At 31.5% G+C, this 144,179-nt stretch overlaps 4 protein-coding genes and 1 long non-coding RNA gene across 5 annotated transcripts; 3 read left to right on the top strand and 2 right to left on the bottom strand.

The window, feature by feature from the left end:
* Window positions 1-28,895: 28,895 nt before the first annotated feature.
* Window positions 28,896-71,596, top strand: LOC128201897 (uncharacterized). The gene is made up of 4 exons (XM_052900235.1): window positions 28,896-29,994; window positions 30,234-30,857; window positions 70,128-70,368; window positions 71,587-71,596. The coding sequence occupies exons 1-4, from the start codon at window positions 28,896-28,898 to the stop codon at window positions 71,594-71,596; spliced, it is 1,974 nt and encodes a 657-aa protein (XP_052756195.1).
* Window positions 71,597-72,438: 842 nt separating this feature from the next.
* Window positions 72,439-74,693, top strand: LOC113521013 (uncharacterized). The gene is made up of 3 exons (XM_031914201.2): window positions 72,439-72,623; window positions 72,912-73,524; window positions 74,099-74,693. The coding sequence occupies exons 2-3, from the start codon at window positions 72,913-72,915 to the stop codon at window positions 74,123-74,125; spliced, it is 639 nt and encodes a 212-aa protein (XP_031770061.2). The 5' UTR covers window positions 72,439-72,623; window position 72,912; the 3' UTR covers window positions 74,126-74,693.
* A 1,057-nt stretch (window positions 74,694-75,750) lies between these two features.
* Window positions 75,751-76,257, top strand: LOC113517886 (uncharacterized). The gene has a single exon (XM_026902629.2). The coding sequence runs from the start codon at window positions 75,751-75,753 to the stop codon at window positions 76,255-76,257; it is 507 nt and encodes a 168-aa protein (XP_026758430.2).
* A 20,735-nt stretch (window positions 76,258-96,992) lies between these two features.
* Window positions 96,993-103,179, bottom strand: LOC128201878 (uncharacterized). Its single transcript, XR_008253487.1, has 4 exons — window positions 101,742-103,179; window positions 99,557-99,614; window positions 97,970-98,099; window positions 96,993-97,252 (listed from the first exon to the last, which is right to left on the bottom strand). It is a non-coding gene; the product is annotated as an uncharacterized LOC128201878 (long non-coding RNA).
* Window positions 103,180-111,648: 8,469 nt separating this feature from the next.
* On the bottom strand, window positions 111,649-114,484 carry LOC113512326 (leucine-rich repeat-containing protein 24). Its single transcript, XM_026896135.3, has one exon. It carries the CDS (start codon window positions 114,155-114,157, stop codon window positions 112,214-112,216), a length of 1,944 nt encoding a protein of 647 aa, XP_026751936.2. The 5' UTR covers window positions 114,158-114,484; the 3' UTR covers window positions 111,649-112,213.
* Window positions 114,485-144,179: the final 29,695 nt, after the last annotated feature.

Raw genomic sequence — 144,179 nt, 5'->3', positions numbered from 1 at the left:
TATGGAATTTAATATTATCAGTTTTAATAATACTTATCTCTCAAAATAAGTTATTATTTCGTTCTGATTTAACCGAGTAAGTAGACAATTTACTTGAAATTAATAACAATCTAAATTTTATCAATACGTACTTAGTAATTAAAATTAGTTTCAAATAATAGATTTAAGGAAGATCGCCCTATAGCATGGTCCTTATAAAACTTCAGACACAATATGCAAAATAGTAAAACTAATTCAGGTCAACCAATATATTACTTTTTTATTTTTATTTTATATCATTACATTAAAATAATGTTAATGTGTACGTTGGTCTATTATATGAAATTAGGAAAATGTAGTTATATTCGCTAATTATCTTTATACATCGTCGGACTAATCTATGAATCAAGTCTACCATAAATTAATAAAATTGAAGTTTGTAAAATAACAGCAAAACAAATAAGAGCGAATTCAACAATGACAAAATTAATTTGGAATTAAAATTGTATGTTTCTTAAATGCAAAAAAAGAGTTCATCATATTATTATCATAGTATATTTAAGTGTAATATAGAAATAGAAAATTAAGAAGCTTTTTTTTCTCTTGACTGCTTAAAAATAATAATGTTTTTTTTCTATATTGGTGTTACTGATTTGTCATAAAACCCTTTTTTCTACATTTTAGTCCAATAAATTATCAAGACGAATTCAGTAGACGCAAATAATATATCTATTGTAAGTTATCTAATTTGTCTATTCACTAGATACAAACACACTATCAGAAATGGTAAAATAATTTAATGAGGATATTTAAAAAATATAAAATCGATTAGAACATGCTTTAGTATTTAAACACTCTTATATAATGGTATTAATAATATCGCTGATTTGTAATTACCAAGTAAGAATATACTAGTAAACGAGAAATATTATTACTTCTATGAAGCTTGCGAACTGTAAAAATTAAAAAAAAAATGACAATATTTTCACTAATATTAATGTGAAAATATTGTTATAATATATTATATTCTAGATTTAATGTTAATAAATCCAAAAATTACTCTTGTAAACAAGTGTACAAGATTTTATTAGGAGTATGTTTTCATTTTAGATAAAGTTCTTTCATCCGGACTCAATGTAATTATATAACAACTTGAGTACCTAATATAATATGTCTGAAAATCTTTCGTCATTTTGCGTCTAATTTTATATTATTAATATGGCAAATAGGCTGATGACTCACCTGATAGAACTTGGTGAATGTTGCCTATAACTATAATTACTCCTCATGCTTTGTCAGTTACAGCTATATCAAACCCTTCAAACTGAATTACAATTACATGTACATGGCACTGAAATGCAACATGCACAGCTGCTTCACGACAGAAAACAGGAAACGAAGGTACCCATGCAGATGTTTTTTGTACAGTCCTCCAATTTTAATTAAAAACTGAATATTACAATTAATATATTGTTATTATGTATATTTACAAAATTCACATCCCCCTCTTAAGAAGGAGATATTGCAAACTCACCTTCGGTAGAGGCATAATCGGCTGAAGTTCAGGACCTCAGGGAGCGAAATTAGCGTGCTATGTGGATAATCTAAGAGCACTGTTTTCTGCATCTTACCCGGAAGAGCTCTGCCTCGGAATCCCAACCGTCTGAGGTTTTGTTCCAAATTGATTGAGATAAGGCCGTTCACTGACAGAACCGTTAGGACAATTTTGGTGGATGTCACCCCCATATTTTGGTCACTTTGTGAGCCAAGTTGAAACTGCTGAACACAGTGCTCTTCCATATAGGGAGTTGAACCGCGTATAATTGCCACGCTTGACAGGTGAGTTGACAACGGTAGTTAGGCTTTTAGTGACGTTTTAAGAGGGACACTGATCGTCCCTCGACCATTAGTTCCATTAGTTGCCTCTTATGACACTCACGGGAAAGAAAGAGTCATTCGTAATAGTAGTTATTGATATAGGACGGAATAGATTAAATACTAAATTACTAATCAAAATAAATAATCTATGCTGGCAACATTACATTTTATAAATAAACTATCGAAACTTAATGCGATAAAAAATTTTTACTGGTGGATTAAACTATGTCGTCCTGTCGTGACCACGACGTGAACTGCACCACGTCGTCGTCATCAATAAAGAAGCAGGTATGTAAGTAATATTTACTTGCAAACATTTTTCATTGCGTTCAGTCCCAATAGTGCATATAAAATATGTGTAAACAACGCGAAAATTTAAAATTAACTATTAAATTTTTTTAAAAATTACCTGACGTTTCAATATTTTTTTCTTTTAAATTTATTTGTTTATTTCTATCAAATTCTAGGCATCCCTTAATTGATTGCAAAGAAAAAATATATATTTAACCTTTAAAAATGCCTAAATAGCGTAATCGTTGAAATATTTCATAAAATACCTTTTTTGTAGAAAAGTACAAGTGTCTTTCTATACCTAAATACTGTTACATAAAAACTTTCTTTCTTTTTCAACTTTTTAATTATTTTGAATTTAGAACACGTTTATTATTTTATAAACTTTTTTCGATTTCGCGCCATTTCACATATTTTTCATGTTCATTATCAAATTACAATATGTAATGGGGTATTAAAGAAAATAGGATTGCAGTGATCACCTTGCATTTTTTTTACAACACAGGGGGCAAACGAGCATGCGGCTCATCTGCTGGTAAGTGACTACCGCCGCCCATGATCACCCACAATACCAGCGGCATTGCAGGTGTGCTGCCGGCCTTTTGGTAAGAAGCCGTCAGTCGTATTCCAGACATTTCAAAAGCCGTATATTCGTATATCGTACTATCAACAGATACAATAACACTTCCTCTATCGAAGACCAGAAAAGATCGGGGCGGCGCGTCCTGTTAGAACTACAAAGGCTGTTAATGCTATTAAAATTAGAATTCGTCGAAACTCTATTAGCAAGCAAAAAATCTTATCGCTAGAAATGAAGATTTCCGCTAGGACTCTGTCGCGTATTATAAAACAAGACCTGAAGCTCAGTACTTATCATCGATATACAAGACATGCCATAAATTAATCTTTACAATTGAAGAGAGTGGATTGATCAAAACGCCTTCTGTCGCGATACGCAGGTGAAAGGCACAGAAATATCGTCTTTACTGATGACAATATTTTCACGGTTGAAGAACACTAGAATAAGCAAAATGTTAAAGTGTACGCTCACAGCTATAAAGAAGCTGCTCAAGTGGTTGGAAAGATACAAATAATTATCATCCTGCATCAGTGATGGTCAGTTTTAGAGGACATGTCCTGTTCTAAATGACGCGGTGACATTGAGTCTACTTGAAGCAAGCAATGGCGAATTTTCCCTTAGAGATAGTGAGTAAGTGGCCATTCGAATAGAATATTTTTTTATTTTTGCTGAGACTTTAATAAATATGTAGGTATAAATGTTAGTAATATTTCATTACTGCAAAAAAAATGCATTTTCATTTGTGACAGAGCTTATGGCTGGACTAGGTATATATCCGATACGGTTAATCGCAGAACCTATTTTGTCGATTTAATGAAAATCATTTTTAATATCTTATGTATATAAAAGTGACAAATAATTTGTATTATGATATTCGAAGCTTGTAGCCGTTTATAGATATTTGTATAAAAGAAGATTTTAATTTTTAATAATTTGCCATGACATAATAATGTGTCCACCTACACTATGTGAAAGGATTACAAGCATTATGAATTAAGATGTAAAACCCTAGAATTATCAATCATAAAATGAAGTCAATTCACAACACAGGAAGCTAAAATAATACAATTAAAGGGCACTATCGATGAAATGGCGTCAAAATGTAATTACCTCAGTGCCTGCGTAGCCTGATATTTTAAACTTATGGCACACTGAAAGTTTTGCGTAACATATGAATAAAACAAATAAAAACAAAGATATTGCAAATGTTTTTAAAATACTCTTCTTTACATTTTAAATGTTTTCTCGTCAGGTAAAGCCATTTTTTTAAATAAACGAATCATTATCTGTGGGTATGTTTTTCTCATACTGAGAGCCGTTATCACCTCTTTTAAGTTATAACCTTTTATTTTAGGGAAAATAAAAAATCCCAGGATGAAAGGTCTGGTCATGTACAAAATGGGTCACGAGTTTTACTTTTTCGGAAGTCACAAAATATCTTTGTTTTATTAATCGCATGTGAAAAAGCGTTGTTAACCTACAGTTGCCTGTCATGTCACGTACGATTTATCGATTTAAAGAAAACTTCACATTTATTGTGAAGAACGCCATTCAGTAGCATCTTGAAAAACTTCAGCATGAAACGCATTTGATAAACCGAATATTTGCACGAACATACTCCTCTGGAACGTGAAATGTACAGTAGTTACTATGCTTAGTTTCTGTATTAGTAAGAATTGCTATATTTTTCACTCGGTACGCTAGCTCTCCTTATACTATTTTTACATTAAAATGGATTACAATATTATACAACACCATATAAAGAGATCAATGATGCGTGTTTCCACTTCTAATGAATAGTAGCATACTCTGACTCTTATGTCAGTATTTAGGCATTGATAAAAATAATATTATGATTTAGACAAGTAATCTAAAATGACAAATAAACTTATTTTAGTTTAATAGTTATTTTAGACCAATCAAGTATTTATGGACCAACTTAATACAAAATAGTGAAAGTAAAATAAAAATCTCTTACCTAATGGAATTACTGAATAAAATAATTATTAACTTTAGAACCCAGATTGGTTTATTTTTTAATTTTCTCATTTTGTGGTTAATCTACTGATTTGAGTTTCCATATGTTTTGATTGGATAATGAGCGCTGCTTATTAATAAGACTAATGCTAAAAAGAGTTTTATGAATATGTCTAAAAGTGATGTGGGGTGCCTCAGTAGTAGTGTAGGAATAAATGAATATTTTTATTCATTAATATCATAGTTGTCCCAATTTATTTTATTTGTTTCATACACAAGGATTTTGAAAAAGTAATAGGAATCTACTAAATTGAAATATAGTATGTACGTAGAAAGTATTTACAATGAACAAGAACCCCGTAACACAAATAAAATAACAGGAAAAATCTAGTTTTTAATATATTAGTTAACCATATAATTTACCCAACACAAAATACAGTTAAGTACACAAAAGTCGTTTGCGTGCGTACCTCTGTTCCATTCGTGTTTTTACCGTGAAATAGTTGTGTTTCCATGTTTGTGTTTCGATTTGAAAGTGAGAAATCGCACTAAATTTACAAGGTATAGAGGTTTCGCCCATTAAAAAAAATACCTTAGTCTTCAGGAATGGCAACGCATAAGGGGTTTCATTGACAAAACGGTATACTCTGTTATGTCCATGGTACTGTTCATGTCTATAGGCGACGGTTATCACTTTCCATCAGGTGGGTCGTCAGCTTGATGCCATTCTAAGTTGCATAAAAATATCTATGACTCCAATGCGGCCATTCTAGTTTAATAATGTTTGCATATAAGAAATATAAATAATAGAATCGGATACACATGTTATATGTATGTATAACGATCCATGTAATGTAAAGAAAAACTATAATATTGCAAAATTTTTACAATAAGTTGTAAATTAGCAATGACGTGTGTCATGTATATATTTAGAAAATTCAGATAATATAGCTACAAAAACTTTAGTTATTTTATATTATCGTGGTTCAGATATATTTAAAAATATAAACTTTTAAAATAATTTATATAAGATGAATAATAAATATTTTACTTTGAAGTGCGTAAACTAATTCCATAAATATCTAGTAATGTAGATTGGACTCTATTTACCGCATTTAGTTTCTCATTTGGGCCGTTGTGCGTATGAGTCGTGGCTAGTACAGCAACCCAGCTCCGCCCAGAAGCACAGAAGGTTCCTGGGATCTTCACAGGCCTCACGGAGCGACCTCATTGTTCCGAGGATTTTTAAACGTTGATGGGCCACAGCTTCACATTTCAGGATTACGTGAGTAGTCGTTTCTTCGGCATAAAAACAGCCTCGACATAGAGGGCTGTCTGTGGTTCCTTTTGTGTTTAAATGTTTGTTTAATGACCATAGACCCGTTATTGCCCCTATCATTATTTTAAGGTTTTTCCTATTTATGTAATAAACGTTTTGATAGTCGTTAATTCAAGGTTGGCACGGACAATTTTGATTATCTGCAATCATTTGCATGTATCTTTGATTTTGTATGTCAGCGGATCTTTGACGAATCCATATTCTAAATTGCGAGAACGAAAGAGAAAAAAGTGGATACGGACCTACCACCCTCGTCCCAGAACTCCTTCTAGCTAGCTCATCTACGGAATCATTACCATAAGATCCACTGTGCTCTCTTATCCACTGGAGAATAACTCGGTTATTAAAAAATATCTTATCCAGTGCCCGATGGCATTCAATTATTAATTTGTCATTTATCGTTGTTTCGTAATGATTTTAGTACCGTTGCGCTATCAGATAAGAATCTAATGCCAATACCATTTATTCCTAGCTTATGTACAGCTGCAGCAGCCTCTGTTATTGCTACACATTCGCATCGAAATATTGTGCTGTGTACGCCATGTGTATGTGTGTGTGTATGTCTGTGTACGCTACGTTCATGTTTATATTAAGGTCTAAGGAAAAGACTCCGACTCCTGAACCGTTTTGTTTTAAAGCCATCGGTATATATATGCGTAATTCATGTACTCCAGTTTGGTCCTTTTTCTCTTATTTGTACTTGATTTTTTTGTTGAATATATAATGATTATGAGTTCTGTCACACGGAGCCGCAATCAATAGTTCATATTCGATTGCCTGGTTCAGAACAGAAGTGTGGGAACTGTTGTGATTTTTACCCCATAGATCCAGATGCATAAGTCGGATAGCGGCTAAAGCCGCTTCCTACTGTATATACAGGTCTAGGGGTATTATGTTGAGGGCCAACTTCATTGCTGTTGTAGGAGCTGTTTCCGCTGACAGAAGAACAAACTAGTCTCTGAAAGCTTTTTAATTTGACGGCAGTGCTCGATAGTTTTGTCCTCGATCACCAAACCAGCGCACCTTAGACCAACATTGGTCTGAACACAGCCCTATATAACCACAGAGTTCTTTTTGGTGAAAGACCCATATAAATATCTAGTTTAAACATATTTATTACTTGATTGATTATTATCACAATCAAAAACAGATTGTACACAATCTGTTTTTGACGCAAATATGGAAACTATTTGTAGTTTAACATAAATGTAATTTAACTATTGAATCTAGCTGTATGTTTTCCTAACAATAAATAAATACTATTATGATATGTTTATGTAACTACACATCACATCAAGCAAAACACAGAATAGGTATATATATATATATATATATATATATATATATATATATATATATATATATATATATATATATGTTACATCTTTATTCCTTATCTATCTAAATAAATTGTATGAATTGGTGAGGCGCGGGAGGCTGCGTGGTGTGGCTGGGACCGATTTCGTGGTCCGCTGCCCGCTACACACCGATGCGCAGAGACAATGACTGCCGGAGCACTGCCCTCGCCCAAACAACTAACAACTCCGTATTGTTTTTGATTAATCACGCAACGTATCCCGGTTACAAATATTCCTTTATCAGTAAATAACATAAACATAAACCCAAAGTGGGATATATTTGGTCCGTTTCTCCATAACATAAATCAATTGGTATATCAATCTGTTTTAATTATAATTTATATAGTTATTTATATTTTAAATACTATTTTTATATAACTTGAATTCGAAAAAAAGCTCTACGTAAGTAGGTAGGGTTTTATTGTGAGTTTAACTTTGTGTACAATATAAACCTCACAAACCACGATGAGTGACTTTTCTGTATATTTATTTTAATTAATAAAGATGTATGACTATTATATTTATGCGGGTTTAAAATAATAGGATGGTATATTTAATATTATCTACTGATTTTAGCCAGTTAATATCAAATTAGGTCTGATATATACCTAATTTGATATACACGATACCATCGCATGAATGTATTTACATCCGTTGTCTGAGGACCATATAGAACAGTGCTTTTCAAAACGTGGTTCGCGACCCCTTGGGGGGTCTCCGAGCCTCTATAAGGGAGTCGCCGAAGGTCGCGAAGCAGTGAAAAATCAACAGTTCCGTAAATACATCAATCAATCAATAATACATAATGAAGTATCTATAAAAGACATCGATTACATGTCTGTTTTAGATACTTTATTTTGTATTATTTATTTTATTTTATCAATACTTAACTGTGAATATAAATACAACTGTATGGATTTCATAATTGTACTATAATAAAATTCATACACATTCGAAACCGTGGAGGGTAGGGAGTTGCAAGATATTTTTACATACTAAGGGGGTCGCGTCATGAAAAAGATTGAAAAACACTGATATAGAATACTCTTCTAGCAGAGGCCTGAACCGCGGTATCGTATGGATGTACATATGTAATACTTTGCTCTCATTTAATTAATAAATGAGCGAACGAGGAGTGTACTTTTATTAGTATTATACAACATAAGGAATAAATAAAAAGACAGAATATCAGTGCTTTGCTCTTTTGAGGGCGAAGCAATAAACTGAGTTGTGACTGTATTGTTATGGCAAAAATGAAAAATTGTACTTAGCTTTATGTATTTTTTGAATCATTTATGTTATCTCGCTTTTTATGTATATCTATATATGTTGTAATTTGTGTGCTGTAAGTAATGCAAATAAATTATCTATCCATCTAAGTAATAGATACAATACATATCTTGACTGTCGCAACCATAAACGACATAATATAACGTAGTGGGAGGAAGGAATTGTTAATAATGCGTACTACCAGTTCTATTACTAGAAATGTACCTATCAGGTCAACTTCCATGTGGTCTCCCCCTGAAAGCCATCGTCTGAATTCCAGGTGTATTCATATCATATTCATTCACGATAGACCTTCCTTTTCATTGTCACCTATCATCCCTTACTGGTACCTCCTCATCGTATACCGTTAGCGCAGACGGGGTTACCACTCCATTAAAAATAAATATAACATAGGACGTACATACTGGCAATGTAGTCATAAAAAAGAGACAAGAAAATAGTTACACTAGTGTGTGTATAACGTTAATGTTGCACACATTAACGTGTGTATCATTAACGTTATATGTGACAGTTCTGAAATAATATAATATACTATATCAGCTTTTAAATGTTCACTGCTGAACACAGGCCTCCCCGCTGGGGGGTTTCCGATATGTATAATAAACCGATATGAATGCTTGACAATACACTCTTACTCATAATTTTATCAGAAGGAGACGTTGTACAAAAGTAGCTTGGACACTTAACCCTTTTTATTTTTCTACGGTGAAGCAGTTGTGTTTGCATGGCTGTTTCGGTTTAAAGGGCGGGATATGGCGGTGAATTTACATGGTACAGAAGAATAACATATGAGTCCTCAGGAATGACAACGTATGAGAGGTATCATAGGCGAAACAGTATAGTCTGTTGTGTCCATGGTACTGCTCATGTCTATAGGCGACGGTTACCACTTTCCTGATGGTGGACCGTCAGCTTGATTGCCATTCTAAGTTGCATAATACAAAATTTGTGTATAAAGTATTGATGAAGGTATATTCTTTTTTGTAACTTAATGACACTGGTAGTTTACCTACTATTACTGGGAAAAAAATATTTTCTACATTCTCCTCATATCACTATCTTACTATCATCCATCTAATCCATCTCATCGGTGTCTGCTATTGTATTGGCATAACCATCACCTATAAACATGCGCGACAATACGAAGATTATTGAACATACTGCGACGACCTGATCCATTTATATAATGAAAAAAATACCCTATTGTTTTTGTTTTTTACTTTTAAATTAGACAATGAACTTGTGTTTGCAGCCTTATATTAAAACAGATTCAACTAACATAAAAGAGTTTTTATGAATTCTACAAAATCTGTGAATGTAAGATGCAACGCTCGATGAAATATGGGCATTTTACATTTACCACAACAACAACAGTCAACTAATTCCTCCATCTACACTATTAGGGAATATAGTTTCTATCATATTAATCTTTGTTTATCTGTAAATATAACTTAAAATATCTTAAATATATAATTTCTAATAATTGTAGCTAAAATATGTAATATACTGCTAATATATCCTTATCCTCATGCCCCTTTTTATAATCCAATATTACATCAAGGACTTCTGTACTTACTTCAAATACTGAATTTTTAAGATATTATAGGGTAGGTATCTTAAAATACAACGCATGTGGATAATAAAATATAAAGTATAAGGTAACATTTATACAAATATTTAATTTTTCGATATTAACACTTCGTGATAAACAATGGCGTTCAATTAATTTCGTGGTTTCCACCGTATACATAACATACATAAGTAGCGCGAGTGGGCGAAGAAAGTTCGCCAACATAAATGGAACAAAAGATATTATCAAGTTGTAGTTAATGAAAGTTAATTTTGTTGTGAGGAACACAAAGGACCCGATAGGTTGAGAGAACATTTAGACTGCCAAGCATTCTATTGTTTGTGTTAAGTGTAAATTTAATTAATTACCTACGTTTTGGACAGGGGCCACAACGACAGCCGGTAATTTCCTTTTTAGACTAAAATGAGTAAGTATATAGAAAATTAGGTGTACGTCGAAAACAAGTCACAGTTAATTATGTTATAGATTTTTTGTTGAGTTGCAAACAAGCATAAATTAGTGACGATCTTATTATAGAAATGAAACGAAAAATATATTGATAAATAAAACTCTAACTTCATTTGAAATTTATTTGATAGCCCGTGGGGTCTAAAGGTAAAATTATTATCTAAGTTTCAAGAGCATAATGTATAACGTTAGTAAATTGTTTTATTTACATTATTATAGTAATTGTAATATAGTGAGGATGTCACAGGTATGACGTAGGATATGTGCTTCAATAAATTGCTGTTTTGTGTGACTAACGCTTTCATTGCACTCGCGCATTATGACTATGCAAGAGTTTTACTTTATCAATAAAACTTATAATGCATCCATTAAAACTCCAGCCACTTAAAGTTTTCTTTGCATTAAAATTGTGAATTAAAACTTTATGATAGTTTCATTTATTCAATTCATTTCAAAATTGCTTAACATGATCGAAAACAATTACAACTTTTGCATTGTATAAAGTATAATAAAGTTAAATATATACATATAATAAACAATATATAGCAATTTAAATATATTTGTGTAACAAACATATTTATAAATTAAATATTTCAATGAAGAAATATTATTAAAATACGAAAATCACATTCCATTAATTATTGTCATCGTATTTCAATATGTAGGTTATATAACCTAACTAATTAATGGCTTTTTTATGTACTATTAAATACTCGGAGATATATTGTGTAATTTTCAACATTTGTAAATACAAAAAGAAGAAAATGTAAAACATAAATAAATGCAAACTTATTGCGTGAGCTTAAGAATAAAAATAATAGGGTTTGTTCACGGACCATATTTAAACACTAGCAGCCCGTCCCGGCTTCGCACATTAAAAAGTGGTTATTGTGACATAACGATAATAGTTGGACGTATAGTATCGCGAAATTTTTTGTAGTTATTGATATTTTCTTTAATATTGTAGAACATACTTTTGTTCTATCACCAATAGTTGACGCAGCGCACGCGACGAAAGATATTTTATAGCATTTTTTACACCTTGAATTACGTTACGTAAAGTTTTAGTAAGGATACCTAATCTTTTCTAACAATAAATATAGCCTATGTTAAAAATCTATATATATATATATATATATATATATATATATATATATATATATATATATATATATATATATATATATATATATATATATATATATATATATATATATATATATATATATATATATATAGATTTTTAACATAGCATATACATATATATATATATATATATATATATATATATATATATATATATATATATATATATATATATATATATATATATATATATATATATATATATATATATATATATCTGGGTGAATGTAGCTTTCTAATGGTGAAAGTTACAACGGTTATCATCGAATACTTGTGATTCATATATGGTATGATAAATACGCCTCACTCCTGATTAAAATCTGTTAAGTATATTTTCTATTATACAAAAAAAAAGCAAATTTTGCCGATATTAAATTAGTTTAGATTAGTTGCGTACATGATGTGATTTATCATCGACAACTTCTATACACTTTTATTTTCATTCATTTACTTCAGTGAATTCAGGAAACACATTATTTTAAATCCTTTTTATTACTCGCCTGCTTTAAATAAAAACTTCCATATAAAATATATTCCTTGACCTCAAATAAAAAACTAGGTGCTTCTAATGTTAAAAATGTTTATTTTAAACTGGTTCAGGTTTTGTTGTCTGAATATTTAAGTGACTTCTACTCTTGTTTACTTTTCTGTTGGCCTCGTATTTTCTTTTTTCTTTATAACATACAGAAATAAACGAGCATGTGGCTCACCTGATGGTAAGTGACTACCATCGGCCATGGGCATCCGCATCTTCAGAGAAATTACATATGTGTTGTGGGCCTTCTAGGAAGGAATATGCTCTTTTCTTGAAGGTTCAATACCGTATCTGTTCGCAAATACTTCTGCTAGGAGTTGATTTCATAATTTGGTTGTAATAATATTAATTTCGTAACAACTAAAACTACTATTTTACTTTACGGAGCAAAAAACTGCATACTGCAAAGTAAAATTCATTTGTAGGTACATGACTCTACATTCTAAATTACACACATCGTGCTGAATTCCAGGTGTATTTATCACGATGGGCTAACTGAAACTGTCTTTTCATTCTCACCTATCATCCCTTAGCGCAGGTGGATTTACCATTCTATTATCATCCATTAAAAAAATCGCCAAAGCCTAACTGTGGTTACCAATCCACCTGTCAGAGCGAGGAGATTGTTAGTAATGCGGACTACCAGACCCATTGCTAGCAATATATCCTGTCAGGTCAACCTCCATGTGATCCTCTCTGGAAACCATCGTGCTGAATCCCAGGTGTATTCATCACGATGGGCTTACTGACCTGCCTTTTTATCCTCATCGATCATCTGTCACTGGTACCCCACCAGCGTATACCGATAACGCAGGCAAGGTTACCATTCCATTATCATCCATTAAAAAAAATCCACTTGTCAAGCATAGCAAATATTGGTAACCCTCCCCCCCTCCCTTAAGGAGGAGGCCTTTGTTCAGCAGTAGTCAATTAACGGCTGATATGATGATGAGTTACATTTAATAGAAGTCGAATTGACAACCATATATCTTCCTAATTAAATAGTTCACATATTCTACAGTTGTTTTTGGTAATATTATTATTTAGAACTAACCACCGTGACGTTTGGGGTTTTGCGGTGAAAATAATGAATAGCGGTCATATCACAATCTATTACAGTTAATTAAGTAATATGTTTACGTAAGGGAACAGTTTAGGTAATGTACATATAGATCTGTAACTATATTTATTTATTTCGACAAATATTATAACATGAGTAAAATAGGAAACAAAAAGCTTTTCAGTTGTTTGTAACATGGTACTTGTATAAAAATAATAAAAATGGTATATAGTTATAATGAAGTAAGGACACGTGATATTAGTGTCACTTGATATGCAATTGTAATTATATACAAATAAGTGAGTATAGCGCGCATTTTTCATCGTCATAATAAACCATTAAGATATCACTGCAAACCAAGAATCTCTTTTCAAATTCAACATGTGTTTGAAAGGTGATGCATAGTATTCATAAGTCCGTTCCCACTCGTAATATAGCAAATTTTTGTCAACATAAAGTCAATGGAGGAACAAATGATTATCAATACTTTGCCCAAATTTGTAAAAATACACATAATGAGTATATGCATCTAGCAACGAATAAGATAAATTCAGCTACCATTTAACCGATTTAGTAACTGCGTTCACTCAAGTATAGCACATTTATCAAGGGAGGTGCGCCTTTTAGGTTAAAAGTAAAAAAGAAATCACACATCGTACGCAAATAACTCTGCGCGATCACAAAGAATAAGTCATGAATTTCGTGAAATAATAAACGAAATAAAGTAATTTCGATCAAATAAAAAGTACTTTTAAACTCATCAAATGCAACGCTGTAAGTTTTTATTATTATTCTTACGTATTTACTTTTCATTATTTGTGTTTAATAACTATGTGTATCATTCAAGGTGTTGTTTGTGAACTCGAAAAAAAAACTAAGAAATACAAATTTAGCTGTAACATCGCATTGTAGTGAAATTAAAATATGATGAAAAACTTTAATGTACCTGATTACTTGTAAGTATTACCAGTTACGAAAATGCTTTTGGAAGTATTATTCATCCAATGGTATCTACTATAGAGACATAATAATCTACCTTTGTGTTTATCTTCAACAGACCGTCTTAACATCCTAATACAATCTAAAATCGATCGTTTCACTACTAAATATATATTATATTATATAAATATATAATCAACCATCTTGGGGAAGTTAATTCATCATTTCGGAGCTACAACTTGACGCTGTTGAGCTTCTCTATTAGTATAATAAGAAAGGTCAATGTTATGTATTCTACAAAAGACTTAAAGCCTTTAGTTGAATATTAGCTATTCATCAGGCAGAACGCAATACCATTATCAATATTTTAGAAAATTAAGCTGATAAAATACATAATTTTTTTAATAATTGGATACCTGTTTTTGTTGTCAATAATATTATAATTAAGAAAAGAAAAGGCAATAAGTAACCTAAATAAATCTGGCTCTTCTTTAAAAATCGTACGGACGTATGACTAATTTCATACAAAAATACTTATAAACTTTTCCCAAAAAATGTGTACCAAAGTAAAATTTATTATTACAACTACTCAGCTTCTGCGAGCACAAAGTAATTACGCCAACGACCTGACGTTAGTAGCTCAAACCCGAATCTTTGAGAAGGCCAAAGAAAATCTGCAGCCTGTTTTTTAGACATTGGACAGGTACACACTGGACTGGATTGTTCTGAATAAGTACGGATTGCAATACTTTCAATCCCTATCCGTCGAAAACTTTGACTTGCATTTTCTAACTACGGGATCGAAAAGCATACATTAAATATATCTTTGCAAGGCGTGTAAGTTGAGCACTACCCCAATACCCTGGGGGGGAGAGGGGAAAGGAATTGTTATCAAAGGAGGTTGACAGCCCCATTGCTAGCAGTATGCCCTATTAAATCGACCTCCACGTGGTTCCCCCTGAAAACCATCGTGAACAATTCTTGTTGAATTCGTCACGATGGGCTAACTGACCTGCTTCATCTTCACCTATCATCCTTCACTGGTGCCCCGCCGGTTTATACCGATAGCGCGGGTGGCGTTACCCCTGCATTATCACCCATTAAAAAAATACCCTGGGGTGATAAGATATTATTAGTAACAAGGACTAACAGTCCCATTACTAACAATATACCTGTCTAGTCAATCTCAATATGATTTTCATGGAAATCATCCTGGCTAAATCTTGATGAATTCATCACAATAGGTAACCTGACTTCATCATGTCATCCCCAATTGTTTCGTGTTCCATTCTATGCTGTATCTCTTTCATTTTGCATGAAGAAGGATCTAAAAATCTACCAACTGTGCTAAGGAAGTCACTAAATGCTTTTGTCTAAATGCCTTTTTATTTATTTATTCATTAGTACATATATGTATACAAGGCGGACTTAATGTTAAAAATCTTTAGGTTGTTATTAACTCGATAGAAGAAAAGGAAAAAGAAGCAAACTTCTTAGCAACACATTATGACAGCATTAATATAAGTAACATTTAATAAGTACATATCCTTTGGGAATATTGTTTTTAAGAAACGATAAAAATTTTAAAAATCGTTATTGATATTCATATAATAGAGATTAGTATATTGGTGCTTCATATACTTATATATGATGTCCATCTATTATCACGTGCCTATGCCATCATCATCATCGCCCTTTTTCAGCCATTATTCGTCCTTTACTAGATATAGACCTCCCCCATATAATGCCATAAGGAAGCCAATGTGTAATGAAGTCCTAAACCACAGAGTCCAAACTACTGACTCCCTGAAATGCATTTGAGATCGTCACTCCATCTAATGGGAAGTCGTCTTATACTGCGTTTGCCTGTAATTTTAATATGAAAACGTTTAAACATTTCCAAACTAAATGGGCCTTGTACGTAATACAGATAACTTATATGTATGTTATTACTTATGGATGTAATAAATAAATATATACCTAACTATATTTTTTTGTATTTTTTATACAAAAGAACGCCGACACAATATAAACAGACAACACTTAAATACATTAGTATCGTATGATTCGAACCCGCAACTATCGGCAAGTAAGCAGCGTATTAAATGACACTACATCATCAATGTCTTCAAAACATGGTAGGCGTATCGTTCATAATAAATCACTAAACAACACCTCCGCTTAATGTATCCCGATCCAAAGGTGCTGTCTATTATCTTCAGCTTACTAGAGCTACGTTGCTTGAAAGTTTGATTACTTGGCGAAATTCAACGGCGGCGAACGGCATTAAATTGTCATTAGAAAGGTAGTCACTCGAATACGCCATTAACTAGGCTTCTAATGAGTGATTTACGTTAACTGAGGTGTGCTGCGTCACATTTGCTGGAAGCAACATGGCGACACTGACGCGACTTGACACACGTCCGCTATATTAGACGATTAATGCCTCGCCCGAGTCGGAACGAGCAACCTGTAATAAGAGCGCTTTCAGCCGTGAAGTTCAGCTACACGTACCGTTACCGAAATTGTCGCTTTTACTTCACTTGCGCATATAGCGTGATGTCGAGCTTGATGAGCAAGTGTACTAACAGCTGTTGTTAGTTATATTTCATGGTCTACATTCAACCTACGAAACAAGAATAAAAACAAATTAACCAAAAGAGAACTGTCCATCGATGGAAATGGTCAATCGTTATTACTGACAAGTCCATGAGAAGGATTGAGACATCAGATGTTGCTATCTCATTCTATCTCAAAAATTCGCTTGATGACGATTCCATCAATGGATTCGCTTACCACTTGTTTAGAGCGCTAGGTTCTTCTGCATGGGTAGGTATCTATTTCGGTACAAGTAAACCAAGTACTTTGCTTCCTTTGGCATTAAAGAGTGAGATATGACTATTATTTTGATAATAAATTAATAATTTAATTTACTTTTAATTTTATTCTATTATTATCAATAGCTAGGCTTGATTACTGCTAAGGATATAGTACATATAAACTTTTTGCAATTTATTTTCATAATTATATTAGATAGAACTATACCGGCAATAGGCCATTTTTAAGTTTCAGACTTTCAAAAAAAAAAGCGACAAAAAGATACAAAGGAACCCTTATGTTGCGACTTTGTTTATCTGTCGTCCATCAATTCGTCCACTCCTTTGGCCCACACATATAGCAATAAAAATATTTAGAAAAATATTTGAGTTTTTATCAAAACAAAATAAAAATCTATTTACAGGTAATCTTATGTACCCCAGCATGTAAGTTTGACTCCTCATGTTCTAAATTTAAACAATTTAAAACGTATGTAACTACGAAACATCACGTGATTTATTAGTATATTGTTTGTAACGAAGTCTCCGTTTTTTTTTTATAAAACAAAATATACATGTGTATATAACAATCAGTAATTATAAGAAAGCCGTCGTAATCATCTGATTACACATTCGCCGTACAACACCGCAGTTGGCACGTAATTTTGATATGTGCTAATCTATAGTAATATCAGATGAAATCGATTTCCTTCGATATACATCATACGTTTATATGGAAGGGAGGAATTAAATAAAAATGTTATCAAATGATGCGCAATGTGATTTGATCGTGAATCACGAGTCGTCGGGAGGAATTCGATTTTAATGGTAGCACGGCTGAACGGGTTCGTCACCGCGGTTAGTAATGAGCGTCGATATGACGGAATCACACGCCGCAACACGCCGACAGTACTGTACTGACAGGGTTGATATTGACATAGTTCTATGCTTAACATTAATAAATAATTCGATGATATACCTAGTTGGTAATTATGTTCTCAAATCAGTATAATTTATATTTTAAGGTGTATAAGGGACTCTGTTAACCCGAAACTAGTAATAATTATCCTGAAAATTAATTAATTTTCCCAAGAGTCACAGCTGAAATATGAAACTAGCTTCTGATTCTCTCGAATTCAAATTGTGTAATCACGTGTACTCCGACGACGACAAATTTGATGATCTTAGTGGTGAGCGGTTTGACACATTGTTTCTGACTTCATTTTCCGATGATTGTAGATTTAATCCTAGCATAACACGAATATGAACATTTATTATATTATTATACATATTAACATTATATTATATTAACATCTATTTATTTAAATTTTATTGACCAATAAAAAGTGGCACAAAAGGTGGACTTAATCCTGTAGGCATTCTCTACCAGTGAACCTTTACGATATACAAAGACACTCGATAGCGGTTTAAAAAAAACAAAATTATTTATATTCAACTCGGTGTTCTCTAATTATTTATGTATAAAATGAATGCTTTTAGTGAGCATTGGCTATTAATCACTGCATTTACATATAGGTGTATCACTCGGCAATTTATTACATAATTGCAAAATTATATAAAAATATTTTAAAAATAAGATAATAGAAGTACTGAGAAAAGTGAGATATTATTGTCATATTTTAAAATGATATGGTAAATAAAAAAGGACAAATTGTTATTTACTTTAATGATTAATAAAAGAGGAGAAAATTTTTACTAACATAATAAAGATACAAATAATATGTATATTAATAATACAATTACAATAATTTCATTAGATATACCTAGTCCAGCCATAAGTTCTGTTACAAATGAAAATGCATTTTTTTTTATAAAGTAATGTAATATTACTAAAATTTATACCTACATATTTATTAAAGTTTCAGCAAAAATAAGACAATATTCTATTCTACATAAATGGCCACCTTTGACTTTTATACAGACCTTTAATCTGTCTGACCACGAATCTATGGATTTGCTCACTGTTTCCAAGGGAAATTTTGCCAGTGCTTGCTTCAAAGATTTTTAAGAGACTCAATATCGGTGTGTCGTTTAGTTACCATGTTCTCTAAAACCGATCATAATTTGAGGACTAAAGAGTTGAGATTTGGGCTAGATGAGGGCCAGTCTTCAATTCTTATAAAGTCCGGAATGTTGATTTCAAGCCAGGCTTGGGTAGTTCGTGCCTTGTGACCAGGTGCAGTATATATTTTTAAAAAATCTATTGCTGAGAGGTCTTACAACACGAACTAAGACTGTATCTTGATACACTTTGATTAAAGTTTTCTCTCTTTTTTCACAAAAACGTTGTTGTGTGACTCTTCGACAAGACACGCCCCACCAAACCCTCACTGACGCAGGATGATGACCACGTTGTACCTTTCTGACCACTTGAACAACTTCTTTAGAATTGTGAGAGTACTCTTTATCATTTTGATTATTATAGTGTTCTTCTATCGTGAAAATTTTTTCATCGGTAAAGAGGATATTTCTGTGCCTTTCACCTGTGTATCGCGATAGAAGGCGTTTTGATCGATTCACTTTCTTCTTTTCTCTTTCTCTTAGAGAGAGAATCTTCTTTTCTCACGAGAATTTTTTTTTTTGCTTTCTAATGGGGTTTCCACGAATTCTGGTTTTAACAGCATTAACAGCCTTTGTAGTTCTAACAGCACGCGGCCGCCCAGATCTTTTTTGGTCTTCGACAGAGGAAGTGTTATTGTATCTGTTGATAGTACGATATACGAAAATATGGCTGATACCAAGCTTTTGAAGTATCTGGAATATGACCAACGGCTCCATACGCACGTTGCGCAAGGCGATCACTGCAATCCTATTTTCTATAACACACCATTCCATATTGTAATTTGATAATGAACACGAAAAAATATGTGAAATGGCGCAAAATCGAAAAAAGTTTTTTAAATAATAAACGTGTTCCAAATTCAAAATAATTAAGAAGTTGAAAAAAAAAAACTTTTTATGTAACAGTATTTATGGCCACACTAGTTATATTAAAAATATTAATACTTATACTGCTAACTCTATGTAATATGTAATATATATTGCATAGAGTTAACTCTATGCAATTTGTCACCGCTCTATGAAATCAAATGTTATGTGGCAGTAAATTGAAATTAGTCCAGTTATGAACTTACAACTAACTACATTATTAAACAGAAATTATTGAACAGTGAACGGAGCTTGATCAGCATGCAATGTCCTATTGTGTGGTAGTGTAGATAATCCGTGATTACGATCAAGCTCGCAAAATTTTAGAACATAAAAGGTAAGAAGTTCAAGGCACTTTAACTATATTTTATTTCCCTGATTTTATTTAAAAAAAAGTACTTTGGAAGGAAGACGATTCGCAAAAATATGCTTAACTAAAACCCAAGCAGGAAGCATCTAAAAGACAAATTACATGAAAGCTTTCAATTGGAAATTTGTTCACTTAAAGACACAAGTTAATTTTATAACGCAATCTCTAGACATTTAAGGATCGCAGAAAAATTTTAGTCACAGACAACCCTATACTTGAGTAACTCACCATGCCGTGCTCTCGATAAAAAATGTGTGAACGAAATTTGTCTCAGTTACGGTGAAATCGGATTTACCGTAACGGAAGTTTGTCGTTCTCTACAAAAATCAAGATGGCGAGAAAGCTGCACCCTATTATGTCACAAAACGTTATCATAATAATTTATGTTTGTATCAATAATAATAAAAAAATATTGTTAATTTTTTCGTAAGTACACATTATATTTCAATGTAAAAGCATCTGTATATTTTAGTCGAGAGTGCTCGACTAGTTTTGGAACCATCCAGGAGCTTTAGTTATCAGCGGTTATAATGAGAGCGTGAGCCTGAGATAACATTTAACATATTATTTACTGTTTATTTAGTATTTACTGTTTCCCGCGGCTTGGCCTGCGTGAATCTATATCAATATCATCATCATATCAGCCTTTAACCGTCCATTGCTGAACATAAGTCTCCTCCTTGGGGGATTTTGCCTTTAATTACCACGCTTGGCATGTAAATTAGCAACCGCAGTTAGGCTTTACAGATGTTTTAAGAGGGGTACTGCTGCCCATTCCTCGCCCTCCCTTAGTCACCTATTACGACATCCACGTGAATGGAAGGGTGCTCTATTCTGTGCCTGGACTATACGGCCAATTTATAAATGGGAATCTACATATAAAGTATATTGTTAGTTTAGAATAAAACTTAAGCGTATACTAAATTTCATTGAAATAATTTAAACATAATTTAGTAACAACATACAGACATCTTTACAAACTTTTACATTTATAATATTCGTAAGATTTCGTAACCCACTCACGGCAGGGACTATAAAAGTAACTGTTGATTCCTGAGAACATCTTTCTCTATTAAAAGGCACTTTAGAAGCGTTCGCCCTCCTCGCGTCTAGCAATCTATTTATCTAACTACCCTTTTTATGGTTTTCTCGCGAGTTGTGCGTAATAGTACCGGTCGTATTCTTTACATCTTTAGGGGATAGGGACAGTTGACTATAGAATTACATTGCGGTTTCAACTGAGAATACATCAAACTTATAAAACTATATTTTGTAGCTACTATTTTTTATTATCTATATTATTATTACTATTTTATTATATTTTTATTTATTATATTTATATTAATCAAAATGTTAAACAAACAACATCATAAACTTCATAGAATATATTGTCATGCCCATGATACCCTTTATGAGTTCCTATTCTTGAGGGTTAAGATCTTCATATCTAGTAATATCACTAGCATATCCTTCAGACCAAGGAGGAAGGAATTGTTCGTAATGGGAATATTAGTCTCCATTACTAGCAGTACGCTATCAGATCAGTCTCCGCGCTTTGCCCCCTGGAAGCCATCGTTGAATTTGTCACGATGGGCTAACTGACTTGCTTGACCTATCATCCCTCACTGATGCCGCACCACTGGTGCGGCACCAGTGCATACCGTTAGCGCAGGCGGAGTTACCATTCTATTATCTATATAATAATTCCTATTCGTGTTTTTGCCGTAAAGTTGTGTTTTATTTAAAGGAAAATAATAGAATAGTATCTATCTATATATATCCAAAGAGATTTTTTTTACAAAATTTACTTCTAATTCTAGTAATATGATATTACAGTATATTCTATACTTTTCATGTCTATAGGTGACAGTTACCACTTTCCATCAGTGAAGCTGTCAGCTTGTTTACCGTCCTAAATATTATAAAAAAATACTTTACAACGAGATTATTATTGGTAAACTTAAAGATTAGCTACACCCACAACTAGTTACTAAAATTAATTCATGTTGCATTATATGGAAATGTAAGCTACTTCTCGATTTACAAGAAAACGGTGGAGGCGAATTAATGTTCCCTTGTTTTCCCTCAAGACAGCTACTTGTACATATATATAGTACATGATAATAGTGGTGAAAGAGGGATGAGTATATAACTCCCTAAGGGTTATTGTTATTACGTACTGTGTGAAAAAAATACATGTCTTTTCCGAAAGTAGATATTATGTTATACGATACCATTAGAAAAAAATACTTTGTTTTTCGCCAAGGATAAAAATGGCAAATTTATAGTGTAATAAACACTATAGCTCACTGTATAGTAAACTAAATATTTTAATTGACACAATAAATGTCAATTAAAATATAATAAAAAATCCTACTAATATATAAACGTGAAAGTTTGTAAAGATGTTTGTTACCAATGATACTTAAATAGCTGAATTTATTTGAATATTACCAATTCACGCAGACAAAACCGCGAAAAGTGGATAATCATGAGATAGATATAATTAATTTGCAGTGAATGGAATACGGATATAGAATTATTATTTATTATAAGTACATTTTATATTCTACCAGTTCGACACACAATCTTTTTATACATAAATCATAACGGTTATGAAAACATATTATCAAAGAGAATTAGATATAATTTGTTTCAAAATAACTATTACTTTTAATTTTTTTATTTAGAATTATCTCTATTACATTTATAAATTGGCCGTGTGATCCCTGCATAGAATAGGCTACTCCTTCCTTTCTCGTGAATGTCGTAAGAGGCGACTAAGGAAGGGCGAGGAATGGCAGCAGCGCCCATCTTAAAATATCTCTAAAGCCTAACTAAGATTGTCAATCCGCCTGCAAAGCGAGGCAACTACTGGAAAAACTCTCCAAGGCCTGATATTATTATTTTATTATTAATCTCTATTACAACAGAAATTACTTATAATTTATTTTTAAACAGGACAATATACAATACCACGATACTTAGTACGTACGTACTCGTATATACATGTACAGGTAAGTATTATCGCACTACAAAAAAATGTAGTACGTACTTATATAAAATCATGTAACTTTTATAAATACTTGCTATATTTTTATCTTGACGAAATTTTGTCTTAGGATGCGTTTTTACAAAAGTATGCTACTCAATGACGATTATTTGAAAAGTCAAGGGCCTAGAGGTGTCTATTAATCAAACTCACTCTCTTATTGTATGTTTAATATTTTTTAACATTGTATTAGACTTAATAAATAATACTTTTTTTAATAAAACGATTGAAAAAATAGTTAATCAATTAATAAACTTAATTAAATAATGACAAATATTATTCTAAATTTAAAGTTTTATTAACGTAAGTGAATAATTTGACATAATTAATAGTATTATAATTTTGTAGTAATTTGTTTTCGCAAGTTTTCTTTTTTTAATATTAGCTTTATTTATATCATATTCTGATAATAAAATTTATAGATTTTCAGTAAACTAATGAAAAAAGTCATAAAGTAAAAAATTCATATTGTTATTTAATTAATTGACATTAATTTGTTTTTCGTACATATAAAAGTACATCTACACCTAAGTACTTTTGTAGAGTAATAAATAACAACAAGTAACAAATGACAACTCATAAAGAAATTTTGTTAATATTGCCATGTTAAATAACATGGCAATATTAACCCAACTGTTAAAAAATATAAAATTTGATAGCATGCATCAATATTGAAATAAATTATTGTTATCTCAATATAATATTCATTAACATGGCAAATACGATCGCGGTAACTTGCTTGTTGCGATAATGTTGTTGGCAGTACAAACGTAATGAACAATATTCAACAAATGAATGATCACAGAAGTTATAGAAAGCTATAAGAGCTTTTGTGTTGTGGAATGTAGCTTCACTAACTTCGATGTGGGTGCACCTAAACACCTTCATATCAATAGCTTGGAAACTCTCAGAAAAGGTGCGATCTCAATATCAAGAGGGAATAAGTATTCAAACTGTCGGAAAGAAATTGGTTTCAACTCCCGTAGGCTATCGCTTGACACAGATCGTCAGCATGGCAATCGTAAATGGTTGTTACTACGGTCTTATATTTATTCATAATAATGGTCGGAAGCACCAACTTATTCGAAATACAAAAATTTATCTTTGACAAATGAAGAAGGCTTCATTCCTATTTAAAATATGGTATAATAACTACAGCAAACTATACAATTTAGTTAATTGCAAACATATAATACCTATATTATGTATTAAAACTAATGGGAAATTTTTAGTCCAAAGAATATACATATGAATTGGTGATCCATTATATTATAATAATATTCGATAGTGGAAGTCGCGGGCTGATTTTCTTATTCAGGTTGAAAATAGAATTACTAACATTTTCTTCATAGATTCGATCTTGTAGCACTTTTGATAGATCAAGTACCCATTTATTATTATAATACAGCATAACATTAATACTATAACTATATATATAACTGAAAAATGGCGCAACTATTGTTTTAAATATCCATAATACCTAGTTTGTTCCTTCATCCAAAAGTTGACTATGACTAGTAAAAGAAAAAAATACAATATTAAATAAGGAGAGTCTTCTGAAAACCGGAAAACGTAAGAAGTATGTAATTTCTGACCTGAGACCTATCTCAATACTTTCCGCCTTATCTAAAGTATTGAAGCACATTGTACACAAGCAACTATCCGTTTATTTATCTAGGTATAACTAATCAATCTGGTCCTGGTCACAGCACAGTTATTGCACTTATCAAAGTCACTGATGGTATACGCTGAGCAACCACTCCCTCAAACTCCTTGTTTTATTGGACTTCAGCAGCGCCTTTAATTCTGTTGACTATGACATTCTTTTAAGTATACTTTCATCTCTTAACATATCTCCACTTGTAATCAATGGGTTAAATTCATATCTTTAGGACCGATTTCAATGCGTACACTATGATGACGTATACTCAGGTTGGTGTAAGGTTGCATCTGAGGTCCCACAAGGTGGCGTTCTTTCCCCGCTTCTTTTCTCAGTAATTAGTAATTACTCAAATCATTTCTTCTCCCTACCATCTCTATGCAGACTATTTGCAACTATACCAACACTTTGAACTCTGTGACATCTCTGAGGATATTGATCATATAAACCATGATTTAAATAAAATATCCAAATGGGCAAAATCCTACGGACTTCTAGTCAACCCCCGTAAATCTCAGGCGTTAATAATAGAGGGGCATCTAGTGCACTTGATATTGATATTTTACCTCCTATTTACTATGAGCAATCTCCAATTCCGTATGCTAAAAGTGCCAAAAATCTTATCGACAGCAACTAATCCTGGGGTGAACATATCAATGGAGTAAGTAGGAAACTATTCTATTCTTTTCACTCGCTCAAACGTTTTCAGAAACTTTTGCCCATTGAAACTAAAATCACACTCGTCCAAGCTTTATTACTACCTCTTCTTGGTTATGCTGGCGTATGTTATCTGAATGTCACAGAGGAACAATTAAATAAATTGGAACGGCTACAGAATTTATGCATATATTTTATTTATGGACTTAAAAAATACGACCATGTCTCCTCTTACAGAAGCACATTAAAATGGCTCCCAATTCGTCAACGTCGTGATTTTCATCTTTTATCTTTCTTGTATTCTGTACTGTTTAATTCCTCCTCCCTATCTTATCTTTGTGAACGGTTCAATTGTCCCGACTGACATGTCCAGTAAGTCGGGAGAAGTCTTAAAATCCCTCCTCTTACCTCCTCATGCTATAGTGGATCATTTACGGTTCATGCGGCTAGACTATGGAACGCTCTTCCACTGCATATTCAGTGATTGACTGTCACTTTTCGTGAAAGTCAATCACTGAATATATTCAAGAGTAGATTAAAAGAGCATCTTCTGTCCTCATAATTTTATTATGTATATGTCTATATATCTATATATTTCTATATATGTATATGTACGTATTTTGTATGTGAAGAAATATTTTATGTTTATAAATATGTATTATTATATACAGATATGTATGTATTGTGATTTTAATTATATGAGTTACTTTGTATATATGCCAACATATTTATTATTTCTTAATAGAAACAACTATACTGTTTCCTATTATTGTAGAGACACTGCTCGTTGGTAATTAATGCTCCTTTCCACTCAGGGTTTGCTGGAAGAGAACTCTTACAGAGTTAAGCTCGCCTGTTGTACATATTTATTTAAAATATATGTTTGTATTTTTTGTGTACAATAAAGAATAAATAAATAAATAATTTATAGATCAAAATAGTTAAAAATGTCGTCTATGTTAAATTTTGTAACGTATGTGAATGGACATTTATTTTCAAACTATAAGACATTAACACAACAATTTCTAATACTAGGTTACATGTATATACGTGAGCATTCCACATGTATATACACGAGTTTATTAGAAAACTATTTACTCTCGGGATACTTTGAATATTGTGCTACCTTTGTGAACGCGACCATGAAGTTTATTATTATTAATAGCTGTAATATGCAGATTTACTAGGATTTCACTTTTATATTAATTAGCATAAAAAAAAAATATGGGAATAACCTTTTTGTCGGGTTAACGGTGATTACCATCATCATAAATAATTTTTATGATGGATATTAGGATATTAGGAATTTATTGGAAATAATTTTTCGCGGGTAGTAGTGAAAGCAGTAACAGCAAAATTGTGTGCTCTTCAATTTTATTTGTTTTTAAATTATAAAAATAAAAGACTAATGAAAATTAAAGTGTAATAGTGTAGATTGGTTACCTTTGCATTGTTTCCTATCACTTTTCACTATCTTTAATCCTTAATAATAACATCATTTGTAAACTATGGATTTATACAACCAGTTGGCCAACAATATGGAGGAACTTTGCAGCACATTTCAGTCCCGTATGACTCAATATGAGGTTGGCTTAAAGCAATTGTCCCAATCCACTGAAGAGCATCCATTGAACAGTCTCCCTGCTTTAAGTAAGGATTATAAGGATTTTAAGCAACTGGTGTGGACCTCTATCAGGGCTATCAAGTCTCAAATGGAACTCCTTTGTCTTGGACTGGCTAGACATGAAGCGGCATCACGCAGGAAAGTTCTTCTTTTCCATGGAATAGAAGAATCAAAAGATATTAAAATGGAAGTGCAAAAAATTATAACTGAGCGTCTGAAGTTGCCAGAAATTTCATCTAATGATATTGCTACCTGCCATTTTCTTGGTTCTGATAGTGAGAGAAGTCGACCGTTGTTGGTGCGGTTTCAGCAATATAAACACCGTGATCTGGTTTGGAAGACGAAAACATCTCTTAAAAATTCCGGTATAACCATATCAGAATTTCTTATTAAGTCTCGACATGATATGTTCGTTGCAGCTCGAAAACACTTCGGTGTTAAAAATTGCTGGACGACTGAAGGTAAGATTGTTGTTCTTCTACCAGACAAAAGCCGGCAAAAGATAGAAGTCATGTCAGAACTCCGTACACTGATGGCTAAATTTCCAACTGCTAGTTCCACTTTGGGCTCAGGTCAAGAAGCCTGTTTAAAGCCTCTAAACAACATAATCGATTCTACTCCTGTAAAGGCTGCTAAAGCTGGTAGATCTAAGAGAATTTTCAAGTAATTTGTGGCTCCCACATAGTATTGAGTATAGTAGTTGTGGAAGTTGTTGTTGTTGAAGTCAATCTGTTTCACTACGATATCTCTTACAATTGCGTGTTGAATTTCTAAGTATTCCATAATGTATGTTTTAAAATAGTAATTTTTATTTTATTTTACTTTCTTAGCTGGTATATAATGAAATTATTGTTATTTTCCAACCTTCAATTATAAATTATGTACAATAACAAAATTTTGTCAAGTCCGTCAGTCAGTCAGTCATTCTAATGTCATGCCTAATGTCTTTTTTTTCCTATATGACCGATTTGGATTATAACTGCAATTGCTATACTCAATCTATGCTAAGATTAATGGTTCGATTGCGTTTTGTTTTGTCTTTCTTTTACTTACATTTGATAAATTAATTTTGTGTTTGTAAGTTTTTATTTTATATTAAATTTTAATCTACAGATTACTTTGATTGTTGTGTTGTATTAATCTTTATTAAGCTAACATTGTAATATTAAGTATGTTGTTTTATATACGTTTCATTAATATTAATAACAGTGAATCCAATATCTTTTTTGTATAAGTGCAAAGGTGCATTGAGTTATGCTATTTTGGTTACATTTTGTCTTATTTTATAATTTTTTAATTATAAGTACAGTATATTATTATATATTATTCATATTTATATATTTACTTATTTGATAATATGTCAACATCTTTCATTGATGATGACTTTTTTTCCTGCTCATCTAAGTCCTCTTCTGATATAAGTTATGCCAGTGCTTTTGCTCACGATGTTTCAATTTCTCTCTATGCTCAGCTAACCAACTTAATGTCTTCTAACTGTAAAAATAACCTGAATATAGTGCATATTAATGCCCAGAGTGTCCCTGCTCACTATGACGATCTTTTGTCTGCTTTTGACTCCAAGATCGTTGATGCAGTACTTATTTCTGAATCTTTTCTGAAGCCTCCCTTGCTATCTACTCAGTTTTCCTTGCCTGGCTTCAGACTTATTCGAAATGATAGGGTGGGGGCTGGTGGTGGTGGAGTGGCTATTTATCTACGGATGGATATCTCATATAAAATTATTGAACAGTCTCCTAGTATTTATTCACAATCAGCTGAATACCTCTTTATCGAAATTAACTGTCATTACTCTAAATTAGTTCTCGGCGTATATTATAGTCCTTCCTGTCACATCGACTATTTCTCCTCTTTTGAAAGCAACTTAGAAAACCTATCAACTCTTTATGACCATACCATCATTCTTGGTGACTTTAATACTTGTTTAATTAAGGATGATCATCGCTCCCATAAACTTCGCTCTATAATTTCATCTGTAAATCTACATTTACTTCCGTTATCAGCTACTCACCATGCCCCACACAGCTCCCCATCCCTACTTGACCTTATTATTGTCACTAATCCCGATAATGTGGACACCTTTGGACAAACACCTTCCCCATTTTCCTACCATGATCTGATTTTCGTTTCCTATAAACTACGTATGCCCAAACGTCATTCTAAATTTCTCTTCCTGCGTAATTTCAAGGGTATTGATTTGAACCTACTGAGTTCCGATGCAAGGAAAATCGATTGGTCCCCTGTTTTAGACTGCCCTGATATTGATGGTAAAGTTGCAGCCTTAAATAGTATCCTAATTCACCTCTACGATGTTCATGCTCCTCTACGACGTATTAGGGTTAAACATCTTCCAGCTCCTTGGTTAGATGAAACAATAAAAACTTTTATGGCTAAACGTGATAGAGCCAAGAGGAAGTATAGGAGGTCTCCGACGGAATGTAATTTAATTACTTATAAAAATTTACGCAATCGCTGTAGTAGAATGTGTAGGGATGCTAAACGTCGCTACATATATAACTCCTTGAATGGTCGCAGTCTTGATCAAATGTGGAAATTCTTAAAGTCACTCGGGATTGATTGATTGAATCCTCTATTTCGTTTAATCTTAATGATATTAATAACCATTTCTGTAAATTACCCACACATCTTGACGATAATGTCAAACTTACTACTTTAGATCAATTATCAAAAATGCCCAGGCCTGAGTGCGAATCCTTCTCTTTCAGCATGATTACAGAGTGTGATGTTAAGAGGCACCTCCTTACCATTTCTTCCAAAGCGACGGGTGCTGACGGAGTAGGCACACAAATGTTGCACCCTATTATGGATGAACTTGTATCAATTATTACACATATAATAAATTTTTCTCTTGATACATGTTCTTTTCCAGAACTTTGGAAGAAAGCCTACATCATTCCTGTCCCTAAAACATCTAATCCATCTACTCTAACTGATTTTAGACCTATCTCGATTCTACCCGCTTTGTCAAAGTTATTAGAGCAAATAGTTCATAAACAATTGTCCGTATATCTGTCTAGTAATAATCTGCTAAGTCCTTTGCAATCTGGTTTCCGCCCTGGTCACAGTACAGTCAGTGCTCTTGTCAAAGTCACTGACGACATACGCCGGGCTATGGACAACCACTCCCTCACACTCCTTGTTCTTCTAGTCTTTAGCAGTGCCTTTAACTCTGTAGATTATGATATTCTTTTAAATATCCTTTCATCCCTTAACATATCTCCACCTGTAATCAATTGGTTTAACTCTTATCTTCGGGGTCGACTGCAGTGTGTTCGCCATGGTGAGGATACCTCAGATTGGTGTGCGGTTACTGCAGGAGTCCCTCAAGGCGGCGTATTATCTCCTCTTCTTTTCTCTGCATTTATCAATGCTATAACTCATGTAATTTTTCTTCCTACCATCTCTACGCAGACGATTTGCAATTATATTTTCATTTTAATCTTTGCGACATATCTGAAGCAATTGATGATATGAATTTTCAGCTGCTTAAAATATCGGAATGGGCTAGATCCTTTGGGCTTCTAGTTAACCCGCGAAAATCCCAAGCTCTCATTATAGGTAGTCATCGTAATTATAAAATGCTTGATCATGATGCTTTGCCTCCTGTTTACTATGAAAATGAGTTAATTGCATATGCTAAGAAAGCAAAAAACCTAGGTGTTATAATTGATTGCAATTTATCCTGGAATGAACACATTAATGGGGTCAGCAAAAAGCTATGTTTTTCATTTCATTCTTTTAAACGATTGCAAAAATTCTTACCATTTAAGACAAGGCTTACTTTGGCACAAGCTCTACTGTTATCTCTTCTTGATTATGCCGACATATCCTACCTTGATGCAACTGAAGAGCTTTTAAACAAATTAGAGAGATTACAGAATTTGTGTATACGTTTCATATATGGTCTGCGTAAATATGATCATGTCTCCGCTTATAGAACAAAATTGAATTGGCTGCCAATTCGAAGGCGTCGAGACTTTCATATAATGTCGTTTTTATATTCCGTTCTATATAACCCTACTTTTCCCTCCTATCTTCGTGAACGTTTTGATTTTCTAGTTCCCCATGACGTGTCCTCCCGTTCGACGAAATCTCTTATCCTCAAACTCCCTTCACACTCATCTACGCGCTATAGTGGATCTTTTACCGTCCATGCTGCTAGATTGTGGAATTCTCTTCCCATATCTATCCGTGAGAGTCAATCCCTAAATATTTTTAAGAGTAGACTTAAAGAGCATCTTCTATCTCTATGAACATATATTTATTTATCTATATGTGTAGGTATATTGTATGTATATGTGTATGTATATGTAGGTTTATGCATAGATGTCGGTATATATTTATGTATATGTATGTGTGTATTTGTACTATATAATATAATCTAATTAATTTAATTTTGGCTATTTAAAAATTGTACACTGCTGTATCCGCTGACATTGATGCTCCTTTCCACTTTGGGTTTGCTGGAAGAAAACTCTATCAGAGTTAAGCTCGCCTTTGTACTTTTGTTTACCTCTGTCATATTTTTATAACTAATGTGTACAATAAAGTATTAAATAAATAAATAAATAAATTTCTTGAATTCGACTTTAGAATCGAAATAAAAGAACAGAATAGTATACCACTAGATCATTAATGTTATATCATATAACTTAAGCTACTTAATGGAATATGTGATTTAAATTACTGTTAACTTGAGAACATGGATTTGACATTAATCTGATTTCCTCCCACCCACTTAAATCCAGCTTTCTCTCCTGAATATCATTCGATCATATCGTAGGTGTATACCTAAATCTGATTGTAACCGAAAACTGCAGATTTTTCTAAATATATAGAAACTTCTCGTAACAAATTCCTAGGATCTAAAAAAAAGAAAAAACGTGCTTAATCTGCAAATACTTTGAACTCAGTCAAATAACAAAAATTTAAGCAATAAATTTTTAGATATATACAAGTAGAAAATGCTATATAGTATATAGCAATCTATATACGAGGTTTGTCCGGAAAGTACGTATAAAAGTTTTTTAAAAATTTTATTTTACAATTATTCAGGTAAATCAATTTTATCCCCTTCAAAGTACTCCCCCTGTGACATAATGCACTTGTGCCAACGCCGTTTCCACTGTGAGAAGGCTCCTTGAAAGTCCTCTGGTTGTAGGTTTCTCAGCTGCCCCGTCGTAGCTTTTTTTATCTCATTTATGTCCCCCAAATGCCGCCCCCGAAGTACCAATTTGGTTTTTGGGAACAAGAAGAAGTCACACGGGGCCAAATCCGGCGAATAGGGGGGGGTGTTCGGTCACCGTAATGGAATTTTTACTCAAAAACTCACGGACAACAAGAGAGGTGTGGGCAGGGGCATTGTCGTGGTGAAGAATCCAACGCCCCTCTCGCGCCAATTCTGGACGAACTCGTGCCACACGAGCTTTGAGGCGTCTGAGCACATCGACGTAGAATTTTCCATCAACTGTCTGGCCTGGAGGGACGAATTCTTGATGGACAATCCCCCGAACATCGAAAAAAACAATCAACATTGTCTCGGCCCTCTCTGAATCTTTTTAGCCACTTGTGGACGGTTGGTTCCTTCACAGCATCATCCCCATAAACTGTTCTGAGATCGGCAAAAATTTCACGGCCATTCTTGCCGAGTTTCGAGAGAAACTTGATTACGACGCGCTGCTCTTCAACGGAAGCGGGCTCCATGCCGACGGGGTTTCGTTAAGAGGTAACTTCACAGATGGCGTGACAAGCCAGTTCGCACCGCACGGCGGTCAGACCAGAACTGAAGCATTGTTAGGGACATAAGGAAGGGGTCCTGCGCTTACCTGGCCTCCCCACTCCTCTTTCTCGCATTCCAGAACACTTTTATACGAACTTTCCGGACAGACCTCGTAATCAACATCAATAATCCTGTAGACATGAATAAATATACGAAACACGTAGTAAAATTAAATATTTACCCAAATTCCAGACAAAGTATGAATATATCGTCACAGAAATATGTGTTTAGGGTTCATAAACGAAAATTCAAACTACGCATGAGATACGAGTAACAAAATTAAAAGTTTTTTAAAGAAATTTCAATAAAAAATATTTACTTGTTTAATTTTTTTTTCTATTTGAATCCTGTTTTAGAATTATTATTCTTAAATTGATGATTTTTATAAAATGAACCGCCTAGCAACTTGGTCTAACAAGTATTGGACCCGCATCTTTCAACTATTTGAACCCGCTTAGTTTCATTCATCCTCATTGTCCACCATTTTTTTTATATAAAATAATTGATCACTTTGCTAAAATAGATAATAGATATCTAAGAAACGATAATCAGTCATTATATCCTTGTTACTGCAATGAATCTCCTGTAAAAGTTATATTTCGAAAAATAGGGAATAACTGTGTTTTAGTTTGAAATGTAGGGTATGATATTTAAATTACAGGATACACAGACATAACATCTTAGTCCTCAGAAATTACCATGGGATATCACGGAAATAATAATGTATTCTGTAATATCCATGGTTCTGTTCGTATCTATAGGGAACAGTTACCACTTTCTACTATATAAGCCGTATATTCAATATAATTATGAACAAAAATAAATGAAAAATACGCACACGCTTAAACCTAAATGGTCACGTAGAGTGTGGTTTCAAAGAAATTTTCTTCCACTAACGCTCAGGCTGTGGAATGAGATCCCCGCGGAGGCTTTCCCTAGATACTTCAGTATGAGGTTGGAATGGGTATATTAAGGTTTCTTCAGGGTCGGCAACGCGAACGGGATATTCCTGGTCTTGCAGGCATTCATAAGTTACAGTAACAGTTTACCTGGCTGGCTGTATGGCTGTATGCTTCTTTGCCATTTTTGTGGTATAAAAAAATATATAAAGATTGAGTTTGATGAGTATAGTAAGACAAAGTTTCTCAACGAAGCTTCTATAAAACAATTCATTGTGTATTGTCAGATGGCATATATTAGATGAGCCGTAACCTTGTCTGACGCCTTCGAAGAAGAGATCAAAGTGATCCCTCAATATATTAATACTTAAGGTGTATTCTTTTTAGATGTATTGTACGCATTACTCAAGTTCATTCGACTCCTTGCTTCCTTTGAGTTGTTTTCCACTCGAAATATTTCATATTTTTTATGATTATAGCTCTTTTATATGAAATAAAAAACATGATTAAAATTGTGTTCCACAAAAAACCGACTTCAGTTGTAACAAAACCAAATGTTTTGATTTAAAAAATAAAATACTGAACCGACTTTGATAAAATTTCTATCGGACCAATCTGTAACCTAACTTGTAATGAAAAAAATTTTTAAGCAACGTGTTCTGCTCAATCCTAATGATTACCGAAACGAAATTTTTTTCAAATTTTTTTGATTCTTGTTTTTGGTCTACGAACCTGGAAAAAAAGTTTCTAACTTAACCACTATATGGATCGGATAGCATGTTCATTCGACTTTAATTTGCTTTTTTGCAAAGTTCGATACGACTACTTCTCGCCGAGATATCGAACTTTAAATAAAAAAGGATCTTTTTGTCTTTAACCATCAATATCTCAGCAACCGCTAATTACACAAGGAAATTAAGGAGGGTTTTGAAGTCTTAAATAAATTTCCGACAAAAATCAGCTATGGTTTTTCTAAAAAAAATTTTTTTTCTTTACATTAATTTGATTAATCAAGAAAAAAAGGACTTTTGGTGACTTTTGGGATAATCAGGAGCTAAGATGGAAATACCGAGAAAACCAGTAATATTGAGTATGCCTTTTACAGTTCAAATTACCCACAAAACCCCCACAAAGTTTCGATTCAATCCATCGAGCCGTTTTTTTGTTTTATTCGATCGAATTTTTAAAAAAGTTAAAGGATCACGATTTTGACTTTAAATGATCATAATCTTTAACAAAATGCAAACAAATGTTTTTCAGTTTTTTTTATGCATTTTTATTGACAAAAATGTTTAAATTAATGGAACAAAATATTAAAAAAAATAAAAAAAGATTTAGAAAAATTTGGGATTTGTTTGATGACTTTTTTTATACAACTTAGAATGGCAAATATGGCCCACCTGATGATAGAAAGTAGTAACCGTCGCCTACGGACATTTTTGTCAATAACATTGCATAAAAAAAAGCTTCTGTACTTTTAGTGTAAATAAGTACAATAAAGTCGTATTTGTTATCTAACGTTTATATCTTGTTGAAAGGTGAAAATCAACTCACATTTTATTATAATAATAAGTAACTTGGAACACAATAATTAACTTGGAACGCTAGTACTAATATGTTTTTGTTTCTGGGGTAGATTTTGTGGCCCCGTTCTCTAAACTTATCACATCGAAATCTTTATTCTAAGGACCAATATGAACTAAATTTACCAAAATTTTGTCTTAATCTATTAAAAATTTAATTCATATTGGTCCTTAGATTTTCGCTGTGAAAGCAAATTATAATTTTAATAGAAAAGATAGGTTTAGATAATAATGCCACTGGTAGGTATGAACTCTATAACTCAGCAGTCAAATGAGAAAAAAAAAATATGAAGACGGTAGAAAAATGAATTTTGAAGTCTTCCAACGGTGGTCGCTTTATTTATGTAATGTTGTCTTCGTAAACATTACTATATGTGTAACAGTTACAAATGACGTTTTGCATAACTTCACATAATGACTCCTCCATGTTCCTTCCAGCTCTATCTTATAGGTAATTTACTCAATCATTGTATTAAAACTTATACCAGGTTTTATAATATTCTAACACATATTTATTTTAACAGCAACAATAAGAAAGAAAGGAGTGGCTCATTCTATGTCAGAATCACACGGCAACTGTCTATATTATCTCTACAGTTTTATTGATATGAGTATGTATTCCAGAAAATTTTGTAATCAGTTTTGAGTAGTAAACCAAAAACTGGCCTGCTCACGTAATCACGTAAAGTACAGTTGAACAAAATAATGGTATCTTATTTAAATGTATTTTAAAATAACTACTACTCAACATACAATATTAATAAAAATTAATCCATCAATTAAATATCATGCACCTACCTGAAAAATGAAATGTAATGTAATAATTAACATATACAGTTAATTATTACATTACATTTCATTTTTCAGGTGAATAAAATCAGACAAATATAAAAATTCGTCTATCCGATGAACCAACTGAAGGCAATAAAGCTGTAAATAAACATCAACAGTAAATCGTTTGATGAATGGCGTCGCAGCTGAAGTACCCACGCAACATTCTAATCGGAATTAAGGATCTTACAACGTCACGCGATTGCTGTTTTTAAAGGCTTCTAAGGTATGCAGTAGTGGCCAGGTCGATCAGAGAAGGCACGGAAGTGCCTCCGTCAAGCCAAATACAGTCGTTCCATGCTTTTCTATGAGTCCCTACTCATAGCACTTTTGAACCCATGTAACTTCCTTGTCGATAAGACAAGAAGTTTAAATTTTTTGTGTTGAATAAACCATATCATAACGGACTATATTGTCAATGTACCTAATAAGTTAGCCATGCAAAAGCCACATCTTTATATAAACTAACAAAAAACAAAATGAAAAAGCTGCGTTGCGAGACTTGGCATGTTTTTGATGGGATTGGATATTTTATACTACGTTACCGTCGCGGTGCCGCCACACAACCGTCCGACGCTTACTTACAAATCAGCCGTAGTCCACTAAACATTTTTCGATCAATAAAGACTTATTTATGCATACGCGGTCGACCTCGACATCGTATGCAATGTTGCGTTATATCCATTACATATACAGACTGAAACTAAAATCATTAGCATCATTTTAAGTGAATGTTCTGTTAATGTCACTAAACATTTTTCTCCAAAGAAACACGAAGTAAATGCAAGCTTGAATTTTCTATCATTTTTCTACTCATACCTATTACTTTCTAGAAAATATTTGCGCCAAACTGGCTGATAAATCACGGTCCATTACTGCTCTTGCGTAGAGTACCGAATTACCGATATAACACGATGCCCTTTGACGCTGATTATATATTTTATATAGTGAACATATTCCATCTGTTTGTATGTTAATTCCTAATACTGTTACAATAATTCGAGAATTTTATTTACAGAAGCTAAACAAATTTCAAAATGTCATCTTAATCGATTCATAATTGGAGAAAATATGGACAAGAGTATACAAGAAAGAAATTACTCTGAAATTTAAAATTTTCCCCTTTTCGAAATCGCCTAAAAGAATTATTATTATATAATATATAATAATATTTCTTATATAATATATAACTTTTACCCTCTACTTCATTCTTGTAACTGGGATAAAAAGGAAACTATATCTTTCTCCATCTCATATTAAGAGCAAGAAGTTATGGCGTTAATACATTAAGATACCAAGAAATAACAAACAAGATTTGGAGAATATGCTACTAGCATATAAAAAAAATTATAAAACAAACAAAGAAGTAGTGATATAGTATAAATGATCTTTAGATATTAAATTTATTAGAACTATTTATAGATGCTTTAATTTGTAGAAGAATATTTTCGCTATGTAAGCATTTTTATTCTTTATAAACATTAAATATATTTTTAGGTAAAATGTCTGCCTTCAATTTCACGCTCTAATCTTCTTGTAGGCAGCAAGTTCTATATTTTTTACATAGTATTTAAAAAAAGTTAAAATATGCACTTCTTTTTATAGATCATTGTATGATGTATTAAATTTATATTTATATATTTACATAGCATTAATAACTGAATAAAGTTAGATTTCTATTTTCTGTCTATTTTTATTGAACTGTATAGGCAGCATATATAAATATTAATTGTGATCACAACATCACCCTTAAAAGTCTAAGAATTAAGTAGTTCAAAATCCTGGTGATGATCCTGGTGACTTCTCAAGAGATGTTGTGGACTTCTAATTGACTGAACGTTCATGCCTGTTCCTTCTTCTTTTCATGTTTGTTTTGCTCATCACAGGGACCTTCAAGTTGTTTGATATTCTAAGATGCATATAAGAAAGGTGGTTGCTAGGTTGTCAGTTTCGTACAATCTTTAAATATTATAATTTCATAAAAACGCACAAAAATGAACACAAAATTAAAATGACCATTTAGTAAACTGAATCTATGGAAATAAAAAGAGAAAATCTATCGCGCGCTAACAAAAACATATCTCTAGACGCAAGGGACAAAAAAAGATGCTGAATGTTGTTGGCTTGTTTTATCTTATGTATGCGTAGACGATAATGTATACGAGTACTTATAAATATATATCGATATCGATAAGTTGGCCACTGTTTCTATTTAAAAAAATCTTTACAATTGTTTCAGAATTAACGAATAATTACCATAAAATATACAGAAAAGTAAAATACACAAACATATTAACGACATTTTTAAGTCAGACAAAATTTATATGAACAGATCAATTTTGCAGTGAAAAATCTTTATTGTACCCTTAAAAATGGTACAGATTATAATGATAATTATTATTCTGATAATTTACAAAAGTGAGGAAGTTTGGCCCTACATTCACTACAAAAATACTCAACTAAAAACTACCTAGTTACATTGTATTACAGTCCAAAAATGTTTATTCATTTTGCAATTAATATTTTAATTTTTAGTTACAATGTATTTCAATGCAAATATTGAATGAACGAAATTTTTTTTTATTATAATAGCCTGGTTAATGTTTGATAATTTTTATTACGTTTCATTATAATGAAGCTCGTAAAGGGAAATGTATTAACATATTACACAAATAGTAACACTAAACATGATGTTAATGTTAATCCCCACTTTTATGCCACTGGTGAGGAAGGATCATTTAGAATTGTTAATATTTCAGGGGAGCCAAAAAACTATTTTTTTTTTTATTTCAAGTGCTTTTATTAGATAATACTCGTAACATAAAACGCTAATAATTGCTTTCTTAGCATTTTTAGTCGGTTTTTGTATAGTTATAAAAAACAATTGAATTTTACACAATTAAGCAATTCAAAATATAGCAGTTATATGAAAATACTTCCAATTTAACCTTCAACTACATATTTTTATGTATTATTAAAGAGAAGCTATTTGGTAAAATATGCAATAATTTTTGACGTTCAATTAATAACGTTTGTTAACATAAAATATTTGTTACTTACTCGTGTAAAATGCCATAAGTCGAATTCAACCAATTTAAAAAAAGAAAATTGGTTACTATTAGACGTTTGGGGTGTCGGAGTAAAAAGTAGCTTATATCATTTTTAATCCCATGTATAATAAATGTCATTGCAGTATGGCCCCGGCATAGAATGGACCACCCCTTCCTTTCCCGTGGATGTCGTAAGATGTGACTAAAGGAACATAATGGTCAAGGGACGGGCAGCAACAGCCCTCATACAAATACTGTAAATACAAGTACAAGTTGTAACGTAGAAACATCATATATAAATCAACGATTACATAAAGATACAATCAGTAATACAACAAATGATAAAGCTAAAGCTCTACAAAATGTACATACACAAGAAAAAGAGATCCTACCCATCTTAATTAATGGGTCACTAAAGTCTAACTGCGTTTATCAATCCATAAGTTAAGCGTGGCAATTACTGGCAAAATTTACCAATAGTGGTAGGCCTTTGTTTATAAGTGGTTAGTAATAGCTGGTATATAACAAACAAACTCACTTTCACATTTATATTATTATGAATTTATATGATATGTAGAAATTAGATTACTCCATGTTTGTATAATAATGTAATTCATCTATTTATATTAAAATAAATTGTGAATATATTACGTATCACATAAAACTTTTTTATTGTGTTTGTAATTATTAGGACACGAGAAGATGAAAAATTTGTATGAAAAAAATGTTTGATAATTCCTTTGAATTAGAAAACCTCCACATTAAAAAGGGAGTGAGTAAGTAAGAAGGAAGATTTGGTCTCATTCTCTTCATTAATAAAAACAGTAGTGCTAATCTTATACATAATTTAAATTTTATCATTATCAAGCTCTTTTATATTAATTGCTTCAAAATCTAATTTCATCCACATGAAAACAAAATAAAATCGGACTAATGTCTCCAACCATCCTTTTTCTACTCAAATGGATCCGAAGATTCATTTAATTAAATGTACGTTAAAAACATCACCTGTATTATTTAAAAATCAATTACTCTCTCAAACATATAGATTTAATAAAAAAAAATTACTATCTTTAGGAAATTTTTGACAGTATATGTGACTGTGATTTATTTATTTTATATTATCGTCATATAGTCTATAGTACTCGTAATAATAATAAATCTAATTTCTAAATTTACCCTCTCAATTGATTGTTTTTGGAAAACATAGCAATCCCAACTCCTCCCACAAAAGCAAAAGCTCTTCATAGACTTTTCACAGCAACCTCACTGATCCGAGGATTTATGTACAAACACGTGGGTGGGCGATTAAAACCTGTAAAATTTGTACAATTAAAATAAATACAACGACCCTATTTAGAAATCACACAATATCTTCATGCTACACGTTGCGCTAAAAACCCAGACTTTTTTGTTGTTAGGAAGGCAAAAAAGCAGACAAACCATTTGGTGAAGAGTGTTACCGTCGCCCATAAATATCTGCAACACAAGAGGAGTTGCATTGTCGGCCTTTTAAGTGTTTGTAGACACGTTTTTTGAAAAACTCGATAGTATATTATAAAAAGACAACTGAAAAAGGGAGCTCATTTCATAACTTAGGTGTATGAGGTAGACCACCATAGAGTTGGAGTTTACTTAAGAAAAGTAGGTGAACTTTAGCTCTTTGGCAGGAGATATGGTAGGTAGTAAAAGGGTGGTGAAAATATCAGGTCATATAATTACATAAATAATTACATTTCCCATTGTCCAAACAATGGAAAATAGATAAAAAGCAACATTCCATCTCAAACTCACGGAATCCAAACTATTCATTAGCATGGGATTGTTGACCACTCGAGCCGCTCGACGCTGTATGGAGTCAAGTAAAAAGAGTTGATATTGAGGTGCTCCTGCTGAAAGATGTGAGCAAATATATCCATATGAGGGCGAGTTTGGGCTTTATAAAGCAGAAGTCGATACTGAGAAGAGAAATACTGTTTTGCTTTGTTTAGGATCCTAAGTTTCTTAGAAGCCAGTTTCGGTTTTTCTTCCAATTGACCCCTGAATTGAATGTTGCTCGAAGTATAAGTCCAAAATCCCAATATTTTTAGAGATCTTAATAGGAGTATCCAGGAAATAAGGTGGCACAACAAACAGAGCTTTCTTTGCAGTAAATGCACAGAACTGTCTTTGAAGAGTTAAAAAATACCAAATTACGTTGCCTCCACTCGATAACCTGTTTTAGAGATACCTCAACATCAAGCACTAACTGTCTTCTATTCTTCTTTGATATAGTTCGGGGGATATTAACACTACCTTTATAATAGGACTAACATGTATTGTCATCCGCATAACAATGAACGCTGTTAACTTGCAGTATGTCATTAATAAAATGTATTAGGATACGGACTAACATTAAACAAACTGACAGTTGTATACCTCATTTTAAAACTCTAAAAATACTGATACTGCCTTGCATCTACATATTAGGAATTTGCAAATTTGTCAAAAAATATTCAAGTTTGTATAGTACACTACATGATATGCCTCATTGCTACGAATTGCGTTATAAAAACAACTTTACAATTTAAAATTACTATGTAGTACTAAATTGAATACTATATACTGTATACTTCTAGTACTTATTTGTTTTTGTTTTACAACACGGGGAGCAAACGAGCATGCGGCTTACCTGATGGTAAGTGATTACCGCCCATAATCACCCACAACACCAACGGCATTGCAGGTGTTCTGCCGGCCTTTTATTATATGCGCTTTTCTTGATGATTATGATGTCGTATCGGTTTGGAAATACTGCTGCTGGAAGTTGATTCTAAAGAGTGGTTGTACGTGGAAGAAATTGCCTTGAAAAACGCACGGTGGAAAACCGCCATTCGTTCGGATGGTTGGGATGATAAATTTTAGTTTATGGCGGGTTGAACGGTGGTGAAAATCAGCAGCAGATATCAATCCGAACAATTTCTAAGAGCACTCCCCACGATAAATTCTGTAAAAGATGTACAGAGATGCAACATCTCTGCGCAGTTTCAGTGGGTCGAGTCGGATAGTAAGGCGCTGATTATCAATAATTCGAGCCGCCCGCCCTTATTCATTATTAAAAAAGCTTCTAAAAAATAACGCCTATTATCATGTAAAAAAGTTTACATATGCGACAATTTGTAATATATTTGTCTATGTGGTATGAATACGTATGAGAGTAATATTAAGTAGATAATATGCATGGTGAACAGTCTGGGTGTCAGTACAGAGCCTTGGGGTACTCCAGTGTTAACAGGCAAAGTATTAGAGCATACAAAATCTAAACAGACATTGATACGACGCACATATAGAACACTGGATGCCCATCTGTATAATCCTACGGAAAGACAATATGATAGAAGCTTGGATTAAAGTGCCCTATGCCAGACCCGAACGAAAGGTTTTGCGATTAGATATCATAAAACCTTTCTTAACCGCCATTGCTTCACCTTTACTCTCAATGGTGGTTGCCCAACGATATGTGAGATAAGAAGATCACTGGTGCTACTTCCGTGCCTAAAACTATATAACTGACAAGCTGATTCTCCTCCAGATAACTTAGAATGTTTGTATTAATTACTATTTCCTTTAGAGAGCAGAAAAGTTATCGCAATAAGTCTATAATTAGATGGACTGCACGATCGCTTTTCTTGCAAATAGAGTAAATGTTAGCTATCTTTCACAAAGATGGGAAAATACCCGTAACATATAAGAAAATAAACAGACACACCAATACTGGAGCCACGTCTTTAGTCCAAAGCATATATGCTATCAGATTTACTGGACTTCATGATATCAAGAAATTGAAGAACACGGCACACGGAACATTGTATGAAACGTATTTCAGTCATAGTGTGGTCACATCTAAGGATGGTAGGCAATGTGATTTCCCCATCATCAAGAGTAGATCTCGATGCAACTCGAGTGCACATAAGAGATCAACTTTCTCTTTGGCGAAGTAAATCCATGGCTAACAAAAGTTAGCCTCTACAGCTTTGACGAGAGACATGTAGACACGACTCTCACAGTTGGGAATAAATACCTACATATACTCGAAAAACTTACCTTCCCTTCTTTGATAGTAGGTTAAGAACTAAAACGCGATGACAAAACAATTGATATAGATTCTGATACAATTGTCGGGTTGTTATTTTCATTTGTATGCAACTAGCTTTACAAAGCGAAATGGCGGTTTGGAACAAAAGTTTGTGAGTATACAGCTTGTCGGTAGGCCGATATCTGGAGCGTCGGCCCACCACTCGCGAGCAATCTGTTTACGTAACAGCCCCCGTTATGTTCCGAGAGGGTTCCGTAGTAGACGTTAAACATATTGCCTCATAAATCGCGAGAATCCCGGCAAATGCTGCTTACCCGTTCCCGGTGTCGATTTGACTACGTTTCCTTTACGATTTCATGATATTGAGTGATTCAACCATGCTTTATAGTTTGAATCAATGACTAAACAAAACCTATTCAGATATTACACAGACTTAATTAACATTCAGTACATAAAGTGTAGTGAATCTTAAGCTAATTAAATATATAAAATTAAATAGATATTTTTCAAATTCATGTTATGATAATATAAATATTTTTTCCCTTGCTCTTTGCTTCTGGAAACACCTAAAGCTTGATAAATGCTTATTCCCTAGTAAGCCATGTCAGACACATTCGTGTGCAACGAAGGCAGTCTGGAAACTCTCTATACACTATTACACCACCACAGTAGGAGTAATTGTACAAAGGTCCTCCTGCCGTCTGAGTTTCACCTCTTTTTCTGTACATCAAACCTAATAAAATTATAAAACGTAGAAATAAAGAGCGTATAAAAGTAATAACCTTGTCAATTTCTAATACTCAGCTTGAATCAATTTCTGTCTTGAATATACCACATTATCACTGAGTTATTTTAATTAAGTTTATTATTTAATAAATCTTTCTTAGCATTAATCTTACCGTATCATATATAATTATAATTAATATCATTCATTATACAAATTCGACACTCAATTTAAATTTTTTTTACAGTTAATATTAATAATAATTAAACACATAGTAATTATATTCATAGTAGCTTAATTTATAAATTTCAAATATATTTCAATAATCATTCTTAAAAGTTTATTATACATTCTCTTTATCGTTTTTAAAAAAAATTGTTTCTAATAGTCAAATCAAAGACTGGATTAGATGTTAACAAAATATATTATGTCGAAAATAGTACAATATGAAGTATACACGACAACACACGCAATAACAAAAATTAAACAAAATTAAATACGTTTAACATATAGGGTGGAGTTTATTTTGTATCCTTACATACGTATTTGGAAAACCAAAATTTTTTTTCAAAATTTGAAGGTAAACCCGAAATTATTTGAATAACTAAACAACGCAAAATACAATAAATTTGTATTATATATTTCTAAGAACAAATTACATAACAGTCGTTTTCTGTTAGTAATACCTATAATTATACTTAACATATATATATATATATATATATATATATATATATATATATATATATATCACACATAGTAGAATAATGACTAGTAAGGATTATAATCGATAACTTCTTATTCTTATATATTTCTACATTATCGCCTTATGGCTACAACCAGGGGCTAAGTGAATTTGATTTTCTATAAGCGTCATATATAATTCTAGTAATTATTTGAACAAATAATATGACAATTTTTAGTACCTACATGACATTTTCTCTGTGAACGTGCGACGCACTCGAACAGCCCCAGTGTTGTCTGCACTTTACAAACATATCACATTGCTATATAAATTCGCTGAAGGCGAAGTTAAACTAGAACCAAACATATTATGAGATTTAGTTTGAGTAGTTGCTAAGCTTGGAAGCTATTAAACTTACCAGAGGAAGACTGTCTACAAAAGTCGTCTACATTCATCCATACCTCTGACCTATACGTGTTTTTACCATGAAATAGATGTGTTTACAGTTAAATTACGGGGTATAGAGGCATAAAATCTTAGTCTACATAAATGGAATGGTATGGTGAGGGATACCACTTGCATTATAATGTATTTTGCGACGTCCTTAGTGCTATTCATATCTATAGGCGGCGATTACAACTTTTCATCAGGTGAACCTTTAACTTGTATTCTATTCTAAGTATTAAAGAAGAAATTGTGAAAATAATAATTATTTCATTCTTCATTATATTTATTATTTACTTTTTCTAACACATCTAAAGAATACAGTTTATAAAATTTTAAATTAAATGATAAATATTTAATATTAATAATTTTTATCAGCAAACACTAGATATTATAATAAATCCTATTTAAAAATTTATGTAATAAATAGACTGTTATCTTGAAAATTTATACTAAAAAAATTTAAATATGAAATCTACTTACAATGGTATATTCCTAGCAGTGGAATCCTATTACTAACGATCCCTTTCCCTTCTAATTCGGTAGGTATAAGTAACAACGATGTATATTGTTTCTGTAGTTAAGTTTAATATTGCTTGGACGTATGTATCGAACTTAAGGATGGGATATAGCAATTATAATACAAGCCACTAAGGTATAACATCACAAGCAGGAGTATAAGACTTCAGGAATGTATATTTTGTAATACCCATGATACTATTCTGTCTATATCCAATAGTTAATATTTTCCATTAGGTAGACCATTAGGTAACTTATTTATCATTCTAAATTGCATGTAAATATGGATAGTGGTTCTAATTGTGTTTAACATTTGATTCATGAAGAAAGCGCGTTTTAGATATTTATTATAAATTATATCAATTTTCTTAAATATCTTGTGTCAACACATTTTGACACAAGATGTCATTACCTACAATTATATATAATAAAAATCAGACTAATTACTTTAAATATAATAAAATATTAAAATTGTTATTATACTAAATTTTGTAATTCTTGATTTTATAATTATTTATTATCATGATACTTAAATACACAGTAATGAAATTGTAAGAACACGTAGTCTCACTGACTTGTTTACTCGAATTCGGCCGTATGGATATAAAACATTGTTATTTGGGTGGAGAGACACTTCTTGTCCAACCGTTGAACAGAGCGGAGCTCCTTCCGTATCAAGACTGAACAAGTATAGTAAACCACGTGGTCATTATATAAAATATATCACAATTATTGTTGATGGAAGTCCTAAAGAAGCTATAGTTAAATAAGTGTGAATGGATTAAAGGAAGTTGGGTATTTATGTTATATTATTTGTTATATATCAAACACAAAGTAAAATAATAGTATGATATCTAAATTAAATGAACTGTAAGTACTTGTGCTTCATTTCTATTTATCACTAAGAAGTTTACAACCTCTATATACAAATCGCAAATCCGGCCCCACATGGAGTATTGCTGTCGCTTATGGGCCGGAGCACCTAAATACCAACTTGAACCTTTCGACTCGTTGCAACGACGAGCTATGAGAATTGTCGATGATCCCAGGCTTACAAGCGGTATCGAACCCTTGAATCTCTTAGGAGAGATTTTGCCTCACTCTGCGTGTTCTACCGCCTGTACAATGGACTGTGCTCAGAGGAATTGTTCAATATGGTGCCCACAGCTACTTTCTACCATCGTACGGCTCGTCATCGACAGGGAGTTCATCCTCATGTCCTACAGCCTCAATGGTCGCGTACTACGCGGTTTCAGAAATGTTTCCTCCCACGAACTCTCAAGTTGTGGAATGAGCTCCCTGCCGAGGTTTCCCCAAGAGACTACAGCATGGGGTTCTTCAAAAGGGGGGTAAAGAGGTTACTTCAGGGTCGGCAACGCACGCGTAATACCTCTGGTATTGCAGGTGTTCATAGGCTACGGTAACCACTTACCATCAGGTGGGCCGTATGCTTGTTTGCCACCTCACTGGTATAAAAAAACCTTAATTTGTATATTTTCTGTAATTCTTTACATTTATGTACTAAATTTAGTTATGTAAAGTACGGTAGCCTGACCTTCATAACACAGGATTTTCCTAGCATGGAGGCCAGACCGTTGCCGACCCTGAAGAAACCTCTTTACCCGCCTTTTGAAGAACCCCATTCTGCAGTCTCTTGGGAAAACCTCGACAGGAAGCTTATGCCATAATCTGATTGTCCGTGAGAGAAAACATCTCTGAAACCGAGTTTTACGCGACCATTTAGGCTGTAGGATATGAGGGTGAACTCCCTGTCTATGGCGCCTTAATTTCGAAGTGGCCGCGGAACTGTACGTCACTAGAGATGTCGACACCAAGGATTCCAATGCTTTTGAAGATCTTAAGAGACGTGCCCTGGAACTGTGGGGCCATAGCAAATGGGGGTTTTTAGCGGTAAACGCGCAACCTTGTAAATAAGCGGGGTTAAACTGGACATGATAAATATTATTTAAAAATATAGATAACAATAATAATAGATAAAAATAACAACAATTTTAGTTTAAAATAATAAATTTACTACTCTTATATATTTGAACTAGGCCATGTATCTATGAGTACATGAGCTATTTGCATTTAGAAGAAAAAAAAAGAAAAGTAGAATATATATGTATGTGGCGTGAAGAGAGATATTCGTAAGTTGTATGTATGAGTATGGTAATTAGATGAGATGATCTGTATGTGTAATGGAATAATGTAACATAACATCATCAATATATGCGACTTAAAAAAATAACTCGCGTGATGCATTAATGCTATTATACTATACTCGTATCAAACAAGTGTCATCACTACTATCTACTCGTAGATGTCATTAGTTGTTCTATTTCATCATAATTTAAGTATGTATTGTTTTAGATATATTTTACAACTATATTTGTTAAGAGAATATATGTGTAGTTTCAAATTTAATTGGTTATAGATAAATATACTTGAATAAAGATATTGACGTTTAGCGAAAGCAGATTTGAAGTAGTTTTTTGGAAATGTGAGCTGTGGTATGTGATGCGAAGCTGGTATATCCACAGCGTGTGACGCAGGCCTGTCAATGTGAATCTGTAAAATGATTCGGTGAATGTACAGCTGTCTGACTGTAAGCACTTTATAGCCTGTATATAACTGAGAAGTGGGATATCTAAATGGTTTATTTAAAATGACTTTTATAACAGATCTCTGAGCTCTTTTAACTTTTATCATGGTTGTATTGGTTGCCCCTCCCCACGCCAATATACAATAGCTTAATATTGATTCACATAATGCGTGGTATACAGCGAGTGAAGATAGTGTTAGATGCGGTGGATCTTAATTTTTTAAAGAGGTAGGTAAGGTTCCTCACTCTTCAAGTGACTGCAGATATATGATTATGCCAAGAAAGGCAAGAGTCAAGCAATAGACCTAAGTATTTGACTACGTGAGTACGTACAATTATCGGACATGAGCAATTTGTAGTACGTTGACATGTGTGGACCTTTATTTCTACTTCGCTGACCCTTTGCTGGCTGTGAGGAGGGACAAGTACTGAAAGTTACTAGTTTACCAGAGGGAGACTTTGTACAAAAGTCGATTGCTTGGGTACCTCTGTCCTATTCGTGTTTCTACCGTGAAGCAGTTGTGTTTGCATGGCTGTATTTCGGTTTGAAGGGTGGGATATGGCGTGAATTTACTGGGTACAGAGGAATAACACCTGAGTCCTCAGGAATGGCAACGCATGGGGGGTATCATGGGCGAAACAATATACTCTGTTATGTCCATGGTACTGCTCATGTCTATAGGCGACGATTACCACTTTCCATCAGGTGGGCCGTCAGCTTGTTTGCCATTCTAAGTAGTATAAAAAAAAAGTGTTGATTTATTAATGCTTAAAATCAGATTACGAGTATTGGTTAACCAGATCATAGCCTCATGAAGCGTGTCTTCTGCTATTTCTGTAGCTGTCTCCCAATCCTTACCATATTATAAAATTACAATATCGTCTGCGTAAGCTATAATTTTAGTAAAAGGGTAGGTCCCTTTATAGGTCCCGTATAAGTTACAAAGTTCATTCATGTAGATCTGAAAAAGGAGAGGAGACAACACACTTCCCTGAGGGACACCGAAATCAATTTTCTCTTCTGTGCTAACATAGCTACCTATTTTATGCGTTGTGAACGATTAGAGAGATAATCTGTGAACAATTTAAGAGATTTACCTCGTATCCCTAAGCGTTCTAGCTTATTTACCAGTGAAGATATTGAGACGGTATCGAATGCCTTCGTTAAGTCCAAAAAAACACCGATGCATTTGTTGTTAGCATCAACTTTATCAACAACAATGTTGAGCAAAGAGGTGACTGCGTGTTCTGTAGATACGCCTCTTCTAAATCCGAATTGAATTGATGTTATTATATTGTATAATATTTTTTGAGGAAATTATTTTAATCAGTCGTTCCAATATTTTTGATATTAATGAGAGAACCGAAATTGGTCTACAATTATTGATCTCATCAGTATTTCCTACTTTACAGATTACATGGATAATTGTTTTTTTTTAGAACATTAGGAAATGTGCCATTAGTTATTGCTAGATTATAGATATGAGTAATACACGATGTTAGAATGTGACTTACAGATTTTAATAGCTTAAGAGATAACCTATCCCGGCCAGGAGCACTATACATACACTTAAATTTAAAAAAAAGGTATTGAAATTATCCTTATGGTATAATATTTTATATTGCTTAATATTGCTTTTGTATAAAATGGTATATTTATGACAAGTAATGTCGTAACAATCATTTTCTACCGGTTACCAAGAGACCTTAACCTAAATAAATACACGTTACGTATATGTTGCACCCTTAATACTGTCTGAATTATATTAACACATACATGGACTATAATAAAATAGGTTTTTACTTATCTTTACCTAGTTAAGGGTCTAGTTAATTTTAATAATAGAAATTATCATGACGCCGCCACTACGAACTAGGTTAAACATACTTTTACAGGCCAGTTGGGCCATGATTAGACATCTATATGAACACGCGAGCATGCTCGGCATCGCGCGTTGTTACAACTGTTGCAAAATTGCTTTTGTTGTACGATAAATTAGAAATCCTTCTCGTACATTCAGGGTCGTAAAAGTTTCTTTTGTGTGGCGGTGGCGATGTTTGGGCGAGGTATTTCCTGTTTACCTTATATTCCACATGAAACAAAAATAATTATTTTAAAATTTATGAACTGAATAAATTTATACCGCACATTTATTAAGGTATTTTCGTTGTAAATCCCTTATTAAGTACGTTGCCCACACAAATTGTTTGTCTTTAGTGGACACAATTTTATTACACTGTTTTCCTCTTGTGAATAAATTTGTTTAAAAACTGTTTAAAAAAAGATTTGTTAACTTAAGATATACAACTCTACAGGCATATTAATCAATAAATATTCTTTCATCACTTCCTTAGAAAATAACAAGCAATTTGGGACTCTCAATATCGGCAATGCCTTTTCGTCATTTTTTTTTCAATTTGAGCCTTAAGGGCTCAGACTGTGCCTTGAGGAAACATCAAATTATTTAATTAACTGCTTATTCATATTACAAAATTACGTGTGCTTTCTATTTTTTAATTTTTTTTAAACTATTAAATTTTTTGAATTTGTTAAATAACCATAATTTTTCCGTTGGACTTCTTTAATATCAGGATAGCTACCGCTATATCCAAATAGTACCGGTATCTTAATATATATTGGTTAACTAGGAAATGGGTAACGGGATTATATTTATTCATCTTCCAGTATACTATTCAATACCAAATAAAAATCAACCTGGAAATATTAATAAAAAATATGCCATAGAAGAAAAGCCAACTAAAATATTTATTTCTAAAGAAAAATGACGAAGGCATACATAAAGAGGTCATAGAATGTGACAAAGTATTTACCCATATTTCTCTGGTCAAAGAGGACTGGTGGTCGTATGAAAAGTGAAGAAGTTGTATGAAAGAGTCTTCAAAGCCCTTCACGAGCCGTACATCATCACGAAGGTCTCCGTGCATTGTCTACAACTCGGTAATCTCGTCGGAGAGACCGAGAGTTTGTCTGTACAGAGCCAGGTAGTTAAAACGAATGATTACCGAAAGCACATTCTTGAAGGATCACTAATAATAATACTGATTTGCATAAATCTATAAAACATAATTTGGATCAGTGGAAAACTGAATACTCAGCAATCTATCCAACAACAATTCAAGAGATATTGAGAGCATGCTTTCGAGCGCTGATATTTTAATTGTCTAGTGACTTCTAGTTTAAAAGCAAAACAAATGTTTTGTGTAAGTTAAATTTGTTGTATTAAGTTCTTTATACGATTACGTAAAAATGGTGAGGTTAATTTACTCATAAAGTTTATTATGAAATTAAATAATACTATGTGAAATTGTCATGTCTTTAAATAGATATATTTGGTTATTTTTGGTACAAAGCTTACTTAAAATAGCATATACAATTATCTTTTAACTACTTTTATTTTTTTACTTTTTGTGGGAATATAATTCTCAATTAGGTTCATATAGCAACCTAAAACTCGTAAACTTACACATAAAGTAAATTTTTAATTTACTTTATGTGTAAGTTTGCATTTTTGCCTTTTGTAAAAATGGCTAGCTGATATTTGACAAAAACAGACTTTAAAAAGCTAGCAACTCACAAAGCACTCATCTACTTCATATAATAAGGACCTTACATGATTTATTTCGATGTTTATATGCTTTTCGTCGCGCCTCCACCGCTCTAACACAACAAAAATATTTTCTTATAATAACGGAAAAGTCGGTGGATTTTGTACTATTACCATGTAGATTAAGGGATAAGGCATTGACTTGGAAAGAAACAAGCATTTTATCGAGAATCGGTTCACGCCTAGCTCGTCTATGTGACTATTACGATCGCAGTATATATGTAAAATAACGATGTAGGCTCCATTTTGGTGGTTTCCGAGCCGAGAACAGGAATAGACCGCTCGGGTAGAGCTGCTTTCGATACTTAACCTAAAAGGGTATATCTGAACTGCTATACCATTTATTTCACTTACCTATTCTGAATCATGATCACTGTTGGAAGTAAAAGAAGTAAAAAAAATACATATTATATCCTTCTCCATTATAAAGCTTCCATAGGCTCGAAGATAATAATTGATGTGTCTTCAACTTGCGTCGATCTGCTATACGCTTGTAGAGTTCCGACTCTATACCGATAGAGCGTGCAGCTGAGTTAGCGTTCAATGTTCCCAGGCAAAGGTAAGTAAACTTAGATAAGGGCGGAAGTGGGGCCAACGTTCGAACCCATCACTGATAAAACAACACACACCTGCCTTGGTGCTCGCTGCATGCATTTAATGCCGATTTAACTGCCAGTCATTTATACTTTTTCTTAAATTGCAAATCTGTAAGCGACATCCTGATCGAGGCTATAGATTGCATAAATGATCTTAGGATCGTTCAAATAAAGTAGATAAACACCTTCAGATGTTACTAAACATTAGAATAAATATAATAATACTTACTAAGTAATATACTAAAATGTATATATAATGTGTGTGTGTGTGCGTGCGTGCGTGCGTGCGTGCGTGCGTGCGTGCGTGCGTGCGTGCGTGCGTGCGTGCGTGCGTGCGTGCGTGCGTGCGTGCGTGCGTGCGTGCGTGCGTGCGTGCGTGCGCGCGTGCTTGTGTGCGTGCGTACGTACGTGCGTGCGTCCGTGCATGCGTGCGTGCGTACGTGCGTGTGTACGTGCGTGTGTGTGTGTGTGTGTGTGTACAGAGTAATTTATTCCTCACTTGTAATAATTATTTCAGTGGTATTGGGTATTCAGTACAATTAAATTGGGTAAGTTTATAGATAGTCTAATATAGGCTCTATTTCAAGCTATTTTTAATAATCTTTATAAAAACTTTACTAATATTATAAATGTAAAATAGAGTTTGTTTGTTACTTTATAACGCCTCAACTACTTGACCAATCACTATAACATTTGATATAGACCTACTATATGGGATGGAGAAAGGTAAGGCTACTTTTTATCCTGATAATGCGGCCAAAGTCACGGCTAAAAACGTATTGTAATATAAAGCAAATAATTTATTTATAAAATTACGAATATAATATGTTTTTTCATTTCTATACATAAAATATTCCCTGAATGTAAAATTATAGGTACATTGCAAATGTCTGTTTTAGTTATGTTCTTAAATAATTATTTATTTCATAGACAAATAATTTTTCATTTAAATATTCGCTAAAAGTATACATATATACACATAGTACATAATTCATAACTTTTATGATTTCTTATAAAAAATTGTAATTTTCTTTATTTTTTAACGAATCTGACAATTTGTTATACATTTTAATAGATGACACAAAAAAATCTGTAGAATGTATAGCTAAAGAAGATGATGGAGGAAACAGTCTGTGTGTTAAATTTTATTTTGCGCATCTTTCTTCACGTATTTTTAGAGATATTTGGATAAATGTATATAATTTTAATGTAAAATTTTCAAATTTCGAAGATTAGTATGCGTTTAAGTAAGGATTCTATTCTATTACTGGGTTCGGGATGTAAGAATCTGAAAGAAATTCAACAATTACTCTTTTCAAATTATTAGTTAATCAAAAATAAACAAGCAAACATAAGCAGACCAGTCCACATAAGCAACACCCTTTCACGAGTATGACGAATGAGCCAGCCATCATTGCGCTCAATCATGTTTTACGGAACTTGACCCAACCCATCACGCCGCTACCAATCAAGACCTTATAATTGGCATGACTAGCTTCAAGTTACTTGAATATATCATGAGTACAAATTACGTCAATACACTACCAATGTGATTAATAAAATACCCATATAGGATTTGAATTGGCATTTACAGTCAGAATAATTAATATAATAAAGTCAATAAGTTCATTTCATAATCAAGGCACTTTCTCCCACGCACTACCACTCTTTGGAATCGACTTCCAGCAGCAGTATTTCCGAACCGATACGACAACATAACCTTCAAGAAAAGAGCATATTCCTTTTTAAAAGGCCGGCAGCACACCTGCAATGCCGTAGGTGTTGTGGGTGACCATGGGCGGCGGTAGTCACTATCAGGTGAGCCGCAAGCTCGTTTGCCCCCTGTGTTGTAAAAAAAATATAATTTCCATTTAATATATATTTATTTATTTATTTACACTTTATTGCACCAAGTAAAAAGAGAAATAACAAATACAGTAAATATTAATGAGAAGTGATACAAAAGGCGGCCTTATCGCTAAGCAATCTCTTCCAGACAACCTTTGGGTAGAGGACATTGAGAAAAAGACAAAGGGTAGGTGGCGCACTATTATATAAATATTATCATATACAAACATATATAGATACATACATACATATATACACATACATATATAATATATACACAATTAAATATATACATAACATACACATACTTAACAGCACACATACAACAGAAAAAAATATGACGAAGGAAAACGAAGAGAAAACACAGGAAAATAGTACTAAAGTGAGAGGTAGTAAGATTTAACAGATAATTCGTTTAATCTTAATTTAACCATACATTTTTGTCATTTATATAATCATCTATCCTGTAATATGCCTTTTTTAAGGTAGTAGTAGTTTAAGACCTAATAACTCACTAATGAGCACGAGTGTCTATCAATAGGACAATATACGAGTAGCGTATTATAACTACACTAGCCAAAAGCAAAGTATAATATATTATTTTAAAGCTTCCTTGTCTTAGTCTAGTTCAATTTTTATTTTATTGCAATTTTACGGATACAGAAATAATGTCTTTTTTTAATAAAAGTATAAAATTGTAATAATAGTAAGTATGTAAGAATAACGTCCCGTCGTCGAGTGAGTGTGAATACCCACTTAGTGAGTATAGTTACAATACAATATTGTTTATTCTATTTTTAAGAATAATAATAAGTATATTATATTATCAAAAATAATAAGACCACATCCATCTTTTCGCTTATTCGTTTATTTGTTGCAAAACAGGATTAAATTTACCAGAAAAATAGAGTGAATAGCAATTGACTAGACACTTCCGTTGCTATTTGCAACGGCACGCTGTGAGATGGCGACTCGATGTCAGTCGTGCCGCGATATTGCCAGCCATGCATCTAGTTTCTTATAGGTAATTTCCTCTGAAGAGTTATAGAAAATCGTCAGAGTGATTTTTATTTCACAAGAAAACTTCGTAATTTCGTAAAGTTTCTTAATTTATTACGACAATAATTTTTATTTTTGACAATTAATTCAAAAATTAAATATACCATATATTATTCTACACATACCTAACTAAAATTCTGATAGCTCAATCAATCCTAACACAGCTTTATACGAGTATTATAATAGTTTACAAATATTTACTAGTTGAAACAATAGGGTTGATTCTGAGGCACTACTTCCTTAAACCTATCCCGATAATTAAAATTTCAATTTGATATCATAAAATTTTTATGTTCAGGACGAATATGAACTACAAGCTAAATTTATAACAGATTGAAAATAAATTATTATAAATTTACTTTATTCATTTTATAAATCAGTCATTTTGCAAATGTATCAAATTAAAATATTAGGTCAAGAGATAAATTTAGGGACATGACGTCTCAGTATCGAGCCCAATGATTACTTATTTGCATATGTTACTAGGTGTGGTTCCTAAAACACATCAGCAATTTGTAACATGACAATAATTAATATTCTGGACAGTTTTATTTATTACTTACCTTTAAAGTGTTAGCGAAGTTTTTTTTTAAATACACAAAACATCAATTTTTCGTCTTCTTTGAGTAAGTACATCATGTTGTTGTTAAAATTATTGAAGGAATTTCAAATATTTTTGGAATTAATTTGTTGTTTCTTCGCAAATTAGAGAAAAATATACATTAAGTAAGTTAAAATAAATATAAATCACTTTTAAACTCATACTAGAATATTTAGACAATATAATAACTGGATAGAATATTTATAATTACACAATATACACAATAAAAATGAAATCAAAATACTAAAAACTTCTAAGCGTTCTATAGACTTTACAGAGTATCGCACTCAAAGATACGGCCAAAGCCTAGTCGATTTATAAACTTGCAAAGAAACGATCCAAACATCAATTCCAAGTAGAATACCATCTGGAAATATTGTGTAACAAACATACTAGATATCCATTTGTAAGGTAGATGTAAACGCTTTAATGTTATTATTAAAGTTTCTATAAAATACACTCTCGACTAATTACTATAATATCACCTGATTCTGTATCATATAATATGCATAATATACCACAAAATAAACGGCAAATACTATCGAAACAAGATTAAAATATAAATCCACTAAAAACGTTACATTAGTATAACAATGTTGTCTATTTATGAAAGTTCCCTGTTTGTTCAGTAGAAAATTTATATAACATACGAAAAGTCAGAAGCTGAAGACCCGATCCATTGACGATCGATGTCTGTTCGCCGGCAAGCTCCTACAGATTACGGGGCCATTTACATATGAAACGTTCCGTTCAACGCTTGCATACGACTTGTACATTTATTCGGCTCTATCTGTACCCACTTATTCGGATAAAATCGTCTTTGTGTTAACAATGCACATATAGTCACCAAGCCAGTAGGATTTCAATAATGCAATGTACGATTTTGTTCAACTTCATTCATTGAATTAATATTAGGTTTTAAAAAAGTACAAAAAACTGATTACAAGCTTGCTTATTTATATAAATGAATTTCTTATAAATATTTTATTTTAATGATTTTCACATCCAAGCAGCTGAAGTAGAGGTAGATAGTAGTAGTACATACATACACACATATCCGTCACTCCTTTTTTTTGTCTAATATTTTAAATTTCGAAATATTTCAAACATCACACGTCTTAAATTGTTAATCAGCGCCTTCCTGTCCGACTCGACCTATATACTAACGATACTATAATATAATATATAATTTGTTTTTACGCTACCTTTAAAAAGTCAGATATAGAATGAAGGAAAAAGAAGTGCAGATGATGTACCGTGTTCCTACATAAGTGCTTTTATATACATACTTTTGCTGATCTATCTTATGGTAACGTAAAAAGGTAGGAGATATAAAGAGATGTATTTCTTCCGAGCATATCCCAATAAATATGTAAGAATATGTAGACACTGAAAGAGGATATAATCTCTCTTCGTAATTGTAACTGATCACTAGTTTTGTTCTTCTCAGTATTTCAAACGGACATTTCATCTCACTTAAAGAAACTTAATATATGATTTATAATTAAATTTGTCTATGTCTTCTCAGATTTATATTACCTTGGCTGTTTTTTCTATAAATAATTTTAATATACAATGAAACAAAAATAATTTTGCATATTTTGGTATAATTTATATTCATAACTTCTAGTGGCGGAGAAACCAAACTAAAAAAATCTTTTGCGTACACTATAGATACTATACGGTACAATTATAACACCGCACAGTAATACTTCGATGGCGTTTTATATATAAACAATACAAAGATAAAACTCCAATTTTAATAAAAATTGTTTATTTATTTAATCTTTAATGCACAGTAAAATTAGGTACATTCTAGGTCCTCTCTACCAGTCAATTACTGGGCTAAACGAGAAATAAGTAAGCGGTATATTATTGAATAGAGAAAAAATAAAGCAATACTATATACCTAATATTATAACGGAAATTTTATGAACTTACTGTTTTTCATTTTCGACAACTGTTTCGCCTTCATCCGGAAGTTTTTCAGAGTGAGTACGGTGCTTTACGCCACAGCATCGAAGTTCCCATAAACATAGTATATTCATAAAATCTTTGTTATGCATAATGCATGTTCATTTTCTAAAGATGTGTTTATATAAACACATCATTACAAAATGAAGAAAATTTTAAATTAATTTCTACTAAAATAAAAATCACAATAATCCACTATTTATATAACATAATAACTCAATACCAGTTATTGTTATGTTAATTTAAATGTAATGAAGCCACAAAATATTTTAAATTGTTTTACTACATAATTTGAGGATACTGACATGAACAGACGTTTTTAACTGAAACTGAACGTTAATAACAGATGGTGTCTTTATACAATAATTAAAGCTAAATTAAAATAGTAACATGGAATATTAAATTGTGATTATATAATACTTGTTTACAAAAGGGAAGTAATTTCAAATTAATCTCATTTAATGTATTCTCAGCTTAATTATTAAAAGCTAAAATTGATGTAATAATACGTACTTATTGAGTACTAATGATATCTATATTTATAAAATATATATTATAAAAAAATTAAAATCACAAACTATTACATATATAAGGAAGTTTGCACTTGTGTTTGCAAAGCTGTGTTTCGGTTTGAAGGGTGGGATATGGCGTGAATTTACTGGGTACAGAGGAATAACACCTGAGTCCTCAAGAATGGCAACGCATGGGAGGTATCATGGGCGAAACAGTATACTCTGTTATGTCCATGGTACTGCTCATGTCTATAGGCGACGGTTACCACTTTCCATCAGGTGGGTCGTCAGCTTGTTTGCCATTCTAAGTTGTATAAAAAAAAAACTTCCTTATATATGTATAAGAAGGTAGTGTGACTTTATCTATTGCTAAAGGAGATCTTTTCTAGGCAGTCTTTAGGTAGAGAGAAGCAATTTGATATTCTAATAGAAGTTGAAACAATTGTATACAAAATAATATATAATATGATAAAACAAATTTAAATTTGATATTGCTACAAAGTCTTTGTTCTAAGAACAAACATGAACTCTTCTAATAAATTTAAATTAAAATTATTACGAATTTTGTTTATGATAGTGGCAGATTTACCAGCAGGCTTAGTAAGCTTTGTAGGCTGGAGGAAGATTTTAGGGCCGTCACGCCAATTTTTTTTTATAATCATTAATATACAATTTCAAGTTAAATTATAAACTAACGTATCGAATTATAGAGATCGCTAGGAATGTAAAATGTAAATAGCCTGTAGCAAATATGTAAATCTGCCACTGTGATACTCCATAAAAAAGTCACGAAACTGATGAAATATTAGAAATTAAAGACTTTTGTTAATTTACGTGTGCGATAAATGATTCAAATTAGTTTTAGAGATAAGAGAATAGCGCCTCAATCGACTACGAGTAGTTACCATATCAGCATAAAATATCATTTTTATTCACTATTTTCTATATATACACAACATACATAGATATTGCCTATTTTATAAATGCTTTTTAAAGGCTACTTATTATCCCGGCCAGTAAATATATCCCGATCACGGGTACGAAGTCGCATAACTAGTGAACAATAATTTATTTACATTTAAATTAATTCCATGGATTTAGACAATAATGGCGAAATGTTCTATTATGATACATAATTGTCTTCGTATTGGTTACTGACTACCATCATGCATACATACCAAACAGGCTACCATGCTGACAGTATGTGGACCGCATTAGTTGCCAATAATATCTGGCATGTAAAATTAACCAGACGCGACAGGTTTCCCCCAATATGTGTATCATATAAATTATTTAACAACTAGCTTTTGCCCACTTCTTTATTCACATCGATTTTGGAAATAGATGAATCAATTAAATACACCACTTCTAGATAATGTATTAAGATAAACATTAACCCAATTTAAGTCTTATCCTTCAAGAACACAACTGTGAAAACTACATCCAATTTAGTAAAATACTACTGTAGTTTTTGCGTGATCTCTGTTTTGAAACTTTCTTCGCGGTATCTCCAGTTAGTATTGACAGTTTAGTATATGTAATTGAAGTAATAAGTTTTTTCTTTATCTATAATCCCTAATAGAAACAAGATATTTAAGAAAAATAAAAAAAATATAATTTAATTTATTAAATATATCATAATAATAATCATTTTCATTTAAAATGTTGTTATAAGCGCCAACAGGAAAGTCACAAATCGTCTCCATATATCTACGAAAAATTGCTACATCAACATACGACTGCCAAGCTAGCAGTCATAAGTGCCACTTTCAAACTTTCCCTCACATTTCTACCGAATCTTGTCCATTTATGTGGCCAGACACATCCATCCCGGAATCCTTTCATTTCGACTGAGTGAAGATATTTTTCACCCAAAACTTTATTCCCTTGCATTTGTAATTTATTCTGAATGTACAAAATGTCTGGTAACATCTATTTATAGTCGTTCATTGTAAATAATAATGGCAGTATAAGTTTTATAAAATATTTCTGTAGTATTTACAAAATTTTTACATCTATATGGTTATTTATTCAAGAAAAATAGTGTTGTAAACTAGTAAAGTTAAGACCTTAGTTTTGAGTTGAAGTCCGATCGACATCATCATCATGTTATCATGCACTTATAATATGCTCCATGTATATACACAGAAAATTAAGAAGAATAATTGTCACCTAGCCTCAACTTAATCGATACTAGGTAGTAAATGATGTCTGTATGCCACAGCTCTATATCTCAATAACAACTAATGCTATCGATTTGAATTTTAAAATAGTTTTACATATAATGTTGGTCCACATTAAAATAGAAATAATTGAAAAAAAAAAAATTTCTAACGGATTTAAAATGTGTACTAAAAATTTCAAAATTGACGTCGGATCACATGGGATTATCATATGAAACAAATTCATTTATACATTTTAAAGTAACTTTTATTTATTTCTCTCAATATCTCTTAGTTGGCACCTTTTACTCGTAGAATCAAAAGAAGTCTTCCTTGAATGTCCGTGTGCGTAAGTACATAATGAATCCTACATGTTAAGATGTAACATACTCCTATCATCATATCGGCTCTTAACTATTCACTGCTTAACATAAGCCATAAGGAGAATTTTGCCAGTAGTTACCACATTGCAATAGTTGGCAAGCGTGTTGGCAACCGCAATTAGAGTTTTAAAGATGATTTAAGAGGAATGCTGCTACCCATCCTTTGACCATTAAGTTCCTTTATTCGCCTCTTATGACACCCACAGGAAAGGAAGAGGTGGCCTATTTTATGCCAGGACCACACGGCGAACCTTCTCCTATGCCAAATTATAATTCAAACATCGACAAACAGTCACATTATCAAATATTCCTTCGAATTATCGTTAAGAATAATTATTCCGATAATAAGAATATAACGTAGCCTATTTACATCTGCAATACTAAAAGTACAGATAGTATGCTAGTATAAGGAAAAAGTATAAACTGTATTTTATCAACCACGTTTCGCCACATTCTTAAATCAAATTAGAACAACACAACCACAAATCCTACTAATAATAGAACTAACATTATACAAGTAAAATACATTTAATAGATTGTGAAGAAGCTTAGATATTTATTATTCATATCGTTTAAAGGACTGAAGGATTTGAATAAATTTGCTATATAGGTAAACCTTATAGTAGGTAGAATAAATTACATTTTAATTTGTAAAATGAATAAAATTTAAAATGTCCTATAGAACATTTTTTAATCTGATTCACATGATAAAGCTGTGAAATGCTAGTGTGTTAGTACATTTATAAATAAAAAACAACATTAACAATATAATGCGCCATTAGTTGTATGTATATGACAAATACACGTCCAATTAAATTGATAATATTAATTTATATAAGGCTTATCATATCTCTACAGAGTTGAGCAGATTAATGTATGTTAATTCACCGACCTCCTTACATGAAGATGTCGATAACTAATCAAGACGTAAGTGAGTTAATGATTCCTGTAGATCTAATAAACGCAGTATTTCTAATAGAATTACATTAATAATTGTGAATTTTCATATAATAATAAATATAATTAACTAAAGTTTTAGCTTAGTAAGATTAATCATACCTGGTTGTAATATAGCCTTCTGATCTAATTTCAAAGCTAAGAATATTATTAAAGTTTCAAAATAACATAAGTATATGTATTAGTAATACATAAGTATAGCTATTTGAAACTGTATGGGTTTTTGGTAGTCGGTTCTCTCTCTACATACATACTCCGAAAAATAATAATCTTTTTAGGAACAGAATATGAAAAAAGCATAAAAATTAAAAAAAAATTGTATAATTCACCGTTATTTAAGAAAATATTTAATATTTTCCGTCTTTATTTATTTATTTTCATACAATCCTCTTCGTGATAACTAAGAAACTTGAAGGACATTATTCTCAAAGGTTTCCCAAACTTATTTGAACTTTAAAAAAAAGTCCCAATATAAAACAAGATGAATATTATAATAATTATTATACTCCCACTGCCCACTAGTAATTAATGCTTCTTACCACTCAGGGTTTGCTGAAAGAGCAGTCTTACAGAACTAAGCTCGCCTGTTGTATATCTTTATTTAAAATAAATTATAACGATGTTTGTTTTACAATAAAGTAAAAATAAATGAATGAATATAAGGGATGTTAAGTATGAACGATACTTCAAAACAATAAAAAGACAGTAAACACATCAGTGTTCTAACAGATTCCACTTTTTAATTAAAAGCTAATCCTCAAATTATTTAAATTACTACTAAACAAAACTAACCAGACAGAGAGCTCAAAAAACCAAATTAAACCACGAAAAAGCCAAACAGGTATCGTAGTTCTAAACTTATAATTTACCTCAAAGTACCTACCCTTTAACTCAAATTGAGAAGTCGACATTATTTGATTTTTTGTTCGAAATATTTAATTTCATATCCTGTTTATAGACAGGCAGGAAACGATACTTAAACAATGTTTAATAGAAATAATGTAAGACTCTAATATCAAAGATTACAAGAAATAATAAAGTAGATAATTAACTTTTATTTGCGGATATTGCTTGATTTCTGTACTCATACCATCATATCACTCGTAGTGATTATCACTAAAAATAAGGTATATATGGAATTCTATTGATTTTATAAAAAACTGCTCTGACAGGATAATAATATATATATACTCTGAAGCCTAAACTCGAACTATCATACATAGCAAGGTTATTAATCCAACTTTCAAATTATAATTGAATCGTTAATAGTATGTAAAACTAATAATCTACCTATGCTATGCTACATATTCTGGTGTTAAGACAGAAAGTTCATGAGTCCAAAATTCAAAAGTGACTAAAACTTTGATTCCTATACTAATAACTGGACAAGCCATAATAGTACGGGAGGCTAAAATTTTTTTATCACTTTATATTTTAATTTTCATAAAGAAACCCGCAGATTTTAGGGATGGACTTGATTTGTGTTTGGACTTTGAATATAGTTACACATACTATTTAGTTACTGTTGTTACTGTTGTTATGTTACGTATATTTAATTATCATTTCAATATACAGATGTTCAGTTACATATTTTTACACAAATAAATTCCACAACACCGATAAAAAGTACCGTACTTATTAATCCAGGATATTATTTCTCTATGTCTCAATCTTTATCCATATACGTTTAATTACTTAATCGTAATTAATCAACGAATATTTATACCTAGTCCAGCCATAAGTTTTGTTACAAATGAAAATGCATTTTATTTTTTATGAAGTAATGTATTATTACTAAAATTTAAACATACATATAAAATCTCAGCAAAAATAAAAAAATATTCTATTCGAAATGGCACCTTTGGCTTCTATATAGACCTTTAATTTGTCTGGCCACGAATCTAAGGATTTACGCACGGTTTTCAAGGGAAATTTCACCACTGCTTGCTCCAAAGATTTTTTAAGAGACTCAATGTTGCCGTGTCGTTCAGAGCAGGCCATGTCCTCTAATACTGACTATAATTTGAAGTCCTTAGGGTTGAGATCTGGGCTAGATGAGTCCACCAGTCTTCAGCTCTTTTAAAGTCCGGAACGTTGGTTTCAAGCCAGGCTTGAGTAGTTCGTACCTTGTGACCAGGTGTAGAGTCCTGCTGGAAAGTCCACGGTATATTTTTAAAAAGTGTATTGCTAAGAGGTTTTACAACTCGATCCAAGACTGTACCTTGATACACTTTGGCTAAAGTTTTCACTCTTTTTTTTCACAAAAATATAATTTTGTGACTCCTTGATAAGACATGCCTTACCAAACCATCACTGACGCAGGATGATGACCACATTGTACCTTTCTGACTACTTGAGCAACTTCTCTAGAACTGTGAGCATACACTTTATCATTTTACTTATTGTAGTGTTCTTTAATCGTGAAAATGTAGTCATCAGTAAATAAGATATTTTCACCTGCGTATCGCAACAGAAGGCGTTTTGATCGATTTACTCTCTTTAATAGTAAAGATTGATTTAGGGCATATTGACGATAAGCACCGAGCTTCAAATCATATTTTACGTGACAGAGTCCTAGCGGCAATCTTCATTTCTCGCGATAAGATTTTTTTGCTTCCTAATAGGGTTTCTACGAATTCTGGCCTTAACAGCATTAACAGTTTTTGTAGTTCTAACAGCACGCGGCTGTCCCGATCTTTTCTGGTCTTTGTCAGAGGAAATATTGTTATATCTGTTGATAGTACGATACGGCTGATACCAAGCTTTTGAAATGTCTGGAATATGACTGATAGCTCCATACCTATTTTGTGCAAGGGGATCACTGCAATCCTGTTTTCTTTAACAACCCATTCCATATTATAAATTGATAATAAACACGAAAAAATATGTGAAATGACGCGAAATCGATAGAAGTTTTTAAAATAATAAACGTGTTCCAAATTCAATATAATAAAAAGTTAAAAAAAAGAAAAGTTTTTATGTAACAGTATTTGTGGCTAGACTAGTTACATATTTACTCTTTATCATCATATCAGCCGTCCACTACTAAATATAGGTCCTCCCCCATTAAGAAGAGTTCTGTCAGTAGTTGCTACGCTTGGTAGTCGAATTGGCAACCGCAGTTAGGTCTATGGTGACATTTTAAGAGGGACGCTGCTGCCAATCCCGCGACTATTAAATTATCTTAATTGCCTCTTATGACATCCACGGAAAAGGAATGGGTAGTCTATTCTATACCAGAATTACACGGTATGTTATATTATAGATATTTACAAACTTATAAGTATTAGTAATTATGATTATTTGTAATACCTATAATAATAGGTACCTCTAATACTTGTAACAATAGATAATATCTGTTATAAATGCGAAAACAACATTTTAGGATGGCATTAAGCACTTTATATTTATTTAGCACAAAGAGTAATGCCGTAAAACAATTACAAAAGCCTAAACGCGCAAAGAATATCAAATGAAACGTCTGTCAGAATTGAAATGGGTATTCTGAGACTCATATAGATTGTTTATATTTTTATGCATTCCTCTTCCTCGTTTACTTTATTTATATATTACAAAGTATATAGACCATATTCCAATATGTATCTACCTCATTATGAACAAAATTCAAACGTCAAAAACACTATCATCAATCCATTAACCGATATTATTTTGTTTAAAAAAGGACAGTTGTACATCCTTTATTACAATAACAACAATCGGAAGTATGGAAAAATTGCAAATAAAGTTTTCCTTTATTATAGAATTATATCTGTAACTTAATAGACTATGTCACGATGATTTCTTAAACAATAATCCATCTTTATGTATCTTGGGCAGGAATATAGAACGCGTGAAGGAAGCTAAAAATTTAGGTGTTATATTTGATGAACAATTAAGGTTCGAAAGCCATATTTCGAATGTGGTTAAGAATTGTTTCTATCGTCTAAAAATTTTATACAGAATTCGCCATTTGTTATCGGTTAAAGTTCGCATCACTTTATGCGAGTCCTTAGTTTTATCTAGATTCAATTATGGTGACCTAGTGTACGGCCCTCGTTTACTTCGTAAAACGCAGCGGCTGATACAAAAAGTTCAAAACGCCTGTTGTAGGTTTTCTTTCAACATTTCTCCTCGTAGTCACATTTCACCCTACTTGAATATGGCGTCTATGCTTAATATGGAATCCCGGCGACAATTACATTTAGCTACTTTGTTATTTGGTGTAATGAAATTTAAAAATCCGGAATATCTTCACAGTAAGTTGAAGTTCTCCACTTTTTATGATAGGTATTATTCTAGATCAGTGCGACCACCACTGTCACTTCAATGTCATAAAACTGTGGCATTTACCGGCAGCTTTCGCTATCAGGCCACGAAATGTTGGAATAATATCCCACCGCCCCTCAGAATAATGACATCTTTACATACGTTTAGGAAAAATATTAAAGAAATGCTATTAGAAAAACAAAAATCGGTGGCGGAAGCTGTCTCCCTTTGTACAGTACATTTTTATTCTTCTCCGTCGTAGTACTTAATACACCAATATATGCATACTCATATACACATATGTATTATTTATTTGCGTTTATCTTTTTAGTATATTATAAGGATTTAATTATTATTATGATTATATGTAAGTCTATTTTATTTATATTGTTTATACTGTGTTTAAATTGATTCTTACCCATTTTTTCTCTCATATTTTAGTCTTATTACTTTTCTGTCACACCTTTAACAGACACAATTTAATTCTCTCCATCCTTGGGTTGTCTGGGAGGGATCGCTGTCTGGCGATGGGCATGCCTGCTGTTGCCTCTTTAATATGCTTTTATGTAACTAGTTGTATTTGTATAATTTAGGTATTCATTTTGTTTTGAGTGCTTGAAACTGATAGAAATTAACTTCTGACTACCCTTCTTCTAAATAGCGAGTATAACGAACGCACACTATGTATTTGATCTATATTTCTTTCTTTTTTATTATTTTTTTTTTAGTGGTATTTCGCGGCTCACTTTTGGCCACAACAGAATATCAGTGTTTTGCTCTTTTTAGGGCAAAGCAAAAAGCTGAGTTGTGGCCATTTTGCATTACTGTGGCACACGCATGAAGAAAAAAAAATTTATTATGCATTCTGATTTTGTTTTTGGTTTTTTTTTTTAATCTTTTGTACATGTATCTTTTTTATCTTTTTTCACATTGCTTTTGTGTCTTTTGTTTGTGTGCTGTAAGTTATGCAAATAAATTATCTATCTATCTATCTATCTATCTATATAAATAATGAAAATTTCAATATACATTCGATATTGAGTAATTTAATTTATATGCGATGTAATATAATTACACACAAGTATACAAAGGTACACTTACTCGTTTTAACATTTTCAATAAAAGGAAGAAAACGCATTTATCAATTAACTTCCCCATAGAATTTGACTAATATCCTTACAAACTAAAATCCCACTTAAGTAGCTATAAACTGTGAAACTAACGTTTATATGGCTACTCTGATTTACAAGCACCTTTTAAGCCTTTTCCTTTTTTGCAAATTTAATAGTGTAAATGGCATTTTATAATGTGATTGTGTTTTCTTATTATTCTTGATTATTATTTTTTTAAATTTAAAATTTATTTATTTATAATACGATAATATATATAAATTATTATAAATATATAATTATTATAAATATATATATATTATAAATATATAAATTTAAAATTTATTTATTTAATGAGCTTTACATGTTACCAATGCAGTCAATAAAAACCAAAAACAGAACATTATAATTATAATGGAAAAATAATAATAATAAAAAAATTCTAACTTACTTTAAAAATAAACATTTAAACTGCAATTCTGCGTAATTTATTAGCATCCTGTGATTCTCTGTGGCAGTACAACGAAAAAAGTCCAGTTCTGAACTCGCAACTACAGTACTGAGCAGACGTAGTTAGTGGCGCCCGACCAGCATTGAATGCCCTATTGCGTAGTAGTGTAAATATTCCGTGATTACGGTCATGATTACAGAGTTTTAAAACAAACATGCTTTAAAGATTCAACACAGACGCATTGAACTTTATTCCCCTAAATATATTAAGTCGCCTTACCTCTAGGGAATTACCTCCCACCATACCTAACAGAAAAATTCTCTTATATATATATATATATATATATATATATAAGAGAATTTTTATAGATATATATATATATATATATATATATATAGATAGATAACCTACATGATATTGTTTACAGTATAGCCATGTAACAAACTTTTTCTGATATTTTCTATTACAGATCTGTTTTTAAACACATATCTATAACTAGACAATTTACTTAGATACCTACTATGCTTGTCTTCGTCCGGAAATCCGAAAGCGCCGTACTCACCCTTAAGAAGACTACCGGATGAAGGCGAAACAATTGTCGGAAACGACAAATGTCATACGAGTAAATTCATTAAATTTCCGTTGTATAGTTATACAAATAGAATTTCTGTACTATTCGAGTTCAACTGTAGACTTATCTATACAAATATATCTATATGTATGTAGTATAGATATGTATCAAAAATAGCTATTTCCTGCAGTGTAGCAAGCACTTAACTCATTATTTTCTGTTCCCGTAGGAATTTCGGGAAATCCTTCCTTACTAGTAACTTGCGTTATAGCTTCTATCTGGAACAACTATATATTTATAGTAAAAAGCGGTTTCTGTTAAATAAAATCCTATTCGTCGAAAATACTTTTTCTTTCAGTTTGCCAGTATAAAAGAGTATCGGGACATTAAATTCCTATACAATTCTTAGAACAAATTTATATTTTTTACCATTGGTATAATATTATTTATTCTTTTTTGGTTTTATAATAATATAAAGCAATATAGCCATAGCGTATATGTATATTCGATTCACATAACGGTAGTCAAATTTCTCATTACATATTGTGATGGATTAATTTCAACAGACACGCCAGTATGCGTGATTATTCCTGTTATATACTAGAAGAGATATTTTGTTTCCCCTTTATCCTTCACATGCGAAATAGAATTACTCTAGTACAATCTCTAGACAATTATGTATGTATGTGGTTTTATTAAATTGTTACTAGCTGTATCATGCGGTTTTGCCCGTATAAAATGGCTTCTAAAAAAAGAAAATAATAATAAATGTCATATAATCAATAAAAACAATTGGGGTGAAATTGCCAGATGTTTTCTATGTTTTCCTGTAAATTAAAAACTATGCATCGTACAAATTTCATAACAACTACATCCGAATTAATCTAGTAAAATTTATTATCTAAAGTGACGTGATGGAAAATTGAATTTGAGATATTTTTTTAAAGTAATACGAGTAGTATGATAATAGTAGATAATAATATAGGTTATACTTTATTTAAAAACAATTGAAAATCTTCTACCTAAATATCTACCCGTGCAAAACTGAGATGGGTCGCTAGTCCATTAATTTAACATTTGTGAATTCTAACGTTTCCAACGATAATGAAATGAATTATAGAAAATAAATAGCTTCAATTACAATATGTAAACTCTTACATTTTCCTTCATAAAACTAAATTTAGAACTCATTCATAAATTAAATCTAAGTAAAATTGATCTAATACTGCAATGGATTCCAGCACACGTTGGTTTACGGGGCAATGAAGAAGCAGATCGTTTAGCTAAACTGGGCATAGAGAAAGGTAGGGAACATCAGTCATTACCACATTTTACTGATTATATATCTAAATTAAAAAATCAATGTCAAAAAGATTGGAAAGAATATTTTAACGAAATTTCAAAAGAAAAAGGCATTTGGTACAAAACTATTCAGGCTGAACCTCCACATATTCCTTGGTTTTGTGGAATTAAAATCAATAGGTACTGTATTAAATTAGCTGTTCGTCTACGATCTGGTCATTATCCATCAAAAAAATTTGCACATATGATGGGAAAGTCCTTGTCACTCCATTGTCAAACTTGTAATACCATCGATGATGTGCATCATATTCTATTAGAGTGTCGTATTAACACGAAGGAAAGAGAAGAATTCATGCGCCACTTTAACTTAAATAAATTGAATGTTGGTCTTATTCAAACTATGTTAGCTGAACTTAAACCAGAAATTTTTGAACATCTGTGTAAATTATTGATGCCCATTAATTCTTCTCTTTCCGCATCTAGGGAAGGTAGATAAAGTTTTGTTGGAGAAATCAGTTCAGGGTACAATAGGACTGATATACCTGAAGAAGGTAAAAGCCCTTAAAATATTAAAAAAAAAGAAAAAAAAAATTAATTATAGAAAATAAATAGCTTCAATTACAATATGTAAGCTCTTACATTTTCCTTCATAAAACTAAATTAATAGATTTCAACATTCATATAACATGAGAATTTTGCTCCACCTCTGTTTATTATTATATTTATTTATTATTATATTTTCACGTTTAAAAATTAACCATCATTTTCTAGAAAAAAAAGACATTTTTAAATAAAACAAAATACGATTTATGAAGGAGGAGATTCTCAATTTGCTCTTTTTAGTTATAATATAATTATAGTTTTTATTATAGTTATAATAAATAATTGTAATAGATATTTGAAGCATATTAGACAAGAAAATATAAATTTGTAAAAGGTAAAAATATCTTAGCGGCTTAATCAATCACTATAAATAAAATATTTTGTGTATTTGTTTTAATTTTATTCGAAATATATTGTATTCCTCTTATTCATAAAAACGTCAAATATCTCATAAACCTATTTTAGTTATTGAACCGTTTTGTCTCTTTCCTTGTATTAAATTGTCAGTTTAAATGAAAATTACAAAACAATTGTTTTGTAGGAGATTATAAAGAGATCTACAGATATCATTATTTTTTTTTATTACATAGTTAAGGGATACTGCCATAAGATAATTTTGTATAAGAGAGATGGTTATATTGCGATTTAACTGAATGAATATATTCAATTAATGATAATAATACTATTTACTTAAAATGTAGCTTTAATAGTTATTACATTACATAATTACTTATTATCAGTATTTATCTGAATGTTATGAGTATTAAAAAATATGCATACGCACTTATTTTACAGATTTACGTAGAGAAATACCAAAACAGTTTATTAATTATCTACTATCATGTCAAAAAGGTTACCAAAGTGGATGGATATAGATACCGAGAAAGACTTAGACTAACCTATTATGATACCGCATTCTATCTGAAGAAGGAGTCAAGTCAACCGACAAGCCTGCAAGTCAATCGACATGCGGGCACAAAACGAATTATAAAAGTAATGGAAGCAATAGATGTATGTAGACTTAAAGCGCTCGCTTTTCACTGCCTACTCCACCAGACTTGGGGTGATAATAAACAGATAGACGCTATCATTTCAAATACGTCGTCCACTGTATTACTTTCGTGGGCCCATAATGGTTATCTATTCGGTCCTTTATCGGGTCTATAGCTATTTTTCGGAGCCAGTATCAAGTGAAATCGCAATCGAATCAGAATCTGACATAGGCATCACATTACCAAATAGCTTACTGCTTTACGACGCACATTAAACAATTTAATTGCACAAAAAGCGATCAACTAAATTAACTTTCTCAATTTGAAAGCTAATAAACGAACAGCGGATAAGTGACTGTCTAATTAATAACGTTTATTGGATTTTTTAATCAATTGAACTTTAATTTTCTGTAAGTCTCTTTGAATTGTATAATACTAGCTAAATTTACAAATTTGTCCGCGTACCCAAAGCATATTTACTGATTTTGATTGTCATGCCCTTCTCATCATAACAATTGGTACATCCAAATAGGCCATGAAATAACAATGTCACTTTCGCATTATTAATATTAGTAAGGATTGTTTGTAACGAATGAAAATTCATTTAACAAAAGCTCAACTGAATTTAAATAGATGTCGCAAATGCATGTAGGGGAGCGCGGGGCTGGAAGTTCCCCGGGTAAGTTGTTCCGATGGTAATAACTTTGTAAAGAAAAGAGATAGCAAGACATGTGAAATGCGTCGTTAAAACATCAGATGATTCGCCACGTCGGCAACCATTTTAGTTACTCCAGCGACGGCGGTTGAGTGGCTGTATGCACGTTGCTGTCAAAACATCACGTAAGTAAATTTTTTTGGGTTTAAACTATTTGGTCTATCTCTGTTTATTATGAACCTATTTATGCATAACTTTCCTAAATTGTAGTGACATTAGTAAGGTATCTTAGTACTTAGGTATTGTTTTTATTGATTTTATTAGTTTGCCGGTAAGTCAGTGTTCATATATAAATGTAATTTGGGGTTATAAGTTCCCTTTTGGCGGGGCTGGTTGTTCCCCGGAACAATTTACCCCAATTGATTTTAAGTCGTATGTAAAATTCTTATGACGTTTTTTTCTTTTATTTTAAGGATGCGAAACTACAAGCGCAAGACAGAGAGAGGTAAAACCTCCGAGACATTATTGCGTCGAGCTGCAGATGCTGTCATCAAGGATGGAAAACCTGTTAAAACTGTAGCAAGAGAATTTGAAATTTGCCACATGACGTTACATCGATTTGTTGTAAAGTTGAAAGCTGGCAAGATTCCTACCATAGGTTATAAACCCAGGCTAGTGTTTACCTCAGAACAGGAAAAAGAGTTAGCAAACTATATTTTAAAATGCTCCTCAATTTATTTTGGTCTTCTGCCTGGAGAAGTGCGAAAACTCGCATATGAATGTGCAGTAAAATTTTCTTTAGAAAACATTCCCCCGTCATGGCACAAGAATCGAGAAACTGGCGCAGATTGGTTCACTGGATTTATAAAGAGGAACCCTCTTTTATCAATAAGAACCCCCGAAGCGACTAGTGTAGGACGTGCATCTGCATTTAACAGACATAATGTAAACGAATTTTTCTCGAAGCTTAGTGAAATTCTGCTGAAATATAAATTGACACCATCAAGAATCTGGAACCTGGACGAGACTGGAGTATCGACCGTTTTAAAACCAAAGAAGATAGTGGCTCAAAAAGGAACAAAGCAGGTCGGTTCTATAGTATCTGCTGAACGCGGTGCTTTGGTTACTGTGGAGCTAGCAGCCAGTGCTGCGGGAAATACGATACCACCAATGTTCGTGTTTCCACGTTTAAAGTATAAAGATTTGTTTTTACGCGATGGCCCTCCTGAGTCAGTCGGAGCTGGAAATAGCTCAGGATGGATGACTACTACTGAATTCCTCATTTTTATGGACCATTTCATAAAGTTCACTAAACCCTCTCCAGAAGAACCGGTGTTATTATTATTAGACAATCACTCATCACACATTAATATTAGCGTAGTTGAAAAAGCTAAAGCCAATTCCATCATTATGTTGTCATTTCCCCCTCACTGCACTCACAGGCTACAACCTCTAGATGTTGGCATTAACGGGCCTTTTAAAACATACTGTGCCAAAGCCCAAGATAACTGGCTCCGAAACAATCCGGGCAAAACTATGTCAATTTATGAAATTCCTGGGATTGTTAAAACAGCATGGCCATTAGCAGCGACCCCTACAAATATTATGAACGCATTCAAAAAAACTGGAATATGTCCTTATAATCCCGATATTTTTACAGATCAAGATTTTGCTCCATCTTTTGTGACAGATCGGCCTTTGTCAAATAAAGAGCCTTCTCAGTCTTCTACCAACTCAACTTTGGCAGAATATGACCAACCAGGACCATCCAATATGAAAACTCTAGCTGCAAATCAATCTGAGGTAACTCAGAATGATTTGCAGCTAGAGACTTCAACACTGACCACTAATCAAGATCTTCAATTAACGCCAGTTAGGAAAAATTGTGTGTTTAACCCTGAAATTGTAAAGCCTTTGCCTAAAGCACCACCAAGATTAGCCGGTTTTCGTAAACGTCGTTTACGAAAGACGACTATTTTAACAGACACCTAACTGTGAGTCAGACGAAGACATAAGTGATAAATAAGATTACTAATGAATAAAAATGGAGATTGCCAAAGTTAATTACAACTGATTAAAATAAGACTGATGATTAAAATTAGTGTTAATTAAAATTTATCTCAATAGAAAAGTTGTCTAGAGGTTACCACTTAAACTTTGTTGATTTTGAAAGTATATATAGTTATATGTACCAGTAACATTTAGTTTTTTTAGTATAGTTTTGAATATAATAAACTTAAGATTAATATATTTATAGATAAGTTGTTTTAATTAAGAAAACCTTTATTATTCTACCGCAATATTGTTATAATCTAAGCGGAACAATTTGCCTCAAAGGTGGAACAACTTGCCCCAGAACAGGGGTTGAATGTTCCGCTCCGAAATTTGTTAGAAATTTGCTTCTGTAAAAAGAATTGTTAAGATATTAGTAGAAGCGACTACAATATTACAAATAACGATAAACAGCCGTCCAACATTTACTGATGTTGAAAATGAAATCCTTTATTTTTATGATAAAATTTCATGTTATTAGAAAATCGGAACTTCCAGCCCCGCGCTCCCCTACCACTACTTTGAATGTCAAATCGGTCCTAACCTAATTAAGAATGAATTCGATTTTTTTCCATGAAAATTATAGCAAACAATTAACTATATATTGTTTCATGAAAATTCGAATTACGGTCGTGAGCACATACATACGACTGGATATATCATAAATACCCAAAAGACGATAGATACTACGATACGTTTCGTAGAAACCTTATATTGTAAATATTTGAATTTAGAACATGAAATCACGTGTATATAAGACTAGATTTTACCCGCGACTTCGTATACGTGATTGGGATATATTCACTGATTGACATAAAAATACCATATGCCCTTTGTTTGTCCTAACTATTGTCTGGCCATAAATATTCTAACATACAAACTTTTCTTTTTTTTTCAACTTTTTAATTATTTTGTATTTGGAATATATTTTAAAAACTTTCAAACGCCATTTCACATATTTTTTTGTGTTTATTATCAAAGTACAATATGGAACGGGGTGTTAAAGAAAATAGGATTGCAGTGATCGCCTTACACAATGTGGGTATGGAGCCGTCGGTCATATTCCAGGCACTTCAAAAGCTTGGTATCAGCCATATTTTCGTATATCGTACTATTAACAGATACATCAACACTTCCTCTATCAAAGACTAGAAATGATCAGGGCGTCCACGTGCTGTTAAAACTACAAAGGCTATTAATGCTGTTAAAGCCAGAATTAGTCAAAACCCCATTAGGAAGCAAAAAATCTTATTTCGAGAAATGAAGATTGCTACTAGGACTCTGTTGCATATTATAGAACAAGACCTGAAGCTCGGTGCTTATTGTCGATATACAGGACATGCCCTAAATCAATCTTTACAATTAAAAAGAGTGGATCGATCCAAATGCCTTCTGTCGCGATACGAAGCTGAAAGGCACGGAAAAATCCTCTTTACCAATGAAAAAATTTTCACGATTGAAGAACACTACAGTAAGCAAAATGATAAACTGTACGTTCATAGTTCTAAAGAAGCTGCTCAAGTGGTTAAAAAAGTAAAACGTAGTTATCATCCTGCGTCAGTGATAGTTTGGTGGGGCATGTCTTATCAAGGAGTCACCAAACTACATTTTTGTGAAAAAGGAGTGAAAACTTCAGCGAAAATGTATCAAAATACACTCTTGGATCGTGTTGTGAAACCTCTCAGCAATACACTTTTTAAAAATATACCATGGACTTTCCAGCAGGACTCTGCACCTGGTCACAAGGCACGAACTACCCAAGCCTGATTTGAAGCCAACGTTCCGAACTTTATAAGAACTGAAAATTGGCTCTCATCTAGCCCAGACCTCGACCCTATAGACTTCAAATTATGGTCAGTTTTAGAGGACATGGTTTGCTCTAAACGACACGGCGACATCGAGCCTCTTAAAAATCTTAGGAGCAAGCAGTGGCCAAATTTTCCTTGAAAACAGTGCATAAATACATAAATTCGTGACCAGACAGATTAAAGGCCTGTATAAAAACCAAAGGTGGTCATTTCAAATAGAATATTATTTTATTTTTTGCTGAGACTTTAATCAATATGTAGGTATAAGTTTTAGTAATAGATAATAATAATAATTTTAGTAACAGAACTTATGGCTGGACTAGGTATATACAAACATCATAATGATTGTTTAAGCCGCTAAGAGTAACAAACGAATAAACTAATTTTTACATTTAATATTAGTAAAGATTTTACTTCGCAATAAGTAGTCTTTTGCTCCATAAATAAAAACATCTTCTTCGGTAATTACCAAGGAAACTAATATAGATATGGATTGCAAATTATGAATTAGTTCAAAATAACGTAACATGCGTAACATGGTCGCAAACAATCGAACGTGTTGAGAACCCTCTACTTTCGAAAGTTACTTAAAAAGTAAGGATTTATTGTCTATACTAAAATTATAAAAAAAAGAATTGATTGCTTGTTTGTGTGTAATGAATACATTCAAAGTGGTTTTAAAAATTCTTTCACCTAAATTTGAGACCTACATTATCAGCGACTTTTTATTTAAAAAAAAAATTACCTACATACTTAAATTACTATTAAACACAAAGTATCAGAATATTACTTATAATAAAATATTGCTAATATAAAATACAAATTTATCTTTCTGTCTACCCTTGCTAAGCCGATCTAGGGCGGATCACCAGTCAGTAATTGAAAGTATAAACTTTTTTTAGGATAGAATTGGCCACCCCTTTCTTTTCCGTGGATGTCGTAAGAGACGACTAAGGGAGGGCGCAGGATGGGCAGCAGCGTCCCTCTTAAAACACCTTCAAAGCCAAACTGTAATTGCCAAGTAACCTGTCAAACATGACAACTATTTACAAAACCCCTTTTAAGGGGGAGGCCTGTGTTAAACAATGGATAGTTAAAGTCTGATATGATGATGATAATGAGTAGGTATTAAATTCTATTTCGGGAGTGCAGGCATAACTTCTCCGTTTTACTGGTGACCACATTTGGTGTAACCTAATCGAAAGATTGAGATAACCCAGGCTAGTTATCATAATTTACCTTATTGATCGCATTTATTCATATCACAACAAATAGTTCAATAGAGGTACACAGTTTTCATATAGGAACATAAGGGAACTTATGTTGTCTACTTTCATATAGGTAACTATTTTATAATTATGTTTAAAAGCATTGGTGAATGTTCGTAGAAAATATCTCTCTTGTACTAAATAAAATATCTCTCTATTTGAGAAATCGATGATCATTTCGCGATCATTCAGCAATGTGGTAATATATATTTTTTTAAATATATTACCGCGTAATAATAATACTAGTAATTACTAATAAAATAATTCTGAAACTTACTAAAAGAAAAACAAGGTTACGTTCAATGATAAATAGGGTATAGTAATAGTGCTATATATAATATTCATGTGAGTACACTCTATTAAAATTGTTCTGAAACTACCTTATAAAAAAACCGTTTTACACACACTACACACGGCAAGATAAATATGAATAGTACATACGCCCATAGCACTTTGAAGTGATAATATAATATAATGTGTTTTTCGAGGTTAGGATACCAACCTTTATAATATATTTTACAAATAAAATTTTATTCATAATAAAATCTTATATAACTTGCCAAATTAATTTACCACCATATCACTTATTGTTAATGAAAAACATCAGTGCTTGTTTGTATGCAATAAGATAACCATTACAATCCCTAACACAGAACATATAATCTATCTACTAACTACTACGACGACTACTACGACGTATCATCAGAAATGGTAACAGACATAGAGTACATGAGTGATAAAGTAGATTTATTTATCTACAAATTGCCACACCAAGTCTGTTATAGGATAGGCAGAGAGAACCTACTGCAAAAGCTTTTTTTTTCGATTTTCATAACCAGCTTATATGTTTCTCGTTGCCGTGACTTTTGATTTCTCCTAAGCTAGAAGACTATTTATCTAATCGTTATAAAAACCTACCACCTATCTACTTTCGTATTGTATATATTTCTTCAATTATTAATCATTACATAATTTTCAAAGTATTTTATCCCTAGCTATTGATATGCGATCATTACCACATTTTAATAAAGTTGATAGCAACAAACTTAATTATTTTCAATAGTTTATTAACGTAACATTATGTGTTCGGTGCATCTTTTACCGAATTTATCATGGGGAGTGTTCTGAGGAATTGTTCGGATTGATACCTGCTGCTGATTTTCACCTCCGTACAACCCGCCACAAACTAAAGTTTCATCCCAATCATCTGGACGAGTGGCGGTCTTCCTTCGTGCGTTTTTCAAAGCATTTTCTTCCACGCACAACTATTCTTTGGAATCAACTTCCAGCAGCAGTATTTCCGAACCGATACGTCAACATAACCTTCAAGAAAAGAGTATATTCCTTTTTAAAAGGCCGGCAGCACACCTGCTATGCCGCTGGTGTTGTGAGTGATCATGGGCGGCGGTAGTCACTTATCATCAGGTGAGCCGCATGCTCGTTTGCCCCCTGTGTTGTAAAAAAAAAAGTAATACCTCAGTCGGGTAGCACCCGATATATTGCCACCCATCTTTGCTATCTATGATGCATACAACATGCAATAAAATGCCATTTACCTTTTATGAAAAAGTACACAAAATTCCTTATTTATTGTTGTATAAAATTCCTTATTATTATGTCTACAAAACCACAAAAAAACCTGATCAACACCCACAGGAGCTAGGAAGCTTTCTTGATTTATATATCCTCTTTCCGTACTAACAACGCATTCTTCTTTCAATTGTCTATTTTCTTTTTATTTATTTACTTACTAAATAAATAGATAATAATACAACATACATCCTTATCCATATTTTCATAATATTATTTTTTATACCTACCAAAAAATATAAAAATAAATACGTTAATTTGTAAGCAACGAAGAGTCAATGTTTGCGAGATCATCAGTGACAATAGCACAGCTGCTTACCATAAAGATTTGTTTGCACTTTTTTCCATAAACCGCTCCGGAGCGTTCTGATTCTGCACGCTAAAAGCTTTCTTACTCTGGCGGCGCATTACTTTTGTACGATATTTTCCGTTTAGATTGCTTTGCTTGTTACGCGCTTTATTATATTAATTACCACGATGCATTTCAAAAGCAATCATAAAAAATTACGACATAAACGAACAGATTTTTATTAAACATAACTAAGAACTATAATGAAAAACACACACACATACACATTGAAATCCGTTCAATCATTCGGGAGCTAAGAAAGTGACATCATGTTTTCACTTCTGCAAAAATGTAAATGGCTGTGTAATTATTAGTTAAACTGTCCAAAGTTTACATTTGTCACAATAGTTAGTTGTTAGTAATAAATTCTAGTCAGACTTAATATTTTTCCATTTATTAATCACAAATATATATAATTTATATAAGTAATAATAAGAAATATCTATTACTATCATACCTCTTAATTTAAACTACCTGTAACTCACGGATTTACCCGTAATCATTAAGATAAAAGATATATTTTACGTGTCAAATTTTAATCAAACCCGTTCAATCGTTTAAACATTATTGAATAAAAATATCCAAATCATTGATATTATTACTTATTTTTTTACATATTGCACAACGCCATTTAGTCCCAAACTAAACAGAACTTTTATTGTGAATACTAGATAACTGTATCTAACAATACAAATCCTTTTTTCCTAAATACATACATATTTTTTTTTTACAACACAGTGGGCAAACGAGCATGCGGCTCACCTGATGGTAAGTGACTACCGCCGCCCATGGTCACCCACAACACCTACGGCATTGCAGGTGTGCTGCCGGCCTTTTAAAAAGGAATATGCTCTTTTCTTGAAGGTTATGTTGTCGTATCGGTTCGGAAATACTGCTGCTGGAAGTTGATTCCAAAGAGTGGTTGTGCGTGGAAGAAAGTGCCTTGAAAAACGCACGGTGGAGGACCGCCACTCGTCCAGATGGTTGGGATGAAATTTTAGTTTATGGCGGGTTGTACGATGGTGAAAATCTGCAGCAGGTATCAATCCGAACAATTCTTCAGAGCACTCCCCATGATAAATTCGGTAGAAGATGCACAGAGATGTAACATCTCTACGCAGTTTCAGTGGGTCGAGCCGGACAGTAAGACGCCGATCGTCAACAATTCGAGCTGCCCGACTTTAAATGCGGTCTAACGGAAGGAGTTGGTACTGTGGCGCTCCTGCCCACAGGTGAGAACAGTATTCCATGTGTGGCCTCACTTGAGCTTTATACAGTTTCAGGCGGTTTTCTGGCATGAAATACCGTCTCACCCTATTGAGCACCCCCAACTTTTTGGAAGCTATCTTAGCTTTTTCCTCCAGATGACCGCAAAACTGGACGTCGCTAAATATATCGACCCCAAGAATCCCCAGACTCGACTTATTATCAAGGGAAGTGCCCTGAAAGTGAGGTGATACGACAAACGGTGTCTTTTTTGCGGTGAACGCGCAGACTTGTGTCTTCTTAGGGTTAAAGTGAACAAGATTGCGTTCACCCCAGATCGAAACTTTATCGAGTGAAGTTTCGATTTCAGACACAAGTCTGTTCCGGAGCTCATCGGTATGTGCCCGCGAGATCTTTGCATGACCGGTGTATAATGCATCTCCTGTACTGTCGTCCGCATAACAATGAATATCACTGATCTGTAATATATCATTGATATGCAGAAGAAACAGTGTCGGAGATAGTACACAGCCTTGCGGGACACCAGCATTCACAGGTTTTAAGTCAGAGCATGCTCCGTCGACTACGACCTTAATGCTACGTTCCTTAAGAAAGCTGGCGACCCAACTGCACAATCTCGCAGGCAACCCAAACGAAGGTAGTTTTGAGATTAGTGCCCTATGCCACACCCGATCAAAGGCTTTCGCAATATCCAGACTAACAGCTAAGGCCTCTCCCTTATTCTCGATTGCCACTGCCCATCGGTGTGTTAAATAAACTAAAAGATCACCAGCCGAGCGTCCCCGTCGAAAGCCGTACTGGCGGTCTGAGATCAGCTGGCGATCCTCTAGGTACATATATATTCAGACCAATAAAAACAAACAATAATTGAATCGAACCCGCGACAATTTGCTAATATGTATTAAAGCGAACTTCGTATATGACGACTTTGCAAGCTTGAATTAAGATTAATTATATCCTATGTGTCATTCCAAGACATGTCCATACAAGTAATATATATGCATTTTAATATAAATATAAATAAAAACAAAGAAATTATATCGTACAAAATACACCCATCACGAGACATCTATTAGGCACTGTCATAATTAATAGTACAAAGTAGTAGTGTCGTATAAAATAGGAGCTCACACTGCCAAAGTTCGTTTCCATGAATATCAATATGTACATATAATACGTTTAAACCTGCTATTCAGTATCAGAGGTCTTTTGTTAAATGTGGTTGGAACTAAACTAAATACACGTAAGCACAGAAAATCAATGAAAACTTCATACGTTCCACAAGTTGCGTGATAAATTTATATATGTTACCGGCTATCTGTATAATTCAGGTATTTTACACAATACCTAGACAATGAATAGAATATCTGAGACATCCAGATATTGTATGAAATATTATAAATATTACTTTACCTAGTAATGTATACAATTCCCAGGAATTAAACAGAATATCTACTGATCCACCAGCAATGTGAATAAAAAGTAAACAGATTAAATATTTATTCTTGTGTTTAGTTAAGTCATTCCTAGGCAAAATATAAAATTAATAGTAATTTCATACATTCTCTAAACGTTTTAGATATTTTATACATTGTCTAGATATTGTACAAAATACCGGATTATACAAATTTTCGATAGATACCATATAAACAAAGAGACTATAATAATAATACCATATAACACACAAAACACAAGTAGATTTTGCTCAACAGAAAATAGAACTTTAGACGTTACGTTAGCAATTTTACTATCCTTATTATAAAACAAATAAAATGCATCGATGAACAACAAAACAATTTAAAACGGGAAACTCGGTGTATTTTTCAAATACCTACTTCCTTTGACAATAAAGAATTTTGCTCTACAAAGAATTTTATTAAAATATTACAATACTAGATTGTAATAAGTTAACATCGTCCATTAATAAGAGAGACCCGAGTCCAGTTGTCAAATATTACTATGTTATTACAATTATAGGTAAAGATGTTATCCAACGCTGTAGAATTAATTTAAATTGACAGTCGAAATTTTGATGTCAATATCGCTTAAATTCAAAATCATGGTTTGCTTTCAAATCCAATGAGACAAGGTAGTGGCTTACACTAAACCACGGCGTCTCAATACTGATCCCGTAGTTAATAAATTCAAAGGGCCCTTATTCCTCATTTTCGAGTTTTCAAAAGCCACGACAAAACTGGATTACTTGTAATAGAAAGGAGTGAAAACTGAAACATTAGTAAGACTATAAAGCCACTGCTACAAGTTTGAGATTCGAAATTGAGTTTAAAACTTATATGAAAGCTATTTTATATAGTACAAATCCACAGGTATTGACTTATAATAATGATTAATATGTAATTTTAATATGAAATACTTATTACAGTATTGCATTTTAAAAATACCTACTATACATAAATCTTAGCAATACACAATTTAATATAGTTGTAAATTTTTTGCTTTTGTATTTGATCTATATTTCTTTCTTTTTTATTATTTTTTTTTTCAGTGATATTTCGCGACTCACTTTTGGCCACAACAGAATATCAGTGTTTTGCTCTTTTTAGGGCAAAGCAAAAAGCTGAGTTGTGGCCATTTTGCATTACTGTGGCACACGCATGAAGAAAAAATTTTTATTATGCATTCTGATTTTGTTTTTGGTTTTTTTTTAATCTTTTGTACATGTATCGTTTTTTATCTTTTTTCACTTTGCTTTTGTATCTTTTGCTGTTTGTGTGCTGTAAGTGATGCAAATAAATTATCTATCTATCTATCTATCTATCTTTTTGCTTCATATGCGTTGTTTCAAAATTTTTAAACAAAAACAAAAAAGAATCTTTTTAAAAAGACCACTTCTGAATGGAGTATCAAGATAAAACCTATACGATTAAAGTTAGATCTAAACCTACCTAATTTAAACTGCATTCAATTTGGTGTAGTGGTTTTTGCGTGATATCGGAATACATAAACAGATATAAATAAAATTTATAACAAATATTGTTTTGGCTATCTTCCATGTACAGACATCATCTAGTTACAATTTTATTATATTAGCATAGTTATCAGTACTAAATTCTATTTAATACTTTAATATCAATATTACCACAAATAATATGATACTGTACCACTAACAACACGAAAATATTAAACAAAGAAAAAATTAACCTCAGAAATCATCTCTAAAGATCCGACTGTTTTTCAACGTATGGTGCAGAGAATGGGCTCATATTTTAGGCGTCGGTACTCCATTAGTGACGCGGGAACCCCAACCAATATGGCGGGCGAATCTGCAGTGACAAGGGCATTCACCCCCGCGTGCAACCAACCAACCCCTCGTTTTTGTTATAAAATCAATATATTTGAAGCAAAAGTTCCTACTTGCAACAAGATATAATCAGAATATGTGAATATCGTTCCTTCTATTAAATAATACAATATCAAATATTCCCCGCTCTTTTAGATACATATGTTGTTACAAGTAATTCACGTATTTGTTTTTAACACTTTAATTATTAAAACATCAACTGGACTTTTAAAGTTTCAAAAAAAGGCAACAAATCATGACTATAACTCATTAAAAATATAAAACGGGGGAATGCACATCCAAATTTATTCTTATTTTCTTTGTAAGCCTCGACATTGGTCATAATATAGGTAGGTTGAACAATAAAACTTAAGCTACCCTTATTAAAACAAACAAAGGCGTATAAATTAAATTAAATTAGCTCATTGTTTCGCTTGCTAGATGAGTGGGGTAGCTACCTTTCTGGCATATGAATAACACTGTATTATTTTATCTTATCTCAATAGACTTTTGGCATAATTATTAGGAGACTTACATTAATATACCAATAAATATTAATTAAGTAGGTGCACGTTTAACGTAAGTTTAATTTTATAAATATTTGTATTGAATTTACAAATCTTGAACACTTAATTTTATTACACTTAATGCTCTCATAAAATCCTGACAAATGTCGGCGTGGTGAACCGGGCCGTTAATTTTTTTTTTTTTTTTTTTACAACACATGGGGCAAACGAACATGCGTCTCACCTGATGGTTACTGACTACTGCCGCCCATGATCACCCACAACACCAACGGCATTGCAGGTGTGCTGCCGGCCTTTTAAAAAGGAATATGCTCCTTTCTTGAAGGTTACGTTTTCGTATTCCTAAAATATGGTTGAGGGCGGCACCGGCTGACTCATCCGTCTTGCTTATGAACCGATACTGCTTGTGTGTTTATTTCACACTGAATAACACATATAAATAGAATTTAATATTAATTATGGTCACAGTACTCCTACACATGTGAAAATATCTTGTACATAAATTACTTTTGAGATTCTTGCGAGTTCTTCTGAGCAGATAACAACATTCCGAACCTAGGAGTAGAATGTTAAAGAAATGGCAATTTAAAAGAACTTGTAAACAGGTATATTTCAATAAAGATTATTTCTATTCTGGTAGAAATATCGAACGGTGACAACTTATACATACTTCATACAATGTTTTTCGTCTCGCAAATATATAAAGTTTTAGTAATATAGCAACTAACTTCTTCTTTCGTATGTGTTGTTTATTAAATGTATTCTGATTATATTAAATATTATATTTTACGTAATTAAATACATCTTCTGTTGACATTTTTTATTGGTTTTTTATTTATTTCATAGTGTTTTTTTTTTCTTCAAAACTTATAAATGATGCAAGATAGTTTCGTTTTTAACAAATGTATTATACACAGAATGGTACTTGAAAAGAACATGCATGATAGCATCAAAAATATGTGATAATGATATGCCTTTTAGCACTACTGAAAATCATACCATTCCATTAATTTATTGTAGTACAAGTTCAATAGTCGTATTAGTAAAAGTAATAAGTCCTATATGCCAAACAAACTGCCCTTTTTATTACATGTGTAACAACAATCTGTATACGACAAATACATTTAATGTAATAATCATTCGATACTTCAGATAATTTTCATATTATTGCAAAATAAATATTGACCTGGAAAATTCTATTATGTTGTAATATATTCTATTATATTCCAAGTGCAGTCAAAATAATGTAATATTAATATAATAATTTATTATATTGTAATCATTACTTGTATATAAACACTGTTCGCTACAAGATTGTTCTTCCTATTTAAATAATAATATTTATCATGTGGTCCTAGCATAGAATAGGTGGTCTATTCTTCTCTTCCATTCCCGTGGGTATCGTAAGATGCGACTAAGGGAACTTAATTGTCGAGAGATAGGCAGAAGCGTCCCGCTTAAAACATCGCCAAAACCTACTGGCAAAACCTCCCAATGGCTGATGTGATATGGTATAATATATTATTACTGTGATCCATTAGAGGCTGTAGGGTTCATATTTTTTAGATATAGGGTATTTAAAAAAAAAATTGAGATTTTTTTATTTCGAATTCAAATAATTTTTATACAACTCGCCTTGTTTACAACCACTTTTAAATCGTATTTTTTTTATAAATGCAGGGGTCGGAAAGTCATTATCTGCTAAGGAGAACCTCTTTAAATCACTATTAACATTATGTGTATTTATTTGAATGTACTATGTTTAAAATTACTATTCATGAAAAATCCCGTGCGTGTACGACTAACACCATGGACATTTGTCATTTAAGTACACTTGTAGTGTACATTTTGTGTGTGATAGGCTTTGTTTAATAAATGTTTTTAATAACAGTTTTAATTTTATTAAAAGGTAGATCTAAAATATCCTTCGGTATCTTATTATAACATATAATGCCCATTGCCATAAAAGACCTATTAACTTATTATAAACGATACTTCGGAACAGCAAGTCTGAATTTGTATCTAGTATTAAGTATCAAGACTAAAAGTTATAAGCACCAAGTCATATAAAATTAGCTATGTAAACACTCATAATAAATAATGTAAATTATCAAATATTCCCAATATTATAAAAAAAACTAGCTGTCATGTAATGAACCAATTTTTATTGTGCCTAGAAAGTAATAAATTTGTTGATACTATTTTAATTTTCAAATAAAAAAATTACAGCTTAAAACAATTATTAGTAATAAAAAATCCTAAATGTAAATATTTAGTAATAACATACTCGTATTACATAATTTGCTTGAAGTGCCGCAAATGTCTTTTAAATAAATGACAGCATCTATCATTAAAATATCTGTATTTACTAGTATAGGTACCTTAAAATGTCTTATTTTAAGGTACCTAAGGTAAATAATAAATCCATATACACATAATGTTATGTAACAAAGTATATGTTATATAAGTAACGGAAACAAAAAAAAAATTAAATTGTTGCTTTGTAAATACAAACAAACAACAGCTTAAATTTCTTTTGACGAATCTCATAAATATGTACTTACTTATTTATAAAGGATCTGATCGGTTGGAAGACTCAAATTGAAGTAAAAGTACGTACTTTATATGTAATATAGTTGTCTTGAGATCCCTGAATTTATTTTTACGTCTTTTTCTTTAAAAAATTCTAAAATCTCATAAGTGACCAATTGTAATTGAAAACTAAAGCCGCAGCAAACCCTTTAAATGTATGTTTAATTATTTTATATTTAAACGACTTCCAAATGAAGATTTTTATATCATCTGATTTTCTGAAATTATTTTTCTTAATCGATAGTGTTCAATTCATTTATAATATAAAATATCATGAAGATCAAACAATTACGTATTCCAATAGAAAATTTAATGATTCCACGTTTTAAATTCAAGTTTTATTTAATCATAAATAGAATCAAATCGAATTTTAGTGCGTATGTTTGTTTGTAACAGAATTAAAAAACTACTTATCCGAATTTAAAAATTCTTTCTCTTATAGAATTCGTAGTAATTAGTATTCTACTTACAAAAAAAACGTGAGTAATCAATAAGTAAGGTACAATAAAATATCTCCTCGTTCATATGTATATTTAAGAATATGGCTATTTTGCAAAACGGAATATGCTTGTTTTAATACTGAATAAATTGAAGTTGTATACTAAAGATTCGTTTCGGCATACTATCACTGCAGTCAAGCCACAGCTTGGTCCCTATTAACTGAGATATATACTATAGACATTGTTAAGGAAAGTGGCTGATTTGAATTGTAATATATGTTACCACAAGTGGACGCGAAAGTAATATGAGCCCTAGGCTGGACCCGGGTTCTAAGTCCCATAAAAGAAGTTTGTATGTCAAAATGGTATGGACTCAACTTGACTGCAGATTTAGCGTAAGCGGTACACGCTCAAGATGCACCAGGTTTCAGGAAGCCACGCCACGTAAACGTCACAATGGCGCAGATCTATTATGGTCTATTCGTGCAAACCACACATATATATATTGGGTAAACAATCACTCGCGACACTTGAGAACGATACTAGGGAATATCCAGGGGGTTCACGAATTCTCCACCCAGTAAATAGGCACACAATACCAACCCGTTGCAGAGTGTTATGCGGTAAACGTTGGACTGGGCCGACCATTTGTCTGTCTTTTCTTATGTCAGAGGAATCGGTAGAATACTACGCGATTGGAGGGTATTATAATATTTATAGGAATGTGACTTTCTTAAACAGACATGTTTTCATGAAACGAGATCGACCCCATTATTGACCGCTGTTCTACGGATTCTACAAAAGTTATACTAAAAAATTAAACATACGTGTAATATTTTTACACGTATGTTTAATTTTCTACTGACTGTACTGACTCTAATGTAATGCTAGCGATTCACCCTCGCTTCGCATAAGTAGACCGATAGAAAGATAAATTAGTATTTTATATTAGCTTTAATGGCTAAATTTTTTATTGATTGAGCTACAATATTGTAATTGTCGTAAGGGTCTCTATTTAAAAAAAAGTATAACATAGGCCATTTTATTCACTAATAATATAGTTTTCTATAGATAATATAATTTTTAAAGACAGTTGAGTAGCTTTTGAGTTTATCCATTACAATCAAACAATGAAATCTTTCTTCTTTATAATCTTAGTATAGATAATAATGTGTATAATAATGTAACTATAACAAACTGTCAATGTTCGAAGTATACGAGTAAGTACTATTAACTACAGGAATTGTTGAGTTCTTATTATTTCTACATTTTAAAAGCTCTTCGGTTGGCGTGCGCAAGATCGTTAGCATGTATAATCGAGCTTGTACGTTTTAAATACTCCCTTATTGCCCATTATTAAGCTCGTTCATTTTTACTAACAACCTCCATCCGTCTAACATGATCACGATCATACAAGCAAATTTGGACTTTCATCAACATTTAATCTTGTTTCTATAGCTTTTGCCCGCGTAAAGTCTATTTCCTAAAGTTTGGTAATCCCAATAACCTTTTACCTATGTTATTATTATAGTTAATACTGCAATAATTAATACAACAGCCCTGTAAGATGATAAAAATAAAAAAAATTAAGAACGACTGTTTGAAACGGGAGCTGAAACATGTGTAAAACTGTATAAAATTTTGGCACTATAAATTTTGTCTTATGATTAGATAAATGAAAGGATACCCTTTACAACTGCAATGGAGTGTAATACTTCCATCCTATATATAAAATTCACGCGAACGAAGTTGAAAAGCTAGTAATAGACACAATGGGTTCTTAGCTGGTTTTAATTTATTAAAATTATCAATATCGCTAAGGACTTTTCAAAAGCTTGGTCAATCCATCTGAATATTCCATTTAAAATCACTTTCCATCATTTGATTCCGCTTTTTATATAAGACTGAAAAACTCTTGAGTACTTACCCTGCACTCCAATTAATATTTATAAAATAGGATGAGTTTCGTGGCTCTTTGAGTCTTTCTATAGCAACTCGTTTATTTATTTATTTGTTCTTCTTTATTCATATTTACAAAAATATATATTAAATCAAACAGTGTTATATACAATTTTTTCTGTATTTTTTTTTTATTTTACAATAACAAAAATATAATGAATGAATGAGTATACTTTATTTGCATTATACAATATAGGAAATAAACAAGACAATTAACAAACATAACGATACAATTGCGTAAGTACAGTAAGACGGTCTTATTGCTGCGAGCAATCTTTTCAAGACAATCTTAGGGTAATGGATTAATTGTTGTACAAGTTGTTGTAATTGTAGTACCAAAATATTATAATGCAATGTAAAGTATTAAAAATATATAATACTTTATACCGCACAATTATATTTCTATTATCCCAATAGTTGATTGAGTTGACATGAATAGTTATAAATATGTCAATTAATGTAATTATTCCTATCTTACTATTCTTTTTTTTAATTATCTTCTTAGTGAAATTACAGAGTACAGAGGTATAACACCTTAGACCTCACAAATGGCAATACAAGAAGGGTATCATAGACGGCATAGTATACTTTATGGTATTCACGGTACTGTTTATGTCTATAGGCGACGGTTATCGCTTACCATCAAGTGGGCTGCCAGCTCGTTTGGCGTTATAAGTAGCATAATGAAACCGAGTGTGTAAAAAATAACAATATCTGTTACCAATAAAGTATTAGACTATGCTAAAGACTAAGTATGTACACTGGGAAGGTGACTTCTGAGATACAATATAAGCATTTGATCAGAAGTAAATAAGATTGCTTATTAGCTTGTACATAACATTATACAAGTACTTTCTAATTCTATGTTGAAAACTCTGGAACCCGGGAAATCAATTTGGTTAACATAGTATACTAACCTCGAATATATATTTTATTCGATGTCATTACACACTGGCTATAACACTAACTGTTACTCACGTGAACTAGATAAAAATATCGAAGAAGTCAAGCTCATGATCCATCTTGTACATACTCTTTTTTTTTATATATACTACTTAGATTAGCAAACAAGCTGACGGCCCACCTGATGGAAAGTGGTAACCGTCGCCTAGACATGAGCAGTACCATGGACATAACAGAGTATACTGTTTCGCCCATGATACCCCCCATGCGTTGCCATTCCTGAAGACTCAGGTGTTATTCCTCTGTACCCAGTAAATTCACGCTATATCCCACCCTTCGAACCGAAACACAGCCATGCAAACACAACTGCTTCACGGTAGAAACACGAACTCCAAACCTAAATCAAATTGTTGATGAGAAGTTCAGCTTTACTAACTCAATCAATCGACACGTGGAAAATATACCCTTAGATGAATGGTCCTTATATTTGGTTCAATCAAATGAAAATATATTTAAAATGTAAAGTACTTCAAAAAACAAAGAAATTAATATTATTGATTTTAATTTGTTTAATTTATATGTTATGCAACATAAACATTCATTGCCTAGGTAACATAGACACAGTAATTTAAGATTGTGTTCCTTTTCATAAAATTTCTATAGAATCAAACTGTAAATATATCCTTACGCATAAAAAAAATAATTTTCCAAATCGGTTTATAATTGACAGAGTTAAGTAGTAACAAACATAAATAATATAAAATACAAAAAAAAATACAACCGAATTTGAACCTTCTTTTTAAATCACTTAAAAATAAGATCAATGTCATGATTATAAATATTAAGGTTTTTGCTAAAGCATCCGAACTATACAAAATAGTGATAATAGCGGTTAAGACAAGTAGAAGCTGACTGTACGGATAAGAAAATCCCGGTTCGTATACGAGGTGTTAGGGTTTAGTCGCCAGGCTTACCAGCAAATACAAACCACTGGTTAGCAGATGGACGAATAGATAACATAATACCCGGCGAGGTCAGGACTAACTCTGTATTTAAGAAAATTGATTACTACAAACGTATTATACAGGCACTACAATTACATGTTAACGCTTATAACATATTTTTTACAGTCTAATCTGTTTATAATTAATAGAACAATGAGTTTCTTATTCGTACTTATTGAAAAGTAATGTGTTAATTCTTCTTTAACAAGAAAGTTACGAAAAGTTTATTGTACACACATTAACTACATTATTTGTAAATCAATATTGAAGTTATACGAGTTATAAAGTAAGTAAAAGAAAGTAATTTTCTCAGGCCTATATATTCTTATTTTATTATCATTTGACTTTGTAAATTTTTTTTTATACAACTTAAAATGGCAAACAAGTTGACGGTCCACCCGATAGAAAGTGGTGACCGTCGCCTATAGACATGAGCAGTACCATGAACAAAACAGAGTATACTGTTTCGCTCATGATATCCCCCATGCGTTGCCATTCTTGAGGACTCAGGTGTTATTCCTCTGTACCCTGTAAATTCACGCCATATCCCACCCTTCAAACCGAAACACAGCCATGCAAACACAACTGCTTCGCGGTTGAAACACGAATGGTACAGAGGTACCCAAGCAATCGACTTTTGTACAAAGTCTCCCTCTGATATACATATGGTACCTATGGTACATTCTGAAAGCAGTCTAGGGGAAATACATAATTTTATAACCTTACTAATTTATTAAATGTATCAAGACGATGGGAGATTGTTAAAAAAAAAAATTATATGCAGTATTTTAATAAAAGCAATAGACGCTTAAACAATAATTTGCTACAATTTTCGCAGCTATGCTTCTGAAGATCTAACTTAAACAGATTTGTTTTTTATCTTAATACAACCATCTAAAATTATTATTGGTTTCTCTACTTCTAAAATCCACAAGCACGAAATAGCGGGAAAAAAGCTAGTCAATAATAATTTAAAAAATAAATTTTCAATATTAAATTAATAACTAAGAATTACAATACATTTGACCCGGCCGACTTAAGTATCAAAGTGCTTGTCCTCGTTCATCACGATACTGAAATGTATTTTTGTATCATCTTTTTCTAACAATTAATGGGCTATATTATTATACATATATCATTACTACATCGATTTTTAACCGTCCACTGCTGAACATAGGCTTCCCCCATAAGGGTAAGCTCCCCCATACACTTGACAGTGATGTTTTAAAACGACGTTGCTACCTATCCCTCGTCCATTAAGTTTATTTAGTCGCCTATTTCAATACCTACGAGAAAGGAAGAGGTGGCCCATTCTATGCCAGAACCACACAAAAATTTGAAATGTACTTATTATTAATTCATAATTAAGCTCTTTCATTTGATACCCAACATATAGTCATAGTTCATGACTATATATGGTCTAGAGCTTAAAACTAATGGACGATCAAAACGGCTCCAACGATATCTCATTTGTTGAATTATAAGTATTTTAGAAATTATGATAGAGCACATGAATATACATATATGTATAAGAGTATAGTAGTTACATTTTCTTTCTAACGTCCGCAAGATTGGCGTAGTAGGGTAGAAAGTACATTATATTTTTTTTATTTATAATATGGTCTGCCTATGCGTCTTTTTTCACTAAAATCGGTCTAGGTAATCAAGCATAAATAATTTACTAATATCTAAATTATCACACGTCATAACAAACTTTCACTTTAGTAACAGTTTGTAATCGTCCACATCATAAGAAAATATTAACTAATCTAGATAAAAGTAATCTACTTCCCCATCCAAACACTACGTGTATGCTAAATTTAATGACAATTAATTAAGCTTCGGAGACGCCAAGAGATATATAATACTCGTATATAAACTCGCTTCCACATTTATAATACACCATTCCTAACAGGAATAATTTTTTCTTATCTTTTATGAAAATTATTCTATCTCTCGAATTGGAACAAATAATACTAGTGCAAAAACAATTTGAACATGCTTTTTTATGCCTCTGAATGAAGGTTTAGTGCCACTCCGTTATCAATTTGTCTATTAAATTGTAACTTTAAAAACTGTTGGATAGCATTTTTATGAACGCTGATATATATTTTTTTCATGGTTATGTTTCATTTAATTTAAAGCGTTATATATCTGTTGGATTTTTAATTTTTTGGGATTTTCTTTTACGGGTGTAATTTTAGCCAAAAAATTCAATAACTTGTTTGCCTTGTATATACAAATGGTTGGTATTGTGCATCTTTATGACTAACTAGCGATCCACCCCGGCTTCGCACGGATAAATGGATTTTTTTAAATTCTCGTTTGAACTTTGAAACTTCTAGAAATTTGAGAAAGTTCTTTAATTTATCCATTATAAACAAACAAATCTTTCCTCTTCGTAATAATAATAGATATAAAAGAACTAATATTTTTTGAAGATAAAATATTAATAATTTTATTTAATAATCTTTCCAACTTAAGTATTCATATATATTAATCTTTCTTTGGAGAAGCTAAATAATCGACATACACCGATTCTATTTGATCTGAAGATATCTAATACTATTTTACACATTAATTTTTATCTAACATGGATATAACGTATGGAGTTATAGTAAAGGATTTCCCGAAATTCCTAGAATAATGAAGATAAAGATTATGCTTGAGAGAAGCCGAAGAATGCAGGTGGAAGCTTACTTTAATGGTATACATTTATTACATACATGGTTAGCAAGTTAATAAGAACAGGAAAAAATATATTTCTCAAAATACTTTTTTCACGGAACTTTATATACACTTATATATGTTTACTATAAATTATGCGACTTTTGCTATATAAATTTAAAATTTCTTGTGATGTTTTCGTATAACGATATAAAGTGTAAAAACACTTCAAATTTGAAAAGTTTCGGCCGAATTTAGAGACAATCTCTATAATTTACTTCCCTTCCTTTATTATTTCATATATTATTACTAGTTTTAGGGCGAATACTTAAAGTTTCGTCCAGTCAACTTTGATATTATCTCGAAAAGCATAATAAGACCTCCGAAGAACTATTACATTATAATATTATAACACGGCACGGGGAGTACCTCAACTTATATAAATACCAAACCTACCACTACTGAACTACTTTATTTAATTTTACAAAACCTTTATGAAAAAATACTATCTTCTGAAAATAGCACTATCAATAATAAATTTATAAAAGAATTACAAATTAAAATCTAACCAGAGTCAATCAGGCTTGAGCTCAATTTTGTGCTAAAAATTGATCCTCAATATCCTGTATGTTAATACAAAATATTGATCATTACAACAAATAAACATTTTTATTTATGATTAGACACTTGGAAATTTACCACATACTACATAATTACAAATTAATACAGAAAATATTAACATACGTAAATCATATTCCTGTGAATAAGGTTTTGTTATTTTAATAATATTTCTAAAGCTAGTATAATTAAGATAGTTTGACAATCATTACGTTACTTTCTAATATTAATCACTATAACTAATTACCTCGTTTGTCCATAAATATTAGAACACCGTCCTGGCTATTGGAAGTGGCCCATGAGGAGATTACACATTTCGTTGGATCCGGCACAAAGCAAAATATATGAGTGTGCAATAACGCTCATCAGTTTAGGTCGACGTGGCTCCCGACCGATTTACCAAATTGCTTTGGGAAACGATTTGCTCGACGGAATTAACCATTAATTCAATTATCAATCACATGATCCACAAAACCACATATTTGCATTGATAACCATGACTTCGAAAATTTTATCGCCTTTTGTCATTATAAAATTGGATGACACTAGTGATTCAGTCCGTCTTCGCATGGATAGATAGAATATTCAAAAATAATAATATAACTTATATTACTCGCTGATAATGTAGCTTCCTATAGATGAAAGAAATTTTAAATTCGGTTAAATAGTTTTTGAGTTTATTCACTACAAATAAGAAATCAAATCTTTCCTCTATAATATTAGTATAGATATAGACTAGCTATATCGTCCGGCTTAGCTCGTGTGAATCAGTAAATACATAAAGTGTCCTTTGTGTAAAATTAGGATATCTAGTCAACGATCCCAAGTTGGTGGTGTCGAGCTTTTAAATCTATGGCCATACTTTGCCTCCGTTTGAATGTTCTACCGCTCGTATAACAACAGATTGAGTTCTAAAGAATTGTTTAAAATGATGCCTACAGTTACTTTTTATCATCGCAAAACTTACCATCGACACTAACAGTGCAATTTCAAAAAAATTCTCTCACGAACGCTCAGGTTTTTTTATACCACTAAAGTGGCAAACAAGCATAAGGCCCACCTGATGGTAAGCGGTTACCGTAGCCTATGAACGCCTGCAATACCAGAGGTATTACGCACGCGTCGTTGACCCTGAAGAAACCTCTTTACCTCCCTTTTAAAGAAACCCATGCTGTAGTCTCTTGGGAAAACCTCGGCAGGGACCTCATTCTATAACCTAAGTGTTCATGGGAATGAGGTCCTTGCCTTAAGTGCCTTTGTTCTTCAAAAAGGGTATAATATTAAGGTTTCTTCAAAGTTGGCAACGTGCGTGTACATAGGCTACATTAACCGTTTACCATCAGACGGATTGTATGCTTGCTTGCCGCCTTCGTGGTATTAAAAAAAGTGTAACAAACATTCGTCCATCATCGTTACAAAATTTCATATTTATAATATTAATAGGATTTCCTAAAAAAATAGTCAAAAGAACTTTTAATAACGGTTAAAACACTTAAAACCAGAGGGAGACTTTGTACAAAAGTCGATTGCATGGGTACCTCTGTCCCATTCGTGTTTCAACCATGAAGCAGTTGTGTTTGCATAGCTGTGTTTCGGTTTGAAGGGTGGGATATGGCGTGAATTTACAGGGTACAGAGGAATAACATCTGAGTCCTCAGGAATGGCAACGCAGGGGGGTATCATGAGCGAAACGGTGTGCTCTGTTATGTTCATGGTGCTGCTCATGTCTATAGGCGACGGTTACCACTTTCCATCAGGTGGGCCGTCAGCTTGTTTGCCATTCTAAGTTGTATAAAAAAAAAAAACTTTGTTTTGTTTTCAACCGATTTCAAAAGAAAAAAGTTATCAATTTGATTTTTTTAATGTGTATATTGTGTATGTTTTGTTTACAAAATATGAAAAGATTTTGATAATACTTTTGTAACAAAAAATATCCTCTCGTAGCCTCTTAATTATATTGACAAAATGGAAGTTTATTTTTGTGTAACAAAATATAAAATACTTTTGGCGGATTAAAGTTTATTTCCCTTAATCTAATTTTTTTTTTTTTTTTTTTTTTTTTTTTTATACAACTTAGAAGGCAAACAAGTTGACGGCCCACCTGATGGAAAGTGGTAACCGTCGCCTATAGACATGAGCAGTACCATGGACATAACAGATTATACTGTTTCGCCCATGATACCCCCCATGCGCTGCCATTCCTGAGGACTCAGGTGTTATTCCTCTGTACCCAGTAAATTCACGCCATATCCCACTCTTCAAACCGAAACACAACCATGCATTTCGAACAGTGATATCATAATGATACTCATTAATAATCATATTGGTTAAACACATTACTATAAGTAATATTAGCGTGGGTTATAACAGGACAAACATAATATCTGTTATTACTGTTATTGTTTTATGCAATAATAACAGGTACTGGACTCCGTCCACTGCTGGATATAGGTCTCCCCCATAGACTGCCATAAGGAACGATCCTGAGCCGTCTGTATTCACTGACTCCCTGCAATGCATTAATAAAAAAAAACAATACAAACAGCGAAACTACACACCGTAGTCCCCAGAAATGCATAATAAGCCATACATGATTAAATTTATAAGGTTTCCAACTATTTTGATGCGACATTTAATAAACAACATACAGTATAGGTATCATTCAATATATAGCTATATCATAGATATGACAAGTGTATTTTTTTTATTTGAAGATGTCTTTGTTCAGCATCCCATCCTCGTTATTTGATATGTGTGGCCTGATATATACGGTAAAGTACAAACAAGTCTACTTGAATGCACGGTAAAATGCACTATTTCCGAACAGATACAACATTAAAATTTTCATATAATATTCCTCCCTTAAAGGCAATTTCTCTGATGTTACAGGTGCCTATGAACGGCGGTAATCACTTAACATCAGACGAGCCGTATGCTCATTTACCCTCTATGTTATCAAAATAAGTATACAGCCGACCTTTGAAAGAGATGTAAATGAAAGTGTTTTGGGTGATTTTAATATCCATTCTATTGTTCATATCTATGTATAAACAATAAAGACTACTTTCCTTCTATATAGAATTATTATCTTATTTGAATTCCAAGTCATTTGCATAAACAGCTAGTGATCTCAATCGATAGCATTATCATCATTAATTCAGCTATTTTACTACTGGACACAGTCTTAAGAACAGTTTTATGAAACGTTCTAAAAGCGAAAAAGTACCATAAGAAGCAATCATGAGCAGCCGAGTCCCTTGACTATCACACATTCAAGTCAAGAGGATCTTCCTAGATAGCATTTGCCTGTAAGAAGTTGCCTCTCGAGAACCTCGCTTGCTTATAACTTGTCGATACTACAAACAGCATTAAAAAATAGCATTACATTCACATAATCCTTTAAATTGTATATAAACGAACCTCTTTACTGTTGACTTAAATAACCTATCTTGTTATCGAAATTAAGGTCTTACTAGTGTAGCAACTTAACACATTGTCTTACCTCCAATAATTGCAGGTTTGATTCCGCATAATACAACTTTACTGAGCAAGTCTGTGTATAAGTTTATCAAAGAAATGGTAAAGTAATGAAATGGAAGGAGATAATCACTTCTAGATAACATACTAATTGTAAGATGAAACATTTATTTTCAAACATATTTTGAGTAAAATTATAAATAATACGACTGCGACACTATGAACAGTCTAATTTCGCGTAGTAATTTTTACATGATGCCGGCACAAACATACAGACAGACAACAGTTAAACAGGTAGAGAGATAAAATTCTAAACATTATTGTTTTGCTCCTATTACCTTAATTAGGAGTTCTCATATTATTTTTTGTTAAATAAATATGCATGTATAAAGAGCATCTAGTAACAATTTTATTCAATAATATATATATTTCAATTATGACAATATAAGGTAAAACGAATATTTAATAAATTTGTACCAGTTCCATTATAAAATTTCCAACAATAATCAGAACTTTCCTATAATAAAAAAAACTATAATATATAAATATTTCTTTATTAAATTAATTAATTTAAAATAAAATTTCCAACTCTACTAAATAATTCAGAAAATCGATCCTTTCTAAATAATTTAAAATCCAAGTGACTCAACTCAAAATTTAGAAGTATTGAATAATTAAATTTGTAATTATTAAAAACTACAATTTTTAACTAAACAAAGAGACGCACCATTCTGTCTTTTTCTAACCAGTTAATTATCATACGCTCCCTGTATTAAATCGTCGCCTCCCGGTATTAATAATTTTATATCTTAAGCACGTTTTTGGTATATATGCGCAGACACAACGAATTTTAATTACCTGTTAGAGTTTCAACTTAGTAGGTCATTTTTAAAATAAAATATCAAAAGGTTATATTAAAAAACTGTTTTAAAATGCTCCTCACCTAACCTTGCTTTAGAAACTCCATATCAATCATCTATCAATCAATAAGTTGAAAATAAATGTAAGTCATTATACTTCTTGAATTATTTCACTTCTTTATTTTCAGGACAAAGCTTTTTATTTCAGAAAACATTTTTTTCTGAAATAAAAAGCTTTGTCCCAAATAAACTCTATTTCAGTATAATTAATCATGGAACACAGTCATAAATTAACTTATTTAGGACACAATCAAGACATCAAGACGAATATTTTGTTGAATATGCCACTTTTTCATTCTAGACCAAATCATATGGAGATATTAACTACACTCTATTGTATTATACACTGTTAAAGCTAACAAGATATATTGATAATGTATTTCGTTCTATATTTTAATAGGTAAGACTCAAAATACCTTCGCTTTTATATGTTAGTCACTAATCCTGGAACTTCGTCTGCGTGAACTGCATAATCTAAAAAGTAACAAAAAATAAACAACCACGCGCACATAGCTTGTTAACATATTGGCCATACAAAATTGCAAGTATTTTTCTTTTAAGATATCATCCTCCTCTATTCCAAATACTATGAAATGCCAAAATTCATGATAATTGTGTGAGATGTTAAGACGCCAAGAGGTCTCAAACAACCAAAAATAAAGAATTATTTATTCCTATAAACTATTGATTTTTACATTATAATACCTTAATAAGCATAGCATTTATAAAATTACAAACACAACCAAGAGAGCAGTTATAAGTATAATAAAACCAGATTTTAATTTTAATGACATGAAAACCTTGAAGTTTATTATGCCTATTGTAAATATTGAAATGTAAAACTTGAAACTTTATCTACAACTGTTTCCTGTGAAATCAACTGCGCAAATTCCATTGTCTTCTACTCCCTTAGGAATTATAAGAAAGCCTTTCTTCGTCTCTTAAAAGAATCTGTCTGCCAAATTTTATCAATAGGTAAAGAAACTATATTAAAAATAAATGTACAAAAGCATTTAAATAAATAAAGAAAATAAATAACTATTAAGATTTCAAACAAAGTCTCCTCCTATTTTTTTCCTACCAAAAATAACTTTATTTTTAATGGTATAGTTTAATTTTATTTTATTTTTCGATTTAAGATTAACCTTAGACCGTCCCAACTGGATTTATCTACCACCTACATTAATTAAATAGAGATAGAATAAATAATAGAACCAATTTTTGTAATATTTTAAAATTACTTGTCATAGTCATAAAAATATGAATGCTGGAGAAATTACCAACATAAGATAGCAATCCTCAGGAGCGGCAACATACAAGCACCGGATATGGTTGTCAACGTCGCATTATAATCTATGAAGTTCATAGTACTGCTCGTAGTGAAATACAAGTGTCAGGTAAAACTTTTTATAAAATGATCCACCGCCACATCAGTTTGTTTATTAAATTATAACAGTATACATTAATATAAATCAATAACATCTAGATAGCACCTAGCAAAATTCATAGTTTTCTTAAACTTAGTATATTACTCCATACATGAACTACTACTTCACTTCTCTAATATATTCTCTTATAATTCTAATATATACTCATCCTTTCATTTTTCAAAATTTTATGATTACTTCTTTACTATTCTTACTATCGAAATATAAAACTTTTACAAGCATCATTAGAGCTATAATGCATTAATCGACCTATGTATAGATTATTTCGTACATTTCGTATTTGAATACAAAATTCTTTTCTATATGTTTTTATTCATTTCATTATTTTGCATATCTGTTACCATCATTGGCTCCGTTACCCAAAGGTTTTCTTAAAAATATTGCTCTGTGCGAAAAGGCCGCCTTTTTGCACTCATACCAACTCTCTATGATATATGCAATAATACGCATACATGCGTTAAAAATAACAATATCGCTGTTATACTATATATGCGTTAAAGATAACAGTATTGCAGATGCGTAACATAGTAGTGCAAATAAAAAATATTCTCTATAAATTTTATATTGTAACACTTTTGTTGTATTATGCAAGGTAAAACACTGTGATATAAATACCATACACACTCAGGGTCTTCCTACACTTCTGCTTGCATAAATAGAATAGGTCTAGAGATATAATACCTAATAAAGGCAATTATGACAAGTCTTTATACATATTTTCCGTCGTTGCTCTTTATCTCTTTTGAATGTTATTGCATGTAAAAGCGTAGGTAGTTGATATGTATGCTCGTCCTCGTACAACATAAGTACCTCATGTTATAAAATATCTGCGATCCACATCTACACAATATTCTGTTGCAGAAAAAATATTTTCTTTAACTTTCACGCTCAAGTAGGTATATTTCAATATAAATAATATCCCAACCATGTTATAATATAAAGCTTTATTTTATAGATAAGCGAGATCTAGTTATGTCATAGAAAGCACCTTGGGTATGCAAGTCTGAGATAATATTATTACGTATTATCTAAACTCCAAATATTATAATGTAAAATTTATAGGCAACATCTAAAGAACTAAAATTTGTTTAATTATTATCAGAAATAAAATAATCTTAATTAATGTAGTTATTAAAAATACAGAATCTGTTACCTTTAGCTACTGCTTGTAAGTCCTGTCATTGTGCAATATGTTTTGACTCATGAAATGAATTCTTCTTCAATGAAACCAAATTATAATCATAAAACGTTGTTTCATAATTTAAAATGAATATTGTTGATATTGACGTTTATTGAACGTAAATAAATGTTTTACACTTTCCTCTCAGTAGACGGAGGTTTCAGCTGACAACAATGTTTTCGCGTAGCGTGACTAACAATGGGCGGGCTATCTTGATTGTTCGACGGAATATTTTCAATTGTGCACAGCCTTCGTGGGTCTGCGTATTTATTATCACCATTCCATTATGATGGTATGCTTATATTTTTAATGTTGAACAAGCAAAACAGTTATCTGTGGTGCTTACGTAAGTGTAGATATTTACCTACCTACGCAAATACTAACCACAAATAACTGTTATATATAAGTATAGATAGCTATCAATCATACACTTACATCGACGTGTAATTCAAAATTACTGTCTGAATGTGTATAATAAATCAAATAAAAGAACCTTTATTCTTTCAATTCCTTATTATTGTGATAGACGTTCAATACACGTATTTATATACACACTCAGTATACACTATAATAATTTATAGAAAACCATATTTAGATAAATCTATTTATTCAAATAGTCACGCCTTTTTAATATCCGTAATAGATCTTGTAACATTTATATTATAATATTTGAGATTAAAGTTTTTATATTTCTGTATAATTCTATAAACACGACAGAGTCTCGCAAAAAAGTGTTTTTAGTTATTCCGCTATTTTTAGTCCTGGTATCCGAAAAGATTGTTATTAACTGAAATCTTCTTTTACCATGTCCTAGAAAAAAGTTTAGTTTTTTTTTCAGTAAACAAATGTAAATTTCAATAATATCAATTCAAAATTATTAACATTTAAAAAATATTTAGAAAAAGCTTGATTAACCAATTTAAAAAAAGGCAGAAGTTATTAAATCAGTTGTATTTTTTTGCCAGTAGTTGGTTTTTAAATCAAAATAGTTCATAGATGTAATTATGCCTATTAATTAAGTTTTGTCACTATTGCAGTCTGTGTTTTTTTGTGGAGCAAAATCTATTACTTACTGGAATCCAAATAACATTTGTACAATAACACGACCTGAATTCCATACAGGTTTATAGTCTTAGTGTATACAGATTAATTGCATGGGCGTATTCAGGTTCAACAAACAGATGACCCATCCGATAGACAAAGGTAACTAAGGTGTTATGCCGCCATTTCATTATTATATTTTGCATCTTTCAAACAGAGACATATAAGCTGCTTGGCGACAACAAAACAGGTGGAAAAAAAGATGGGAATGAAAATGACAATATATGTGTGTCAATATTCCCATTGGAGTATATAAAGTAAATAGATTCATGCATAATTTTCATATTTTATCTTACTGTTACTAATATAATATAATAAGTATACTATTGAAATAAAAGAAAAAATTTCGAAATCTATTTACAACTCACAGACTCATCAAGCAACAAACATTATAAAAAATAAACAATCGAGTTGAGAACCTCTTTCTTTTCGAAGTCAGTTAAAAATTGTTATTAATTGATATCTGTATATGGAAGATAATTAAGAAAAATTAATATGTGAAATCTTAATAAGAGGAATAGAAGCCAATGTCTGGTTGCATATTTATTTCAATATCACTCAAAATAGTTTAATAATTTTGTGCAGTAGTCTGCACAAAATTATTTCATTTGTTTTCCGATTCCTGAAATCCACATGTACGAAGTAGCGGGCACAAAGTTAATCCTTACTAATATAATATGAAACAATGTGAAAGTGAGTTTGTTTGTTTTTTGTTACCTTATAGCGTCTTAACGACTTAACCAATCATTATGAAATTTGGTTTACAGGATGATAATAATGATATAAGAGATGAAGATGGTTATAGGCAACTTTTTAACTTTACAACTTTATTCCGGTTATTAAACATATCCTGGTCACGCGGACAAAAACACGGGTAAAACCGCCACTTCGTTCCCATGACCGGGTCTTAATAGTTACATGTAACACATTATTAAAAAAATGAATTCGCGCTTGTTCTTAATATTTAAAAAAAAAAACATAGTTTTACAATAGGTATTCGAAATAAATATTGCAATGTTATTAAATATGTGACTATTATTATCTTTAAGTTGTATTTACGTCTAATAAAAGATTGTCGCCCACTGCGGTGTCACGTTCGTCTCTCTGTGTACAGATATATTATTATTTGCTAAGATTTTAAAATTACTCAAAAGATTTTAATGCGATCTCTTATATAATTTAAATATTTTTTTCTAGAAAAATTGAAAACTGAAATATAGCTAGGTATTTATCGTAAACAAAGAAATAGGTGAAGTAAAAAAAAAATTTTTTACAATGTCTACAAGATACCTAGTGATTTAGGTATAGTTATATTTTATACCTAGTGAAATAAGTAAGTTAAAATAGACAAGTAATTGATACTATATAGACAATGGCAAATATTATAAATTTATATAATATATAAATTTAATTTAAAAATATTTTTGGAAATTTAAATTATTAATAAATTATATAAGAATCATTTACCATATCATACCATTTACAACTCAACTAGGTAATTTACTGTTTATATTGTGACTTCTTGATAAACTTCATTATAGCGACTGTAAAATATTATTTAAAATACTTGTAATTTTTCAATAATTCGAGCCGCACGACTTTGAATGCGGTCTAACGGAAGGAGCTGATACTGTGGCGCTCCTACCCATACGTGAGAACAGTATTCCGTATGCGGCCTGACTTAAACTTTATACAATTTCAGGCGGTGTTTCAACGTGAAATACTGTCTCACTCTGAATCGGACTACTCTGATCGATGTATAATGTATCTCCTGTACTGTTATCTGCATAGCAATGAATATTACTGATCTGTAATATATCATTAATATGCAGAAGAAACAGGGTCGGAGATAGTACACGGCCTTACGGGACACCAGTATTCGCAGGTTTTAAATCAGAGTATGCTCCGTCGCTACAATCTTAATGACAGATAGATAGATTATTTACATTACTGCACACAAATTACAATATAAACATACACATAATACACAGTAAAAGAGATAAAAGAATGAAAATGCTACGTTCCTTAAAAAGCTGGCGAACCAATTCACAACTTTGCAGGCAGCCCAAACGAGAGTAGTTTCGAAATCGGCGCTCTATGCCACACCCGATCAAAGGCTTTCGTAATACCTAGACTAACAGCTAAAGCCTCTCCCTTATTCTCGATTACCACTGTCCATCGGTGTGTTAAGTAAGCTAAAAGATCACCGGCCGAACATCGTTGTCAAAAGCCGTACTGGCGATCACAGATCAGCCGGTGGTCTTCTAGGTACTGCAGCAGTTGATGGTTAATGATGGATTCCATAACCTTCGAGAATAAGGAAGTGATAGCTATGGGCCAATAGTTAGCTGGATCCGAACGATCTCCCTTTTTAGGGATCGGATATACCAGAGCAATCGCCCAAAACTTTGGGACTATGCTCGATGAGTAGCAGAGCCGAAAACGATTCGTAAGAACTGGAGCCAACTCTGGTGCGCACGTCCTAAGCACAATTGGAGGAATACCATTGGGCCCACTCGACTTATGGATTTCAAGGGAGAAAAGTGCTCTACGCAGGTAATATTTTTTTAAGTACCCGCCTATATCTAATTGTTTTAATTTTTATATATCCCTACACCAGAACATAATACGTAGAAAAATATTCTATTAACTGTAACATTGTTATAGGAGGTATATAACCTTACCAATTACCAATTAATAAATAATAACGCAAATTGCCAATATTGGTTATACACAACATTACGCACAACATATATACATTATGTACGTAATGTACACGTTCTAAATCCAATTTATTAGATACATTTTTAATTAAAATTTTCCTTTTTATTTTTATGTAGTCTAATATAGGCCACATAATATCAAATTAAAATTATCCTTGTCACTAATGATATGGAAAATATCCTTTTTTATTAATTAATATAAAGAATATATATATATATATATATATATATATATATATATATATATATATATATATATATATATATATATATATATACTACCAACACAAGGGATCTTGGTAATAAGTCTCTCTATTTTAATGAGGCAAAGTAACAGACACTGATTACGAAAAATATTTTTAAAACGATGAAAGTCCCAAAGGTGTCATCTTTTCACGAGTACTTGTCAATTACTGGATTTGACAAGTGATTGATAATATCAGAACGGACCTAGTAAAACCGTAACTCAAATAGTAAGTACCCTAACCTAAGACATGATAAAGAAAGTGCGTGTTCTAAACTCACATTTCAAATAGCTTTTTGAACTCCACCATTATAATCATTAAACTTATGTACCTATCTATTACAGTATAACATAAAGCAAGTGTAATCACAGATCATATGTATCCACCGCAGGCTCGTTCAAAGTCTACCTTGAAACATACATGCGGATTTATTTTAATTTCATACATACTATAAACACATATCGAAATCATGTCTAACTGTAGTGTAATATCGTCATAGTCGCAACTCCTACTATTCATTCATTCCAATTATTTTAAATGATTAAAATTATACCGTTTTGATAACATTTCTTTCACAATTTTCAATAATTTCCATTTTTTTATTGGTTCCGATATTGCAAACAGATTTTCTATTTAAGTATGCTTATATTTAATGATATAATTGTAGAATTTTAAAGTCAAATATCACGGTCCCAATATTGTGCAACTAAATTTTGTAATTAACTTAACACAATTTGTTTCTTAAATTAGTTTTTTTTAAATAACTGCTGTCTAATAGCCTTCAAAGCTTTGCAGCCATGTAATAGGAAAGAAAATTAATTGCAATTGTTTAAAGACGCTTTTATTTTCCGTGACTCTATTGTGCACTGCACAAAAATTTAAAAACGTCTTTATACAATTACATACATTTTACACTCGTCTTACATCGTAACGATAAAATCGTATGATATCATGCCATACTACGATACATAAAAGACATACATCTAATACGTTTAATACGCCCATTAAAAACCCCCAAAACTAAATCCTATCTTCATTCATTTGCCTCACAATTAACTCTATTCATTGTGAAAGTATAAGATTTTATTTTTTAATGTCGATTTCACCTTTGGTTTCATTCCTGGCTGAGGCGAGTTACAATTCGAAATTGTTAAATGTGAAAATAGAGTAAAAATAATAAATATAGTATACAGTTACTATTTAGTTTCATTTCTTAAGTATCATAAGACTAAATGAACAAACCGCAATATACTCATGCCAATACATGGTAAAAATACTCAGATAAAAGTGTTCTGTTTCAATAGAAGATAGTAAACAAACGAATAATTTATCCAAACATATTTATAAAACATCGATTATTTAATTAATGCCAATGATTTATTTTAAAGAGCCTTTCTGTGGTAATTAAAAAAGAAACTAAATTATCTTTTCATTAAGTTCTATAGAAATAAATAAAATAGGGTCTTTCCAGCTTGATTCTGAGAAATGAGGAATGATGATGTTTCTATCGCAGTTTTTGAGAAATTATCAAAAACCCTCCAAGAAACAGAGTAACCACAATTACGCCAGCAAGTATTATCTAGTATTCTCACCTTCATGTATAATATAGTATGTCTTATAAATGTGTAAGTATTTTTGTTATTTTTATATGTATATTTATTTGTGTATATATGTAAATTTTAGTATGTGAATATGTCAACTAATACTAGGACCACATTCCAGTATTCTAACATTTCCCTAAAGTTTACTTGTACACATACCTGTAATAAAAAATGGATAAATAAATAAATGGCCCAAAATAACAGACATTCCGAATTGCCATATCAATAATATTAGACATCTATTACAAATAAGAAATACAATCAGTATACTCATACATACATAGTACATTAGTACATGTATACGAACTCGTATACATGTACTAACGTGAATAAACTGGGTTCTATATATAAATATTAGAATATTATACGTACAAGGTAATTTTATCTCATATTTATATATGGAACCTAGTTTATCTTGCACCTGGCCGGTTTTATATTTTTATTCTGCATTACAGCAAAAAAAAATCAATTTAAAATAAAAAGGTAACCTTATATCGGAAAGTGAAGTTTTGTAAAATAATTGGCAATTAATGTACCTTAATTAGAAAACCCTGTTATTATTTAATGTCATTGTATACCCACGCTTATAATTGGAAAGAAACGTTATAATATACAAATAATACAAATAAATATATACTCCTGTATGAGGAGTATATTATTTACTATAACGTAATTTTTTACAAAGTCGTCTGCATGGTCTGCTGTATGTATCAATATATATATATATATATATATATATATATATATATATATATATATATATATATGATGAAATGGCAGTGAAATTAGTAAGTACGGAAACATAATACCTTAATCCTCAGGAATAACAACGAATATTTGCTTCACAATGTTATCCTATGATGTTCATAAACCATTTTCAATATTAAAAGGAGTAAGTACCCATTTATAGTACATAAATGGTTACTACTTTTAATATTACAACCAAGATAACGGTATCATAAATCATATCATATCAATCAAATTATCACTTAGCTGAATAGTAAATATGAATTGTGTAATTATATAATTTCCCAAAGTGACCATTTTAAACCTAGAAAAATAATTATTCAATCAGCTTATTATTTTACAATAAATTGTTAGTTAACAATTACTTAAAAATGTTACTTTTGATTTCTAATTAGGTATCTAACTGTCTACTAATGTGCTCTGATATCATATAATTGAAATTAAAAATGAATCATAATCCTGTAATTCTGTTAAAGAATTTTTTGTTAAATATTCATATTTTTTAATATTATACCTCATACTCTCTATGGAATCAATGTACTAGCATTGGAGGAAAGGAATTGTCAGTAATGGTGAGATTAATCCTCATTGCTTGTCAGGTCCACTTCCATGCGGTTTCGTCTAACAAACACCATTGTGATTAATTAATTTTGTGAAACTGATCAAATTTCATCACTACATCACTTATTAGTACCCCGCCAAAGTATACCGATAGTGCAGTTGGGGTTACTATTCATTTATACATATACCTGCATTTCATAATAGAAGTACACTTTCAGTAGTTCTTTAAATTGTAGAACTAAGAATTTGTCACATTACAATTATTCAAGAATTTAAAATTTTTATTTATCAGTTGTTTTCTCTCTAAAGACTTACAATTCATTAACGTAAACAGAGAACAAAGATATAGTGTAATAAGAATCTGGGAATATTTAATGTAATGTAAACAGTATTATAATTTCTTAAAAGTACAAAGTGAAAGTACATTGTTATAGTTTAATAGGTAACGAAATTTTTTTGCCATTACTTTTGCACTCTAAACTAGTAGTGGTTGTTGAGTTTTTATTTACTCCTTCAACGTTTTCTTTTATTAGTATTTTTTCTTATTTATCACAAACAATATATACTATATATAACAGAAATTCCAATTGTATATGTATATATGAAACATCTTAATTGAATAACCACTTATTAATTTTGTATAGGAGATAAAATATTTTTTTTATTTCTTTTTTATAGTATCATCAATATTTTATTTATTGTAATTAAAGTAATAATACTAAATATATATTTATATGAATTACATAATTATGATATTCTCAAACATCCACACAATATTCAACTTTTATCCTTATTTATTAACTAATGTTTTTTATGTAAGCAATTAGTAAATTTGTTAGAAGATAGATACTCAAAATAGAAATAATTATTATTACACTCCATCAAAACAAGATCCAATAAGTATCCATACTTATTAGATCTAATGAATTTAAAATTAACATCTGTAGAGTAAATATGTGTAAAGACTGATAGAAATGAAATAGACGTAATTCTAAATGAAAATTATAAAAAGGATAAAATATTGAAATCTTAGTCAATGCGAAATAAATTTTATAGCATCATCAATATTTCAATATAATAAAATAAAAAACTTATTACACATTAAGATTACTGATAATACTAATATTATTTTATCTTAAGGATTTAAGTGTTCAGTCTACTTATTCGTATTTCTTTATCAACTAACTTCCACACTCCGTGTCTCCGAACTCCATTGAACTCGTTTAAGGTTCGGTTCTAATAAAAAACTGAATTGAACGGAAATGAAATAACGCTAACCGGTTTTTCTCCGGTACGTTGTGAGGTGAGCTTGAGCCTTTTTTGTCGATAAGCTGTCGGCTCTTTTTACAATGGATGAGTTTAGCCATGATGGCTTTGTGGTCCGGACGTTGAGGTTGTAATCGTTTGGTTGTGGATTCAATTCTCACTACAATAGCTAACAGTTTGTGTTCATTATTACTTTTAACCGACTTCATTTCGGATAATTTACAAATGTTTACATAATATTGCTAGGAATATTTAGAAACCTGGAGGATGTTAATACTATGTTCATTATTGTACTTTTGAATTTTTTATAAATACTTTTAAATTAGTTAATAATTATTAGAATTTTATTAAAATAAATCTTTTTTTTTTAATAGGAGCACAGTGTTTTGTTGATATATTAAATTTTATTTAATTCCAACCACATGCGAACAAAAAATTTCCACGTATTTAATGTTAAAAAGTTAGAAATCATTAAATTAGCGATTTAACAATGTATAAAAGTTGAAAAGAAATTGTTTATAACGATTTATTAAATATTAACACAAATTAAAAAAAAAATGTTTTCAAACTTATGGATTTTTTTTTCTCGACGATGGTTAAGTAATATGCTCTAGGGTTTGAGTAATCTAATTACACGCGGAACCTCTGTTTGATTTGAGGACTCCACACCCTTGCCGTCTCCTTGTTATAGTACCTATGGGTTCAAATAGGACTCTAGGCTTACTTTCAATCAGAAACCTTCCCCTGTTCCAATACACGAACAATAATTTAACCTAAATTTATCTAGAGATCTATTCTTTCTAAATGTTATATTATATGTATATACCCCTTATATTTCAAATTATATTAATATAAAGCGATAACATTTAAAATTATACCTACAATAGCAATTTTAAATACGTTGACTATAGTCAACGTATTTAAAATTTTAAGAGCTTAGGTATAATAAGTAAAATCCGAAATTAAATAAAATTTATACACAAGAAATTCATGTCTAGAGAGATTAAATACGGTTTTTTATTAGAAACTGTATTTAATATATAATAATTTCTACCTGTTCTTTAAAAATCCTAGAATATAAATCAGTAAATAACCAAAAAATAGATAATAAACTTTTAAATTTTTTTTTGTTTGACGCTTGAATTTTGATGCTTGACGTTTGAATAGATATAAAAATGAGTAAGTACACAATATAACAAAATACTTACCTATTTATTTAGATTCATAGTTCCGACATCCAATTTGGAGACTAGTAAAACCACCACAATAACCAAAAGTTATTAAACAATATTTTGATATATTTTAAATATTAAACAAATCAGCTCGTTAAGAACAGTGACTCATAATACAAAATATAATGCCTCATTACATTTATTTTATCCAGTCGCTAAGTCAGTAGCTTTTCCACATTTGCGAAATAAAGAGTACCTATTTCATAAATTCAACTTCCCGCTACTAATATAAACGCGAAATGTTGTTAGTATGGATTAATACATGTTACTCTTTTATACAAAAACTGAACAGATTTGAACAAAATTTGATACACAGATTATATCCTAACTTAAAGATTCACATAGGTAATGCCGCAGGAGAAAGCTTGTATTGTATACTGAAAGGAGATGATTCAAACAAAACATACATTTTCACAATCGCCTTGTTTATTTTTCTTCATTATCTATTACTCTTATTTTTTTCAAACATAAAATTTACACATTTATTATCGTACATCAAAGAACACTGATCGTGCAATACAATTAGAGTAATATAGTTTTATATTACTTTCAGGGGGAATTGTATATCTTTGGGTAATTATTTATTTCTTTTGTGCAAGCGTTGCTCACACATTAGTTATTAATAATAATTATATTATAGTGTAACATCCTATTTGAATTTCAACAATCGAGATATATTTCGTACTCAGTATTTAAATTATTTGGCGATCATAAACAATACCACTCCATATCACGTATTATTTTACACTTACATTCCTCAACTAATCAGTCGTAGATCCTTAACATTTGGATCCAATGTAACATTCCATTACTTAATTTTCTAAATAAATTATATGATACAAAAAATATTACACTAACAACCTGTGTAGGTATAGATTATATATACCGTACGTATAGATGAATGCTAGCTTAAAATACAAATGTACAAGGTGACATGTCATCTAGATATGTAAACAGTACGTATATAATCTAAACGTCAGTAGCACAGCCATCCTGAAAACCCTCCTCAGTTGAGGGCCTGGTGATGGTAAGAACGCGTTTTAACGCTGACACTGGTGGAAGCACTGGGGGCGCCCGTTGCCAGACTCGCAGTGTGCGCGCGCCGCCCACTGGTAGCCCGTAATCGGGAGGATATGGTCCATCGCCTGACGATGCCGGTGACGCCGTTGTCACCGCATGAGAACGCGGAAATGTACGACTCATGAAGCCTAGTTCTTCTTGTGAACCATCCACACTACAATTTTCAATAATCGGCGTCCGATCTGTGTAATATGCAGGTATAGCTGAACTTACAGCCCTAGACAAATTGCTGGCCTGATTCATCTTCATTTGATCCCATAGACCTGATGGATACAACGAGTCGGAAGCCTCTCGTGCATATTCGCCGCTTCCTGGTCGAGCAACACTCTCCGGCCTCGTATCATTGATAAGATCAGGATCAATAGTCGCAGATACTGTTGGAGAAACAACAACTGGTCCACCAGAAGTTACTATACTGCCTCTTCCTTCATAATGATTTGTAGTATATGGTATGTCATTCACCCGTGGAGGCTTAGATACAGGATTACATTTTGTATCATTATAATTGGGAGATTCTTGTCTATTAGCCAATACAGCTACGTGCGGTCTGTCTGTTGTAGCAGGATGTACTTCATTTCCAGATACGACTCGATCCAAGGTATTTGGAGTCTTACTTTCACAAGCAGGTACAGGGCGAAATCGAACAAAAGTAATAAGAAGAGCCAAAGAGACAATAATCACAACCAAAAACAAAGCAGCTCCCAAACTTGCTATTTGTGCGCTCCCCAAAGGCATTCCTACTGGCTTCTGCATTACATGTACTGTAAAATTAGCTTCGGCATTTCCACCTTTATTATCTGCTACGCAATAAAATTCGCTCGAATCAGATTCTTGTGTGTTAGTAAGCACCAAAGATGATCTTTTTCTTGAGTCTCCTTCTTCAAATATATAAACTTTTTGATGTGAATTAAAATGGCTTCCATTCTGAAGTAATCGCCCATTCCAATACCAGTTAATGTTAGCGCTCGGTATAGCTTCTGTTTTACATGTAATTGTGGCATTTTCTCCAACTTCGGTCTCAATATGACGGCTTATCGGTAATATTTCAGGTTTACAAGCGAACTCTTCTATTGGTAATTCCGAAAACGGTCGATTTGCTAACCGTGTCGGACCTGAACAAGTCGGCGTCGATAGTAGCTTATGTTTAGTCAGCCACATTTTAAGCTCTCGTAATCGACAATCACAAGTCCAAGGATTATCAGATAAATCTATAGCTCTCAGTTTCTCTACTCGCTCCAACGAACTCAGAGGTAAATCGCGAAGCTTATTATGATTTAACTTTAATGACTCTAATGACCGTAAATTACTAAATGAGTCTGCCGCTATATCTCTAATGTCACATTTAGACAAATCAAGTTTCACTACGCTGCCAAGATTACTAAGAGCATCCGAATGTACTTTAAGAATTGGATTTTGAGCCATAGTCAAATCTCTGAGAAAAGGGGCGTCTTTAAAACTGTTTGATGGTATTTGTGTAAGTAAATTGTGAGAGAGATCTAACTCCACCAAATTTGTAAGACCTTTAAATGCTCGGTCATGTATTTGGCCTATATTACAGTTACGGAGATATACACGTTGTAAATTAACAAGCCCCGTTCTAGCAAAGGCTTCCTGGGGAAGAATTTGTAAATTATTCCCTGATAAGTCGAGAACTTGAGTAGCAGGGTCAACGGGTTCTGGCACTGTGATAAGAGCTCGACCCACACACTCAACTGTCTGTTTGCCTCCTTTCCATTTACACATACACACTGCAGGGCAAGATCCAGCTGGCGCTATACCAGCTAAAGTTGTTTCCCACACCATCACACTCATTGTCACTATAAACCACTTCATTTTGATTCCAATCCAACTTACGTTCTGATTACTTTCACTATAACATATCCGTTAGTCAACGTTCCACATTTAATATGTCACTTTTTAGCATTTAATCCAAAAAGTCAAAACTAATAAATTTTAGTCATGCGTCGCATCTACATTTCGATATCGTATCACATCACTAATCGAGAAAGTTGGCGAGCGGTACATGTCGGCACGGTAAGCACTCGCGACGGCTGTAAATTAACTGAGAGGGAGGGATTCGGATCGTCTCAGTGGAAAGAGCTCGACACATGCGCGCTAGCGGCGCCCCTCGCCCCGCTTTGCGGCTTCCCATCGGGTGACGAGTTGAGTAGCCCTACTCGAAGCGAACTGTTGAAAGAATTCCAAAAGTGTAATTTTCTACCTGGCTGTGACCGCGGTCTAACATCCCACTCACTAAACCGTCACGTTCATTCATAAATACCTGAACCGACAACAGTGAAGCGATAGTTTCAATACCGGCTTGAGGAGCAACAATACGAAGCGCGCTCGGCTGCGGCACGCAAACCGCTTCGTTTTTAATACAATGCATAATATCTTTTTGTTGCCATCACGTCGGAACAAGGCGTCTCAGGTACAGGACTAATTATAAATAGTAGGCCAAAAAGGTAGACAGGTATACTGCAACAATAACACAGGATGTAGTACAATGAATACGACAATTTCATTCAAAAATTTTTATGAATGAATGAATGCAAATCATAATTGACATTTTAAAATAGATTTTACACAAAATAAAACTCAAGATTTACAAACAGTAATTAATTAAACGCAACTAAAATAGATTATTTGTTTATTTGTACAACATCATACAGGTAAATTAAAGAAAGTATTGTTTTGCGTGAATGAGGTCAAGAGTTCAGTTCTCAGTCTGACTAATTGAAGGAACTAACTTGTCTAAATTGCTTCAGGGCTTGGTATTCTGAGTTGCATACTCGGAAGTCAGTTATCTCGTTTTTCATAACAGAGGGCATTGTAAAAATCAGTAGCCTAGCTTGAGGGCTAGCACATTATGAGTATGAAAGATCATGAAAATAGGCGTGATCGATATTACATAATTGGTGGAGAGATTGCATAATATACACACAACAAAAAACCGTCGAATTTAAAACCTCTTTTTATAATAATAATAAACGCTAGGGAATAAGTATTATATTGGCATAGATAATATAATATTGGCACGCGGCTGACACACTCCACGACATGTGCGTAGCTGCCTGCCCAGCAGTCAGCTGGTTCGTACCACCTGGTTACCGTAACGTAGCGTGTGCCAGTCTGCTGCACACCCGGCCACTAATATGGCTTCCACTCTGAGTTTATTAATCTATACACTACTAGATATGTCCTGCAGTTTTCCTTAAATTAGTATTGTGTATTCACATAGAAGTTTTATTAAAAATTAATTTTTATTAGTTCGCGGTAAAGTTACATCATCAAATCATTCAAACCATTCGTCAAATCATTTTAATCTCTTGACAAACATCCAATATTTAGTTTACCGATGACATTACCTAGATCAATATTGATTCAACGACCTGCGATCACAAACACTGATAATAATTTAAGATATATATCCACAAAAAAAAAATAGTAATTTTAATCGTATCAAAATCAGTTTAGACCCAACACTGAAGTAAACACTATAAGATTGCAAAAAAATCGGTTTAGATTTAATAAAGATAGGTACTTGAAGCGTAACATACCTACAAAAATTCCATCTAATGGTCCACTTTTTTTAAATATCCTAAAAAATATATTTTATACGACTAATCTTCGAATTTTAATCGTATAAGGACTGTGCTTTTTCCATTATACTCCTACTCCTTAGGGAGGGATCGAAACGACACCATAAGTAATTGAGTGCCTGTGTAAATTATTATCAAATCTAAATTATATATGAGTTTAATTAAAGGTTTTATTTCTAAATTAAATCATATACTTAGTAATATTTCTTTACATTTTTATTGCATTAATTTATGTTACGAAATCAAAGTGGCGACTGGTACATTGTAAAACATCTTTAAATAATACAAAACACAATGTATCTATTTCTCTACTTATTTTTTGGCTTTAACTTTTATTTAGATATTATTTGCAGATTTATTATTTATGATATTTACAATACACAACCGAAGGAAGGAAGAAATTGTTAACATAGGAGACTAGTAGCTCCATTACTAGCAATATACTCCATCAGATCGATCATCATGCGATTTCCTTCTGGAAGCTATTACGGTTAATTCTTGTTGAATTCGTCACAATGGGCCAACTGACCTGCTTTCATGCTTACCTGTGTTCTCTCAACCTGTGTCACGCCAGTGCATACTGATATCGCTGGCGGAATTACCATTCCATTATAATTCATTTTAAAAAAATATAAATATATAGCCATGCAGGAGCCGCTAATTAGTTTATAAATTATGTGCCTGCTTCCATGTTTATGTCTTCCATATATGTTTCTATATATATTAATTTAAATAGAATATATTTCATTAAAGTGGAAAAAACATATCAACAACCTTCTTACATATTTTTATGAGAATTGATATAAATGTTGCATATCGATATTTTCGATTTATTTATATTTATCGATAGTTACGAGAAATGTATGTAGGGGCATACACTAACTCGATAATAACATTGGTTAAATGTAAACAATCATCTCTTTTTAATTTTGTTTAAATAAGTTCTTGGAATGGAAAAAGGAAAACATCTTCAATAACATTCTTAATAATTACATTCAACAGTCGGATCATCTCAAAACTGTATTGAAAGTTATTGTGATAACATCTGGAGGGTAAAACGAAATGTAAACGGAAGCTAAAATAATATAAACTTCATGAAAGACTCGGCTCAAAAACATACTCTTGTTGTTTCTCGGAGATGCAAAGTATCCTAAAAACAATTTCATGTCATTATATAACTGCTTAAAATTTTGAATACCTTTATATTAAAGTTCAGCAATTAAAACTTTCTAATATGTTACCATAATCAATATTAATTTATATCTATATATTATAGGTATGGAGTAACATCTTATGTTCGTACGAGCATGTAAGAAAAATAAACAGATTTTATTAATTATTGATTTAGCACTGTACGTGCTGGGTTAATGTGTGGCCTCGCCATTTTCTCTGTGATTATTTTTTTATGCAACTTAGAACGCAAACAAGTCGACGGCCCACAATTATTCTCCCTCAGGTGTTATTCCTCTGTACCCTGTAAATTCACTACCATATCCCGTCCTTCAAACCGAAATACAGCCAAGCTAACACAACTGCTTCACAGTAGTAACACGAATGGGACAGAGGTGCCCAAGCAAACGACTTTTGTACAAAGTCTCCCTCTGGTTGATAATATGCTTTATTTGTTGTTTGGTATATAAAACCCTGTTTATTCGTTAGTTATACTCTTAGTCAATTGGAAATATACCATATCATCACTACCAATCTCGTTAAATCAATTCATTCCTGAATATAATACTTAGCAATCTCTTTTATAGCTCAGCAATCTACTGAGTAGTACTTAGAAAATATTGAACACTAGCTTTTATCCATGACCCCATCCGTGTTATGGATATATATCGATAAACTGAGATAAATAGTAATCTATATCATTCTCTATCCCTGTACCTATATACCAACCAAATTTCATAACGAATGGTTGAACTGTAAAGGCGCCAAGTTGCAACAAACAAACTCAATTTCACATTTATAATATTAATAAAGGTATTCAATTTAATTTCAAGTTAGTATATAACCTATCCGTCCATTCAAATACATTTAATAGTTTTTGCGTGAAACATACATTCATCCAATACAAACATTCTCACAAACTTACACATTTATGATAGTATAGAATACTCTAAATTGATTATGCGTAATATTTTGTGGTAGTAGTAAGATTTTTATTATTTCTACTAAAATAATATTGAGATACTTCTGCATTAGCTACGTTAATAAAACAAATGGTGTTTGCCCACCTGTTCTTTTGTTTATTTACGCATTTTACGTGAAAACAGCTACCTTACACCGTTTCAATTATTTAATACATTTTTCTAAAATTATATTTGCCATTTAAATAATAACAAATATTTCTGGTTTAAATCCCCGAAGATCAAATTTTAACTCCGTGACTACTAGCACACTCGTCAATCGCCATAGTTTTTGAGTTTTTTACGATAATAAAATTAAGATTAATGACTAGTATGGAAAGTCGTAGAACCTCTATTGATAGTAGACAAAATTCAAATGTTAGCAGTCGCACGTATTTTAATGGTAGAGGAATTAAACAAGATAATTTTAATCAATTAACTAGTGATAGGAACTTAAAAATAGCACCTAATTCAGTTAAATATATTCTTTATAAGAATATTTTATTTTTTATTTAATTAATTTGTCTTATACCGATATCAAAATTCAAAATCAACTACTTTCATCATGATAATCGCGAGTAGTCTGTTAAAAAGAGACGACTAAAAACGGAGATCAGTGGATGGATTCTCATAAAAACAAACTGTTCAAAAACCTATAATTGAAGTTGCAAAGTTGTTCGATCGAAGTTGATAATCACATTTTACTAGTCAACTGAGAAACAAAAAATATTTTTAGTTATATTTCCGTGTATTTGTTCAGTTTTAATATCATTATTAATATTATAAATGTGCTTCTCACTCCATCTTTACATAATGTTATATATATGAATAAAAGTTTATTTGTCGCTTCTTAGTACTTTTACGGCATCATAATAGACATACTCGTAATATTCTGGATGAAGAAAGATATAGAGGAGTTTGAGGTAACGAACATAAATAAATAGATATTGTTGCAATTTCTTAGTTATTCTCGAATTTTTTTATACTTTTTTGTTTTTATAATTGCCACACTGTTCTTTTTCACTGTCGTAGTCTGTCTTCTGTATTTTCTTTATAACAGTTATTTTCTTTAAAACCCATTGTTTAATTATACTAAATACATCAACATATAGTACAATCGAATTGAGAACCTCCTTTTTTTGTAGTCGGCTAAAAATTATTATTATTATATCAGCCGTTAACTATCCACTGCTGAACTGCCTTCCCCATAAGAAAAGTTTTGCTAGCAGTTGCCACGCTTGGCTTGCAACCGCAGTTAGGCTTTTACAGACGTTTTAAGAAGGACACTGCTGCCCATCCCTCTCCCGTTAAGTTCCCTTAATCGTCTCTTAAGACATCCACGGGAAAGGAAAGGGTGGTCTATGCCGGGATCACACGGCTATGAAAATATTATAAATTAAATTAATTGAATACGAAATTGATCGACCATGTTAAGTTTATGCGGCTTTGGAATCGGCACTCGGTATTCAAGAAAAAGAATGCTTTCAACAATGAGCCGCTGTAATATGTTGTGGTTTTTATTACGGGAATCGATATTCTGTAGGCTAAGTACGAGAGTTGGTTAACTTGTAATTTATATTATTTCGTCTACAAAAAAAAAATTAAGCACTCGTATTTCCTGTGTAATTTTGTATATTGCTCGAATTCACATCACTATTTTTTTTCTGACTTCTTAATGAGTCAAGCGTCGGCAATAATTAACAGTTAAATGAGCGTCCCAATTTAATGGTTATGAGCTAGTTCCGGCCACAGTCTGACCACTTATTGTGTGCAAAACATTTAATTTGGACGCCTCTTGAAGGATAAAATAATTGAAAATGTTGCGACCGAAACACTAAACAACGTGAATCACTTAATATATAGAAGTACGGGCATATTATTTCTCGTATTTAAACAATTTATTTTTAATTACATAGAACATTAACGTAAAACAATTCAAGTTTTTACTTATACCGGGTTTCTATAGAATTGTCTTGCGTTACTAATAATAGTATTACAAATATTATATTTGTATCATTATCATTTCAGCCATTATTCGTCCACTGCTGAACATAGGCCTCCCCCATAGACTGCCGTAAAGAACGGTATTAGATACTTTATTTGTATGATCTTAATAATATATAAATATTTAGACATCCGTGACTGTAAAGCAGACGAAACATTTCGTCAGGTGTACCAATGTGGGCACCGCCCACGTTTTATCATGCATATTTGAATCCTAGCTGGTGAGCTTACCGCTTTGAATTCGTTACAAGCAACATATTATATTATCAAATATACAGAATCATGACAGAAATGTATATATCAATTTAATCAAAAATTTATTTTTCATTTATAGTCCATATCACTAAAATAAATCCTCAAATAAATATAAATGATAAAAATGCCATTGGTTAAATAATGGTGTCTATCTAATACCACGTACCCGTAAAGGACAGAATCATTATACACGTAATAATATATATATAATATATATATATATATACCCATATATATATATATATATATATATATATATATATATATATATATATAAATATAATGTGTGTGCTGATATATATATATGTATATATATATAAAAAAAATGGAATATCACCTAGAAAAACAGAATAACACCTAACTAATTGTCATAAAAAGAAATCTTAAAATATTGCAATTGTCAAATAAGCAGCTGGCGAACAAACTATTACTAATATTAGTACCAGTATAAGTAACTGTAACTCAAAATCAAACTGATTTTATTTTTTCTGTCAATTTAATACTATTTTATAGTGAGATACAAATTGTAAACACAATACTTATATATACGTGTATGTATGATATGAAATTGTTATGCGACACCTGCGCTCAAAAAATATATACAACACACATCATTTCTAGACAATGACTCACAGCTTGTTCAAAAAGGTCAACATTAAGTCATCGCTCAGGCATAACATACATATAAATTGCAAACTGGCCCATCTCTTTTAATTCATCTGAAATCAATTCAAAAACGACGGAAAATGTAGAGCTTCTCATACTAATTTGATAGCTAGACGCGTTATTATGGAAGGCTTAACATTATATACTTTGTTCAGTCTTTTTCCTTCTTGTTTCTTCACGAAACATGTTCAGTTTTACTGAAAACTATTATACAACTATAATAAACTATACGATTACTAAAATGATGGATGCTAATACTTTCGATATTACATTTTAGGAACTTAGCTACTAGTTATGCTGTTTTCTTCAAAATTTAATACGTATTCATAGTTTTATATTACTGAAATCCATAATATAACTTATAACACGTCATGCTAGTTTGTACCTCCCTTTCATAAAATTATACCATTTTCAACCATTTTTTCGTACTATTTGAATATGTTTCTTTTTTGCTCGTTTTTATAGAATAATTAGTTTTTAGTAGTAACTACATCTGCGTGACCGGGAGATGCAAATTAACTGAGATAAAAAGCAATCTATGTCCTTTTCCGTGCCAAATACAACACGTATTCGTACCACATTTCTTGCCGATTAATTGAGCCGCAAAGGTAACAAGAAATAATAAAGTTAAGTTCGCCTTTGTACTTTTGATTACCTCTGTCATATTCTTATAACTAGTGTGTACAATAAAGAATTAAATAAATTAAATAAAGTAATATAAAAACATACTCACTTTAAATTCATAATATATGTAAGGATTTCCTCTAAAAAGTAAAAGTATTTGTATAAATATCTTTATTTCTTGTGAAACTTTCCAATGGAATTAATTACATTTTCTGGATTTTCTTAATTTTGACGGCAATAGGTACAAATGCCTGCAAATAACTTAAAAACAATTTTTGTACTTTGTGAGTTGTGTAATTTTACATACAAACACATCTACTGCTCAGACTTCATTCTATATCTCGCAGACACTTCCTACTAATTTATTATATACTTTTAAACGCTTATTCTTAATATAATACATAGCTAACATTAATATTTATAGATTGTGTGTAATGCCTTGTTTAAATAATATAAATCGGTCATTAGACTATATCTAAGTTGAAATATATGGGCAATTTATATAATTTTATAAGGTATATGTACATATATACATACATATCTGGCACGCCTGTCTCCTATTAGGGTAGGCAGAAAAATGGAACGCCAAATGCTTCGATTCAAACAAAGCTACGTATTTAATATAATTAAGTTACAATTAAGAGTATAATAAACAATGTGTACTTAGATTACATTTACCTATATATTATCACTCACAACGTACAATTTATTGGCAATACATCAGTTTAAATAAGTAAACACGATATTTACGGTAGCTGATTTCCGCCGGATCTGATAATAGCAAAGTGGGAACATGGTGCAAACATTAAAAATTTTTATTCCAATATTATTATTTTTTTAAAACAACCTACAGAACTATCTACAGATAACTTTTAATTCACAAAAACACTTATAAAAAGCAACTGTTATTTATAATACACTTTTACTTTAAGAAATATCCTATATCATATACAGTTTAATATCCTTTATGTCTGATATCGAGATATCGCTAATATGACGTATAAAAATCACGTGCCCAACCTCTGTTCAAATAAAACCTGGCGAAATTATGGAACTCTGTTCAATAAAAACTGGCGAAACCTATTACTAGTAAATTTAGGAGCTTTGATTAATTTATTTGACTACAGTATAAGGATCTTATTATCAAAATGAAGGTTTCTTTAGAGTTTGCAACGCAGAAATAACATCCATGGTGTTGCAGATGGCCATTGGGTAATGGTAAGCATTTACTCTTAAATAGTTTGTATATCAGTATACTTGCTACCTATGTTATATGATATAAACAAATTTGAGCGACGACTCCAAACTTCATAAAATATTTTTAAAACGAATAAAATCATCATGGACTCAAAATATTTAAATTTTTCTCCGGAAGGAGAGTGTACGAAAGAAGTCTGCTTGGGTACCATTGTCCCATTCGTGTTTCTGACGTGAAACAGTTGTGTATGCATGACTATTTTTCGTTTTAAAGATTGGATATGGCAACGAAATACAGGATACGGAGGCATAATTATTTAGCCCTCAGGAATGGCAACGTAAAAAGAGTATTATGGGCGACACAGTATACTTGGTTATGTCCATTGTTCATATTTATAGACGACGGGTACCACTTTCCATTTGGTGGGCCGTTTCTGATTTTAAAGCAATTTAAAAAATTTCTTTAAAAACAGAATATGGCGCTATCTCGCTATAATAACTTAACACAGATTAACATTTGTCTTAATTTAAAACGATTTTTTTTATTATTTCTGAAAAATGTGCTAAATACACTTTTTAAATTAATCATAGTAATTAATCATTCTGTTAGCTTTTGCCCATGACTTCGTGCGCGTAAATTTTAAAACTAGATGGATTGGTGGATTTTTTATCTGCAGATATAAAATTTGCCGTGTCTTATTAAGTTAGATAATATTGCGGTGTACACAGTTAAATCTCAATACTATATTCTTATAATAATTAACTAACAAAGAATGCACAGTCTACTTCGTGTAATTTTCTATATATAACAGAAAATATTGTGGAAACAGTTCACAAATCATTGTTGATTATTACACACAAAAAAAGTATTACGTAATTCGATTACTTCCTAATGGGTTAGACGTACTTTAACAAATAGCGTCATTAGTATTCTAGCGGCAAAGATGGGACTATTTTATATTAATAATTAAATTGCTTAACAATGACAGCACTAACATTCAACGATCTTATAAACTCATGACAAAAGTCACAACGATATGTAGAGTATTTTATCTAGTAAGAAGAAAAACTAAACGAAATAGATTACTTCTAAATAACGTATCAAGATAAAACATTCACTACATTTTAAATTAGACCTTCATATATAACATATATATTTTCTAACATCCAGAAACCCGTATTCAATTTCTTGCAAAAGTTTTGGCGTGACGCCAGAACAAACATATAAACAGACAGATATATATATATACAAAAATTTTAAAAAATATTGTTTTGGCTTCTAGTGCTTCTATCATATATAAAATATCTCCTATGTACAGACATCATCTAGTTACAATTTTATTACTTTAGTAAAATGGTAAGATTATCAGTCACGAAAACCACGAAAAAAGAAAAACTGAATACTTACGCGTCAAAAAATTTAGTCAATACAGTTCCATTATCTAGAAGATAAACGAAAGAAATATTTGTAAACAAATTTTTTAATCTATCTATAGATAAACAACATACACTGAATACCTAAAGGTCCAATAAAACAGCTACCTGCAAAACTGGTACTGTCTAAATTTTATACCGTTTTAAATCCTGTCCAATTAATGAAAACTTATCGTTTTAATTAATTGAATAGGATTTTTGATTCCTAATTTTATTAAGTGGCATTTGTCGTCATTGATAATTCTAGTGGGGGGTCGTCCTACACTGCATTTGCCCGTACAGAATCGCCACACAAGAACTTTTCTTCCCCATTGGATTCTCAACTAACACATATGTTACAGTTTTGTAGAATTATGTGTTTATTGTACGCGTTAGTAATGGCAAGTAGCTCTACTAAATAAAATTAAGATTAATGAATTTTATATTTATTAATTCGAGTACTTCTACTTAGTAAAATAATGATTTATGATTGTTATTTTTATTGATTCGGAACGTTCAAAAGGTATATAAAATTACAAGGACCTAAAGTTGAAGACCAAGTCCATTTTATTTGAAAATACAATATAACATAATAAATTAATCTAATAAATCATACTAATAATAAAAATGTACAAAACTTTTATTGTGATAAATGTATATGCGCACGTCATACGAATTGTAACTTAGCAGAGTTATAGTTCCTTGAGTAACATTTTATGATACTTCTTATCCCGTGAATGAAAGAGTTAAAGGCCACTCAAACAAAGTAACGCCATGCCTCCCAAATAAATAGCGAGCTCATACAATGTTAACGACTTTACAACAAATATAAACATAAGCAAGTGCTAGGATGAACTTATTTCATTTTTAATATGCTCAATCTATGTATCACATTTTATTCAGATATGTTCATCAAATTATGCGCTTTTTTACGAACATTCACTTGTTTTTTATTAGGGAAACATAGTGCTTTTCCAATAAACTACATCAAGCGCTTTCATCTTACTAACATAATAAAATGTAACTAGACGATGTCTGTAGATAGAGGACATTTAAGAAAAATTGATATGAGAGGTAGATCTTAATATAAACAATTTTTTTCTAATTGTCTGTGTGTCTTCAGTCTGCTTAAGTTGATTCCGGTATCACGTAAAAACTATTGCAATAAATTAGATGCAGTTTCCACAGCTGTGTTCCTGAAGATCTAACTTAAAATCTAGAAATTAAAGTCGTCTAGAACTGACGTGCTAAGTAGTGGGCAAACAGCTAATGTACAATAAAGAGAATCAGAAATTCTTGACACCAAGAGGCGCCGTGCTCACACAATTTGTACAATATATAATTATAAATTAATTTCATTTCAAACAAATATTAAATGAATGCTTAAATGTAGAAAAAATGGTTAAAAACCTACCATATACGTGATTAAAGTTCCGTAGCATCTATATTTTAAGTTTCTGTTTTACTAGTGTTCATATTGTAGTATTTTGTTGAAAGCTACTCAAGTACTACTAAGATAGTCCTTTCATTCAATACACTTTCCAGCAATCACTTTTATTTTGGGAATTCATATTTCGCGAAAGAGGCAGATGGGTTGACATAGGTGACTTGTTTTGTTTAAAACATTTGACATGACGATAAAGATCCATAAAAAATTTTTATTATAAATATTATAATAAAATTTTTTTATTTCTATTTTATGTGGGTGGTTTTTTTCTTGAAGTTGCTTATTTATCCGCCACTAAAATGTGATAAAGGCCGACCTCAAGCTGCACGTTTCATTTTCCCATTTAGCTGCGAAACCCTAAAAAATATCGACTCAAGGTTAGTTTATGTTCATTAACATCCGTTGTATATTACAACACCGAAGGTATCATTTCATTGTTTTTAACGACGCAAAACGAGAGAATATCGCTCGATAGACCGTTCCGGGCCCATTAAGGCCCAATAACTGCCGTTCGACGCGCACCATTCTAAATTTCAACATTCGAGTATGCTCAGGATAATCAGAATAAGGAGGCAATTTTAGAGCACCCTATTTCAGATCTGAGGGCAACCGGCACGATAAGGCCGGTAATGGCGCACTCGGTAAATTAAAAAGCATGGACTAACTTCGACCTCGCCCGCTGTGGAATTGCGCCGCCCATTTGCATTTTCCTGTATGAGAGTGGCCATAATGACATGGATATGTAACGATAACTATTTTATATATATGTCATGTCGATGTCCTTTTTTTATTCTGCTTAACTTTGTAGGTGTATTATAAAACAGAACTTTGTAAATTGTTTTAACTACCACAAATATAAATTAATTAACAAAACCTTTTAACTAAGATCAAAAAGAAGTGTTTCCGATTCAATTATAATATTTTTAATAGAGATGATAGTTATGAACATTTGCAAGGCTATTTTGATTTTTGAATTTTTTTATGTTTGTTACTCAATCACGCTTAAAAAGCTACATAAATGGATTTGAATACAATTTGGTTTTTAATTATTTCTGGATATATACCAAAAAGATAAAAAATTAACATGTACATTTTATTCTAATATCTTTTCAATGAACCACAATTATGAAGTATTAATTTTACGAATCACTACGATTTTTAATCGAATTAAAAAAGGAGGAGATTTTCGATTCGCTGGTATTTTTTTATGTTTGTTACCTCATAACTCCGTCAGTTATGTATCGATTTCGAAAATTATTGTTTTATCTGAAGGTTGAAATTTATCTTAATTTGGTCCCATTGAAATCTTATTAATATCGATTCAGTAGTTTAGTAGTTAGTTTTAAATCAATATAACTGGTTTTTCCACAGTTTAAGTCGGCTTTTTTTTGTGGAACACAATCTTAAATTATTTGCGTAGAAATAAATACAAAAAAATATACAAAAATAAATACCGGTGTTATATATCTCTTTAATATCTGTTACTTTTACAAATAAATTAAGATTCATTTGTAAAATAACACCGTGCAACGTACACCAAGATAACTAAAACGACATAACTAAAACGACATTCTAGATATTCTATTTATATTCTAGAAACTCGTACGCCAGAGGATCTAACATGATTAGTATTGCTATTCTTGTCGTAATCCCTTTACTTGTAAATCAGTCTTTAGTGTAAACACTTAATCACTGTTTTCTGACTACTGTTTCTGACGAGAAATGACTAAGTTTAGACCTGTAAATAAGTGAATAACGAAATATAATTATTATATGAAATACTATTAATCTGCCCCGGCTTCGCACGGTTTACTTTAAATAAAAAACAGCCTGTGTATTAGCTAATACTCATAATGTAACTTTCTATACGTAAAAGAAGTATTAAATCGATTAAGATTTTTTTTAGTTTACAATCAAAACAAACATATTTTCTCTTTTTAATGATAATTTAGATATATTCCAATAAATATTGTGTGAATAGCGCTATACTGTGTCTATTTACTACCACATAATAAATCTAATTATAGTTAATACTTCTCTAGGAATGACAGTCCATTGTGAGATAGGGTAACGTGGGGATACACTCCGTGTATTAACTGTAATCAGATTCAATACGTGACAGTAAGTCCTTTTACCCATACCCCCGGCATTTTTTATCATTTCAGGTAGAGAATCATCGACTTCTGCCATTGTACAATTTATCTAATGTTTACAATTCCACGAGTTATATTATAAATTAACAGTATTTACAATCTTATGACATACATACAAGACAGTAATTAAATCATCGTCACCTCAGACATGTACCTCTTTCACGAGAAATGTAAGTCGTTTTGTGGAAATATTCAGGTGGACCCTTTTGCTGGGATTGTGCGTGCGTGACACAATTTACTAAGGTATTTTTAATATGTTTGTGTATGCGTGGTTCGTACATAGTTGCTTAAGTCAATGTAGTATAAAATTCAAACAATAACGTTTGAAAACGTAAATTTGAAATTAAAAGCGTTCATAACTTATGCTTGACGAAATATGGTAAAGTAGCAATTATCTCTTAATTTTCAAAAACAATTTAATAATTGTCAATGTTTCTGATTAACTATTTAAAAAGTGCTCCGATAGCGAACTAAAACTTGAATCATGCAAGACTATACTTACTTATGGTATTATAAACTGTCTCCGAAAATTTTAATATTGATCGCAAAAAGTATTTGCAAAATTCTAAAGCAAAATATGAAGTAAATTAAGTGATTTAAGTGATAGACTTTATATGCAACGTATTCTATAATAGACATTTTAGTTCACTTATAGAGCACTTTTGAATAGTCAATCAGAGACATTCCCAATTATTAGTTTTAAAAATTAAGATTTTGAATTGAATATATTGCAACGTTACCACACTTCGTCAAAATGTAATTATGAACACTCTTAATATAGCAAGAGACAAATTCAGAACTATTTTCTTGTATCCCACTCTCTATTTTTTAGAAGTTGATTAGTAAGAGGAAATAACTTTGATTCATGTCGTCTCTTAAAATGGTGACCAAACCGTAATATATTAGTTTAAGCAAACTACTTGCATGAAAAAGTCACACGGTGCTTCTAATAAAGAAAAGAGATAAAATAATGAAACATTGTATTCTTCTCCATCGACATCACCACCATCTACCAATTTTCACACTGGCTATACGAGTACTCAATAGACGATCATCTTAAGAGAAAAAAAATCTAAAACTACCAAATACTTCCAAATCTTCAATATTTTTTATAAAGAATTTTCATAGATAGATAATATAATAAGTCAATATTCAGAATTACTAGCTTTAAAATATGAAATATTTATATTACAAGCGTATTTTATAAAGCTGCTTAATTTACTTAGTTCATTCACTTTCTACTCAGTCGAATTCTATCTAGTCTAGTCTCCAATAAAAACTAATCCTTAGTAAAACTGTGTTTTAATCAATTATTTGAGAAACGCTGAAATTTGTATAAAATAAAACTTAATTGGATTTTCTAACTACCAAATATAACATTTATAATAAAATATATGACCTTGTCCAATTTGAAATTTACATGAGTGACATTATTTTCTAACTAAATAACTAATTAAAGTATTTAAAATATATTTACTCCAAAACCAAATTGAGTTCCAGAACTTGATATAAAGTAAATGTAATGACATTTATAATCCTGTGTAATTTGCACGATACTGCCGTACTGTGGCCTATTTGAAATGTATTTACTTCCTAGACTGTATTGACTTGTATGATATCGTTATTTGAGAGCTTTTAAACCTTGTTTGTTGTCGGTTCTTCATTAGATAATCAGTCAATTATCGCTTAAATTTCGCTATTTTACTAGCTATAACAATCCTGCTTGTTGTTTCTCATTTTAGATTCTATTTTGCAGCAAAATTGTAAGCGATACTCTATAACTCAAAAAATAAACTAAAATAATACACTTTAAATGAAATATTGTGGATTAAAGCATATATGTAACATACTTAAATCCACATAAAACTAGCCGTTGAAATATTTTCAATTAGCATGAGATCAATTCGAGAGTGAACTCTATTGATTGCAAAAATCATTATCGAAATCAACTCGAAAATTTTGATAATATCACGTAACACCACCTCTATATACAGAAAAAGAACTTGCGGCTTTCTGAAGTCACTTAAATATTTTTTTTTTTCCATTTACTTCAATTTATTCTATGATAGCAACATAATTCCCCCTTGCTCTAATAAAATTAAATTATATTTAAGAGTGTTCATAACTTTTGCTCATCGAAGTGTGGTAACGTCGCAATTATCTGCCGATTTTCAAAAACAATTCAACATTTTCAATGTTAATCATAGAATACATTACCATTCCTCTCCATCCAAAGGTTGTCTGGAAGAGATCACTTTTAGCGATAATGCCGCCCTTGTATTTTCAATGCGTTCATTTCTTATAATTGTTTGTATCTGTAATAGAATAAGTTTACTACTGTAATCTTTTGGAGAAAACAATAAAGAGTATCTGTCTGTCTTATATTGCATAAAAATCAACCATGAAAAATCTTGCACTTACTTCATATTTTACTTCGGAATATTTCAAATACTTTCTTGCCATCAAAAATCAAACATTCAGTGACAGCATAATATGAATATCATTACACGATTAACGTTTTTGTTTGCCAACAGAACTCTTTTTAATCAGAAACATTGAAAATGTTTAATTATTTTTTTAAATTAACTCTTAATAATAAATACCTATAATAAAATAAATATAAAATAAATTTCCTTACATATAATAAGTTTGTGTATCTACCTACAGTAAAGACAGCAAATCAATAGACTTTGTTTTCTAATAATAAATCAAATGACGCCATAAATAGAGTAAGCTAGACACAACACAAATATTTAAATTACATAGAAAATGCTAACTACTGTACAGTAATAGTACTACGTAATAAAATTAGCCAACCTATTTTCTTATTTGTCTAGTAAGTAATACTCTTAAATCACCTATTTAAGATATTTACAAAACAAGTAGATTCTACCGTATCAAAATTAATAATTGGTTCTACATCAATATAAAAATATTGAATATATTAAATATTATATAACTATATATAAATATAAAAAAATGCAAAATATTATCAAAATCGATTCAGAGTTATCAAAATCGTAGTAACAAACACGTAACCGTTTCCCAAGATGACAAGTGATACTCGAACTCAACACTTGTATATTGAATTGAATGTTATCTCATTATTAAAAATCAATTCAACTGTTTAGTTGCTTCGAATTTCATTTTTATGAATAAATTTCTACGCAAGAAAAAACATTACCCACTGTCGGGTAAATCTAAAAAAAATGGAATGCCTTTAAAGCGCTTAATGGTGGATTATTGTATACATTTTAACATTCCGGATAAGAGGTAAAACAAATTTAGAATATGTCAAGTGAAACCTTTTAAATAATCCACTCTGCTTTCCTCGTCGCTTACTGGTTACCTTTTACAAAATACGTACTCAGATACATTTTACATCACGTATATATAAATAGACCGACGTTGTCTCATTTTAATACTGTCGTTATTATGTTTTTATGTGACGCTGAATATTAAATAAATGTATTAATTTTCATAGTAAACTGATATTATTTCCCTCTTTTAGGTGATTTCAAAAAGAAGGAGGCTCTCATTTCGTCTGTACTTTTTTATGTGTAACATGCACACGACGTCTTCACCAATTCGAAACTGAATTTAATAATTACATAATTTTATAATGTTTATATTTGTGAAACAATATTTTTAATTATAAAATCCAACAAAATTGGGTCAGATAAAATTATTGAAGTACAATTTAATATTTTGGTGTATCTATGTAAACTTACTTGCTGTTCGATCATTATTATACATAAGGTTTCGTTCTTAATATATATATTTACCATGCAATTTATCCGAGTCAATTGGTAATCAAGCGCAATGTTTGAGTATTAGGTTCTGAAAACTACACAAAAATAAAAAAAATTATGTCACACGTTAAAATGTCACAGTCATGTTGTGTGTCTCACGTCTCACATTCTTCGATTTGCGTTCCATCTACTCGTAAAACCACTACTAAGATTATATAGATATAGCATCAAGTCTCAAAAGTCAACAGTCAACTTTTTATCAGCTAATTGTCAAATTAGCAATTTTTTATCAGTGTTCTATATACTTACACATATAATGTATCTTAATATATTTTTTAATAAATAAAATTAGTATTTACGCATTAAAAAGATGCAGAAATTATAAGACAAAATGAAAATAGAAGTTATTATAATACGCAAAATTTTTTGAAAAAGTGAACTCGCTTTTCTCGAAGCATTTTTATAGAGATACTCTATCTATATAATCTAAGTCCTACTAATAAATATTACTAGCTGATGCCTCCGACTTTGCCTGCGTAGTTTTTGTTATTCCGGTTTAGTATTTGTTTGTTATATTTAATATATCTGTAATATATTTATTGTCTGGGAACACTAGACTAAAATTAACAAATGACGTCTCGTCCTCACTCTTTGCCTTAGGTCAAAATGACTTACTTAAGTAAGTTGTGTCACTTATAGTCATTCCCTTGACTCGGTTTTTAGCGTTTTGTTTCTATGTACAGACATTTGACCTCTACAGTTTTATTGTATGTATAGATAAATGTGATACTTTATTGATTATATACAAATATCATACCGACTACAAGGGTTTAAATAGCATTTAATACTCCGATTTATGATATCCCACATTATCATAATATATGAAAAATTTTAGCATCAACAGCAATTAGACACATAAATTATTAAAAAAATTAAGTTTGTAGAGTGGGCTTCAATCAGGGTATAAAAGCTATAGGTGTTGTGGTGATACATAGTATACATACCATTCACCTAATATACTAATACTATAATAGTAATAAACAGTTATCTGTTTGATAATTTTTTTTTTTTTTTACTATAAAATGCTAACATACACCTTCTCTATAACAACAGTAGTAGTCTATTATTGACACTACCCTGGGCTTGTAGTCGTGAGCATATTTTTTTACCGAAATATGCTCACATATTGCATGGGTTATAACCTATGTTAATATAACTTGTATGTTAAGCTTTTTTTTTTTTAAATAATAAAAATCGCAAAACGTTTTTGTACAATAGTCATTGTTAACTGGAGGACCAACGATAATAAGAATACGAGGCTTGAATCTACATAAGAACTCACAACTTTTTACTGCTAAAGAAAAGAGAGATTGACCTCATATATTTGAATACATTGAATTTTTTTAGTGGAATTTAATTTGGTTTCTGTAGATGCAATAGAGAAAATTTGTACTAATATGAAATACCAATTTTTTTCTTATTATGACTGGTAAGGTTTGATCTTAAAAACTAAATTATTTTACATTTAGAACTGAGCATACCTTTTTTATGAGATTTAAAATAGCAAACGAACTAATAAATAATGATCACTATCGTCTATAGATATTAACAGAACCATGGATATCACAGAATACACAGTAACGCCCGTGGTAGGTACCTCTGATGTGTCACCGTTCTTACGGACTATGGTGTTATATACGTATATCTATATATAGTGTAATTTCATTGTCATATCTCACATTCATTGCTACTTCACGGCAGAAGCATGGGTAAACAGAAATAACCAAGCAGATGACTTTTGCATAAAGTCTCTCTGTGGTATGATATGCCCTATTATATAATTATGTATTTATGTATATATACATTTGTAATTAAGTAAAGCTATATATCTAAATAGAGGTGTATTTTTAAAACAATAAAAAATTATATTCCACACGTTTCGTGTGATTGCTCAAATGAAAAATGTTTCTGTTAGTCCTCATTTATGTCTAGCATCACGCCCCGTATGAAAAAATTAAGTATAAAATAAAAAATTTAAGTATATATACTATTATTTCGGTGTATAAAGTTAAAAACAAAGAATTACATGAAATCTTTGGTATAAAGGAATGTATGTATGGCAACTTGACGGATTGTAATCAGTGACATTTTATTTATGAAATTACTGGCTGCCCGTCTCTACTGTTTATTTAGTTCTCCTCTACAAGCATAATAAGTCTATTTCATTATATCAAATCAACCATTTAATTGTTCATCGCTGAACATAGGCCTCTCCCATAAAAAAGAGTTTTGTCTATACAGAAATTAAAACTAAATATACCAATCAAGTCTAGAAGGCATAAGTCTACTCTATTTATCCCACTAGTGTCATGGAATTATAGACAAGATTCGTTTCTTTGGCGAGCTAGCGACAACTTTAATAGTCTTTTTAGAACTCTTAATACCATTTATTTTCGAAAAAATATAAAATCAGCGAGAGAGCAACTTAGAAGGAAATTTTTTGATTCATAGTCAATTTGAATACCTATTGTAAGGATAAGAAGGTTATATTTAATCAAATAATAGTATTTACATTTAATTTCTACTTTGTATTTTATTCATCATTATTTTTTATTCATTTTGTTTGTTTGTATTTTTTCTAATTAATTCCTATTTTTGTTGCTTTGTGTACAGCACCTTTAATCTATATTGTTGCTACTTGTGAAAACCTATTAGTGGCTTAGTTTGTGATCCTAAACTGTACCTATTTACGCTAGTGTAGCCCTGGTTCCAGTGAATAAATAAATAAATAGTTGTCACACTTAGCACACGAGATGTTTTAAAAAGAACGCTGTTCCCTTAGTCACCTCTTACTATATCCACTGAAAAAGAAGGGGTGGACTTATCTGTGCCGGGACTACATGGCAAGTCTATTTAAGTCCTACGCATTTATTAAGACTAAATGGCCAAATAAAGACATAAAAAATAAAAATCACAAAATCACGATTTTGTATTAAGCCAAATGCCTAATTGTTATTTAGTTTTTGTTTTTGATGATCCATTTTATCCGTAAAAAAATAATATTAATAAAATAATTATTATATATAAAATGACTATGTGTACATTCTTAATACTAAATATAGTTTATAAACATAAACTTAATATTAAACATAGGCTACGGTAACCGCTTACCATCAGGTGGGCCGTATGCTTGTTTGCCACCTCAGTGGTATAAAAAAATATATAAAATTATATGTATATACTCCGTCACGCCTGTTTCCTATTAGGGTAGCCAAAAAAAATGGAACGAAATAATGAAATATCAGATTCAAACAAACCTCTTTCGCTTCCTCCACATTCATCAATACACGCTTGCCGATTATGGGTACTTTTAAATAGTCCTTCTTCAGGACGACAGCCATTTGGTCGACATATGCCCATTTTGAGGATTTTCTATTCCATGATTAAAATTTAACCACACAATATATTATTTAATTTTAATGAATTTACTTTAATGCTTGCTTTGATAAAAAATAATGATATTATTATAATTATAAAATACTCCATATTATATTTAATACAAATACATAGACCGACTGTCGATGACCTGTTTGCTCCACTGCATTATTTTTCTATACATGTATCGCTTAGGGATGTAAATATATAAACATTTTTTGTTTAGGACAATACAGTAGAGATTATTAAGCGTTTACCTAAAAAACGTTTTACTATTGTACTCGTAACATAAAGTAACTTTGTTTCGATAAATGATGCAGTTTAGTCCCGATTGCATTGGATCTATTATATATTTATATTGAACATAAGATCAATATGAACTTGGCATAATCCTCTCGAGTGTCTTACATCAATATAGACAATCTGGGTTCTTATGTATCTGGGTAGTTATGTATTACCGTATTACATGCACGTACCTCGCACCCACGTGACATCTCAAAATAATCGATTATTATAGTATAATTATATGGCTGCATTTTACAAATAAAATTTTATAAATGCCTTGATAACTTAGTAAAAGAAAATTAAATTTTAACCTGACGTGACACCAATTGGTTTCTTTAAAAATAAAAAATATATATAAACAAGTATTTTCACAATATTCTATTTTCATATTATTTACTCACAAAATGTGAGTAAATGAAACACTAGCTATATTCAGCAATACTGATAATCGTATCATGACATAAAGCCTATAGTCTTCCTCAAGAAATGAGCTATCAAATGCAAAAAGATTTTTTTCAATTTCGTCTGGTAGTTCCAGAGAACGCGTTCAGACAAGCAAACAAACTCTTCCACTTTATTATATAAGTAGGTATAAATTATGATTAACAATACTGACTGACTTCCTTTTGATTTCATTTTCCATCTTACCTAAATAGGTCTTAATTATATCTATATATAAATAACAACTCTTTGGAATCAACTTCCAGCAGCAGTATTTCCGAACCGATACGACAACATAACCTTCAAGAAAAGAGCATATTCCTTTTTAAAAGGCCGGCAGCACACCTGCAATGCCGTAGGTGTTGTGGGTGACCATGGGCGGCGGTAGTCACTTACCATCAGGTGAGCCGCATGCTTGCTTGCCCCTGTGTTGTAAAAAAAAAAAAACAATTTATTGTGTATCTTTTATTTGACAAATGCGAAACACTAACAATATATAAGTGAAATGTTTTCCGAAATTTCGGATCCAAACGAAACACAAATTTGATATTAAAATTACATAATACATACCGTTTAAAAATATTAAAAATGCTAAAGTATCGTTACTTAGGACTTTTGTGATAGGATTTATGACAAACGCAATGTTAAGCTCCATTTACAGGATCGATTTCGGTACGAACAAAAACACGAAATTGAGCCCGAAAATTCGGAATTTCATTTCCTAGTAGACCCCCAGGTTTAAATAACAATTAGACAAATTATTTTACAGTAACGTTGTCTGTAGGTATAATATACCTACCTTCATACGAGTACATTTTTTTTTAATTTAGATTATGTAGATTTCTCTTTACGCAAAGTTGCTTACTGGGTAGACAGTGAGAGCAGTATGTTAAAGACCTCGACCTACTTCTATATTTTATCTAGAAGCTAGTAGGAAAGGTTTGTAAAATGAGTAATATAAGACACTAAATGTCGGACTAAAACCTTAACAAAGACATTTATTTAAAAGGATTAATAAAAAAATTTATGAAATGACTATGTGAGTCGTGTCGTTCGGTGTCGTAATTGTGTTTTTGGGAGCGTGTACAATCACCAGGCGTTGGCGAAATGGCAACAAAGCGATGTAAATGCTGTAATGTGCCAAATGAGTGGTGCCCGACTTAAATGCTGGCCTATATTTTTGTTTTGTGCTTGTTTGATTGTAATTTTTACTTATACAGAAACATAGATAAATATCTTTTTATATAAATATCGAATGCATTAAATCGCTAATAATTTCATAAAAAATCATAGACGTAGCGTTTAAGAGCTGCGCTCTTGTCGGTGGTGTACTTTTTTTATATATTTAATAAATTTATTATTTATTTATTTGTTCTTGCATTGAATAATTTTCTTAAAAAAATCGATGACGCCTAAAATAATTACACTTGAAATTACTTTTTGTAAATTATTATTTAGGTTTACATTTTTTTTTTCAAACAGACCATAATGGTTTATAATGATGCTTATGTTTACTGAATACTTTGGTTTATATGCGAGCAAGGACCATTGCGTAAAAAAGAAAAATAGTTCCTAATTCTAATATAAAATATTGGGAAATTTTTAATCTAATTTTTTGCAATACTCAAGAAATTGCATTTTTTATTTATAAAAAAAAAAACATGATAGCCAATTTAATGTTTGCCTGACTAAAAATTAACACGTTTATAGGTTACCAATCTATTTTGTCAAATCTATGTAAGTACAGAAAATAAATTGTGACATGCTTGACATTCTTGTTCACTCAGTAACGGATATACGGAAAACATTCTTTTATCGCGATATATCTCTGAACTTAATAATTGTAGATATTAATCATTATGTCATCTTGTACAAAAACATTCATTCACTACTTCTAAATATAATTATCTGCCATGGTTTTTACAGTCAATGCTCTATCTAAATAATCCTTTAAATACATATCTGTATTTCTGTACTAACTAGTAAATCATCCCACTAAGATATTCCTAAGCTTAATTTAATTTATTCTTTATTGTACACAAAATATAATGTTAACCACAATTCATTTAAAACATAATGTACAAAGGCGAGCTTATCTCTAATAAGAGATTTCTTCCAGCAAACCTTTTCATGTAAATTGTATGTTATTTTAAAAAATAAAATAGGCAATCATACGATCTGCATACATTGTATAAATACATAAGATATGTATACACAAAGAATAATACTAACTACTCGTTATAAATTACATAAAATACATAAACCCTGTAAACATACACATATACTTACATATGCATATATATACACACATAAATATATATACACACATACATATATACACACATATAAATATATATAAAAACACATATACACATACACAATACGTCAGCATAGTAATAAGTAATGCTTCCTTAAACAACGCTTAAACATGCCTATACTTGTCGATTCCCTTATTTCGGATGGCAGACTATTCCATAGTCGAAAGGATATGACTGTAAAGGAATTCCCAAAACCCTGAGTATGATGTGGTGGATTTTTTAACTTAAAACATATTTTAAACCTTTTTCTAGTAAAAGTGCATTAATAGGTTGATAAAATTATATATACATAATAAATTCCCTTCCCTCCTTATATCTAGATTATTAGTGAAATAATATAATACGTTAACAAAGTTTCGAGCAATATATAGAGACGAACACGTGACAGTTTATCGTCGTCGTTTCAGCGTTTAAATATATGCGTAAAGTCATACATATTCTGATCTCCCAATTTCATCGAGTCGAAACTTTGAAGTCTTCGACTGAAATATGATTTTTTTTATTTTATAATACCTACTATTTTATTTACAATGAATACTTAAAATGATGGACAAGATTATAATCATATCTAACGTCCTTGTCACACCTACACCGGTCATAATTGAGAACACTACGCTCGAAGTTGTCGACGAGTATGTATATCTGGGACAGCTTATCTGACTAGGTAAGTGTAACTTTGACTGAGAAGTCAACCGACGAATCCAACTTGGCCGGGCAGTGTTTGGAAAACTACACCACATCTTCTTATACAGAATACCTCAAAGTTTACAGACGAAGACGAACCTTTAACTAGTGCATGTAGCCAGTAGACATGTAAACTTATGGATCTGAAACAATTTTTTGCGTGAGAGATTCCGAAATGAAATTAAGATATCCAAAAAGGAACCAAAGTCACCAATATAGCCCGAAAGATAAGCAAGCTGAAGTGACAATGGGCTGCTCACATAGCTCGAAGAACCGACAATTGATGAAAAAGAAAGATTCTTGAGTGGTAATCCCGTGCTGGCGGACGCAATGTAAGAGAACCCCCTTCACTAGATGGAGTGACGACCATTGCAGAGAGTTAATGGATGCAGTCAGTGGAGACAGTCTATGAGGGAGGCCTATTCAGCAATGGACAGATAATACCTGAAATGATGATGATGACCTACTATTTATTTAAAATATATATTTTATATTTATTTTTATATTTAAAGTATATACTAATATTTACATCTGATACGAATCATTAAGCACCTAATGTTGCTATAAGTAAAGGACAGTAATTTCTATGGTAACATTCCATTAATTTAAGGAAAATATAACAGTGTCTAACCCGCTACTTTGCCCTCGTGATTTACGAGTACTATTGAGTACAATCTTAAAACATAATAATGCTATGTTGTAAATTTATTCAAATTTTATTGCATTTTGTTCATCTACTGTAAAATCTAGATATCACTGAAAAAATATATACGCTTGTTAAACTTATATACTTATTATTGATTACATTATGAAATGTATAAGCGTTCTATAAATCAACGGGTATAAAGTAAAAAAGTTAACTGCAATTTGGTTCATTTACAGATTATTAGAGCAATATACTTAAATTATTAAGTTCTACATGATAATAAAAAAATACAAATATCATCTTATTTCTTGTACTTTTTTTACGTAAATAAAAACAACTAAATCTGTTATATAAAACTATACATAGTAAATAGGTTTATTTGCTATTCGTTAAGTCGTTTATACACGAAAGTGCAAGAGACAAATGCTCGCAATAAACGAGTTATCTGCCATATGCCTGTTTCTACTCGACTTTGAGATTACTCACAGATATCTCATTTGATTTCACAGATTTTTATTATTAACAGATTACTTTCACAATGTTTTGATTACGATTAATTGGAAATACTCTTATATTTTAAAAATAACTATGATTCATATAGCTGTAAATATTGTATATTGAAAAATAAAACGTAAATACGAAATTGTTATGGGTTCATCAAAGTCAATGTCACTTAATTTTTACACTAATTCATTTACATTAATTCACAATATTATAATAGAATATTTTGATATGACAGTTTTAAAGTGGAAGTCGATTTATTCGCAAAATATAATCGTTTTTTAAACTTTCACTATAATCGAGATCAGTCACGCCTACCCTACATACCCTAAGGTAGTACTTTCAAGTCTGCTACCCCCATTATGTTTATATCGATTTTCGATAATATATAACATTGTTAGACTTATAGATTATAAAGTATCACATGTTTATACGTTTGCAGTAGTTGCACCAACAGAATATTCTATGCCAGCCATATTAAACGTTAAAAAAGGTTCCCAGGTATTCATAAACAAAATAAAAAGATGTTAGAAAATATAAAGAAGTGGATTGATATGAAATGTAAATAATAATAACAATAATTCTAGTAAGCGACATCTGTTTAAAAATGAGAATTTGTCTGTTTTATATTTTTTATAGCACTGAATGAGGTGGCTAACAAGCACACAGCCCATTTAAAAATAAACAGTTACCGTAGCCTCGTATACATAGTAATATCTGGTAATAATTTACAAAAGTCGCAAATCGTATAAAACAAACTAATATATTTTTTTTTATAAAATCCATAAAGCTATAAAGTCTCGTTTATGGATCAAAACCACAGAATGCCTTTTGCTCCTATACTTATGTCACAAATTCATAAACATCTACTATTTATTACAATAACATTCCGTTACTACGTTTGATTATAAGTATTATTCGGTTTTCACAAATATCCATTGTATTACAATTGGTAAAACACCCTATTTCATATAAATAAGATTCTGTGTTTGATTCTCGGTCAGATCAATTTAGGACACAAAGTTTTTAAAATTTTGTTAAGTGTTTTTTTCCTTTTATTTATTTATTCATTAGTACATATATGTGTACATGGCGGACTTAATGCTAAAAGCATTCTCTCTCAGTCAACCATAGGAAAGTGTCAGAATACTCGAATGCGGTACTAGTAATTATTGATATACATACGTACTAAAATTACATATATAAACAAATAAATATACACATACACAAATATACTTACACATATATAACACTTTTATCACTTTGATCTCAAGATGTTCATTGTCTGGTAATCATGAGTCAGAAACATAATATTTAAGTAAAATAATTATATTAAAAAAATTAATACGATAAATATACCTACCTATTATATTTATATGTGAAACAAACTATTCGATGAAAAACATAACATGTATTCCCGAAATGATTCCGTGAAACAAGGACAAAGGGAGTTTACAAACTCCACGTTCGTATCCACATGAGCACATGAACTTCTGACCTCTCGACTGTAACAACTTCGTGGCCAACTGGGAAATACTGCACATTCCTACACGGAAACGTTTTTTATTAAGAACCAACCTCATTTATAATGTACCAGAAAATAGCTAGAGAATTTTAGCCTCTGGACATTATTAAATTTGTACGATAAAGCAATCTGGTGTATGCACAGAATAAATGAATTTTTAAAATACATTTAGAAACTGATTTTAATTATGCTTTAGACGATTTCAGTATACCATTTGACGTAATTAAGTATATACTTTTATTTAATAGCAAACAATCTGACAGCCCTATAAACAGAAATAACCGTTACTTATAAACTTAAACGAGCACCATGAATGTTATAAACTAAATGTCAATGCTGTTGGTAACTCTCATGCGTTACCATTCCTGAGGTTATCATTTATGTTACCCCTTCGTACTCTATAATTTCACTATCATAATATCCTACCAGTCCAACAGATACACTAACTATTAACGAGATAGTTTATGACTGATTACACAGGTACCTATGACAGTAGATCATTATTTGAGTATTTTTGCATTGTAAATATTATTTTGTAGTTAAAAGAATACTCCAACTTAAATAAATTGTGATTAAAATATTCTTACAGTACTAACATGATCTAATATATTATGTAATTCCGAATGCCTAGAGTCAATCAAATTGAATTCATAGTTTATATGAGTCAGCAAGTATACACCGGAGGCTAGCTCTTTCCTAAATTGGTCTGCAGCACAAGTTTCACAGCGTAAATGATATCACAACTCCAAGAGTCAAGTCCACTGAGATTGCATATAGCTCCTTTTAAAATGAAACTTAAGGTTGCGAGAATACAGTTCCTTTTAGGGCTGCAAGTAATAAAAGGTCCCTGATTGCTTTACCCCTAGGTGATGTTTGTTGAACACCAAAGTAGACTTATCACAAGAATAAAGTGGGATTAAATATTTGTGTACTTTGGAATTAAACTGACATATAGAAACTGTTGTGGAAAATAAGTTGCTACTGTATGTATTTTAAATATAGATATTCCTATAGATATTAAACATATAACCTTGAATGGCAGCTGCAATAGTAAGCAACTCCCTAACAAGTTATAACTCGTCTTGACGCGTTCCATCCAAAGTCGTCTCTTGTCGTCTCATTCAGATAATAATTCCTTCTTATTGATAATAACGTTTGCGAGATTGTAGGCGATAATACACAATAGATTTTATCACAGTTATGACCTTGACTAGCAACAATCAATTATGAATTACAAATTATTGGAGATTCATAGAATCTTTAAAATTAAATAATCCTAAGCGATATCTACCTACAATATATTTTTATACCACTGAGGTAGCAAACAAGCATACGGCCCACTTGATGGTAAGCGGTTACCAAAGCCTATGAACGCCTGCAATACCAGGGGTATTACGCGTACGTTGCCGACCTTGAAGAAACCTCTTTACCCCCTATTGAAAAACCCCATGTTGTAGTCTCTTGGAAAAACTTGACAGGAAGCTCATTCCATAACCTGAGCGTTCGTGAAAGAAAACATTCTGAAACCTCATTGTACGCAATGATCTAGGCACTAGGGCAGTGATTCTCAACCATTGTGCCGCGGCACTTTTGTGTGCCGCCAAATTTTAAAAATGTGCCGCCAAATTTTGCAAATATTTAAAATTTTTGTCATAAACTATTTATGCAGTGTGTTGTAGTAAGTAAATAATTTTTATCTTTTTCTTTATGTGCCGCCAAATTTTATATATGTGACGCATTAAATATGTATTAAAAATGTGACGCAACAAAAAAAAAGGTTGAGAATCACTGCACTAGGGTATCAGGGTGAACACCATGTCGATGGCGAAAATACGATGTGCTACGACGGCGCTGTACGATGGTAGAAAGTGGCCGTGGACATCATATTAAACATTTCCTCTGAGCACAATCTGTTTTACAAGCCGAATCATTTTTTAAGAATAATCTATTTAATTCTTTTTCACTGCCTGTCTATCTATATGTTTACTCCGGCATAACACAAATAAATACTGCACTAAATTGAATACAGTTTTCTTTACAGTTACATTCTCTCACATATATTCTCGAAGATCCAACTTAAAATTTTATATAAGTTGTTTTTTTTTTGTTTTATTGAATTAATTTTTTCTGTTTCTGAAATACTCGCGTACGAAACGGTATGCATATAAAACTGGTGGTCATATTTTTACATAGAAAATTATAAATAAATTACTCCTGCATCCATAAAAAAATGCATAAAGTTACTATAGATTCATTACTAAGCATTATTATATTTAAATCTTTGTAATAAAAATGATTACTTAATTCTATTTTGATACAAAGCCTCATTTTCTGTATGGATCTCTGTGGGTAAAAATTTCAGAAATAAACGGGAGGTATTATTCATGAATAATGTTATTTTTAATTATATTGAAATACTTTGTATTTCAAGTTATTGAAAAAGTTACAGCTGAATTTCTAGATTACGAATTAGACAGTAATTACCGATTACTGTCTAATTCGTAATGGAGGATGGTGGATGAAAAATAACAACCAAAATACTTAAAATTAGGTCAATCCATATTCTACGAGATATTATATTACATCCTTCTCATATTAACAATATTTCTGTTATTATTATGAAATCAATGCATTTAAAATAAAAAAAAAATATAGTGTTTATTTGCCATACTTTACATTAGTTGTTCTAAATACTTATATGTATACCTAATTATTAAAATTTATATTGCAAATGATTTCTTTGGCGGTGATTTCATCTATAAATATTTAACTCCATCC

Source organism: Galleria mellonella, unplaced genomic scaffold (genome assembly GCF_026898425.1).
Source record: "Galleria mellonella isolate WM207_F2 unplaced genomic scaffold, CSIRO_AGI_GalMel_v1 utg64, whole genome shotgun sequence".
Lineage (NCBI taxonomy): Eukaryota > Metazoa > Arthropoda > Insecta > Lepidoptera > Pyralidae > Galleria > Galleria mellonella.
Note: the sequence above shows the minus strand (reverse complement) of the source record. Positions and strands in the feature narration are given on the sequence as shown.

What these genes read in the sequence shown, in the direction of transcription:
- LOC128201897 (XM_052900235.1), top strand. Translation starts at nt 28,896, where the DNA reads ATGTCAACATCTTTCATTGATGATGACTTTTTTTCCTGCTCATCTAAG. An exon ending in TAGGAGGTCTCCGACGGAAT is followed by an intron (nt 29,995 to 30,233) that starts GTAATTTAATTA and finishes TTACTACTTTAG; the next exon opens with ATCAATTATCAAAAATGCCC. An exon ending in ACTGCAGTGTGTTCGCCATG is followed by an intron (nt 30,858 to 70,127) that starts GTGAGGATACCT and finishes AATGGATTCCAG; the next exon opens with CACACGTTGGTTTACGGGGC.
- LOC113521013 (XM_031914201.2), top strand. Translation starts at nt 72,913, where the DNA reads ATGCGAAACTACAAGCGCAAGACAGAGAGAGGTAAAACCTCCGAGACA. An exon ending in CTCAAAAAGGAACAAAGCAG is followed by an intron (nt 73,525 to 74,098) that starts GTCGGTTCTATA and finishes ATATTTTTACAG; the next exon opens with ATCAAGATTTTGCTCCATCT.
- LOC113517886 (XM_026902629.2), top strand. Translation starts at nt 75,751, where the DNA reads ATGAAGATTGCTACTAGGACTCTGTTGCATATTATAGAACAAGACCTG.
- LOC113512326 (XM_026896135.3), bottom strand. Translation starts at nt 114,157, where the DNA reads ATGAAGTGGTTTATAGTGACAATGAGTGTGATGGTGTGGGAAACAACT.